This window comes from Vipera berus (assembly GCF_964194415.1).
Source record: "Vipera berus genome assembly, chromosome: 5".
Lineage (NCBI taxonomy): Eukaryota > Metazoa > Chordata > Lepidosauria > Squamata > Viperidae > Vipera > Vipera berus.
The window spans coordinates 89846886-89976105 of NC_138207.1; the positions used below are offsets into that span (position 1 = coordinate 89846886).

A 129220-nucleotide genomic window follows, 5' to 3' on the forward strand; every position below is an offset into this window, starting at 1 on the left:
GGAGAAGCTACAGAAGACCCATCATCAGAGAAAATGGGTAGCAGGTCAGAAACTGTAAACATAAAGGAGAGACCTGACATGAAAAGTGAAGACACAAAGCACAGGAACAGGTGTTACCAAGGAGATCAGAATGAATTAATAAAGGAGTACCTCCTGATAGATACAAGGCAAGTAAGGTTAGAGTATGTAGTATGCATTATGAACCTCGCAGTTACCAAGAAATGATGTCCTTACTGAAAACAGAACAAGAAAAATGGAAAGAAACCATGGACAGGGAAATGGAATCTATGAATGTGCATCAAGTGTTCTTACCCATGAGATTACCAGAAAGAAAAAAGGCTGTGAGATGTAAGTGGGTATATAAAAAGGTGTTACAAAATAATGAATTGCAATGTAGGAGAGGCAATAAAGAATAAACTAATAGAGTTAAAGCATTGCCCCTCTGAAAATAATTTGGCTGATATATTAATGAAGCTTTTGAGTTTGGACAAGTATCAAAACTGAGTAAAGGCGTTTGGACTAGCAGCCGTTCAGCTCTAAATGGGAGGAGTGTCAAGGTCATTATAATTTAGTAGCTGACCAGCAGAAGTGATATTTGGAGAATAGGTCAGCAGAGTCTTTTGGGGGTAGTATCCCTTTAAGAGACTGTGTCTGAGGGGAATGACAGTTGGAATCTTTAGCTGCACTTGAACCATTTGTACATAACTGACTACCTTGTATTCTGTATGCTCCCTGAATGTTGTTTCATGTTGTATATTAAACCACAGTGCTTTTGATAAACCACTGTCAGATGTTTGTGATCCTGTGTTGTCACAAGAAGAAATTGCTAAGCACATTGATTTGTGCTTTAAATTGTAAACCGCCCTGAGTCTTCGGAGAAGGGCGGAATATAAATGGGATTTTTTAAAAAAATACAAGAAAAAGGCTGCGATAACTTATATATTTTTAAACAACATTATTGTTCTCCCCTTTTGAAGATAGGGACAAATTGTGCTCTTCTCTATTAACTTCTTTACTAGTTCTCCAAGATTCTCAAAGACAATACAGATGGGTTCATCCATGCGGTGGTTCATCAATTCCAGATGATTTAAATTCAAGCAGAGACGAATTTCCTGATCATGGCTCTGCTTATCAAAACATTCAATCAAACTTCATCTTGCCCTTCACAATGACCTAGTCCTAGTGCGATGTTCTCAGCTTTGGCAACCTTATGATGTGTGGACTTTGACTCCCAGAATTTTCCAACCACCGTGGGAATTGAAGCCCACACATCTTAAAAGTTCTCAAGACTGAAAAATACTGTTCTAATGGAACACAGATTTTTGGTTATTGCTGGAAAAATTTGAACCAAAATAGGAGTTCTTGTAGCTCTGCATTTTGTTACCTTTTAGTATTTTGCCTCCTTCATTGAGCATATGTATTTGTTTTTAATTCCCTTTTATTCTGAATATATATAAAAAACCTTTTTGGTTATTCATTAAATCCTTAACATCTTTCTATGATTCTGAGCTTTTGCTTTCCTCTCACCAACTCTCTAGTACCAGGTACCTCTCTGTACTCGTCATATAAGATAGGGCTTTTCAACCTTTTCACAGGTTGTACCACTTTTAGGATCTGGCAATATTCGAGTACCAGTGACCTAGCAAGGTGTCAAAAACTTGATGACCAAAAAAGGAAAAAAGTGATAAAGTACAGGTAGTCCTTGACTTACAACAGTTTGCTTAGTGACTGTTACAAAGGCACTGGAAAAAGTGACTTATGACCATTTTTCGCACTTATGACCGTTGCAGCAACTCCAGGGTCACGTGATTTATACTTGAATGCTTGGCATTCATATTTATGCTTGATTCATATTTATGATGGCTGCAATGTTTCATAGTCATGTGATCCCCTTTTGCGATCTTCTAATAAGCAAAGTCAATGGAGAAACCAGATTCACTTAACAACCTTGATACGAATTTAACAACTGCAGTGATTCACTTAACAAATGTGGCAAGAAAAGTCATAAAATGGGACAAAACCCATTTAACAAATTTCTCACTTAGCAATATAAATTTTGGGCTCAATTGTGGTCGTAGGTTGAGAACTATCCACAAACACTTTTAATGGGAAACTTGTGCCTGTTTCTCTGACGTTAATCTTTGCACTGTAGGCAAAACGATATGACGCTGGAAGATGAGCCCCTCAGGTCGGAAGGCGTCCAATATGCTACTGGGGAAGAGCAGAGGGCTAGTACTAGTAGCGCCAGAAAGAATGAAGCGACTGGGCCAAAGCCGAAAGGACGCTCAGCTGTGGATGTGTCTGGTGGTGAAAGGAAAGTCCAATGCTGTAAAGATTTTTTCTCCATAGGAACCTGGAATGTAAGATCCATGAATCAAGGAAAGCTGGACGTGGTCAAACAAGAGATGACAAGACTGAACATCGACATCTTAGGTATCAGCGAACTAAAATGGACAGGAATGGGTGAATTTAATTCAGATGACCATCAGGTATACTACTGCGGGCAAGAATCCCTCAGAAGAAATGGAGTAGCCTTCATAGTCAATAAAAGAGTAGGAAAAGCAATACTGGGATACAATCCTCAAAATGACAGAATGATCTCAGTTCGAATACAAGGCAAACCATTCAATATCACAGTAGTCCAAGTCTATGCCCCAACCACCAGTGCTGAAGAGGATGAAATTGACCGGTTCTATGAAGCCCTACAGCACCTTATAGAACTAACACCAAAAATGATGTCCTTATCATCATGGGGGATTGGAATGCTAAAGTAGGAAGCCAAAAGATAACTGGAATAACAGGCAAGTTTGGCCTTGGAGTACAAAATGAAGCAGGGCACAGGCTGATAGAATTTTGTCAAGAGAATACGATGGTCATAGCAAACACTCTTTTCCAACAACCCAAGAGACGGCTCTACACATGGACATCACCAGACGGTCAACACAGAAATCAGATTGACTATATGCTCTGCAGCCAAAGATGGAGAAGCTCTATACAGTCAGTAAAAACAAGACCAGGAGCTGACTGTGGCTCAGACCATGAGCTTCTCCTTGCAAAGTTTAAGCTTAAACTGAACAAAGTAGGGAAAAGCACTAGGCCACTCAGGTATGAATTAAATCATATCCCTGTTGAATATACAGTAGAGGTGACAAATAGATTTAAGGAATTAGATCTGATAGACAGAGTGCCTGAAGAACTATGGACAGAGGTTCGCGACATTGTACAACAGGTAGCAACCAAAACCATCCCAAAGAAAAAGAAATGCAAGAAAGCAAAATGGCTGTCTGAGGAAGCTTTGCAAATAGCTAAGGAAAGGAGGGAAGCGAAAGGCAAGGGAGAAAAACATACATATGCCCAATTGAATGCAGAATTCCAGAGAATAGCTAGAAGAGATAAGAATGCCTTCTTAAATGAACAGTGCAAAGAAATAGAAGAAAACAATAGAATAGGGAGGACCAGAGATCTTTTCAAGAAAATTGGACAGATGAAAGGAACGTTTAATGCAAAAATGGGCATGATAAAGGACCAAAATGGCAGGGACCTAACAGAGGCAGAAGAGATTAAGAAGAGGTGGCAAAATTACACAGAAGAACTATACAAGAACGAGCTTAACGTCCCTGATAATCACAATGAGGTGGTCACTGACCTCGAGCCAGACATCCTAGAATGTGAAGTGAAGTGGGCCTTAGAAAAGCTGAGCAACAACAAAGCTAGTGGAGGTGACAGTATTCCAGCTGAGCTATTCAAAATCTTAAAAGACAGTGCAGTAAAAGTGCTACACTCAATTTGCCAGCAAATTTGGAAAACTCAACAGTGGCCACAGGATTGGAAAAGATCAGTTTACATTCCAATTCCAAAGAAAGGCAGTGCCAAAGAATGTTCAAACTATCGCACCATTGCACTCATTTCTCATGCTAGTAAAGTCATGCTTAAAATCCTACAAGCTAGACTTCAGCAGTATGTGGAACGAGAACTACCAGAAGTACAGGCAGGATTTCGAAGAGGCAGAGGAACTAGAGATCAAATTGCCAACATACGCTGGATCATGGAGAAAGCTAGGGAGTTCCAGAAAAACATCTACTTCTGCTTCATTGATTATGCTAAAGCCTTTGATTGTGTGGATCATAACAAACTGTGGCAAGTTCTTAAAGAGATGGGAGTACCAGACCATCTTATTTGTCTCTTGAGAAACCTATATGCGGGTCAAGAAGCAACAGTGAGAACTGGACATGGAACCACTGATTGGTTCAAAATTGGGAAAGGAGTCCGGCAAGGCTGTATACTGTCGCCCTGCCTATTTAACTTATATGCAGAGCACATCATGAGAAAGGCAGGGCTAGATGAATCAAAAGTTGGAATTAAGATTGCCGGAAGAAATATCAACAACCTAAGATACGCAGATGATACCACTCTAATGGCAGAAAGTGAAGAAGAACTAAAGAGCCTCTTGTTGCGGGTGAAGAAGGAGAGTGCAAAAGTTGGGTTGAAACTTAACATTAAGAAAACCAAGATCATGGCATCTGGCCCTCTCAATTCCTGGCAAATAGATGGGGAAGAAATGGAGGTAGTGACAGATTTTATTTTCCTGGGCTCCAAGATCACTGCAGATGGGGACTGTAGCCAAGAAATTAAAAGACGCTTGCTCCTGGGGAGGAAAGCCATGGCAAATCTAGACAGCACACTAAAAAGCAGAGACATCACCCTGTCAACAAAAGTGCGTATAGTCAAGGCTATGGTCTTCCCAGTTGCAATGTATGGCAGTGAAAGTTGGACCATAAGAAAGGCTGAGCGCCAAAGAATTGAGGCCTTTGAACTATGGTGCTGGAGAAGACTCCTGCGAGTCCCTTGGACTGCAAGGCGATCAAACCAGTCAGTCCTAGAGGAGATCAATCCTGACTGCTCTTTAGAAGGCCAGATCCTGAAGCTAAAACTCAAATACTTTGGCCACCTAATGAGAAGGAAGGACTCACTGGAGAAGAGCCTAATGCTGGGAAAGATCGAGGGCAATAGAAGAAGGGGACAGAGAATGAGGTGGCTGGATGGAGTCACTGAAGCAGTAGGCGTGAGCTTAAATGGACTCCAGAAGATGGTAGAGGACAGGAAGGCCTGGAGGAATGTTGTCCATAGGGTCGCGATGGGTCGGACACGACTTCGCAGCTAACAACAACAAAATCCCTTCTCTCCCTGTTTGACTCAAAGAAGCCTCTCCTCCATCTCTCTTTCTCCATCCCCTTCTCTTTCCCTATTCTTTTTTTTCTCTCCCTCTCCCACCGAAACCTCATCACTTTATATCCTCTCCTCTCTGCCCCCTCCTCTTCCTTTTCAGTGCAACTCCAGCTGACTCCTCTCCCCCAGGCTGCGTGCTACTCCTGGAAGCATCAATCAGCTGGAGCCACGTGCTGATCCTGGGCGCTCAGTGAAGCCTCCGCAACACTGCAGCTCCAGCTGACTCTGCCACAGGCCTGTGCGATGTTGCCACTGCTATAGCTCATCCTCTTGCTACTTTTACATTTTTTACGCTTTTTTTACAGTGCTTTTCAACCCATTGTATGAGTACCACCTACCAAGTGCCAAAGTACCACCAGTTGAAAAGCACTGATATAAAATATTTCCATATCTTTCTGTGCAGCCATGTTTCTTTTGCTGTGTCAAAATAAAGATAAATATTCTGCATTGGTTAAATCCTACCTAAAATGTCGCATATTCTGGATGCTATGTCTTTGGAAGAACATTTAAAACCTAAATTACCTCCAGAGGAGAGCAACCAAACTGATACAGAGTCTGGAGGAAGAAATATTTAGGAGGAACAATTGAAGGTGATAGGTATATTCAGCTAGGGGGGGAGAAGGCTGTCAAGAAACACAATAGTCCAAATATCTGAAATGGCTGTCAGGTAAAACACAGAGTGAAATTTTATAGAGTTGTTTCAGAATACCCTAATCACCCAAACTCTTGGAGTCTTGAGCTTCCTTCTTAGAAAGTGGTACAGTTGTAGCTATTCCTTGAAATATCTCCCCAAAAGTATTAGCAAGAGACAATTGTCAGTGGGATTAATAAATCTTGGAAATTGTACTGACATGTCCTTAGACTTTGCTCCTGGTAGATAGCATGCTCATGAACTAGTAGTCCAGTCAACATGTTTGTTTCAAATCATTTTGATATAGAGCAGAGAGCTTCCACTGCCTATTTCTGCTGTAGGACTTACTTCACTGAACTGATAAATTCTTATCCCTTCTTATCAACTGCTATAAACCTGAATGTATTGTAAATATATACCAGGAAGTTTGTTTTTTAGGCAGGAAGAGAAATATGCCATAAGCATACAATGATTCCTGCTGTTCTTAAAGGAACACCAGTAGACTTTTAATTCTTGCGGTTCTTTTCTTACTCTTCTCAGGCTAAATGATAAATTCTTGGCTTAGTTGGAAAATTTTAATGTTCATTGAATCTTCCAGGAATTTCAGTTTTTTTGATTCATTTGTTCAGCAAAACAATTCCATGCTCTTTACCTGGATAAACCTATGTTATTTTGTTCTCTCCCCTTTATTGTTTTGCTCTGCTCCAAGTAGATTTCTTCTTCTTTTAGGGGAGGCAGTATGTCAGGTCCCTTCCTTTAGATCTCTTGTTGTTGACGCTGCCATCCAGATGAGAGGGGGGACATTTGGAGCTCTCCTGTGATGTTTAGCTTTACTTTGTTTACTCTGTTCCTCTACCCTTTGATGTACTTTTCTGGGGAATGTTAGGGGGAAGTGCCTAAGGCTATCTACTTTGCCTCACACCAAGGAAGTTAGGTTTATCCGGGTAAAAAGCATGGAATCGTTTGAGCAGTCTAGAGGCTCTAACCTATTTCTTGTGAACTAACTCATTTTGGGATGTGGTGAGGTCTTTCCATGCTATGAGGTATTGTGTTGTTCCATATTTACAGAATCAAGGATCTCTTTAATTTCAAAATGTTGCCTGGGAACATCTGCTTATCGTAGCTTCTGTCCAGAGTTCTCACATCTTTGCAACTCTGGATTGGCTCTTATGGACTGGGCAGTTGGGAGGTGTTTTGAACAATGGGGTTTAGCCTAATGGTTTCACTTGGGAACTTCAGATTCTGCCTGCCTTCTCTTGCTTTCACTCTCAATAAAAGTTCCTTTTAAAATGATGCCAGTTTCAAGAGTTCTGGTTTCTTGAGAGATTCAGCTGAGGCAGGGCTTTACATCAACAGCATGTTTCAACACCTCTAGCAAGTCACTAAAACAGGCATTTTGTTCCATTGGCTGATAGCTTAACTTGTATAGTTATGACGTTCCTCTTGATGTCTAGCCTCAGCCTACTTCTATCTGGTTTTTCCATGGGTTTTGATCCTGTCTGCTGGGCAGTAACAGTATTAGATCTCTCTCCTGTACTACTGCTACATCAAATCTTTCATATTTTGTCTTTCATGTGACATGTGTGTCTGCCGTTTGCACAAATGGAGCTGCACGTGTGCGAGTCCTTGCTAACTGCTCATGTAAATGTGTGTGCATGTGTGCATTTGCCCAGAACCATCCCCTTGGCCCATCCTTCCCGTCGGCTCCCAAAACCGGAAAAGTTGGGGAACTCTACTTTAGAAAAATATATTAATAAATTTCCTTCTCTGTGCTTAATTGCAGAAATTTGTTACAAGTTTCTGAAAACTCCATTTTGTTTTCTATGTGCATTTTCCCCCTTTCCCTCTTTAATATTATTTTTTTCTCATTCTTTTCATGATATTGGATGATGATTAGGCTATGACCGCTCCAGGTTCTTAAGTTTCAAGGCTGTGGTAATATGGTTTAGCTGTTCTTTGGTATTATCTGTCCCGATATGTATCAGTGGGAAGGGGACTTGATAAGTCTTGGAAATTCTTCTATCTTGCCCTATCTTGCTCCTGACAATCGGCATATTTCACAAGCTGATAGACACTACCAACATGCTTGTTACAGTTCCTCAGAGCAGTAGGATACCAAGTGCTCCATCACTGAAGTTTTTTAAAAAAGAGATTGCACAGCCATTTGTCCAGATGGTATAAGGTGTCCCGCTTGAGCAGGTATAGAAGACCTCCAAGGTCCCTTCTAACTGTTATTCTGTATTTTTCCATGACACACCATAAGAGCAGTTTAGTAATGGAACTAATTACGCAGGAAGATGGTGAACTTCCCTACATTGGATATGTTAAAACAAAGGCTTGTCTTAAGATGCTTTAATTTGGATCTCACACTGTGTTGGAGTCTACTTCTTTCAACTCCAGAACACTGAAAATCTGACAAAAATAATCATGAATATTTTGGTTCAAGACGACATGATATTCTTCACTGAGAAAATGTAATTCTAAATTGGACTACACTGGGTGTTGATATAACAAATTCATGTACTCATGAATTATTATTCTATGACTGAATAAGCCATGTGTCACAAGTGGGCTGTTGACCTACAACACAGATCAGTTTCAAATCCAACCTAAACTATTGAAGCTTCCTGGTGACTTTGGGCCAGGTGCACACTCAGTCCAGTCTTCTCCACGGGATCAGTTTCTCTTTTAATACATATTAGACTCATTCATTTTCTTGGCCTTGTGTTTAATAAGCTTCTCAACTCTTTTGTTCCTTTTTGCTAACGAGTATTTTAATCATTCTAATCTTTTAACTAATTTGCAAATAGAAGTTTGAATATTCTGCCTCCTTTAATTAATTTCCTGGTTCTTTCAACTCTGGCAAAATATATACAAAGAGAAACTCTTCTTTTAGATGAATTGAATATTAAACTATTGCCAACAAAGTCTAAAAGATGTTCAAACAGAATATTAAAAAGAAACAAAAACAGTATTAATTGGTGACAGTAAAATAGCTAAAGGAGACAGATAAATGTGCTGTACTGTAACTTGTATACAAAGTTAAGTAATGCTTGCCAGGAGCAGTGATTAAACAAAACATATTTCAAGCAAAATAGCATTTATTTGTAATGTCAACACAAACTGAAGTAGTACAATCAAGGGTTGTAAACAAATACTTTGAATATCTTCTGTTCATAAAACATACTAAAAGCGAGAAGTAAAAAATTAGATGTAAAATTTCTTTAGCCGAAATTCTGCAGTAATGTGTATAGATTAGTCAGTTACCAACTACTCAAGACAAAAATAGAATCTAAAATTTCTCAGGTATTAAGAAGAGGCTCCAAGATCCACTTTTCATATACAAAAATGTAGCAACTAACACTTCAGAGCTTTTGACAATGCTTTTTGAAACAGAGACCAACAGTATCCAGGTTCAGATTACAAAGGGGCAGAAATATTATTTACGTGCCCAAATTCTGAAGTACCAGTTACATGCTAGGATCATCAGTGTTCTCTAGTATCATAAACTTGCCCATTTTTTCTTTCAGTCTCTCAGAAGTTTTCATCTGATCTGGAAGAAATGAAGCACACAGCTCAGGACCACAGTTCTTCACAGATTTCCATTTAAACAAAACTGGGCTTCTTAAATGTCTGAAAATCCATCATTCTTTGTGTGGAATTCCATTTTTTTCAGGAGGTAATTTTTTAATAGTTAATTTTTTTTGAGGTGGGTAGGTTACTTTCAGGAATAGAGATAAAACTCTGCTTCTTTCACCGGAATGCACAATTATTGTTATAGGGCAAAATTGTCTTAGGGCAAGCTCATCCCATAGCCATTTATTAAAATGACATCCAATGTTTTACCATTTCAAGGTTCTGACCCTTATTAAAGATACTTACGTTTTTGGAACATAATGTGGGAAGATTTGGAAATCTCTGAATGTCTGAGAAGTGACACAAAGAAACAATTTCATGCCTAGAGATGTCCAATACAATGCAGGGGTTGGTACGCCCCAGGCAGCTGACAGTCTCCAAAGGCTGGAGTGTGTCCCCCATTTATCTCACTCACTAGAAGGAAGCAGGAATTTGCTTTCCTTACAGTGAGGAATGTGTGTCAAGTATGTCTGGAATAGAAAATTCATCCAGACTGGTCAGGTATGAACGTCTGGTTCTGGGCAGATAGCCTGCAATGCTATATTCTAACCATTGCACCACCACGGCTTCTATATTAAAAGATATAAACAGTGTGATAACTGCTCTGTATTGCACTGTTCAGACCACACATAGAATACCATATTCAGTTTTGTTTGATTGCCAGAGTACAAGAAGAATGCTGAGGAACTGGAAAGAGTGCACAGAACAATAACAAAGATGGTGAAGGACTGGAGGCTAAATCGTGTGAAAAATAGTTAAAGGATCTGGGTGTGGTCAGCCAAAAGAAGAATGAAGGGAGACCTGATAGCAGTATTCCAATACCTGAAGGGCTTTTACCACAGAGGGTATCGATTACAGTGTCTATAATTGAAGTTTTATCCATAAGGCATGGAGTTGAAACTGTGGAAAATTAATACAGTATAAAACTGTTCCTTTTTAATCAACCAAAATGCCCACTTTATGGAAAATGAACCTTTTAGACCTCACAAATTCTATCACCAGATCTTTAGGATGGGCAAAAAGGAAATATCAAACATAATAGTTGCTTAATAGAGGTAGGGAAATACTTGGTGGTGATGTATGGTATTAAACTGAGGTAATGGTATGGGGTAATAACATACATTTATCAGGAAGCCCAAGAGTATAGGAAAATACTACTCAAATGACCCAACTGAGGACCTGCACAGTGTCAGTGATAGTATAAGGCCTATAGGAAAGAGTTATTTGAAAAGGCAAGGAGTCACATTGTAAATGCCCCTGAGGATAGGGAAGGGCCTGGATTGATTAAAAACAAACATCAAAGTTATTGGTCTACTCAAAACACTCTCTCTCTCTCTCTCTCTCTCTCTCTCTCTCTCACACACACACACACACACACACACACACACACACACAAACTACAGGAGAAAGACTTGTTGGTGGGGTGGAAACAAGAAGGAAAGATCAGAGATATAACTGGAAACAGAGTAGTAAATGTTTAATCCAGTTTCACTGGTTGGGACAGAAATACAGATGATGGAAACAAAAGATTTTATATGGCTGTGGCTTAACCCAGAGGCTGACCACCTTACTTCAGGAAAACATACATGTGGTATATAGGTAGAACATAGAATCATAGGGCTGGAAGGGACCTTAGAGGTCTTCTAGTCCAATCCTGATTAAGGCAGGAGATCTTATATAATCCCAGTCAAATGATTACCCAGTCTTGAAAACCTGAAGTTTGAAAGTGATCGAGTATTCACAACTTTGGGAGGCAAGCTGTTCCACTGATCAACTGTTCTGTCAGGAAATTTCTCATTTCTAAGTTGGATCTCTCTTTAACATGCTTCCACCCATTATTTGTCCTGCCCTCTGGTGCTTTGAAGAATAAGTCAATCCCCTCTTTTTTGTGACAGCCCCTCAAGTACTGGAGGACAGTTATAATGTTCACCAAATCCTTCTCTTCGATAGGCTAGAGACATACCTAACTGCCTCAACTGTTCATCATATGATTTAGCCACCAGATCCTGTATCACCTTTGTTGATCTTCTTTGCACGCTTTCTAGGGTCTCAGCATCTTTGTTATAATGTGGGGACCAGAACTATACTACAGAACACAGAACAATATTCCAAGTGTGGCCTCATTAGTGCAGTATAGTGATATCACTTCTCAAGATCTTGATGATATCCTGCTGTTGATGCAGCCAAGGACTGCATTGCTTATTTGACCCAGATACTACCTTTCCATACCTACGGATTTAGGTTTTCCTGCCTAAATGCAGGACTTTGAATTTCTCACCAGTGAACTGCATCTTATTAGATAAAGCCCAGTGCTCAAGTCTGTCAAGATACTTTTGAATCTACCTTCCAAAGTGTTAGCAATTCCCCCAACTTGGTGTCATCTAAAATATGATGAGTTACCCTTCTATCCCCTCATCTAGATAATTTATAAAGATGTTGAAGAATACTGGGCCCAAAACAGAACCTTTAGATATCTTACTGCATGATTCCCTCCATACAGATGTAGTTCCATTGAGGACTACACACTGGGTGTGATTGGTCAGAGAATTCGAATCCATATGGTGATGGTAGTGTATATCTTTACCAAGAAGTAATCTGTGGTCTACTTTGACAAAGGTCTTACTGAAGTCCAAGTATACTATGTCCACAGCATTTCTCTGGTCCACTAATTTAGTCACTTTATCAAAGAAGGATATAAGGTGTCTGGCACAATCTGTTTTTAACAAACTCATGCCGACTTCTAGTAATCTTGTTCATTTCTAGGTGCTCACAAATCTTCTGGTTATCTTTTCCAGGATTTCGCCAGGTCCTGAGGTCAAGCTAATTGGCCTATAACTTCCTGGATCCATTTTTCTGTAGACTGAAACCACATCAGCTCTTTTCCAGTCTTCTGGTATTCCCCTGTGCTACGGGGACTTTGAAAGATTATATTCAATGGCTCTGAGATTACATCTGCCACCTCCTTCAATACCCTGGGATGCAAACCATCTATTCCAGATGATTTGTGCTTGTTCAGGGTGGGTAGGTATTCTCTTACTATTTCCTTGCCTATCTGGATTTATATACCGTATATACTTGAGTATAAGCCGACTCGAGTATAAGCCGAGACCCCCAATTTCACCCCCCAAAACTGGAAAAAGTTGTTGACTCGAGTATAAGCCGATCCGCTGTTCTGCAAGCCTCTGCCGCCAGCAGAGGCTCGATCCGCCATTTTGCAAGCCTGAATACACAGGAATACCCTGTGTGGCCGCGGCTCTCGGGGAAGCCCTGGCTGTCAGCTTCCTCGCTCCACGCTGCCATTCGGGGCCCGCGCGTTCCCCGGGCAAATCGCGGCGCCCAGCAGGCGAGGAAACACGCCCGCTCCAGTCGCCCCCCCTTCCCTCAGGAGACGCGAAGCAAGTGACCGCCCGGAGCTTACCGAGGACTTGCTTCGGTGCTTCCAGGATCGCGCGCACCTCTCCCAAGCCGCCGCCGTCCGGAGACCTGCCGAAGTTTGGGGAGGTGCGCGCGCACCTCCCCAAACGTCGGCAGGTCTCCGGACCTCTGCGCCCTGCCTGCCTGCTTCTTTCCGCAGCGGAAAGAAGCAGGCAGGCAGGGCGTGGAGGAACGGAGACCTGCCGACGTTTGGGGAGGTTTGGGCGCCTCCCCAAACGTCGCCGGGTCTCCGTTCCTCCGCGCCCTGCCTGCCTGCTTCTTTCCGCTGCGGAAAGAAGCAGGCAGGCAGGGCGCGGAGGAACGGACACCTGCCGACGTTTGGGGAGGTTTGGGCGCCTCCCCAAACCTCGCCGGGTCTCCGTTCCTCTGCGCCCTGCCTGCCTGCTTCTTTCCACAGCGGAAAGAAGCAGGCAGGCAGGGCGCGGAGGAACGGACACCTGCCGACATTTGGGGAGGTTTGGGCGCCTCCCCAAACCTCCCCAAACTTCGGCAGGTCTCCGGACGGCGGTGGCTTGGGAGAGGTGCGCGCGATCCCAGAAGCACCAAAGCCTCGGCCGCGCACAAGTCCTCGGTAAGTTTTTTTTGTTGACTGGAGTATAAACCGAAGTGGAATTTTTCAGCCCAAAAAGTGGGCTGAAAAATTCGGCTTATACTCAAGTATATACGGTATCTGTTCTATAATGCAAAAAGGGATTAAGCAGTTCTGCTTTCTTCCTGCTGCCTGGCACCTTCTTGCCATCTGCTTCCATTAGTGGGCCTATTGTTTCTTTTACCTTCTTCTTGTTCCTTACGTACTGAAAAAAACCTTTCAATATGGTGTAAAGCAAGACACATCCTGGGAAAAAGGCTGTACTGTGTTTATGTGTGGTTGCTATGATATTTGTCAAAGAGTTAAATGTAAAATAATAACCTGGAGAGAGCAAGAGGGATATTCATAAGCATACTGGTGCTCACCACCTCAGTACTACATATAAATTGATATTTAGAATGAATTTTTTAAAATAATGCAATAAAACAGAAGGCATACTAATATATCTAATACTTACTGATAAGGTCACTTCTGTCCAGTAGTAGCTCTAAATCTTTGTCAGTTATTACCTTTTCTCTTGAACCTTTAATTTCTCTAGAAAAAGAAATATTTTATTAATTTCCCTGGCTTAACTTCTTGGCAATGACATTAGCTTTAGTTGTAAAAATGTTTCCTTCATGTAATAATTTGTTCCGTGTGGGGAACCAGTGTGATGTAGTGATTAAGGCTTGAACCAGGAATGGAGAAATTCAGGTTCTGGTCTATCCTAAGCCAACGAAACTTGCTGGATAATGTTGGGCTTGTCACTTTGCTTTAACCCAACCCAACCCACCTCACAGGGTCGATGTTGTGGGATAACAGAAAGACAAAGTGCTATGTATGCCACCTTGAACTACAAAAAGAAAAAAATAGAAAATAAATCAAATACACAAGGAAGCAAGCAGATCATACCTGTCATAATCCCTGGACTGCAGCAATTCTATTAACTCTTTGGGATCTAAGCAGCTCTTTGACTGGTTTATTCCAAATTTACCACCTTTGAACTGATCTTAAAGGGAAACAAGAAAAAATATATTGTTATTGATCAGCACTCTCACTCTGTCAGTGATTTTTTTTATTAAATATGCTGTACAAACTGTTAGTCATTTTGGTAATTCTAAAATAGAAGAATGATATAATTATGGAAAATTAATGCAAACACAAATATTTTCCAAAAGGAGCTCCTTGATATTATATATAGAGGAAGAAAATAATCATTTTGGATTCATGTTTATATAGTGCAAATATTGTTAGTTGTAGATATTAAAGAATTAATACAAAAAATAAATAAATTAAAGCACTGCATAAATAGCATCCCATTTCCAAGATCACTTGACTTAACACAAGTTGGCATCATTGCTGTCAGAGAGAATACAGGGCAAATTACTCTGAATCTAGCAGCACAAAACTATCTTTAGACATTTACTCAGTATCATTTTCTGATCTATTTCTCAGAAAAAAAGTCCCTTCAAAGACTTTATTTATTTTTATAGTCCTAAAAGCTGGATTCTGAAAATTGAAAGATTTCTTAGAATCAGACTAGGTTCTTCATTCTTTTACACCGTAAATATAAACTGTAAGCTGAAGTACACAATTGTTTGAGGTATATTATTGAGGTAATAATGTATCTCAAACAATCTGAACTACCAATGACTTCTTCATTTGCCCTCCATTTAGCAACTGAGAATCTCCCTTGTTCTAAGGAAATCTTTTCAGCCATGTCAGTAGAATGACTGAAAGGGCTGTTAGAAGTAACAACATATCTTGTATTAACCTTGATTAAAATTAATCAACTTTATATTCCTTCCATTTACTTCTAACAGTGTTAATTTTTAGTTCACACAAATATGGTCAGATTTAAGGATTTCATTTCTCTTAATTTCTTCTTTGTCCCATCTTTAAATTTATAGTAAGCCTCTTGGTAAATTCATTAGGAAAAAATTATACAGGTCACTCTCTTTTTGTTTATCACTTGTATTTCTCTTTTAAATTTTAAAGTCTCAGTCAGTTTTTTTGTGGATCCCAGTGAAGCATCTTTGTCTAAGTAAGCTCTTGGTCTGTCAATTGTAAATCCATTCTTGATACTTTCTTGTCAGATAAAATTTGTTCTACATGTTTTTTTGTTCAATACCATCTTTTGGACATAATGTATCCATAGAAGCTGGCATTATTACTGACACTATTGATATTGTCACTACTTTTTTCTGATTCCATTTTTCAAGTCTCCTTATGTATTTTTATCATTAGAACATTTTGAAGTTTTATAAATCTTTCCTCCACCTATAAAATGTATCTTCTTCTAGTGTCCAGTTTTTGAAATTATGAATTGAAAGTCTCTACTGTAGTGTGTGTGCAAAATGGTTTATCCCATCGTTTCCTGGATTTCAAACCTGTGGAAAATCACTGTCCTGCAATCTCCTTGTGAAGAGCAGCCATCTAGAACACACACCAACAAATTCTCATCCTCTCCTTATCCAGAGAGGTTTGAAGGAACCAGACTATTCACTGGTTCCTTGGTCTTTGCTGCAGTTATTAGCAGAAGACTTTAGTCAGGTACTGAATTTTCTGAGTTTTTACACAACTACATTTAGCATCCCAGCTGCAATCTAATCTAAGCCTCACAACTCTAGCAACAATCATCCATGCCTTGATTACATCATGAATATACTTACAGCCTACTAGTTCTTAGGCTACCCTCTGAAGAATACATTCGGGCTTCATTTGGTTCAAAATGCGGCAACGTGATACTCATTAACTATATTAAAAGTTTAGCCATGATGCCATTTTTTATAGGATAAACCAATATAAACTGTTGCTTTTGATTTTTAAATGCCACATAGTCTGGCTGCCTAAAAGAAGTATCTGTCTCATTATGGGTCTGTAGGTCATCAAGATATGCAGGATATGCCTTTCTGAAGTTGTCTGAGCTCCTGGGATATAGAAGGTTGCTCCCAAGCTGTAAAAAATTCTCCATAGGACTGGAATTAGAACCCAGAGACATATTTGTTTGAAAAATGTTAGTAAAGGCTTTCAGTAATGATTTATATTTTATGTTTCATGTTGTTTTTGACAGATTGTCCTTGTAGTTTGTGCCAATAAAGAAACAAATAGCTTTTAAATGGAAGACTAATGTCAACTACCATGTTTCCCAGAAAATAAGACCTGGTCTTATTTTTATTTTTTTGCCTCCAGAAGAGGCACCAGGTGTTATTTTCAGGGGGTGGGGTGGGGTGTCTTTTCCACTCACCTCACAGTGGCGGCACCAACAGCTCTGTCCTGCCCGCCCCTTCTTCTGTGGCCAAATTCTACAGATTGATTCCATAGCTTGGTTCTCGGCTGCAGAAGCCTTCCAGAAAGGCCTCTGACTGCGAAATGCAGGCCCAAGCTCTTTAGCTGCTACTTTGGCTGCAGAAGAAGTGGGCCGGTGAGGCAAGTGTCGATCCATGGGAGGCCTGGCTGCAATGGTAAGCTCCACCCCACCCTAGCTTGATTTTTAGGCTCGCGCCTCACCCCAAAACTAGGGCTTATTTGGGGGCCAGGTCTTACTTTCAGGGAAACATGGTAACAAAACCTCATAACTAGGGGTCCAACAAAGAAAATTGTGAACATGATTTCTAAGAGTTATAGAGATATTACTAACTTTTGTGGATAATCAGCTTCTCTAATTTCCTTTTGGCAGCAGCCCTTTCCACAATCTTCTGGTCAATAGTATTTACGGTTACAAAACGATATACAACCACCGGCTTTGTCTGACCAATTCTGTGACATCGGTCTTGTGCTTGAAGGTCAGACTGAGGGTTCTATGAAATGAAAATATATAAATTTAATATTTATCTTTTCATCTCCATGTAAACAATCCTACTTAGGAAAAAGAATTTCTGACTTGTTAACAATTTGGAAAAAAAAGTTCTCTGAGAGATGGGGACAACTGACCAGGGCTTTTTTTGTCATAGAATGCTCAGAACGGAGTTCCGGCACCTTTTTTGGATGGAACCTTGTAGGGTAGGCAAGGCGAGCTGTATGACATGTGTGAGTTCCGGCACCTTTTACAAAAAAAAGCACTGCAACTGACTATGACTTATCTACAACGTAGTGCAACAATAACAGACACCACACATCAGGTGAAGAGGCAGCTGTGCCTGCTCAGATGATGATGCAGCTGCTTTAAAGCATTCCTAATAGGTGTTACATGCATACCTCCAGATGCTTCAAATCACAGGTCACCCTTCGAATCTGAAACTTTGTATAACCTTTATTAAAAATCCTGAATACTTTATACATATTCTTGATCTTTAAGCATGTCAAGAAAAATGTAATACTTTCTGGTCTATTCTCAAATGCAACAATAGACAACGTTTTCAGATGCTAGGTGACCCCAAGAAACCTTCCATTCTAAGCTGAAATATCATGAGAGTTTATGAGATTTTAAGCATTTAAAAGTATTTATATATATCTACATTTTTATTTCATTCCAAGGATCTCCTGTTTGGTTAAAGATGTCAAAGATGCTTTGGGGCCTCCTGGCTCCACATTGCTCAGGCTTGTTTATTGTGACAAGCAGAAGTTTTTCATGTTCTTACATACATTCTTGAAGAAATCACAGAAATGAATCTGGCATTTTCTTTTGGCACCAAGTTGGATTCTGCTGGCTGTTAAATTGCAGAAAGTACTACAAAGGTAAGGATAGAGCAAACTTTTGATGGAATTTTATAACTATAATAATGCTGTGGACTGATTTTTTGACAACTGTACACATCGCTATGGATTCTCCCATACTAAGTGGCAACGAAAGAACTCAACTGTGTTAATTTTGTTATCCCTAATTATTTTGCCTGTTTTTGAAGTGTGCCAAGTTAAGGCCTTTAATTAGGAGAATAAGAAAAAATGTAATGTTCTCCAGTTAAATTTTGAATTTGAGAGACAAAGTCTTGTTAGAAACATTACACTGTATCTATGGTTGGTAGAATTTAGCATGCTTAAGGAAAAAACTACAAGACTCTAAATGACATACCAATACAGGTAGTTCTTGACTTATGACCACAATTGACCCCCAAAATTCTGTTGCTAAATGACACAGTTTTGCCTCATTTTACAACTTTTCTTGCCACAGATGTTAAGTGAACCATTGCAGTTATTAAGTCTATAACACGGTTATTAAGTGAATCTGGCTCCATTAACTTTGCTTGTCATAAGGTCGCAAAATGTGATCACACACGACCCCAGAATTTTGCAACTGTCATAAATGAGAGTCAGTTGCCAAGCATCTGAATTTTGAACACATGATCATGGGGATGCTGCAATGGTTGTGTGAAAAAAATTGATGTCACTTTTTTCAATGCTGTTGTAACCTCGAACAGCCATTAAATGAACTGTTGTAAGTCGAGGACTACCTGTACTTACATTTAATAAGGAAAACTATATAGCTATGTTTTACTATGTTTTTTTTAATGCTTGCGAGTCAATGTTGACTCCTGGTGACTGCCTAGACTAGTCCCTGCAAGAATTGCTGAAGTGTCTTGCCAATGCCCACTTCTTAGAGGAGAATGACTTGTCAGCTTACCAGGTTACTCAGCTGGCTTTGTGCCTTCGGCAGAAGTCACAATCTCCCAATTTCTAGCTGGTGCATTAACTACTATATCAAACTGGCTCTCGCTACTTTAAGTAGCATTTATTTTAAAATTGTACCAGATTTCATAGGCAAAACTTAAATTCCAAGTGGATTTTAAAACTGTACTCTATTGATGGAGTTGATTATACAGTCCTTTAGGATCAGGACTTCATAGTACATACCCAGTCACTGTCATAAATTATGACTGTATCCGCTGCAGTCAGATTAATGCCAAGACCTCCAGCTCGTGTGCTCACCAGAAATATAAAAACTTCAGGGTCTGTATTAAAATTCTTCATCTATAAAAGGCAGAATGTCACCAATTTAACATAAAATAGGAAAATCAGCATGCTTGTCCTTAAAGATAATAAACAGAAAGAAACCTTTAGCCATTTGGCTGCTTAAACTACAAAAAATTATAGGAAGAATTATATTATAGCATGCTCCTATATTTCACAATGTTTTTGGGGTTGAGAAGGTTAAGAACATATGTTAAAACAGTAGAAAATTTAGTAGTTTTTAAAAAAAATTCCTAATGAATTGTTTGAAAACTAAAAAAAAAAAGCCATCACAGGATACATTTTAAAAATCCAAACAAATGAAAATTTATTTTAAAAAAGAGGCATGAAAATTCAAAACTAATTTGAAGTTATGCTCTTATATCTGCAATTATTCACGATAACCTACATTTTGAATTAAGCATGGCTGGGGAATTCTGGAAGTTGAGGTCCGTACAACTTAAAATTGCCAAATGGAAAAACACTGATCTAAATATTTTGGATACATTTTTCATCACAAATGTATGTTTCAAGACATAATGCATTAATCCACATGAATTTCCAAACCATAATCCAAACTAATTTCCAGCAATTCTATAGTAATATATAACATTATCATCTCAACAACTCTACAAAATAGAGCAACAGGACTGCAAAGACTTCCCAATGACTTTTTGCAGAGGATAAGTTGAAGTCAAATAGTTTACTCCCAGCTTGTTTTCTTGATAAATCTTAGAAAAATTAAACAAATCAGGTGAATGTTTCTGAGAAAAAGCCACCTACATTTTCTTCTCTGTCTGCATAAGACATGCTTCCATCCAGACGACTAAACTGGTAATCTCTCAGATAGCAGTAGTCCATCAAAATATCCAACATTCGGGTCATTTGTGAAAACAGCACCACCTAAATTGAGGAAATGATCCTTAGTAACTTATCTCAGCGGTTTGATTTTTTTTTTTACTAAATTCAAAAAAATACCTTGTGTCCTCGCTTTTTTAGTTCTGGTAACATGCGATCCAAGAGTAATATTTTTCCAGAATTCTTCACTAGATCCTCATCCACCTTCACGTGAGGGGAAACAACAACAAAAACTATATATTATGAATATATTATAGATACTGCTTTTAACATGCTGCTTTTCTTGGCCTTTTGAAAGCAATATGTGTAAATATGGTCTCATTTCCTTTATTATCAGAGAATAGCAAAGAAAGTCACAGATTCCAGGAAAAGGTTCCTTAGGTCAATGGAAGACTTTGAGGCATTTAAAAGAAGAGTGGATCTATGGAAAGCTACAAGGAACCAATGCTGGATGGAAACAACAGAGGAGCTGGCTCCTGGGATTGACGAAAGCTGGGAGTATGAAAATCGTTGAACAGACTGCACACAAGTACAAGGTCCAGAAAGACTCTGAACAAATGGGGTTATCCAGTGGCTTCTGCTCTTCGCGATTGTGATGACCAGCAGAAAACAACAAATACATTAACTGCCCTTTATATTCTGATCAGGGTACACTCGAGGACCTCAAGACAGCATGACAGAAGACAATCAATATTGCTAGTTTCTGGGCAGGGTTTGTTTAATTTGTATATATTTTAATCTTTTATTTTATATTTTATTTTTTATGTCATATAGTATGCCTTATTTTAATTGTGATGCTTCTGACATGAATAAACAAACAGATTTCAGAAATTCTAATTCTAGCAAGTATGTCTTTTTGGTTAATAGACAGAATACCTGATAGCTGAAATAACTGCTAACAGTTAACAGAACTGATGTCGTCTACAAATATAAAGTGTCCTGTATATTTATAAATATTTATAATTGCCTAGTTACTGCTGAATGGGATTGTTATTATAAATGAAAACTTTCTTATACTGTATATAGTATAATCCTCCTCTTGGAATAAAGAAAATTGGATGATCTTGAAGACAAGATTATATTTTCTTATCAGTATAATTATGGCAGTAAAAGACAGGAGGCATTCTTAACTGCTCTGTGCTGCATGGTGAACTAGTCACTAAGTATTCAGTTCTAATGTATCTTTTATTTTCACCATAATTTCTCTTGTTGCATCCAACAACACATTCATGCAAAATATTTTACAATTCAAGGCAATTTACTTAAGGTAAGATAACCTCGATTGTCATTTTTTATTGTGGGCACATTGGCATGCATTAAAAATGAAATTCTCAAAATTCTCTTTTGCCTGCTCTCAAAAGTAACATAAAATATAAAAATATAAATATAAAATATAAAAATATAAAAATAACATACATGTAAAATCTATATACAATATATGTATGTACCTACACCCCTACATGTAAATACATATAAATATTAATCACTGTCCATCTTGAATACATAACGGAAGGAGGAAGCTTGAGAGTTCACAAGGTTGATACTGTATGGAACGAAACTGTGACTGAATCTGGATGTTCTGCTCCGGATACCACGAAGCCCCCTCCTCCCAGAAGGTAACAAGGAAAACAGGTTGTAAAGAAGATGTGTAGTGCCCCAGATAATCTTACGGACCCTACTCAAGCAACACTTATATGCTATATGCTTATATACTTTAAATCAATCCCAAACCTTTTCTTTCATTTAAATCATATTTCTTAAATCAATCCCAAACCACTATTAGAAAATCCTTTTTGCCCAATGTCAATTTACACATCCGTGTTGTGATCTTCTCCCAGTTTATGCATGACTTGGCAGAAAAAAAGAATCTAGTTCGCATAACCTCAAGTAAAGCTGCTCTGCTCTTCCCCAATTTTACTGATTGCCACCTTTCAATCAGAATTCTGCCAAGCATCTTCCCAGATGCACTTAAACCTCTGGAAGTTTTGCATATCTTTGTTTGTGCAATACAGGGTGAGCTATACAGGTGACATTCTGATCTTATATTACATCTACAGCCACAAACGCAATATCCATATACACACTAAATAAGGCACATAACTCCTCCAGAATCAAACTAGCTCAACATTTCTCCAGCTACACTGCCTGCACCTGCAGCTTACTATTTTCAATTTTTATAAATGCTTATTAGACATTAACAATGATTTGTTTCAATTCCACTTTTTAACACATCACTGCTATTCCTGCATCATCTAGAATCTTTCCAGTATTCCCTCCTTTCCCTTTTTCTCTACATATATTATCTTTCTCTCATCCTTATTTTTGCAGAATTGTTACATGTATTTTCCCTCACCCAAATCCTTTTCCACTTCATCATTCTGATAAGCATTATTTATACTTGCTTTTAGCACAACTCTACATACCTGTTGTGTAATTATTTCCACTCTGTTCTATGCAGCTTCCACACATTTCATTGTATTCATTCTTTGCCCAGATTAATCAAATCTTTTAAGATTTTTTTCATGTGGGGCTTAAAGTTTCTCTTCTTGAAGTCATTGTACTTTCTCGTTTTAATTTCTTGTCTTTTCCCCACTCCCACAGAATGAAGTCTCTCACATTTACAACCTCTCTTCACCCCTTACTAATCAAATTATGCTTTAAGTTTTATACTTCTTTCTTTGCCATGTATGCATAGACAGGATTATGCTTACATAGCTGCATATTTTTCTACTTACCATTCCCCATTTATTTATTATATGAGCTCCCAAAAACCTAGATAACCCCAATTCATACACCTTAGCCATTCATTCATAATTAAACTTATATCTGCACTTTCCTGCATGTACTCTTCAACTCCCATTCCACAAAGACTATTTGAATGTGTCAATTATATCCTTCCCCTTTCTCTTAATCTCAAACATACAACGTACTTAAATGTTCTTTCATTTCACACCCTTTACCTTTTACTGTTTTGAAATCACAAGCTGCAATTGTCAATTTACTATACAGAGGTAAGCCCACAGATATTGATCTCACTACTTATTGTGGTTTGGGTCAAAGTTTTCACAGTTTTTTTTAAATAAATGAGAAATATAGATTGATTTTGGTAGATTTTGACAAATTTTGACTAGTATGCATAAACAAAGTCTCATTTTACCTCAAAACGTATTTATCTAATCCATGCAATAGTATACGTAAGCCAGTATCTTTAGCTGAAAGACTACCTTACTTACCAACATAATGTTGCCCATATCCCATCACGTAGCAGGTATATACAGGATATTTTAAACCCTACTTCTTTTGGCCAGCCAACAACCTTGCTTAAGAATTGACTAAAGCCGTAGACAGTTTTTCAACCAACACTATCAAAGTAAGTCTAAACTAGACCCACAGGTTTATGTCTACTCGTAGCGAAGAATAAAGATTTACCTTAAATTGCTGTGTGACAGAGTCCAGGGGATATTCAATAAGATATGGATGGTTGCAACACTTCCTCAGCAGCATCATAATGTTCTGCAACTTAAGGTTGATTTCTGAATCCAAAGGCATATCCACTGCAATCACTGGCCTTACAAATGAAAGCAAATTGAAATAAAGCTACAAGTAAAATCTACCAAATGTGTCAGTACAGTATTACACTTCAAGAGCTATTTCATCCAATTATTCTGTTTCAGTGCTGATTAATCTATAGCTACTGATATGTAGAATATTTTATCAATAAGATTAAGAATGATGTTTAGGTTTATTATGAGTTTATTTCTCAATGTTACCTGGCTGTGAAGGTATTTTGCAAATAATCCAAAGAAAATTTGGATTAACTACCTCTCTTTTTCAGCCTCTTCTTGTGTTTTACTGATTAGTTCTTCCAGTGCGTCAGGAAATTCATTTTCTCTGAGCTCACGATAATTAACTAGTTTCCGACTGCGTCGCTTTGGTCGGCCTGTAGAACTCAGCTCCATAACTTCTTCCTATAAAATGCAAGACCTCGTTATTTATAGCAGGGGTCCCCAACCTTGGCCACTTTATGACTTGTGGACTTCAACTCCCAGAATTCCTCAGCCACAAGTCATAAAGTGGCCAAGGTTGGGGACCTCTGATTTATAGAAATGTGTTCCTTGAGCAATGATCAGTACACTTATATTGATGGGTCCTGCATCTGCCTGGTATATTTTCCTTTGCACTCCTTGCTGGATGCCATCCCTGCTCCAGCTAATTCCTCACAATTCAACTAAGTGACAGAGCAGTGAAAATTAGGGTCTGAATAATAAGTAACCACTCAAATACCTAGTTCTTGTTTAATGTGTTTCTGGGATTCACATTTATGGAAAAGAGAAAAGCTAAAAACTGGGCAAGGGGAAGAGTTAAAAATCACCAAAGACATGGTTTATCACAGAATAATCCACGCCCTGGAATGCCCAGTGCTCATCATTGAAAATATTGCATACTACAGATTGTTGCCCTGTAAGACTCTGGAACAGAAACACACATGGGAAAGGATGACTTTGCATTATAGGAGGCAACCCAAATCATGGTTTTCCAACAACATGCAAATAAATATTTATCTGCCCCAAAGATGACTGATTTTTGCAAACAGACTGCCAGTTTGCCTATATCTTTGAAGCAGAGAGAGTTTCTTAAGAGGCAGGGGGACTTGTTGGGGGGAAGAACACCTATCCTAAGGAGATTGATGCTTCTATAAATACTGGAAATGGCTGGAAAAATGAACTAGGGATTTGGAATTTAATTTGTATTAGTGAATGATAAACTCAGACAACACGTTGAATAAGCACTGTTGAATTATATTAAAAATCAATAAAAACTTTTTTTTAAAAAAGCAATAAATACAATGGCCATATCAGCAGTACAAGAGGCAAGACCTGGGCATTAAGACTGAAACTAAAACTAAAGATAAATACTAAGATGTATATGTTCTCACGGGGGAATATGAATTTGCAAAAAGTAGAACAAAAAAAATCTATCCCACTGATAACAAAAGAATGCCAGGGACCAAAGAGGCTCTGAAGAGTCTTTTTCAGGCTGACAAAATATTTTTCCCTCAACTAAGACTGCAGTTTCTTCAGGTCATATGTTGGCAGGATGCATCAACCCCTTCTCTTATTACTTGTAATCCCTTATGAGGAAAAATGGTCAGAAAACCAAGAATAATTCCAGAGAAATTTGAGGAGAGAAGCTACTCTTTTTCACATGTATTATATTGAGAAACCAGTTTTCCTCCACTTTCTGCCTATGCTTTTCATATCTTGATCCCCGGATGCAGACTTTACATCACTCTCTGTTAAATTTCAACCTGTTTTGCTCACTGTTTAAGCCTGTCTAAGCCTTTGAATCTTTTATTTCTTTTCTAAAGTGCTAAGCACTTCTAGATTTGTGGGATCTGCAAGTCTGTTTGGTGAGCTCTGGCAATATGGGAAGGACTAGAAGCTAAGTTAAATGCAAGTCTCAGGAGAATTTGTTTCGAAGCCTGGTGCAATGCAGGAGGAGGCCCCCTCTTGAACGTCAGAAGGTGGCAGAGCCAAAAAGAGCTTCTCCTGCAAAACTTAAAAGCTAGATAGGTTCATAACAGGAGAACCAGTTCTTAAATAACGTCATCTAAGCCATTTACAGCTTTAAAAGTCAACAATAGTGCAATATTGACAACTAGATCTTTCACTAATGGAATCAGATACTCTCTGTAGTTTGCACTATTACAAGCTTACTTTTGAGCAAACTGCAATTTTATGACACTTTTCAAGGATAGCCAATGCAAAGGAAAAACAAGATGCAACTAAAATAGGGATAATTCCTGCCAAATCTGACAGGCTAGAGAAGAATTTTAGGTGTTGTGTAAAGATACTCCTTGCCAAAACAAGAACAGGACAAGAAACAACGATTGGAAACTGATTAAAGAGAGAAGCAACCTGGAATTAAGGAGAAACTTCCTGACAATGAGGAGTATTAACCAGTAGAACAGCTTGCCTCCAGAAATCGTGGGTGCTCCATCACTGGAGATTTTTAAGAAGAAACTGGACAGTCACTTGTCTGAGATAGTATAGGTTCTCCTGCTTGAGCGGGGGGGGGGGGGAGAGGGGGGCTGGACTAGAACAGGGCTTTTGAATCAGTGGTACATTGGCACCTGGCAGGTGGTACGTCATCGTCCTAGAGAAGTAGTGGGGGGGGGAGGGGAATGAGCTGAAGTGGTGGCAGCACCGCACAACCCTGAGTAAGAGACAGCTGGAGCTGCAGGGCTGTCAGGGCTCAGCAGAAGCTCCTGGCGCTTCTGATCAGCTGGTGCCCGGCACTGATCCTTGCGCTTCTGCTGAGCCCCACAGAAGCACCAATCATCTGGAGCCCGGTGCTGTTCTTGGCACTTCTGCTGAGCCCCGCAGAATCGCCAGTCAGCTGGAGCCTGGCGCTGATCCTGGCACTTACAACAGTCACTAAATGAATTGTTGTAAGTTCTATCACTTTTAGGATATAGCAATATCCTAAAATATCCGAGTACCACCAATCGCCTAGCAAGGTGTCAAAAACCTGATGACTTCATACTTCATCACTTTTTTCCTTTTTTTTTTTTTTGGTCATCAAGTTTTTGACACCTTGTTAGGCGACTGGTGATACTCAGAAATTGCCATATCCTAAAAGTGGTACAATGGGTGAAAAAGTTGAAAAGCCCTGGACTAGAAGACCTCCAAGGTCCCTTCTAGCTCTATTCTATTCTAAAACCACAATTCATGAATTCAGCTTTCTATGTATCAGCTGCCTTGTGAAATTATACTGAGATGTAATTTCAGCTTGTATTACTTTAATTATTAAAATTAAGCAATGTTCCAGGACACTGATTGTTTCCATGGTATAGGATGAAAAAAAGCAACAGAGCCAAGTATTATATTTGAAACCGGGTTATAACCTCCTTGGTTCTTCATTAATGATCTTATTAGTGTCTTCCTGAAATGGGGGAGGTGTCATATCCCTTCCATAAAAAAGATGCTGAGACTCTGGAAAGAGTGCAGAGAAGAGCACAAAGATAATTAGAGGGCTGAAGGCTAAAACATACCAACAATGGTTGCAGGAATTGGGTATCTCTAGTGTTGCAATATCTAAGAGGCTGCCACAACAAGAGGTGGGCCAGTCTATTTTCCAAAGCACTTGAAGGCAGGACAAGAAGCAATGATTGAATCTAATCAAGGAGAGAAAGCAATCTAGAACTAAGGAGAAATTTCCTGACAGAACAAGTAACCAATGGAATGACTTTCTCCAGAAATTGTGGGTGCTCCAACACTGGAGATTTTTAAGAGATTGGACAACCATTTGTCTGAAATGGTATAGGGTCTCCTGTTTGATCAGAGCATTGGATTAGAAGACCTCCAAGATCCCTTCCAACTGTTATAAAAGGGCACTGACCACCTCTCAATTCCAGACTAGTAGAGTCGAGTAAGCAGGTATTTGCCCTCGTATCTTAACAACTTCAAAATCTACAAGAGGCAAAGAATTCAAGATAACAAGAGACGTGATTGCTTTAGTTACTTTCCTATGACTTGTCCCAATGCTAGAGTCTAAGTTAAAATGGGTCCAAGTGACTTTATTTTCCACAATTCAGTATTCCAGCTTCTTCCTTCCTAACGTTAGTGGAGGAGATGTGACACAAAATGGAAATGAGATGTTTCAGCTTTTCCAGTTTCCTTCTATCTATACTCTATCTTTACCCAAACAGAAGACAATGGCCAAAACATCCCTAAGCCAAAATACTGAAACAAATACCTGGTTGTTTCCCAAAAGCTTCTGAATTGTCTTGTTTATAATGGCACTGTAGAAAATTTCTTGTTTCTTAACAAGAGGTGCATAGACCACAACTTCACGCTTGGGAGGGACTTCTACAGCTACATCTGATTTCAGTCTTCTCAATAGGAAAGGAGTCAAAATCTAGAGTCAAAAAATCAAAATACATTTCTATCCATTTATGATTAAAACCTTGCTTATTTCAAAAGAAAACATTGTCATTCCAAGACTGCATGATGTGATGTTTTGTATGTAATTGCTTTCAACTGCATTTTGACAGAAAATTTGGCCTTGGCAAACCTCTTCTGTAAACTACTAAGTGCTTAAAATTTTCCTTCTAAGGCAAAGAATTAAGAGTTCTAAATCTTTTTTTTAAAAAAAACAGAAGAAAAGATAAACAGTCTCACTGTCATCAAGGCAAAATATTTCCACATATAACCACTCTCTACTACAGCTAACACAAAACAGAAGCAACCACAATCTTTGTGACTGGTGAAAGAAATGACCCCCCCCCAATCTATACTCACCAACCAACAACCATTGCCCTTGGCAAAGACTAAATCCTGAATATTCAAGTATTGAGTATAAGAAGAGTGTCATGAGAAAAAAACTCCTTAATTACTCAGCAAATATATCTTCACGGTGAGGAATTCACACTTGGAAAATAAGGATGCCCACAGATATATGTTAACAGTGGTATTTGTAAATATATTCATTTGTGGTCATATATAGTTATCAATAATATGTCACAATATAATATTTAAAGGAAAAGTGGCAACCTGAAGAAAATAACATATTTTAAGCAATGAAAACAGACCTGGTGCAACATGTGCAAGATATTCTGTTCTCTTTCCTTAGCAACAATATCTTCAGCAATTTCAGAAATACTGGTAATATCAAACCAGGATTCAAAACTAGAAAAAAAATATCAAGAAAAATGAATTGAGAACTTGACAAAAAAATGAATTAAGAAGCGAGAAGCTACAATTTAGTTCTGTAATGAAAAAAAAAATCAAGGTCTGCAATGTACACTGATTATACAAAATGTATTTTTTCTTGTTCATATTATTTTGCCTTTTAAAAAGGGCACAAGAGATTCAGAGCATGAAACTTTGTCCAATGATTGCAATGAAACTCCACTTATCATGTCTCCCCCCATTCCTGATGCATTTGAATTTTATATTTATTTTCACACCCATCTTTAAGTTATAAAATCTAGAAGAAGTACAATCTTAGAGTGCAACAAAATTCCAACCACTGCAGGATTTAGTTGGTAGATGGGAATAGCACACAAATCTGGGGCCAATTTCTGAAAGTCCAAATTGATGTATTATTAATGAATTTGTCAGCAAGAATGCTTGATCACAAAGACATATTTGAAATCAAAAGGACCTTGAAAAACTTTGCTCTTATAAGCCACTAAAAAAAGAAAAGAAAAGAAACTAACATCCTAAGGTGTTACAGAAAAAAAGCCATGTAATTCCATAGAAAACTAATATAAAAAGAAAGAAGGGTTGGCCTGGGCTGAAAAGACTAACAAGAAGAAAAGGCTCCAGAAAAACATTACATAGAGGCAAAAAACTTTTCTTGTGTTATTATTGCCATTGTGCCTGAAATGATGCCAAGAAAATTCTGGGAGACATATCATTGATTACGGTAGTTGTCCTACTATATATGGGGCTATAAGTGTCACACTTGTATTCTGTAATAGTGAAAACAATGCAACTTCAAGGAGAATCAGTTCTTAGAACTGATACCAATGTTCTGCTTTGCCACTGAAAATACTGCCTTTTTATATTTAATATATTAACTGTTCATTATTAGGTGCCTCCTAAAAGCACAGGAATAGAGGCTAAGTTAGTCTTAATAACTAGGTTGCAGTTCTTGAGTCAAGTACTCCTTATGACCTATATTAGAACCTCAAACAAGCCAAGAATTGCATAACATCAGGATTGACTCACTTGCAAAAGGCAAGTGGTTTTTACCAACATAAGCTCCTTCACTAAGATAAAAGGATAACATATTGAATGATCATTTTTTTTACAGTAGAGTTGTTAATGGAAGTTTGGATTTCTATATGAATTGATCCAATTTTACATTTTTGAACTAATATTGATTTTGATATTTTCAATATTTTTAAACTAATATTGAACTAACATGATTCACTAAAAAGTTCATCTTCTCAAAATGTGTTGTTTGTTCTTCAATTAAAAATGCAAGGAAAAGCGTGCACTAGAATATATGTTAAAATCTACTTGAAGGAAATTATTGGCAACCCCCCCCCCATAAAATGACATTAATTATGCATACAAATTTAATCTCTTTTAAGAAATCTAAAATAGATGCAGACCTTATTAAATATTTGTTAAAACTATATGGTAATGTTTCTTAAACCACCAATCATCCAGACCTACAAATAGTCCTTGCTTAACAATTTATTCAGCGACAATTCAAAGTTACTATGTCGCTGAATGAACGGAACTTTCATGCGATTTACAGGTTCTTGAAGTTACAGATTTACAGGTTCTTGAAGTTACAGCTGTTGCAGTACCCGTTGTCATGTGATGAACATGTGAGCTCCTGGCAGCCAGCCCATTATTTACAATTGCAGGGGTGGTTCAACTGTTCCCAAAGACCTCTCTCTCCCACAAACTCTGCCTTTTGGCTGCCCTGCACAATGCTACCCTATCCGATCTTCACTGTCATTTTCCTCCTGCTATTAATGAGGTGTGCCAGGCTGGCCCTTTGTGAGGCAGCTGCTGGCCGTGTGCGCCCTCCTGCCTACAGCACCAGGTATCCCTGGCCTGGCTCCACTTGGACTACGGCAGCCACTTAACTACCTATTGGCCTGTTTGAGAACTGCCCAGGACTCACAACTTCCTGTTAGCTTCCCCAATGATTTTGCTTGATGGAAACTGGTAGGACACTACAAGGAGGTTCTCACTTAATGACCCTCAATCCTCAATTTACGATGGCAAAATGGACTGCTGAACTGCCATCACTAAGCAAGGCAGTCATTTGATATTATGCTTTATGACTGCATCACTTAATGATGGAAAAAAATTTTTTAATCCCATTTATATCCCGCCCTTCTCCGAAGACTCAGGGCGGCTTACAATCTAAAGCACAATGTAATTTAAGGACCCAAGAGTTAAGTGAGGACTACCTGTATTTATATCAGAGATGGGTTTTTCTTCCTCTACCCCATGAAAGAAGCTAAGAAAAAGGGTACTCTATTTTCCTATATAGTATCCTCCAATGTCACAAACAATTCCTAAACAAAAAACCTTTATGCCTTCTTTCCTCTTTGTATCTATGCCTTTTGTGCATGGAAGTCCATAACCAGGAATGTACTTCTGTTTAGCAGCTTATTGGCCTGGAAGAAAATGCCTGTGAAAATAGGCTTAATCAGTGGTCCCCATCCTTGGCGGCCTGGGTGTGTGTGAGTGGCAGGCGCACGGGCACAGCTCCATTGGTGTGAGTCGGCACATGCACCCTCCACTCGCATGAGTGGAGGGTGCTTGTGCTCACATGCGAACCTCCATTTGTGCAAATGGAGCTTTGTATGCGAGTGCAGCTTTGTGTATGTGTGCTTGCCCATCGCTCACCCAGCCTGGGCTAAGCCACTGTTCTATCAGAGACTAAACCTCTGGCTTCTCAGGTATTGTTCCATGCTGCCTCCCTCAGCTCCATTCAACAGATGTAATAGAGATAAGGTGTGGAAGAGTGTTGAATAACTTCCAGACTTCAACTGGGAAATGTCTGGCAATTCATTATTGGAACTGTTAGAGGACTTTTATGCCTTGGAAGCATGTACAAGTAAAAAAAACAACCTGAATGTAAGTATACCTCAATCTGGCAATCAATTCTAGTTACTATTGTGTTTGAAAGTTGAATGATATCACTTTAGATTTTTTTTCTTCCTTAAGAACTGATTTTTCTATTTAAAATCCTGTATTAGTCATATGTCCCCTTCATGGATTACTGCCTTGTCGTGGCAAAGGGGCTTGCGTAATTCAATGAAGCTATGAGCTATGCCGTGCAGGGCCACCCAAGATGGAAAGGTCATAGCAGAGAATTCTGACAAAATGTGATCCACTGGAGAAGGAAATGACAACCCACTCCAGTATATTTGCCATGAAAACCCTATGGACAGTACCAAAAGGCAAAACGATATGACGCTGGAAGATGAGCCCCTCAGGTCGGAAGACATCCAATATGCTACTGGGGAAGAGCAGAAGGCTAGTACTAGTAGCGCCAGAAAGAATGAAGCGACTGGGCCAAAGCCGAAAGGACGCTCAGCTGTGGATGTGTCTGGTGGTGAAAGGAAAGTCCGATGCTGTAAAGATTTATTCTCCATAGGAACCTGGAATGTAAGATCCATGAATCAAGGAAAGCTGGACATGGTCAAACAAGAGATGACAAGACTGAACATCGACATCTTAGGTATCAGCGAACTAAAATGGACAGGAATGGGTGAATTTAATTCAGATGACCATCAGGTATACTACTGCGGGCAAGAATCCCTCAGAAGAAATGGAGTAGCCTTCATAGTCAATAAAAGAGTAGGAAAACCAATACTGGGATACAATCCTCAAAATGACAGAATGATCTCAGTTCGAATCCAAGGCAAACCATTCAATATCACAGTAGTCCAAGTCTATGCCCCAACCACCAGTGCTGAACAGGATGAAATTGACCGGTTGTATGAAGCCCTACAGCACCTTATAGGATTAACACCAAACAATGATGTCGTTATCATCATGGGGGATTGGAATGCTAAAGTAGGAAGCCAAAAGATAACCGGAATAACAGGCAAGTTTGGCCTTGGAGTACAAAATGAAGCAGGGCACAGGCTGATACAATTTTGTCAAGAGAATACGATGGTCATAGCAAATACTCTTTTCCAACAACCCAAGAGACGGCTCTACACATGGACATCACCAGACGGTCAACACAGAAATCAGATTGACTATATGCTCTGCAGCCAAAGATGGAGAAGCTCTATACAGTCAGTAAAAACAAGACCAGGAGCTGACTGTGGCTCAGACCATGAGCTTCTCATTGCAAAGTTTACACTTAAACTGAAGAAAGTACGGAAAAGCACTAGGCCACTCAGGCATGAATTAAATCATATCCCGGTTGAATATACAGTAGAGGTGACAAATAGATTTAAGGAATTAGACCTGATAGACAGAGTGCCTGAAGAACTATGGACAGAGGTTCGCAACATTGTACAACAGGTAGCAACCAAAACCATCCCCCCAAAAAAAGGAAATGCAAGAAAGCAAAATGGCTGTCTGACAAAGCTTTGCATATAGCTGAGGAAAGAAGGGAAGCAAAAGGCAAGGAAGAAAAAGAAAGATACGCCCAATTGAATGCAGAATTCCAGAGAATAGCTAGAAGAGATAAGAATGCCTTCTTAAATGAACAGTGCAAAGAAATAGAAGAAAACAATAGAATAGGGAGGACCAGAGATCTTTTCAAGAAAATTGGAGAGATGAAGGGAACGTTTAATGCAAAAATGGGCATGATAAAGGACCAAAATGGCAGGGACCTAACAGAGGCAGAAGAGATTAAGAAGAGGTGGCAAAATTACACAGAAGAACTATACAAGAATGAGCTTAACGTCCCTGATAATCACAATGAGGTGGTCACTGACCTAGAGCCAGACATCCTAGAACTTGAAGTGAAGTGGGCCTTAGAAAAGCTGAGCAACAACAAAGCTAGTGGAGGTGACAGTATTCCAGCTGAGCTATTCAAAATCTTAAAAGACGATGCAGTAAAAGTGCTACACAAAATTTGCCAGCAAATTTGGAAAACTCAACAGTGGCCACAGGATTGGAAAAGATCAGTTTACATTCCAATTCCAAAGAAAGGCAGTGCCAAAGAATGTTCAAACTATCGCACCATTGCACTCATTTCTCATTCTTGTAAAGTTATGTTTAAAATCCTACAAGCTAGACTCCAGCAGTATGTGGATCGAGAACTACCAGAAGTACAGGCAGGATTTCAAAGAGGCAGAGGAACTAAAGATCAAATTGCCAACATACGCTGGATCATGGAGAAAGCTAGAGTTCCAGAAAAACATCTACTTCTGCTTCATTGACTATGCTAAAGCCTTTGATTGTGTGGATCATAACAAACTGTGGCAAATTCTTAAACAGATGGGCGTACCAGACCATCTTCACTATTGTTCAATCTGTATACCTACCTTACTCTGTACACCGCCCCGAGTCCCTCGGGAGAAGGGCGGTTTATAAAAACAAATAAATAAATAAATAAATAAATAAATCTTATTTTTCTCTTGAGAAACCTATACGTGGGCCAAGAAGCAACAGTGAGAACTGGACACGGAACCACTGATTGGTTCAAAATTGGGAAAGGAGTCCAGCAAGGCTGTATACTGTCGCCCTGCCTATTTAACTTATATGCAGAGCACATCATGAGAAAGGCAGGGCTTGATGAATCAAAAGTTGGAATTAAGATTGCCGGAAGAAATATCAACAACCTAAGATATGTAGATGATACCACTCTAATGGCAGAAAGTGAAGAAGAACTAAAGAGCCTCTTGTTGTAGATGAAGGAGAGTGCAAAGGTTGGGTTGAAACTTAACATTAAGAAAACCAAGATCATGGCATCTGGCCCTCTCAATTCCTGGCAAATAGATGGGGAAGAAATGGAGGTAGTGACAGATTTTATTTTCCTGGGCTCCAGGATCACTGCAGATGGGGACTGTAGCCAAGAAATTAAAAGACATTTGCTCCTTGGGAGGAAAGCCATGGCAAATCTAGACAGCACACTAAAAAGCAGAGATATCACCCTGTCAACAAAAGTGCGTATAGTCAAGTCTTCCCAGTTGCAATGTATGGCAGTGAAAGTTGGACCATAAAAAAGGCTGAGCACCAAAGAATTGAGGCCTTTGAACTCTGGTGCTGGAGAAGACTCCTGCGAGTCCCTTGGACTGCAAGGCGATCAAACCGGTCAGACCTAGAGATCAACCCTGACTGCTCTTTAGAAGGGCAGATCCTGAAGCTAAAACTCAAATACTTTGGCCACCTAATGAGAAGGAAGGACTCACTGGAGAAGAGCCTAATGCTGGGAAAGATTGAGGGCAAGAGAAGAAGGGGACAACAGAGAATGAGGTGGCTGGATGGAGTCACTGAAGCAGTAGGCGTGAGTTTAAATGGACTCCAGAAGATGGCAGAGGTCAGGAAGGCCTGGAGGAACGTTGTCCATAGGGTCGCGATGGGTCGGACACGACTTTTCAGCTAACAACAACATTAGTCATATGTAACTATGTGTAAATCAAAGAAGCTATTGTGACTCCAGAAACTCTGGCATTGTAATATATGATAAAAGGTGACAATAACACTAACCGCATGGATTTGGGCAATTACTTAATTGTTGATAGAAAGTTAGGACTTTTTCCTATTGATACAAATATCATTCATGACAGACAATCTGCCCTTTTGTATATAATCCTTTGAAAATCTGTATTTGGGACTCCTGGTCCAAGGATCACTGTTTTAGGGTATTTTACTAAAGAAACTTTGTTTTGGATCTCTGTTGCTTTGTTTCATCCCCCAGTGGGTCACCTAGTCTTCTGTTCCTGTAGAAATGAAGACTTCCTGTGCTACCATTCTAAAAATCATCACTAAAAACAAACAGAATAGATTGGATTTTTTTTGCTTGTTTTGCAGTTATTCTTACCTGGTAGTTCATGTAAACAAACATTACATTTTCAGCACAAACCACCAAATAATGTAACTACCCAAGACAAGTCTCTCTCCACATCAGAAATATAATATTCCAAAGACTGTTCCCAGACATGGATTTGCTCACTGTCATATCTGGGAGAACTTCTGAACACTAGTTTTATTGCTCATCATGAATATTCTGGGCCTTGGAGTGCTCAAGGAATGCTTGCCATCGTTAGAAAGAGCCTAGCCATAACCTCACTTTTCTGTTCTCATAGACCATCTCTCATGCTCAAGAAGCAAGCATTTGGATTATTGTTTGTGATGATTTGCCACAAGTGATGGCTGGAACATTCTTGACCCATTTCTTGTCTATTGAAAGGGAGAAATGTCAGAGCAAAACCCTTTGGAGAAACTACGAAAGGTTACAGCTCTCCTGAAGATGGTTATACATTTATTTTCAGATGTTCAGTTAATATTTATAAATCAATTCTGACCTTTTCAAGTCATCAAACACATCTGGAAGCAGGAAATTAAGGAGGGACCAAAGCTCAGATAAATTGTTTTGTAGTGGAGTTCCAGTTAGCAGTAGTTTATTATCAGTGCTAAACCGTTTTAATTCCTGAATAAGACGACAGTTCATATTCTTAATCCTATGTCCTTCATCCACAATCAAATATTTCCAGTAGAAATTCTAGAGGGGAAAAAAGGCTTCAGTTATTCCAAAAGGCAAAATTCATCAATAAAATTTCCACTTCTTTCAAATGTATGTTCAGTTTAAAGAAAAATTAAATATATTATATTAGAATATATGATTTTTCCTATTATATTATTGAATCTAATTTTTCCCTATGCAAAATAATGGCTTTACATATTATATTCATAATGAGACTGGCTGTATCAATCATGGTAAATATATTAGTGCTTAAAGGCTACATTGCTTTATGGCTCACATATTTGTATACTGATAAAGGATAATATTTATAGCTTTGGTTCTCTCTGAGCTTGATTTTCTTGCAGACATTTCATTACCCAAATAATGAACATCATCCCAAATAGGCAACATCATCAGCACTAGAGTAAGGAGTGGGGTTTGCTCTCGGTTTATATTCTAGTGCTTACCCCTGGGTGGTCTTAGAAGTTCTTTGGTTGGGTTGTTTATTGTTGGCTTGTTTGGCAGTTCCTTGATTGGGGTATTGTTTGATTGATTGTTGGTCTAACGTTAATCTTGGAGTTAATCTATGCTCATCTGGGTGTTGATTGGTTCTAATCTAATCAAAGCACCCAAATGAGCACAGATTAAGACTAACACCAGACCAACAATCAAGTAAACAATAGAAACAAAAATCAAGTAGACCATAACCTACTACTTGATAAGGTAGAAAAATGTGGGTTAGATAGCATCACCACCAGATGGATTCTTAACTGGCTGACCAACCACACTAAACCTGTAGTTCTCAATGGAACTGTATTTACATGGAGGGAAGTATGCAGTAGGGTACCCCAAGGCTCTGTATCTTCAACATCTTCATTGATGATTTAAATGAGGGGATAGATGGGGAACTCATCAAATTTACAGATGACACCAAGAATAGCTAACACTCCAGAAGATAGGCTTATGATACAGAAGGATCTAGACAGCCTTGAACACTGGGCCCTATCTAACAAAATGAAGTTCAATGGTGAAAAAAGTAAGATTCTACATTTAGGCACAGGTATAGTATAGGAAAGGGACGCAGTGGCTCAGTGGGTTAGGACGCTGAGCTTGTCAATCAGAAGGTCGGCAGTTTGGCGGGTCGAATCCCGAGTGCTGCGTAACAGAGTGAGCGCCTGTTACTCGTCCCAGCTTCTGCCAACCTAGCAGTTTGAAAGCACGTAAAAATGCAAGTAGAAAAACAGGGACCACTACGGTGGGAAGGTAACAGCGTTCCGTGCGCCTTTGGCGTCTAGTCATGCTGGCCACATGACCACGGAGACGTCCTCGGACAAGCGCTGGCTCTTCGGCTTTGAAACGGAGATGAGCACCGGCCCCTAGAGTCGGAAACGACTAGCACGCATGTGCGGGGGAACCTTTACCTTTACCTTTTATAGTATAGGAAAGGGACACGGTGGCTCAGTGGGTTAGGATGCTGAGCTTGTCAATCAGAAGGTCGGCAGTTTGGCGGGTCGAATCCTGAGTGCCGCGTAACAGAGTGAGCGCCTGTTACTCGTCCCAGCTTCTGCCAACCTACCAGTTCGAAAGCACGTAAAAATGCAAGTAGAAAAATAGGGGCCACTACGGTGGGAAGGTAACAGTGTTCCATGCGCCTCTGGCGTCTAGTCATGCCAGCCTCATGACCATGGAGACGTCCTCGGACAAGCGCTGGCTCTTTGGCTTTGAAACGGAGATGAGCAACGACCCTTAGAGTTGGAAACGACTAGCACTCATTTGCGGGGGAACCTTTACCTTTTTTATAGTATAGGTGGTAGCTGGCTCAACAGTAGTAACTGTGAGAGGGATCTTGTAGTCCTAGTGGACTTAAATATGAGCCAACAGTGTGCAGCAGCAGCCAAAACAGCCAACGCAGTCCTAGGTTGCATCAACAGAGGGATAGAATTTAGATCACATGAAGGGTTAATATTACTTTATAATGCCTAGGTAAGACCATACTTGGAATACTGCAACCAGTTTTGGCCACCACAATGTAAAAAAGTTGAGACTCTAAAAAGAGTGCAGAGAGGAGCAACAAAGATGATTAGGGATTGGAGGCTAAAAAATATAAAGAATAGTTGCTGGAATTGGGCATATCTAGTTTAATGAAAAGAAGGACTAGTGGGTGACATGATAGCAGTGTTCCAATATCTCTGCCACAAAGAAGAGAGTCAACCTATTCTCCAAAGTGCCTGAAGGCAGGAGAAGAAGCAATGGAGGAAAACTAATCAAGGAGAGAAAGCAATCTAAAACTAAGGAGAAATTTCCTGACAGAACAATTAACCAGTGGAATACTTCCTCCAGAAATTGTGGGTGCTCCAACACTGGACGTTTTAAAGAAGATATTGGACAACCATTTGTCTGAATGGAATAGGGCTTCCTGCCTGAGCAGGGGTTGGGCTAGAAGAGCTCCAAAGTCCCTTCCAACTTTGTCATTCTGTTAATACTCCAGTCAAGAAACTGACAAACAGCCGAAAGTAAACAGCCTAGTCAAGCTATAAGACCACGCTAGGGCAAGCCACCAGAATATAAACTGAGAACAAACCCCACTCCTTACTAGCACTGATGATGTTACCATTGTGGGTAATGAAACATCTGCAAGAAAACAATCAAGCTCAGAGAGCACCAAAGAACTTTCATTATTATACTGGTTCTGACAGCAATTTTATTTATTTATTTATTTATTTATTTATTTATTTATTTATTTATTTATTTATTTATTTATTTATTACATTTATATACCGCCCTTCTCCTGAAGGACTCAGGGTGGTGTACAGGGCAATTAAAATACAGCATACAAAAGTTAAAATAGATTAAATAAATTAGCCCCAAACAAATAAATTAAGTTAAAATTTTAGACCCCAATCCCTCAGTCCAGGCCGGCAAGCTCAAATAACCAGGTTTTCAGCTCACGGCGAAAAGAGCGAAGGTCAGGAGCCATCCGGAGCTCCACAGGCAGCTGATTCCAGAGGGCAGAGAATGCTCTCCCCCTGGGCACTCCCTGACTGACGGCACCCTGAGGAGACCCTCTCTGTGGGAGCGCACGGGGCAATGGGAAATAGCAGGTGCTCCCGTAAATAATCCGGACCCATGCCATTTAGGGCTTTATAGGTCATCACCAGCACCTTGAATCTCACCCGGAAGACAACTGGAAGCCAATGCAGCTTGCGGAGAAGAGGCGTTACATGGGAGTATCGGGAGACCCCCATCACAACTCGCGCAGCCGCATTCTGCACCAGCTGAAGCCTCCGAGTGGTCCTCAAGGGCAGCCCCATGTAGAGAGCATTGCAGTAGTCTATTCGAGAGGTCACAAGCGCATGAGTGACTGTACGTAGGGCATCTCAGTCCAGATAGGGCCGCAACTGGCGCACCAGGTGAACCTGGGCAAAAGCCCCCCCTGGCCACAGCTCCTATATGATCTTCCAAACTTAGCTGTGAGTCAAGGAGGACGCCCAAGTTACGAGCCCTATCTACGGGGGGGTAACACCTCACCCCCCCAGTTAAAGATGGAATAGGCTGGATTGCCCAAGATGCCAGTACGTACAACCACTCAGTCTTGTCAGGATTAAGTCAAAGCCTGTTCCTCCCCATCCAGACCTGAACTGCCTCCGGGCAGCGGGACATCACGTCGAGGGCATCACTGGGTTGATTTGGGGTGGAGATGAAAAACCACGGATGATCTCACCCAGCGGCTTCATATAGATATTGAACAGGAGGGGCGAGAGGACCGACCCCTGAGGAACTCCACAAACGAGAGACCTTGAGGTTGACCTCTGCCCCCCTGCCAATACCGACTGTGAACGACCCAGGAGGTAGGAGGAGAACCACTGTAAAACAGTACCAGCCACTCCCAACCCCCTGAGGCGCCGCAGTAAGATACCATGGTCGATGGTATCAAAAGCCGCTGAGAGGTCTAATAGGACTAGGACAGAGGAAAAACCCCTGTCCCGAGCCCACCAGAGATCATTCACCATTGCGACCAATGCCGTCTCCGTGCTGTACCTGGGTCTAAAACCTGATAGGTATGGGTCCAGATAATCAGCTTCCTCCAGGAACAAAGGGAGCTGATGCGCCACCACGCTCTCAACAACCTTCGCAAGGACGCGAAGGTTGGAGACCGGACGATAGTTGTTCAAAATAGCCGGGTCCAGGGCAGGCTTCTTGAGGAGGGGCCTCACCACCGCCTCCTTCAAGGCGGCAGGGAAGCTACCCTCTCTCAGCGAAGCAGTTATTACTGCCTGGAGCCAGCCTCGTGTCCCCTCCCAAGCTACATACACCAGCCAGAAGGGGCACGGGTCAAATAAACACATGGTGGAACTCAGCCTCGCCATGATCCTGTCCACCTCTTCTGGAGTCACAGGGTCAAATTCTTCCCAGATAACATTCCCAAGACCGCTCGTCTCCCCCCCGTCAGATGCATTTGATTCTGTATTAACTTGATTTTCTAAAAGAAAGAGACAATTATCTAAAAATAAATGACTACTCAAAGAAACAATGTTCCAGGAAGGTCCCAATGTGTCCTGTAAATGTCAAACTCCTAATCTGAAAAGTCACGAAAATTAATAGCTCACAAATATGAGTGGTGAAAAAGAATGAGAATGGGGTGGTATATAAATGAAATGGGAAGCTAATACTAGGCCCACATCCTGGTGAATCTTGGACCAGGTTGGGTTAAAGTTTGGGTTAAATAAGCAGGACAGCTATATTTCCAGTTTTGGAGTGTTGACTTAAGACAGTTATGATTCACTATTAGTATTTAAAATAGATTAATTAACAGTAATTTTGCATAAAATACCAACTACAATTCTATAAATGAATGCTAATTGAACAGCATTTTCTTACATTACCTGAAGAGAATGTCTATCTCTCATTGCAATTTCAAAAGACGTAACAACAATGGGATGGATATTCATTGAACCTTCTTTCCTTCGTATTTTATGAATGAGTCCACGTCGTTCTTGCTGGGTTCCATGGTACAGCATTATAGGAATCTAAGTTTATAAAAATATTTATAAAACATGTTTGTTTTGATTTACTTCACAGTATTTTTATTAAAACCTCTATTTGGGAGGCTACTGCTTAGTCTGCAGTTTTTTCATCCTTAGAGGTCTTGGAAGGATTAACGAACTCCTAATCCATGGATTTTTGTCTTATTTATCTACCTAAATAAGGTAGATAAAGTGACTAAATCAATATAGGTGACATACAAAGGTGTAATAAAAATTTATTATAATTACACTAAGTCTTGTTTTTATCAAGCAGGGTGGTTTTACAAGCAGTGAAAACTACCTTTTTATTTTTTAAAAATAGCTAAATGTAACTGGAAAGTATACAGCAGAACATTTTTTTCCAGGGACTCCTATGTGACTGTAGCTGGAAAAGGGATCTTGGGGGAACATGGAACTGCCATAGATCCCTTGGCCCTTCACTCAGGCAGCCAGATATTGGCTGCTAAACAAACAATCACTGCAAATGCTTAGGCATCCAAGCTGATAACATCAAGCACACTGGGGCAAGAAGGTTAGAAGTGAATACATCATGAAAGTGAAGTTAAAAGTGCAAATTCAGTGAAGGAAATATTAAGGCAATTAATATTTGGGCAATTTCAGTCATTGGATACACAGATGGAATAATGGCCTGGATTCAAGCAGAACTAAAAGCCCTGGATAGGAATACCAAAAAAATAATGACTCAATCATGCCCTTCATCCATGCAGCAACATCAACAGACAAGGAAAATGCCTGGCTGTGGAATGGTGCAAGGATAGGGAAAAAAAAGCACTGAAGCTAGTATATCATGAAGGCTTACTGAGTTCTGAAGAAACCAAATTGGGCTACATGAAAGACCAAGCAAAGAACAGAAAAAAGACTGACTGTGTAACCAACCATAATAACTTCTAAAACAAGTTTACCGTTAAAAAAAACATTTCTCACCTCTGGTGTAAACCTTTTGAATTCAGCAATCCAGTTAGGAAGTGTGGATAGGGGCGCACATATCAGAAATGGTCCAGCAACTCCTCTCTCCACCATCAAGGCAATTGTTGCAATACACTGGATAGTCTTCCCTAATCCCATTTCATCAGCCAAAATACCATTGATGCCATTTTCCCAGAGCATCTGCATAGAAATACACACACACACACACACACACAGCAATTACACTTATTTTTTCTTTTTATGACCCTGTAATCCCTTGCTTCAGGATAATGTTGGGATGACGTATACTTCAATTACACTATTGGATAACTGCCCGGCCCGTGGGCCGGATGCATCATACTGAAATTGTGCCCATCCCATTGCCGGAAAAAGTTGCGATACGTCGCGCAACGTCATATGACGTCATGAGTTTGACATGCCTGATCTATGGTATATTTTACTATCTTTTAATGAAAGTTTTTATTATTTTAATATTTAAATACCGGTATCTGTATTTTATTATAAATAACAGATTTTTTTAAAAATGGAAAGCTATAGGAAAACATTTTAATCAAGCAACAAATTCTAATTAATTTCACTCTCTATTACTAAAGAATCTCTGGATGTTGACTTAGAATTATTTTACTTGTTATCTATGGATTTCCATGTTTTCTATGTGTTTCCATTTACCTTCACAAAACATTATTTGTGAAGTTCTAGTGTTTTAAAAATAGTCCAAAGATATTCTCGTTTAGGACTACTATCCTCCAACCCATACATTAAATCTGGTGAGTAATCTCAATGCAATGACCGGAAGACAGCCATTTGGGTTGTAGTAGCTCAACTGTAGAATTCTCTCCTAAGGGAAATATTTTTGCCCTCCATGCATTTTATTTTCAATACTTGGTCTTCAACCAAAACATACCTAGATACTTCCAACTGGCACTTTGGAGCTGCTTGTTTGTAAAAAATAACTTTGTGTTAAACATTACTATTTTCTTCCTCTATTTAAGGTTAATGGTGAATGCTTTTATTATTCATAAATATACAATGGGCTCCAAGAGAAGCAAAGTAAAATTAACCTATTATATCAGAGCAGGGGTCCCCAACCCTCCGTCTGTGGCATGCCAGCAACTGGGACCTGTCATAGAGAATGGTTGCAGGCCTTAATATCAGTTTTCTTGACCTGATCACACTTCTCAACTTGGAAAAGTAGTAAGATAACCTTTGCAGACTTGTACAATGACAGCCTTTCCCCAATAGTAATATCACTTTTCTTCCATGACCAAAGATGTGGAGACCAATGGCAGTTGTGCATTATTCTCTATAGCAAGGGTGGGGGTAACAGTATCACTTTATTAAGAATCAGCTCTGGCATCAGAATAACAGAGTTGGAAGGGACCTTCAAGGTCTTCTAGTCCAACTCCCTACTCAAGTGGGAGAACCTATACCATTTCAGATGATGGAGTGATGAAGCACCCACAACTTCTGAAGGCAAGTTGTTCCCCTAGTTAATTGTTCTCACTTTTAGGAAATTTCTCTTTAGTTCTAGGTTGCTTCTCTCCTTGATTGGTTTCCATCCATTATTTCTTGTCTTGCCTTCTGGTGCTTTGGAAAATAGGTTGACCCTCTCTTCTTTCAGCTGCCTTTCAAAAATTGAAACACTGCTATGATGTCACCCTTAGTCCTTCTTTTCACTAGATTAGACATACAGATTCCTGCAAACTTTCATCCATGTTTTAGCCTCCAGCCTCCTAATCATCTTTGTTTCATTAGCTACCAGCTGCATGTCCCTACCACCCCTAAAGAATCCAACCATTAGTTGAGTTGATTTTAACTAAGACTAGATAATAGACCAGAAATTGAAATTCTAACTTGAATTATCCAAGGCACAGAAGGATGTCTGTGCTCCAAACAGCTTGAAAAGAATGGCTACAATTTGGTACAATTCTGGCAATTTGAGGATAGTTCAAGAAAATATTCTTTCCTTGCACTACTAAGACACAAACGAATGTCTAGAAAAAACTTTCCCATTTTCCAGAAGGGATCCTTAAGGCCACCATTTAAGAGACTGGACAAACATTTGTTTGGGGATGGTATAGGGCAGGCATGTCAAACTGCCAGCCTGTGGGCCGAATGCGTCACACCAAAACTGCATCCACCCCATTGCTGGCAATGGGGAAAAGTCACATGATGTCACAAGTTTGACATGCCTGGTATAGTCTCTTGGTTGAGCAGGGGGTTAGACTAGAAGATCTCTAAAGTCCTTCCAACTCTGTTATTCTGCTGTGATTTATTTTTAAGCAATAAACCTGGAATGTTAATGTTCTTTACAACTACATTAAGCCACAGTTAAGCTTTGTCAACCATTTATTTGTACCAGAAAGATAAAATCAAGAACAGCAATAATTCTGGCAACAACATAAAAGCTAATAAAGTGGATAGTGGGTGGGTGTGTATGCACATGCCTTTGAATCAGTGTTGACTCTTAATGACTGCCTGGACATTCCCTACAGTTTATGTGGCAAGATTTCAAAAGTGGTTTGCCATTATCTTTTTCCTAAGGCTGAGAGAAGGAGAATGAATGGTTCAAGGTCACCCCAAAGAGGTTCCACCTAAGGTAGGAGTAGAAATCAGTCTCCTGATTTCTAGTCTGGTGCCTTAACCATTATATGGCTCTCATTTAATTAATAAAGTTGCTAACATTCAAAACCAACCAAAATAATTCTTCAAATGCCCCCAACAAAATAAAAGAACTTCACACTGAAAAAAAAACACAACATGGAGCCAAGCAAGTCTTTTTCAATCTTGATCACACAAAAGCCCGTTTCTCTAGTAGCCACCCACTTGAAGTCATTGAACTTCAGATGAAAATCTGGCAAGTAAACACAGGAGGAGGATTAACAATGCATTAATTGTCTTTGTTAATCCAAGAATGTTGAATCTTTTTGGAGAGTGAAATACCTCTATTTGAAATCATTATCATGATTAACTGCTAGGGACCTAGCCAAATATGATTATATAAGAAAGAATAAACTCATACCCTAAGCCATTCCATGCCTTCAACTTGATACCACCTCATCACTCCTCCAGTGAAAAGTTTTGGTTGCTGAAAAGGTACTGGCTGTCCTTTAAACTTTCGTTTTGGGTCAACAAAATGTTTGGCACTATGTCGCATCACTTGTGCCAATCTATCCTTAATGATGCTGTTTGAATCTCCATTAGTTTGGATTTCTTCTGCACACAGTTTGGGTGGACTGCTTTCAATCTACAGAAGAAAAGACATAGGCAATATTATTTTTTATTTTTGCCAAGTGTTTATGCAATCAGTTATGTAAGTTATTTCAGGGCTGATAGTTAAGCCAGGCAAACTCAATATTACTATACTTGTAAGAGAAACTCAACTATTAATAAAAACTGGTCTAAGTTGTGTTGTAAATTATAACATGAATTTCCAATGATTATAAGAATCATTTATATCAGTATTCATGTAGCTTGGCACAATTGGAAAGATGTTGCAGACACTGCATTTCATTGTTATGTGATTATTGTTATGAGGAAATGCAGCAAATGAAAGGTATTTTTTTGAAGCAAATTTTCTTCTCTTCCCTACAAAATACAGTACAATGACCAAACTAAAACACAGTTTTCCATCGATATTCACAGCTCTCAGAATTAACAAAAGGCACCTTTGGACATCAGCATTCCTATCCTGCTTCTAGAAGCTTCTTCAGAATAGACAAATTCTCATTTTCTTACATGATAGAAAATGCAGAGGCTTTAGGTACTCTGCCCCTTAAACAAGCCAACATCACAATGAAGTCATGTTTTGTTATATTACAGAATGACACTCCCCACCCCTTCTTTAAAGATGGCATTTGCATCTATGCATATAAGAAAATATATTTAATTATTTTCAGGATTACAATCAGTTTAATACATGCTGCTGCCATTCCCTTCAAATACTAAAGTTTTATGATTACAAACAAGTAATCAGCCTTGGTGGAGCAGTGGGCTAATGCCTCCTTAAGTAACACCAGCTGCCTGCAATTAGTGCAGGTTCGCATCCCACCAGGCTCAAGGTTGACTCAGCCTTCCATCCTTCCGAGGTAGGTAAAATGAGGACCCAGATTGTTGGGGGCAATTAAGCTGACTTTGTAATAATGCCGCTTGGGGTGTGTGTGAAAGCCCTAATAAGCAGGCATATACATAGAATGAAGGCTACTGCTAAGCTTGTAAGCCGCCCTGAGTCTTCGGAGAAGGGCGGGATATAAATGGAATTAAAATAAATAAATAAATACTAATTGAATCAAGCTTGACTGTTGGTAACTAAATGGGGATGTCCAGTCTGCTCTAAAACACACACACACACACACACACACACACACACACACACGGTACATGTCGTTTTCTTTGCAGCTATATGGTGAGTGTTTTACCATTGTTTTCCACTTGTTTTTAGATGATTAGCAGAGAAAAAGAAACATGCTTAGTTGGTACTTTAATTCCAAATACTCTCTTGAAATTATTTTAAATTCATAGTGCTTCTAAAGTCAATATTTAAAATTCTTAAAGGAAAGTTTTAGAAATAAATATCAGAGGATAACATATAATAATAGCAGTATTCAAAACTTTAAATATACCTGATTATTTTCAACTCTGCTTTTTTTGGCTGCTAACAAAATTTCCTGTGGAGAAATGAAAAAAAAATAGAATGATCGAACAACTCACAACTGTGAGATGGGCAACTATATAAATTTAATAAATAAATAAAATTTCTCTTTGAATTGCTCAAAAGTAATATTTTGTGGATTTGTATTTAAGCAATTTACCTCTTTTGAAATTACATCAGAAATATTGTATATTTCTTCTTGAACTCTCTTCTTTTTAACTATAAGAAAAAAGTATTGATTTCAGTACCCAACATTTCCAGTATGTAACAAAATAGTTTCGGTCTTTAATCAAACTTACCGATTTTCTGATCTTTCTGACCACTTAATTTTTCATTCTATAAACCAGAACAAAATAATTTTAATGTTAATATTTGTTTACATAATAATTCACAGTTGTAATTTAATTCACCTTGCAAAATTTATTTTAAGACTCCTGGCCAAAATTTCTCTAAGCTAGGTTGCTGCAAAATAGAAACAAGATAATGTATTATATATCTACTTGCAACAAAGTTGAATATTTATAATTTTTGTACATAAATATAAATCAGTTTTCAAAAGTCTTCTCCACAAGATACTTCCTTGGACCCTTTCTAAGAGTACAGTTCCTCTTTCTAAGAGTACAATCCATGCATTTCAGAAATCTCCCTGGGGCAGCAACCTGTTAGAAGGAACTGCCACTGAGGACAAATATTCACATTACAAACATCTTGATATCACAAGATATCAAGTATCTCTATACAGCACAATGCACGCCTTTCAATTACCCCTCAAAGGATAAGTAGTCTGAACAAAGAACAATTTGAATATTTATTCATAGTTATCTAACATTTAATGTTGATTTTACCTTTGCAGTATTCAATGTTCCTTTCCTTTCAAGTTTTTCTTTCTTTTGTTGCTCCTAAAACACAAGATTTTTACAAATCAGTTGTTTCTTTATGCAACAAGTAAGTGAACTTCAAAATTTGATGTACCTCTGCTTTGGTACCTAAGACTATTTTCACTTTAATTGGTTTAGGTAGCATTTGGAATGAAACATTCAATTTAACTTAGAAGTTTTTTTCTAGCATGGATGGAGAATGCTCATGGAAGCTGTTCTTGAATATAGTCTCTTGGTGGCAGTAAAGAGAAACTTTCCATATAGCTGACAGTAACTGACAAAATGCTTACAATTTGTCTCACATGTAACTTGCATCTGCATAACCAACTTGTCTTCCCCTCCTTTCCCCTTAATTTAAATCCTATATCAGTCTAGTCCAGGGGTATCAAACTACCAGCTCACGGGCCAGTTGCATCATACGAAGGCCACACCCAGCCCAGCTCTGGCAATGCAAAAAACAAAACAAAAAACACTCGATATGTCGCAATATGTCACATGACGCAGCAAGTTTGACACCTGTGGTCTAGCCAATCTATATCTGGCCAAGTGAGCTGCAGTCCCAAAAACGTTTAATAAAATTTGTTAGCCAGAAAAGGCCCTATTAGATTCCTGATTTTTGGACACTACACGCTAATATCTATCACAGAAAAATGAAGTTTATATGTTCAGTTTTCTGTTTATTTATTGTTTTCTTTCACACAGTGACTGGGATGAAGACATATGCACCAGTCTCCTAACCAGTAGGAATTATGGAGCATCAGTGACAAAAAAAGTTAAGATGGCCGAGTTGCTAGAGAAGTGGGCCTCTAGCAATACTCACCCAAACAGAATGGGAAGGAAAGTGATATATCTAAAATTGTGGCTGAAGTATTCAAATACCACAACCTTTTAGTATAAAATAGGTGAATGGCATGTACAAGTACATTTACTGGAAGTCAAGGAAGCGTCTACATTGGAGACAATATGGACTAAAGTTTGGGGTCTCTATAAGATAGTTTGCAATACTGCACCTTTCCTTCCCATAAACATACTAAAACTCTAAAAAGAATCCTGTCTAAAATTATATGTCCCATCAAGAAACAGACATCATGCATCATGCAAATTGTACACAATGGACTGATAAAATCAGCTAATCATAATACAACTAATACCATTCCCAACTGATACTTCCCAAGAAACCTCCCATCACCACCAAAGAATTCAAATTCTACACAGAATATAATCGTTGGAATGCAAGATGAAACATCTGCAATAATCTTAAACTCTAGTTTGATATGGATTTTCCTAAGGCCAGAGAAACCCAAGGAAAAGTATGAATAGTTCACATGTCTACAGACCGTTCTGAAACCTTAGAATAACTCTTCCGTTTCTATTCTTTTTAGAGATAATGAAAAATGAAGTCTGGAATAACTTAATTGCCAGTAGAACTAGCTTCATGGTTTTAGTGCGAATTTAAAGCAAATGCAGTTGTTACCAGGGAAGATAGGAAACATCTGCCAGATGTTTCCTCAGAACACAGTGCATTCATAAGAAATTGTGAGAAGCACCTACAGTAAGCATCTCAGTTGACAAAAATTCTGGGTAAGCAAAACCAATTGGTGTATTTTAGCAATCACTATTGTTTTGGATGCTCCTTTGTGGACAGCAGAAAAAAAGGTGTCATTGGGGCTACTGCTGATCTGCTGCTGTTTTAGCAGGAAGTTTTCTTTGTGCTTAAAAATGCTTATACTAAAAATTCCAAGGGATGGAACTGAACATGCCTTTCCCTTAATTTGAAGTACTATTGCATTTGCCATTGAAGATTCCTTTATTTGCTTCTAAGTAGTTTATTACAATTTAATCATTTTAGTCAACTACAGTGCAATTGTTTCATTTGATTAATCATTATTACATGCTAACTCACTAATTTATTGTGCATTAAAGGTATTGGTCTGTTACTCCAATACTTTTAAGTTGATATTTGTGGGTGCATTCCAATCAGATTCCTGGAATAACCCAGATCAAGGGATGAAAGGATCCGGCTTTCAGGGCCACTTCACCTTGGGTATCTGAAACAGAAATATTAGTATGTGCTCCTGTCTGTACTATCTGGGAACAATGTTGTAATCCTGAATTAGATGCATAATGGCCTTGCAGCAACTCATTCATAATTACATAGTGGCAGCTGAGGGATAGAGATCGTACATTTAAGGTTTATACACAAGGCTTGATTCTGAGTATAAGCTGCTTCACCTATGAACCTAAGGCGTCCTGTAGAAAGATACTTTTTTAATGGTATGTGGGTATGTGGCCTTGGGAGACAGGATTCACAAACTACTCAATGGGACAAATAGCAGTTGGGGCCACAGAAGGAATGGAATGGACATAGCAAATGTCTCATAAGGCACCCTCCCTAGTTTCTTGGGACTGTAAAGGCAAGGGGGAGAGACCTATTTTCAGATTTGTAAGATTCTGTTAAGGTATCCTTACAATAAAGTAAGAGCTTGTACTTCTGTGTGTGCTTCTTGTCTGGACTACCTCAATATTCCCACCCTCACTGAAGAACCGTGGTGGTGTGAAGTGGTTAGAATACAGTAGTGCAGGCTGTCTTCGGACTGCCAGCAGTTTGATCCTGACTGGCTCAAGGTTGACTCAGCCTTCCATCCTTCTGAGGTCAATAAAATAAGGGCCCAGATCATTGGGGGCAATATGCTGATTTTGTAAACCACTTAAGAGAGGGATGTAAAGCACTATGAAGCAGTATATAAGTGCTATTTCTATCCTGCTTCACTATCTGGAACTACATAAATGTATCCAGTGGAACCGTGTCTGTCTGTCTCTTTGCTGTTACCAGATGTTGGAACTGTGACACACAAGGGCCATTATCTGTGCACACATGAATATCACAACAGCTGGTGGAGTTCAAAGCTTTTCTTGAAATCACTAAAAGTTATTGTAAACTTAAGCTCCGATTAACCTACAGCTCTATAAAGTGAAATGTCTTGGAAACCTCTATAGGCAGTAGATCTCTTTAGAGGGCAAGCACTTCTAAGTAATTCAAAGGCAAAAGGTTAATATAACAAAGCACAATGACTGGGCTCAGGAATAATGTATTACTTAAATAGTAATGACAGGCTTTCTGCTGGAACAGTAGAGTAAACAGAACAATAGACCGGAACTGATATTTCAGGAGGAAAAATATTCCAGTAGCACCAAGTCCCTTATCAATCCAGGAGAGAAAAGACAGGAACAAAAAAGTGAGAATCAAGGATATCATAGCAGAACAATGCAATAGTACAGTTAGGATGAAGCTTGGTTCTGCTTACACTGGAAGGCAAGATAACAAGGCCATGAACCATAGTGCTTAACTACTGGTTAAGCAGCTAAACTTTTGTAAAATGAGGAAAAAATAAAGCCAGACCAATAAATAGAAACTTTAATCAGAACACTGGAATTCCAAGGAATCATACATAAACTCACAATGCCATAACATGAGTTAGGATAAGATCTGAAAGCCTGAAAAATGGAGCTCCTGCATAAGCAGCTGTTTATAGATTAGATATGGTGCTACATCTAGGTCAGACATGTCAAACTCACGATGTCACGTGATGTTGTGCAATGTATCGGAGCTTTTTTGCCACTGCCAGCAATGGGGTGGGCGTGGCTTTCAGATGACGTGTCTGGCCCGCGGGCCGGGACTTTGACACCCCTGATCTAGGTTTCTTTCTGACTCTAGCTCAAAAGTCTTAGCAGCTCAGTATCAGCTTGCTAAGGCTACATGCAAGAGTTTATGTAGCCTTCCTCATATAATTCATCTAAGGATGGGTAATACATAATAGGTTCACAAGGCTGTGATCTCCAGCGAGAGGCTGTTTGGATTCTGATAGAGTAGAACAATTGCATTTCTTGAAAACTAACCTTGATTTTCTCAACCTCTCATAGCTATGCTTGCACCACCACTAATGCCATTTCTACCTTGCCCCTCCTACTGCACATTCACTTAAAATTCTTTAATTTGGATTTGTGCCTCAAACAAGTGCTGATTTGATTGCCTAAATCGGTTCAAAGTTTTTTGTTAATGTTGGATTAAACTATATTTATTGGCCCTAATTTGAAATGCGTCAACAGCAAGCCTGTGAAAAGCTTCTTGAATTCTTCAAAAGCACTTAACAAGCAGAAATAACACATTGAACATTACTACCAAAGAATGCAATATGTAACAATTTTACATTTTTTAAAATAAGCAATCAAAAATTAACATTAACAGGGTTTCCATCAATAACTATATATTTTAAGTCTCATTATCTTCTTCTGTTTGTCACTTGTACCCTCAAATCAGCTCAAACAATGCATTTCAAATCCTCTCTTAAAGAATGTATAAAAACTGGGGACTCACAACTCCTGTGGAATTAAAATTTCCATAATACTCAGACCAGTTTTATTTGCAAAGTTATGGCCATCAGAGTCCTCACAGTCACATGATTTTGATTTCTGACTTTCTACCAGTTTTCCACAAGCAAAGTTAATGGAGAAGTGGTAGAAAGTCAGAAGTTGCTCAGGCTCCCACTACTACTTTTTTCCACAAGATCTTTCTGTTTAGGCAAGTAAATATTACCCTAGTATTGAAGTTTATTTGCAACTACAATTGTTTTTCTACTTATGATATTATATACCCTTCTTAGATGATCATTGGAGCCTTCAGTATTGTAGTAAAAAATATGGTCAATCTAAAAATTTATGTTCATTCTGGTTACATCAGGATGTACTACCCTTCTCTCAATGGAAGGCTCAATGTGTCACAGGGTTGGCTAGTAAATTTATAAAATGTTCAGTCTTTCCATTAGGAAAATGCTTTTATTTTCCTTTCCTTTCCTTAAAATAATCCGAATTATGTTGCAGTTCCTTTTTTAAACTGATTCTAATTCACTGTTTTCAGTACAAAATGCCTATTGGTATGCTAAAATGTTGTACTCCATAGCAATGTTTTTGACTGAAGTAAGCAAATCAAATAATTAACTTTGCTAGTAGTCACAAAAGTAGTGACTTTGGGTGTATATGTATGTATGTGTATGTATACACACACACACACACGTGTCTGACTTGAGTCCTGGTAACTACATGGACAAGTCTTCTAGGCAACTGTTTGGAAGTGGTTTGCCAATGCCTTCTTCCTAGAGCTGAAAGAGAATGACTGGCCAAAGGTTATCTGGTTGGCTTCTATGTATAAGGCAGAACTGAAACTCAGATCTCCCTTTATCCCGTACTGGCTTTGTCATGTATGTATGCATATGCAGATGTTGTGTATATACATAAACACACACACCAATACAAGTGGATTCATTTATATTAGGCTGAAACTATGCCATGAAATCAAATAAAAGTGATCAGAACTTAGATGTTTTTAATCTCAATTATGATGACATGAAAGCTTTATCTAAAATGCATTATTAGATAGGTACATCTAGTGTTTAATTTTAAAGGCTGCTAACCTCCATTTGCTGCTGTTCCATTTTAGTCAGCAAGAACTTTGAGTAGATGTTGCTTTTTTCAAGCAAGTGTTGAAGTCTCTTGTAGCGCATTTCATTTGAGTCTCTGTCCCGATTCATGTAAGCCTGTAAGAAAGAAAGTAATCAATTATAAATATCAACATTAACTGACCATACTATTGGAATATAAAAGTTGGTATTATCTTTCACCAGATAAAACAAAATGAAATTTAAATAGTTCAACCCTACAATTTTCTTCAAGGATCCAATGGAAAATACAGCTTTTTACTCAACCAAGAGAACCTGAACTTTAAATATCTCCAGGTTATGATAGAAAATTTTTACATTATATTTCCAGTGCTGTTCTGCTCTGAATTTCCTACATATATTTTAGTGCATACTTTTATATTAGATACATTAGCGTCAGATAAACATGTTATATTATTGTAATAAGGGTGTTCAGAGTATACCATATTTATTTTCTAGTTGCCAATATATAATTTTTTCTGTCGATCATGACTGTAATTGTTGTCTTTTAGTTCTCTTATTATTTTATGTTGCTGGTCATTGACTGAATAAATAAATAAAAATAATAATTTTCCTACATTTCTAAAATTAGGTGTCCGGTGTCATCAAGGTAGAGAAAACCTAGGCTTGTAAGCAGTGAGTGGAGCTAAAGGAGCTTTAATTAATTTTATTTGCATACATTTTACAAAATGTTACAAATAAACATTTTTTTAAAAAACGGATCCCTGTATTGTGTAGGGAAAAAAACTGGACCAAAAATAAAGTCTGGATAAAATTTTAATGAAAAAAATCTAAAAATAATGAGCTTTTACAGAATGCCCAGATCCCACCTTGAGTACTGGAGCCTGTCCCGAGTGTAAGAAGGAACCATATTTGTCTATCCTTGAGGAAAAACAATGTAAGGGGAATATGGAGACACTTCACGAACTAGGCTTGCTCCCTGATTCTAGAGCCTGAGGCTCCTTCCAAACTCAGCGCGGGCCGCCACCTGTTGCGGACCCCACCCCCGCGTAGCTCAGCCGCGGCACCCGGCCGACCCCGCCTTCCTACTTGAGCACCGGCCGCCCGGGTTTGTGTGTGTGTGTGTGTGTGTGTGTGTGTGTGTGTGTGTGAAGACGGCGGGCCTCCTGCACAGGGCGCGCACCTTCTCCATCCTCTGCCGCTCCTTCTCTCTGCCCTCCGCCTCCAAGCGCTCCTCCTCCTGCTCCATAGCCGTGGTGATCACCGGCGTTGCATCCTCTGCTCCGGTTTCGCCCAGCTTGTGCCGCTCGCCCATCAGAGACTCTGCAAGGAAAACAATGGTGGGGGGACCGGCGAGGCTTGGCTCCCTTCCTCGCTCTCTTCGCCCGCCTGCCAGCCCTAGCGCTCCTCTGTCCCGGCGCAACGCGCGCAGCGAGAGGGACGAAGCAGCTCCGCGTTACCTGCACTTGGGTCGCTGCTGATGCTGGTGCTCTCGAACTGCATGGCTCCCCGCGCGCCCTTCCACTCTCCGCCACTCGCACTCGGATCCGGCGGCGCACGAGCAGCGACCGCCCAGTTCCGCCCAAAGGAAACTCGCGCGCTTTTCGCTCTTGCGAGAAGTCGTCCTTGCCTCGCGCGAAAGCCGCTGTTGCCCCTCCCCCCGGCAGGGGTCCAGAAATAGGATCCGGACTGCGAGAGGGCGAGTTGGAAAGGTCTGTCGCCGCCTCCTTCAGTGCTGGAGAGAGCGGAAGACCAAGAAGGGCTCCGCAGAGGAGCTCAGCAGGCAATCCGGTTGTTGCTGGAAGAAAGGAATTCTCCAGGCCTTATCACGGGTCTTCAAACTTGGCCCTTTTATGACTTGTGGACTTCAACTCCCAGAGTTCCTCAGCCAGCGTGTCTGGCTGAGGAATTCTGGGAGTTGAAGTCCACAAGTCATAAAACGGCCAAGTTTGAAGACCCCTGACTTAAGTACTCCACTCCTGGTCTTCGGAGAACAGCGGCCTTCTGCCCGGAGGCATGGTTCATGCGCTCCTGGGGTCATCTGCAAATCAACGAGGCGTTCTCCAGGCCCTTTCTTTGCGCTTCAGATTAGCCTCTGAACCCAGTGCCCTCCCCAGCCCCATTTAAACCAGGGGGGAAACTTGCCTTCTTTCCGCCTTACTACCAGCTTTGTACGTGGGGAGGCATGTATTGTGACCACTACCTGTAATTATGACATCCATATCTACCTTAAGAATTTTAATGCCAGGAAACTTTGGCAGCATCCTGCAAATAAGAAATACACCTACTGGTTCTGGTTTGTGCAGGTATGGTAATAAGCCTGGTTGCCATTTTTCTATTCTCTTCCCTCCTGAAATGGCTCCTTCCTCTTAGAGCAGGCCCTGGTGCTGAATATATTTGGCATGTGGCTGTTTACAAATTACTGTAGTGCCTTCCCATGCATTATAACTGTTGTGAAGATTCTTGATTTCTTTGCAACTAGAGTGAACGTGGCTGATTACTTCACAGGAAAAACATTATTACAGAAAATATTGAAATTGTGATATCAACATTATGATTAGGATATTAGCTATTAAACCATACAAGCATTTACCATTTCTTGCATGTTCATAGGAAGACACACAAACTCCCAGCCTCAACCAGCAACATTCACTTTGAAAGTTTTAGCTGCCAAAGTAGCTAAAATTGTAATAGTGGGATATGACTCACCAACATTAAGACAGTGCTTGTTTTCATTCTCATTTTCAACCACTTTTATTTTGTATCTTTATATTTCTGTTATTTTTAATTGCAGCTGACATTCTAGCAATTCATCAGTCCTACTGAAATCAATAAACTTTATAATTATGGAATTTTCACTTTTCTTCAACCCATGCAGGTAAGTGCTGATAGCATATCAGAGTTCTTGTATACATTCACTTAAATTTGGGCTAATAGTTAAGCCTCATGTGATTCAAACTGAATGAATGAAGTCAGACATCTTTCCTGATTCGATTTATTAATCAAAACTAAAAGTATAAAACAAGGTCAGGGAATATATTTTTAGCAAAGTAATGGTATTTTAGTGGCAACAAATCTTGATTTAGAAGTGAAAGGATTTATAGAGTGCAGAAGTGACCAATTTCTTGCTTGATACCTAAGCAGAGAGAAAAGTGTTACATAAAGAATTGCAGTTAAGAGAGACTTCTATGTTCAGTAAAATAAATATCAAAATAGTAAAAAGGGAATAGATTCTACAATAACAAAGGTAATTATTCTTAGACTTGTGTAGCCTCTGCTACTTTTGAAAGTTCTTAGGTTATTCTAGTCCAAATGCATTGTTGAGGCATAAATTTTGTTTCAGAAGTTCAATAGCAGAAATCTTGGGATTCTTTCATCGCTTTTCCAATTTTTTGTACTTTGCTTCTGTAAAGGACAAAAACAATCTTAGTATAAACATTTCAGTTGCATTTTAGTTGTAAATCTAGTAGCACAGTCAGTGATGTTTACGAAGAAAGGGCAACAAAACCTTGATACCAAGTGCATTCACTGTAATTTCTTCATTTAATCAACAGAATAGAATGGAATGGAATAGAATATACTTTATTTGGCCAAGTATGATTTACACAGAAGGATTTGTCTTCGGTGCAGAAGCTCTCAGTATACATGCAAAGCAATTTATGTCAGATTACAAATTGACTTCATTTCTTAAAAGATTTAGAAGCACAAGGAGTCCTTGACTTATGACAGGTTGCTTAGTGACTATTCATAGTTATGACAGACCTTCCCAGGGCCACTTTTGACCCAGATTCAAAGTTCTAATGTCTCCCCACCACCACCATCATGATTGCATTTTAGGTGCTTGGCACCTGGCCTGCATTTATGGCTATATCCTGCAGTCACATGGCTTGTGATTTAGGGCTTTTTTTGCCAGAAATATCAGTTTCCGGCAAAAACCACCCATTACAAACAATGGATTTGCTTAGTAACCATGGAATTTACAAAAAGGTTGTAAAATCAGGCATGATCACGTGATCTGCATCACTTAGGATTCTAATTCTGGGCTCAGTTATGGTCATAAGTCAAGGACTACCAATACTGCTTTTTTTTTTAATCCCATTTATATCCCGCCCTTCTCCGAAGACTCAGGGCGGCTTACAAGCTTAACAGTAGCCTTCATTCTATGTATATGCCTGCTTATTAGGGCTTTCACCCCCCCCCCAAGCGGCATTATTACAAAGTCAGCTTATTGCCCCCAACAATCTGGGTCCTCATTTTACCTACCTCGGAAGGATGGAAGGCTGAGTCAACCTTGAGCCTGGTGGGATGCGAACCTGCAATAATTGCAGGCAGCTGGTGTTACTTAAGGAGGCATCAGCCCACTGCTCTACCAAGGCTCCTTTTGAAGGAATACATCCAAAATTTCCTTGGTTATCTAAAATTTTCCTATTTTTGCTGTAAAATTAAATTTCTTGATAGTGAGAGAATCAGCTGCCATGTGCTTAATGTGCTATTTATTGTCTGTTTAAAGCTCCTGAAACTTAACTTCTGAGTTTTGGAATATGCTGAAAACTTCCTTTCTGCTATTGACACTTTTTAGAGTTATGTTAAAACACAAGTGTCCATGGAAGGTGGGGTGTAAAAAAAAAAGTAAACCAGCAGCTGCAATTATCTGGATGCCCCTGGTTAAGAGTGGAACCACAGCGATGCCCTATCATTTTATAACTAATAATTAAGAAGGGAAGAGAAACTGGGAGAGATGACAATACAAACATACAAATATTTAAGGTCTGAACTGATTAATAAGGAACTTGAAATACTAGAAAATCTATGTATGAAAATAGTATATAGGAGAAAAGCAAAGAAATTGTGTATTGATTGAATCAGATCATGCTAAAAATCTTATCTATATAATCAGATGTCAGCAATTGTCCAGATTTTACTTTAGTTGGCCTTTGCCTAAACTTTTCATTTATACCCTTCTTTTAAAGAAAAAAAGCATTTGGTATGAGATCAAACAGTATCACAATTTAATGTATTATCCTAATAATAGTTATGAAAATGCAACTTGGGGCTTTTAGTCTGTTGTGCCAGATACTCGATACAAAACTATGTTTTTCAGCTATTGATATATATATATATATATATATATATATATATATATATATATATATATATATATATATATATATATGTGTGTGTGTGTGTGTGTGTGTGTGTGTGTGTGTGTGTGTTTTCTGAGGTTTTCGCGGGTGTTTGTATGTGGAACTTTGGTCATTCGGGTTTTTCCCCGCGTAGAATTGAATCCGAATGACCAAAGTTCCATATATATATATTGATTTTTGCTTTGAATTTATTTCAGGGGAGACTAATAAGAATAAAAAGCATCCTTTTTCTTCTTGTTGTTTACTCCCTAAGTCATACCTGACTCTGATATCCTTTGCTACCCTAACTCCAGATCAGTAATGGATACAGGTGATCAGATGGAATGGTCATCATTCAAGTCAAAAAAAGATTAGGTCTGCAGCTTTGTATCAAATCCCATTGTAAGTCTCAGCAATTTGTATGAATTGAACCAAAAAATATCATAGATCAATAAACCATAGTTCAGTGAAGTACACAATGCTTTTGGCCATAAATTAATAGGTAAGAACTAATTTCCAGAGAACAGTCTTGAGCTCTGCAGTAATCCCTAAAGAAGAAAAAATAGACTACAATTCAGTTATTCTCCACAGATAAGTTTATGGAATGCTGAATCAGATGCCTACTGTTTTTTCTTAGCTTGGGCATCGCCAATTCTCATTCTCTGCAGTATGAGAAGTGAGGATGTAGGCATCATAAGATAAAACTTATGTACTCGATAGATATACTAGAAATATCAGATATTTCCTTACCAGATTCCTCAATGCTTCAATAACAGTACAGCTTCTAATGTACTTGAAAAGGTCTTACAAATTCAGATATATATCTGCCTTGAAAATAGCCCATGTTGAACTGTGTAACACAGTTAAACATTATCACAGAAAATTATGTCTGACACTTTGTATTGCCATAAATGCTTTATGATAATTTTATGTCATAAAATTTTACTTCCATGAGCATCTTGGGCCCTGGATTTTGGGTACATTCTTTAAGTTATTGGAAGTTCAAAAGGTTTTGCCCTATAAATACACTGTTTTGGTTGCAGGAATGAGCATTTTAGTCATATATTTATAAAGATTACATTTCCAGGCCTTGCTTAGGGAAATGGATAAAATCAAAACTTTTAACACTACTGTTCTAGTAATAACTAGAGTTTCTTGGAATAGCTACCGAGTTTCTTAGAATATGCATCCAGCTTGTAAGCAGCCTGTTCCAAAGCTGCAACTTGCTCTTCAATTTGATTGATTTGTTCCAGGTATGGCTGAAGTGCAGCATCTTGAGGAAAATGGAAAAAGGGAAAGGAGAGAAAAAAGTGAGATCTTACTGAGGATTAAAAAAAAACCTGCTACTTGACAGGAAGCTGCCTTCTACTGGATTAAACCACTGGTTCATATTGCCTAGTCTTAATGGACAATGGTTTGCTGGATCTCATTGTGGTGTGCCATCTTATCTTGGGCAATGGAGATTTAAAAAGCTGCATGTATGCTAAGATATGCCTCTTTTCCTATGGGTAATACACACCACTATGAATATTGGATCTTAAGAAACAGATCAGTGTTCTCCATTGTTTTATTTTAAAATATATGTTGCCTCTTATGCTATTGGATTTGCTGGATCTTTCTCCAGTCATTCTTTGGGCATGTTGTATTTAGAAACCGATCAATTGCCTGATTGTAGATTAACACATCCATGTAGGAAAAGCTGGCTAAAGATCTACTTTTCATTTCTTGCCCATTTTTCATATTCAATTCTTTTTGGAAGTATATACCTTCAAAATGCAAGTAAGCATGATAGCATCCTATGTTTGAACATAGTTTGTTTCTACTTACATTTCTGATTTAAGTCTTTCAAATTCCGACTTATGTTTATAGCAATGTCTTTCATTTCCAGATACTTCAAACTAGTTATTTTGTTCATGTTTTCCAGGAGTTTGTAATCTTCACTAGTTGCTAAAAAAATACAAGAGGAGGAGCTGGGTTCACACACTACATTATGCCAGAGCTTGCTTTAACTATGATTTATTTCTTAATTTATTTGTTAAATTCATTTGCCGTCTTATCTCATGAAGGGGCTACTTTAGGTGGCTTTATTTATTGAATAAGCAACAAATAGCTGGCTTCACAAAATACTAAACCCAAATCACGGTGGCTGATTTCACATATCAGACTGAATCAAAAACTAAACCAAGCAAATGAAACTTTCCTTCTATAAAATGTAACCACAGTTTTAGTTTCAATGATGTTCATAAGATGTCAATACCTCTCTCAGCCTGATTATAGAATATAAATCCTAAAATCATCTATGTTGTTTCCAGCTTTTGCTTTCATCAGAAACACTCAGAAGAAAGTTTTTCTTAAGAGAGGAAAGGAGTAAGTTAAGGGACAAATGCAGTTTCCTGTCTAGACTAGGCCACAGTCAGAAGCATGTCAAAAGTGAATGGGGCTAAACTATTAGCAGACATCACTCTTTTTTGGGATGCAGTGGGGTTCACCACATAATTGATCAGTCATGTTCTGATTCCATTTGAAATTTCCTTTTTAAAAAAAAGTTAATTCAGTACTTTTAGACACCTATTAAGGATTTCAGGAAAACTTACAAAGAATCATATTGTATATTAAATGTAAATTTAATATTAACTCACCAGTCAGTTCACCTGTTAAGTAGATAGCCATTTTAGTGAACATTTCCTTACAAAGTTCATTAATATCAGCTTCTGCTGGCTCTGTGGCTTCTTCTGCAGTTTCCACAACAGGTTCCTCTATTCAGAAGTATAAAAGAATGTTTTATATTTTAGCAATACAACAACCTTAATGTTTTTAGCATCAGGAAGTGCTGAGAATTAGAATTTAATTGTATATGTAATGCCTTTATCTTATTACTACCAATACTTGAAAGACAGATGCTATTTCATTCACCATATTTGCTCCCTAACAAAAATGTTCTTAAGCTTAAAATAATACATCAAAACACTACAAAACATTTTACTAGCAAAAATTAGAGCATGAGAGTAAGAATGCAGCAACAGACAAAATAAATTGTAGATCTAAAATTAGAAAATGTGGCCTAAATTTCACTGAGTACAAAAAAGAGTAAGACACCAAGGAAGGTCTGGAAGAAAGCATCCTGTTTTTATTTATAAGGTGTTTTTAACACAAATGAAGACTACCAGAACAAGCCAACAAAAACAGCTACAAAACTGTATCAAGCAGAACCTTTCAGAACAAAATAGGTTTTTTTTCAGCTCCTAAGGTCCTATTAAAACATTTTTCATAATTGCTTTATTATTTCAATTAAATTCAGAAATATTAAAAAACAAATAGAAATCAATACATTATGGGGAAAATAGGAGGATGAAGCAGGAAGTAGAATGTTCGCTGCCTTGAGTTATTTATAAAAATAATAAAGGTAGGATAAAAATCTAATAAAAGAATATGGTGAAGTTATTGCTCAGTGCAAGAGAGATGCTGATCCAGTCTCTACTTAGAGCTATAAAACTTAGCTTATCATCTAGAATTCTCTTCTAATAATTCCCTCCAGTTTGGGACATTTTCTGATGGGTAGTGTTTGGGCCATTATGGAATCTTCTGGATCTGCTATAGAGGGTAAGGCATGCTTGCACTCAATATCTTCATTGGGGAGAATTGTCATCCTTTCAGCTATCCTGATTCAGCAAATTAACATCTTCCTTATTTACTCAAATTACTGGTAGTATCATAATGGAGCCTGCCCATTACAAGACTCATAAAGCAAGTCTCTCATGGCTGATCCAATTTATAACCTTTTTTTCAGCAATCATAAAGTGAAGCTTGTGGTTGTTAAGTGAACCAATTGTTCCCTATGGGGTGTTTTTGCACAAAAGTGGAATTAAATGCTGCTGGTCACGTGACCATGGGATGCTGCAAATAGCCATAAATGTATTTATGTGACCATGGGAGTCATAAATACCTTTTTTTTTGGGGGGGGGGTGTCTTGTAACACTGAATGGTTGCTAACTGAAAATCAAGGACCACCTATACTAAAACTCCTGTCAATGTGTGTTACCTTTAACTGGTGAAACAGTTCAATGTAGGGCAACAGTTTTTAAACCAAGGTACCTCATGGGTAACTTACAGAATACATCCAAAATCCAATTGAAATTTGACAAATTTCATAAATAAACATTTTCAAAGAAAAAACAAGAAAGTCCAATTGCCTCCTGAAAAAGTATCTTTGGGATAACCATGACCTGGATGATTGAGTTTGAAGTTTCATCTATTTCACTGAAGATCATCTCAGAGGAGACTTCCCATGCCTATTGTCATTTGGTTAACTACAAGAAAGGTTTCACTGGTATATAAGGGCTGGCTGAGTGAAGTGCTTATATTGTTAAGTACTTAAAATCTATCAGTCTTGGTATTGTTAGTGGTGTTCAATGACTTTATATTAGTGCATAAAAAGCATACTAAAAGCATACTTTTAATACTAAAGCATAAAAAGATTTCTAACTCAATAGAAGAAGACAAAGTTCTTTTAACACAGATGGATGCTCTGAAACTCCTGCTGCCCAACAATCAGGGTCTTGGAAGGTGAAACCTGCCAACCAGCAAAAGGATCTGGATAACAAAAATTCAAGGACAAGCACAAGATGGGTCAATGATGACTCATGCATCAGATGTTGGCTCGTATCATTCCCCATGCCAACCTCCAAGGGCGTTTTGGCATGAAAGGCCACGCTACACACACAGAGGTGGATCACTAATTGTCTAACAATTGGAGAATGGTCTCTAAAATGAAAACACCAAAGACATCCTTGGAATCCTAGCTCAGGAGCAACTAGCTTTACTAAATTGCTATAAATTTTAGATGAAGTACTCCTTACCTATCCCTGAACCATCTGAAAAGTACACCACAAAACATTTGATATATCCACTGTCAATCCCACTTTTGCATCTATAGCCTTGTCTCAAGCTTGCCTATCAACTAACCTGATTTAGATGTGCAGGGCATGATAAGCAAAGCTATGGGGTTCCCCTGATCCTAATCCACATTCAGCTACTAGGTCACACTAGCTGTTCTTCCTCTCCTGGAACTAGAGCTAATCTGTAGGAATGGAATGGAAAATGAGTAGAGTTGCGTTGCATCGCATCGCATCACATCGAATAGAATACTTTATTTGGCGAAGTGTGATTACATACACAAAGAATTTGGTGCAGAAGTTCTCAATGTATAGCAAAGCAACAGAATAATAATCATAATACCAATAAGAATGGTAGTAGAGAAGATGAAAACGTTAATACTAAGCCATGCAATATGGGTAGATATACTTGGAGATAAAATAATACTGTGAGGATTAGGAGTTCAGCAGTGATAGCAGGAGGGATAAAACTGTCCCTGTGTCTAGCTGTTTTGGTATGCAATGCCCTATAGCGGCTTCCTAAGGGGAGGGAGGAGTTGAAACAGTTTATGTCCAGGATGTGAGGAGATATTTCCTCCGTCCTCTTCCTGACCTACACAATATACAAGACTTTTTTCTGCAGTTCTAACTATCCGTTGGAGACTGTACCAATGGATAGAAGCTGCCAGCTCCAACAGCAGCCTAATTTGAGAGAGCCAAGCTTTCTAGCTCCTCAGCTGAGTGTCCTGGCGGAGATAATGGAGGATATCCAGGAGGGGTTTTCCCAACCAGCCTAAAGTGGCCACTAGATTGAAGCAGTTCCCATCCGTGAACTGGCCACAACACAGGCAGTAAGCGCTTTAGAATATGCACCATATGCATCAGGGTGTTGTTAGCTGGGGGGGAGGGGGAGAAACACAGCCAAGGAAGCCAAAGGAATAGACTGGAGAGGGGAAAAAAATCAACATTAAGGGATACGAAGATGAGACAGGCTGCCGGCCGGGCACGGTTTGTAAGAGGAACGTGGGGAAAGAGTCGAGAGAAATTGGCGTTTGGTCTTGCTGGGGCCTAGCCGGCGTTTCCTGCGGGGAAAAGACGCTCCCAATTCCTGGCTTCGGTGGGAAGAGGGGTGCCGAGGCTCTGGCTCCTCCGCAGGGGCGGGCTGCGGAACAGCTCTCCGGCCGCTGGCCCAAGGGGCACGCCAAGGAGGCAGTCCGGCGAGGCGCTTACGTTTGGAGGCTGGGTGGCGGGCCTCCAGGCTGTCTCCCAGAGATGCGGCGGCCGCCGCCATGGCGGCCTTCCCGGAAATGGAGAGTGCGGACGGCGACGGCGGCGGCTCCCGAGCGCGCTTGGCGTCCCACGGGCTACTGTGCGCGCGGGGCTAGCTCAGCCGCGCCCCTCGCTCTCGTCTTCTCGGAGGCTGCGCTCTCGGCCCCGACCGTCCCGCTGACTTGCGCCGCCCAAGCGGAGGAGCAGGTCCCTCGGACGCCTCTTCCGGGGCGCGCCCGTTAGGGACTTTCGCCCGCACGGGGACTCCTGCTGCACTGTGGGCAAATCTCTCGCCGCGAATGGGCAGGCAGATCAGATGCGCGCTGCCAAAGCCCGGACGCATCGGTACATTTCGGAGTCCGGCCCCGAAGCCGCTTCTTCCCTTCTCTCCGGAGAAGGTGCCCTGTCGACATCTTAAGGGGAAGAATTGGCTGGGAGAAAGGTCGCAGTCGCAGCTGCAGTTAATTGGAGATCTGGCCATAATTGTCCAGAACTATACAGTATTGCTCTAACACCTGTTATTTATTTGGGAGTATATTTTGTACTATAGTCTAATCCAGTGTGTGAGAAATGAAGGTCACACTCAAATCGTTGAATAACAAAGTATGTGAGCCAACATGGTACCTGGAGAATTCTGGGAGTTGAGAAACATGGTTCTAGTTGCGCACCCCCCCCCCCACTTGCTCTAGTACCACCGTGCAGACGCTAGCAACCCCATTTGTGCATGAATGCACAATTTTCTGCTACTCCCTTTCTCTCCCGGCCACCAACCCAAAAAGGTTGGGGAGGTCTGGTTTAAAATGGGTGCCATACTTCATTTCATTGAGGGCCGCATCAGCATTGTGGTTGTCTGGGTGGGGGGAGGGGTCTGGGTGTGGCTTACTGGGTGGGCATGGCCACCTCAATGTCACTTGTGTGTGGGTCCCTGTGGGGGCCAGGCAAGGTTGCAGGGGATCCAAGGGTCTGTGACAGGTAGGGCGTGGGAGGGAGGCTCTTCGCACAAGGCAAGGCAGGGTGGGGGTGCTGCCGCCATGGGGAGAGGTGAGGTAGGGGACAGGGCAGCTGCTGCTGGACAGCATTGGGCTCCTGTCCCCATCGGCAGCATGGATGCCCAGATCCAGCCAGGATTGTCTCTGCTGGGCCTGGGTGACCATGGCACCACCTTTGTGCTGAACATGTCTGCAGCTCTGGGCGGTGGCGGCCTAATGGACCTGTGCAAGCTGCTGGTGGCTGTGGCGGACATGGTGCATCGAGTGCGCTAGGGGAACATGCTCCACATGCTTGGCAAGGGCAAGACCCATGAGGGGGCTGAGGAGATGATCAGCGGCTACCTGCTCTCCAACCACAAGCAAAAACAGACAGGACAGAATAGGCACATCTGGTGTTCTGCATCACGTGCCTCCCCTCCCCCCCACTGCCTGCTGCCACTTCCACTGCAGTGCTTGCTGCTGGAGGACCAGCCCAGTGATTGCAGCAGGCTGCGGAGCCCCTGCTGCTGGACACCTCCTGTGTGCTCACCACTTCCTATGTGCGTGCTTGGGGGGCTGCCCGGGACTTGAGCTGGGGCGGGGCTGGGCTGGCAGGGGCCGGTCCCTCGCCATCTCTGGGGTGGCCCCATGGGCCAAATATGGGCCTTGTGTTTCAAATATCTGGTTTAGAACTTTAGATAAGAAATGTAAAAGCAAACACATTAGTAATGCATTCTGGAGAGGCAGAAACCAAAGCTAAGCATGGCATACCCAACCATGTGGGTTTAATAGATCATGATAATTGGATATATGACTGTAGGCCAGGGGTCCTCAACCCCCAGTCTGTGGACCAGTACCGGGCCACAGCATGTCAGTATAGGGATTGTACAAAAGGTATTCTTGTTGTTAGCCTAATTACTGCCATTTTGCTTCTGTAAACTGTGCTTGCGTTAGGGTCGCCATTTTGTGAAGGCAGGAAGAACATGTACACAGATCCAGAGATAAGGAAAAGAGCAGGAAAGGAATGAAATGTGATTGGCTGATATTATGTGTACTTACATGTGTGTCCTTGTGATTGGTCATTTCCTGCCTATATAAAGAAGTGCCTAACTGACCAGTGTGTGGCACTTCTGAATGCAGCTGCCAGTGTTTCAGATAGTGTTCCACCCAGCAACTTCACTTGGCCAAATAAAGTTCTGTTTCTCTTGGAAGCCTCCACTTGAGTCTCCTGATCTGCCCTCTTGGAACCTCAAGTTCTTCGGGTAGCTGCTGACCCTTACATATTTACTGGCACCTGAACAGGGACTTGGAGGCCTGTGTTTTCCTTCGAGCTGATCTTCGGCACAGCATCCAGGAAAACTGATGCAGACTGGGAACAAGGTCAAGAACACTCCTGGCTCTATTAGTCCAGTGACCTCGGCCCAGCTAGTACCTGTGATTGCTTGAACCTGAACGTTAATAGGAGGCTTCCCAACACTGAATTCTGCTGTAAGGTGGAATGGCAGCAATATAACTAAACCCTTTAACCCTTTTATAAATGTAACCAACCTTAAAGAAATATGGAATCAACCTGGAAACATTTCTCTAGAGTGGAAAGCACCAGATGGAATGTATTGGATTTGTGGCAGATATGCCTATGTAAACTTCCCAAGAAATGGAATGTAGCTTGTGTTTTGGGCACAATTAAACCTAGCTTCTTCCTTCTTTCAATAAACCAAGGACAAAGATTAGGAATACCAGTTTATGATGAGATTGGATACAGGGAAAAACAATCAATACAATGGCATGATGAAGAATGGGCTCCAGAAAGGATTATACAAGTGTATAAACCCACCAGTAGGGCAGAAGATAGAATGTATGGGAATAGAACTGCCATTTATATGCTTAATAGAGTTTTTAGATTACAAGCTGTACTAGAAATAATTACCAATGAGACAACTCTGGCTTTATATTTGCTCACCAAAATCAACATCCAATTACGTACAGCAATATACCAAAACCATCTGGCTTTAGATTATTCACTAACAAAGGAAGGAGGGGTTTGTGGAAAATTCAATCTGACAAAATATTGCCTCCAGATTGATGACCAGCGGAAAGCAGTTGAGGAGATCACTGACCGTATGAGAAAACTTGCCCATGTCCCAGTCCAAACTTGGACAGGAACAGTGGATATGGGATGATTTTCTGGTATTTTTAGCAACTGGAAGAAAGTGCTCTTCCTTGTGGTCCTAGCTTTTGGAGGACTTCTATCATTGCCTTGTTTGCTCCCTCTTATACAGAAAACAGTCACCTCCACCATCTCAGGAATGACCTTTATAGCTTCCTCTCTGAGAGCTGGTAGGCCTAATAAACCAGCAAAGGTTATGACACTCACAGCAATTCCAAGAAAATACACTCTTATAGTTTCTTAATGACAGAAAGCGTTCTGCCACAAAATTGAAATTGGGGAAATATAGGGATTGTACAAAAGGGTATTCTTGTTGTTAGCCTAATTACCACCACTTTGCTTCTGTAAACTGTGCTTGCGTCAGGGACACTATTTTGTGAAGGCAGAAAGAACATGTACACAGATCCAGAGATAAGGAAAAGAGTGGGAAAAGAATGAAATGTGATTGGCTGATATTATGTGTACTGACGTGTGTCCTTGTGATTGGTCATTTCCTGCCTATATAAAGAAGTGCCTAACTGACCAGTATGTGGCACTTCTGAATGCAGCTGCCAGTGTTTCAGATAGTGTTCCACCCAGCAACTTCACTTGGCCAAATAAAGTTCTGCTTCTCTTAGAAGCCTCCACTTGAGTCTCCTGATTTGCCCTCTTGAAACCTCAAGTTCTTCGGGTAGCTGCTGACCCTTACACCAGTAACTGGGCTGCACAAAAAAGCAATGCCCCATCCGCGGGATGCAGGCAGCATACAAAACCACACCCCCTCTGGTCTGCGGAAAAACCTCTCTCTACGTAACCGGTCCCTCTGGTGCAGGCAATTTTTTTTTTAAAAAATGACTTATTTTATCCTTATTTATCCTGTTGGTTATTCAGGAACACTGTCCTTTTCGTCCCCTACCACAACACCGTGAAATAGGTTCAGTGACTGAGCAGGCCTAGAACCCAGGTCTCCCTGGTTTTAGCTCAGTGTTCTAACTTTTGCTTCAACTCAGGTATTCCTCAGAGGCCTTGTTTGTTGGCTTTTCAAGAAAGTGGCAGAGCAATTTTTCTGAGGATTACCTATCAATTGCAATTGAGGGCAAGAGGGAAATGATGAAATGAATATAACAGCATTATCATGCAAATGTAGTGCTAATGTACCATATAACTCCATAAAAATGAGGTGGGTACAATGACATCATTGCATGAAGATTATCACTTTGGTGTCATTGCAATTTGCTATAAATGTCTCTGACAACCATAAAACCTAGTAAGCTTTTCTTTATGATAATTCAGTTTTTCTTGTTTACAGGAATCCAGAGTTTGTAACATTTCTCTTGCAAACTTCCAGACTCGCTAAGCTTTTATTTAGACCCAGTCCTGGGTTTCCACACCAAAGAGACCTTAGTTCCATCTCCATGTACTTATTTCCGTACCAGTCAACCATAATGAAGAATGTAATTGTCATGACTGACTCACTATGCAGCTTCTCTTGCAACCAGACAACTGTAACAGGAGGGGGGAGGGAAGGCATTGAAATGTAAGGGAGGTTTGGGAGGTAAATGAGGAATGCAAATGAGCTGGCTGAAAGCCTGAGACAGACCCAAAGCTGCAAGGTCATTTGGCTGGGATAGTCTGAGGAAGTCAGATCTGTGCCAAAACAAAATGAATGCAAATAATTGGTGGACAATGGACAGTGGGAGGTCCAGGAAAACAAAGGGAAAGTTTACCTATGCTGTTTGCACAAAAATGTTAGAACTGTCTTTTCTACTTCTGTAACCACACAGAATCTTCAGTAAAGTTATACTCTTGGTAAAAAAAATGTCCCGGGAGTTTCTTTTGCTGTCTAATTTAATGGGACAATTGTCAGTAATTGTATTTGGATCCAAATTCTAAATTATGTTTAATTTATCAATAATAGGCTTTATTTTAATTCTTCCCAATTTAAATAGAACTCCCTTCTGTATCAATCAATCATTCTTTATTAAGGTCACAGACCAGCAAAGACTCCTTTCTCTACTTAGAAGTTTTATTTGCCTTGACTATTTCTTACAGTGTTTGGTGTCTAAAATTAAAATATCCAAAGAGTTGTCCACAAGTTGTCCTAATCAGCTTGAAGATTTATTTATCTATATATTTATTAGAATGATTCTAGGCAACTTATAATATTAAGAACCCACAGTTAAGATGCATTGATAAGTATTCTAGGTCTAGGACATATCCTCATAATGTTCCTTTGTTTCATCCCTCAACCCACAGCTCATGCCCCTCACTTGAAATTTAGTTGATTGGATGTTAAAGTGATTTTTTTTGTTTCATCTTCTGTTACAAGCTTTCTCTACATATGATTTTTAAGCTTTGGCAGAAACTGTGGTGATAAAAGTAGTACTAATAATTTTGATGGGACGTGGTGGCTCAGTGGGTTAGGACACTGAGCTTGTCGATCAGAAGGTCGGCAGTTTGGTGGGTCGAATCCTGAGTGCCGCGTAGCAGAGTGAGTGCCTGTTACTCGTCCCAACTTCTGCCAACCTAGCAGTTCGAAAGCATGTAAAAATGCAAGTAAAAAAATAGGGACCACTACGGTGGGAAGGTAACAGCATTCCGTGCGCCTTTGGTATCTAGTCATGCTGGCCACATGACCACGGAGACGTCCTCGGACAAGCGCTGGCTCTTCGCCTTTGAAACGGAGATGAGCACTGGCCCCTAGAGTTGGAAACGACTAGCACGCATGTGCGGGGGAACCTTTACCTTTACCTTTAATAATTTTGATATAGCGCATGCTTATAAGCATACACTGCCCAATTCCTCTTTCTGACTTTTAAATGCCTAACCCTGTCAATAATATTTATTTAATGTTTTTTTCTATTACTTGGAACATTTGCATAGAATGAAAACACAGCTGCCAACTATGACTTTAGCTGTTCTGCATTAAAACTGTAAAGGATATCAGTATTGTACTCACTGGCCTTGTTATGAAGCAGGTTACATATCAACTGTTGGGATAAAGCAAATTATGTTGACATAATTTTGTGTGTCAGCATAATTTGCTCTGTCCCAACAATTGATATATATCCCAATATCTATGTCCGTGGCGGTGAATCGATGGCATGCGTGCCACAGGTGGCACGCAGAGCCCTCTCTATTCACATGCATGTTGTCGCCCCAATCCTAGGCCTTCAGCTGGGTTTTATAAAAACTTTTCGCTTTACGCCTCAGCAACCGTGTGGGAAAAAAATAAATAAATGGCGATCTCATTTTGCTCTATGAGTTCATGGTGACCTAACCCTAACCCTAAGTGGAATTTTCCTCCAATGGGATTTTCCCATGTATTTTACCATGAAACATAGGGCAGCCTAGAAAGGTAAGTGCCCTCCTAACCATACCCAAGCACTCCTGGATTGTTGGCGATGTCCATTTTCCTGTATGAGTTCATGGAGACGTAACCCTAACCCTGTGGAATTTTCCTCCAATGGGATTTTTCCATGTATTTTACAAGGAAACATAGATACGGCAGCCTAGAAAGGTAAGTGCCCTCCTAACCATACCCAAGCACTCCGAGTTTGTTGGCGATGTCCATTTTCCTGTATGAGTTCATGGTGACCTAACCCTAACCCTTGGAATTTTCCTCCAATGGAATTTTCCCATGTATTTTACTAGGAAACATAGATAGGGCAGCCTAGAAAGGTAAGTAAGTGCCCTCCTAACCATACCCAAGCACTCTCGGTTTGTTGGCGATGTCCATTTTCCTGTATGAGTTCATGGTGATCTAACCCTAAGTGGAATTTTCCTCCAATGGGATTTTCCCATGTATTTTAGCAAGAAACATAGATAGGGCAGTCCAGAAAGGTAAGTGCCCTCCTAACCATACCCAAGCACTCAGAGTTTGTTGGCGATGTCCATTTTCCAGTTTGAGTTCATGGTGACCCAACCCTAACCCTAAGTGGAATTTTCCTCCAATGGGATTTTCCCATGTATTTTACCAGGAAACATAAATAGGGCAGTCTAGAAAGGTAAGTGCTCTCCTAACCATACCCAAGCACTCCGGGTTTGTTGGTGATGTCTATTTTCCTGTATGAGTTCATGGTGACCCAACCCTAACTTTAAGTGGAATTTTCCTCCAATGGAATTTTCCCATGTATTTTAGGAGGAAACATAGATAGGGCAGTCTAGAAAGGTAAGTGCCCTCCTAACCATATCCAAGCATTCCGAGTTTGTTGGTGATGTCCATTTTCCTGTATGAGTTCATGGTGACCTAACCTTAACCCTAAGTGGAATTTTCCTCCAATGGGATTTTCCCATATATGTTACCAGGAAACATAGATAGGGCAGCCTAGAAAGGTAAGTAAGTGCCCTCCTAATCATACCTAGGCACTCCGAGTTTTTTGGCGATGTCTTTTTTCTTGTATGAGTTCATGGTGACCTAACCCCAACCCTAAGTGGAATTTTCCTCCAGTGGGTTACGCCCACTTGACAACTGACGATATATAAGTGGGTTTTAGTTTGCAGTTTGTGCACCTGGTCTCCAAAAGTTTTCCCATGATTGATCTATGTTAATATATTTTTGTGTTGCCTCATAGAGTGAAGGAAAGTTCCTTTCAAAGCTATCTGGATAAGGTTGAAAGAGCATGGGCCAATGAAGCTGATAGATTTATCTGATACTGAGTTAGATGTCCCGCAATAAAGGATCAAGAATTTATTCTGAAGAAGGAGAAGGGAAAGTCTATTTTTTCCCCTTATACATTTCATCCCATCTATCTTCATTTCCTTCATTTCCTTTTCCCATTAGCTTCTGTCTTGGAATCTTTCCTATATTAGACTGAATTTATTAAAATGCAACCAAGCATTTGCTCATGCAACTTCCCTTAAGATCAGTATTCCCTCCAATGTTTTTACTATTTTTTCTTCTATGATTACCTGTTTTGTAATAGTTAGCATTGGGTCCACGATAATTTATTTCTTGTATCTGAAGGAGAAAATTGTTAGGAAGATAAATTTAGATTTTCCTGGGAAGATGATGCTTGGCAGAACCTGCCTCCCAATGGATGGCAGAGTAATTAAAGCTCATTGTCAGCACTATTTCGTACATCCTTGAAAATATAATTTGTTTTCAGAAACTGCCATCCATATCTCATAACAAAATGTTTTATGAGATTGTGGATATCTCAGAATATTGATAAAAACTTACAGTACTTGCTTCTTTCACTTTGCTGCAGATTATTCAATTCAGGAACTAAAACATTAACTTACATGATCTGGCCTTTTACTATGGCCGTATTTTTACCAAAATATATAAAATTGTCAACGAGACTGTAGAAATCTTGTCAAGTATATATCTGTTGTACTTTGTTTTAACAGCAAGTACTGTATTTCTAATCTGTCAGAGAATCAAGAATTCATTCATACTTCACAAGGATATCACTGTGCTAATTGTTAATTCAGATCATGTGGCTTGCTAACACTTCTATAATACTGAAAGATGATTGACATTTGTTATATTGGCATAACAAATTGTTATGTCATTGTTACCTTATTTATTTAATAAAGCAAAAAATACAGTATGTACATAAAACATATTCTGCAGTAGCTGTCTCTTTCACTGTCTATGAACAAGAAAGGTTTTCTCACACTTCCAAGGAGATGGAAGTGATGGACGAGTGTTTGTCCACAAAACCATAGTGCATTTACCCGCCAAGGTAGTGATCTTTAGTAACACCCACAGGTTCCCTAGTCTTTGAGTTTTCTTTCTTTGTGTGAGGAGCAAAAGTACAAAACAACATTCTTCCCTGAAAAATGCTTCCATTTTTTAAAGCTGCATGATACATATCAGTAGAAGCACAATATTGCTGCTCTAATGCAAGAAGTCACAATGAATATGCAGATGATTGTACCAACCAACAATAGTCACACCAGAAAAGATTCTTAAGAATTACTGCTGCACTGGCTTGAAGAGGTTATCTTGATGCATCACAGAAGAATAACTATAGCAGAGATGGAATAATGTGGCATTATTGAATCTAATTTCTTTACTAAATATCAGTTTACATAAATGACAAAGGATCTATCCAAGCAGGACTAAATAAGGCTTCACTGGGTCAGGACAAATAGCAAATCTATACAATGCATAAAAGTGCTTTTTTCGGATGCTTTTTCAACTTCCTAGTCTAGCCCACACTCTAGAATTCCAGGTTAACCAAGTACTGACTTAGTCTAGCCCTACTTTGCTTCTGAAATCTGCCAGAGACAGCAGGTTAAAGCATATACTGTAATGGATTGATGCATTGCCTGGACATTAAAAAATACTTGTACTTGTATTTCAGGACATTTATAAGATAACTAGGCATTTAATAGTCAAGAATGCATCTAAGGCAGTAGATTGCAATTGTGTGTACACATGTGAAAATAATAGCTGCATGTACTTTGTCATCTGAGTATCTGGTAGGAAACTTCAGCCTCAGAAGGAAACATGTTTTGTTAATGGTTGTGTATATTATCCTTACCTACTGACTGTTTTTTTAGTATCTGATACATACCAATCCTTATATTTATTATACTCTAGGAATGTTGACACTTTATCATGGTCAAAATAATCTGCTGACTACATTATCAGAAAATAGTATACAGTATATCAGACAGAAGCAACCTGGAATTAAGGAGAAACTTCCTAACAGCAAGCACAATTAACCAGTAGAACAGCTTGCCTTCAGAAATCGTGGGCACTCCATCACTGGAGGTTTTTAAGAAGAGACTAGATAGTCACTTGTCTGAGATGGTATAGGTTCTCCTGCTTGAGCACATGTGGTGGTGGGGGCTGGACTAGAAGACCTCCAAGGTCGCTTCCAGCTCTATTCTATTCTTACATATAAATCAGATGATTCAAATATGCTAATCATCATGTAGATCTTTAGCCAGGCTTCAAAATTGCCACTTGAATATTTGAGTCCTAGCACTATTGGTGTAACAATAACATACTAGCTAATTACAATCTCTAGTATGGAATTGGTTTTCCATTTTTCCTTCTGCAAATTCTGGCAAAGCCAAGTATGGGGATTACTGTGAAAGTCTTAAAACCTAGTGCGAAATTTGGGTCCAGTTGGTGATTTAAAACCAATTGAATCCAAATTTTAAAATCCAGAGAATGTTTCCTTTTTCATTTCATTTGGTCATATATGGCCAAATACTGTAGATAAATCCCTCATGCTCTGTCTCTTCTGCATCTATCAACCATCAATAGGCTAATAGAGTTTAGAAAGAAGTTAAAAGAACTGCTCGCCCAGCCATTTCTGACATGTATGGAGTGCCTACCCCTGAAAGCTCATTTTTGTAAAGAAAGGGGCAAAAATATGCCTAGAGGTAGGATGAAAAACATAATTAAATGCTTTACTAGTCTAAGCATAATGAAAAGGCAAGAGTAATTAATGCCACATATTATTCAGCAATAAGCTAGAAGTTCCTGTTAGATTTAAACTGGATGTTCTTGGGAGTTTGACAGTTTAATAGATCTAATCTGGACAGAAGGGGATAGACACCCTGACTCCTATTCAGAGAGTTCACACTGATATAATTCTCCTGCACGTGGGCTCCTTCCAATCCACTCTCTTCTGCAACAACACTTTCTGCAGTCTGTGGAGCCAGATTTTCTTGAATCAGCTGTTCTCCCTGCAAGCAAGGAGAGGGAAAAGACACCTGTGGTGAAGGAAAGACCACTAAGGCATTCTTCTAAAAGCAAGGATTTTACCTTTCTTCTACGGTGGCACTCAGCTATTGCTCTGTTAGCTTTTGGGGTACATTAAGTGTAGCATATTGAATTTCAGGGGGAAAGTAAACGGCATAAATGAACTGAGTGCCAACAAAGAACAAAAGAGAAAGGTACTACCGGTAAATAATTTCCGATATCTGAATTCAGTACAGATTCTTACATCTAGTCCACATTCAGAATCCCATTTTGGTTTTAAATTATCCCATTTGATTCATCATTTTATATATTGATATTTTCTAAATTATCATGGGTATTTTTTGACAATATTATTTTTGTTACACATCACCCAAAGTCACGTTGGTTGAGTTGGGAAGCCTATAAACCCCTATATTATTTAATTAATAATTTTCCCTACCTGTAGGATTGGTGTGATGGGAAATAAGATGCACCATGCACCATCACTGAATCATCTGACACCAATCCTGCAGGTAGGGAAAATATTAATTAAATAATATAGGCCTTTATTTTTGATCTTTTAATCTGGCAGATAGTTGGAGTGAATGACAAAGCAAAATTTTAGAGGTTTTTTTGTGGCAGCAGGTTGCCATCACATTGCTGAATCATTTTTCTGCCATGAGACTATTAGATATGGCCAAGCACTGTAAATGTAAGTTAAATGTACATGATCTTTTGAAATTTAGTAGTGCCTGGTTGAAATCATGTAGCTTATTATACAACTATTCACTTTGTGTGAGATGGGCAGCCATATAAATTTATCAAACAAGCAAATAAATTCAGGGGTCAAAAAAACCAAGATGAAATCCATAACCCAAAGTCCTTTTTTATGTGCAGAAAAGGAGTGGGGCTTTCAGCATGGAGTCACTGCTGCCCTCTTTCTTTTTTTGATCCTTTCCTGCAGACCTCCTGGTGGTTACCATTTTACAAGTAAATTTATATAGAATGGAAGTCCATTTTTTTCTACATTTGTTGGATAGTATGTGTGGATCGTGTACTGAGCACTGTCGAGACTTAAGGATATCCATTATTGATTATGCACAGAAATAAACTAATTTTGGTGCCCAGTGTGGGCTACAAAATGTGCAAACAACTATGTCTTTTTCCTCATTAGTGCTTTATAACCTTTAACATAAAGGACAGTTATTTCAAAAAGTTATCAACTGGATTTATTTACTTTTTAAAAACTCATTTTGCCCTTTATTTTGGTCATTTAACTTGTACTGTACAAATAGTACCACTTATTGTACAGTCTTTCACATTCATGTGAAAAATATGGAAACTGAATTGTCCTTTTAAAATAAATTTACATACATTGTTTGATTTTAGATATTTTTAGAACGTGTATTTTTGTAGTTTTGCTTGGTTTAAGTTCTTGAATTTTTCTTTGTAAAGCATGGTTATAAGCAACAATTTTTTATCCTTATGAACATCTTTCAGATTTCATTTCATGTCATTTATTTTTTCTAAGTATAAATGCCATATCTAGAGCATTTCTAGCATCATCTAACCGTCAATGTGCTGATTTAATAGTGATGTGAGTTTTATGTTTCCATAAGGAGTGACTGATGCTAAAACAGGGGTGTCAAACTGCTGGCCCGTGGGCTGGATGCATCACACAGAAACCGTGCCCACCCCATTGCAATGGGGAAAAAGTTGTGATACGTTGCAACATGTCACATGATATTACGAGTTTGACACCCCTGCGCTAAAAGATGCTGTAAACAGTATTTCTCAACCTTGGCCAGTTTAAGTTGTGTAGACCAACTCCTCAAATTCCCTAACCAATATGGAGAATTTTTGGAGCAGAAATCCACACATCTTAAAGTGGCCAAGCTTGAGAAATCTTTCTCTAAATTACTGGTGAGAAAATAACTCCCCATCATGCTGTAGACCAGGAGTGTCCAACCTTGGCAACTTTAACACTTGTAACTTCCAGAATTGGTTGAGGAATTCCCCATGCTCGTTGGGGAATTCTGGGAGTTGAAGTCCACAAGTCTTAAAGTTGCCAAGGTTGGACACTCCTGCTTATAGATATAAACCATCTCCAAGCCATTCCTGATAGTCTGCTGACATACCTCAGGGACCAAGTCTTTTTTCTTCATTTTGCTCCTTTCAATGTCTTCCAATTTAATTACCAAGGCTTCTGTCTTGGATATGATGCCACCCACAGAATTCTCCAATTTTAGCACTCGCCGCAGGAGTCTGTTGAGGGGGAGAGAGGGAGGGAGGAAGGTTTTGAAAACCCAGTTTTAAAATAATATCTAGGATAGAAAATAGCAACCAGTCAAGGCCATTCCCTGCAAGTACATTTGCATCTGATTCTGATGCATGCATAGCATCTATCAGGATATGAAGTGTTTCTCTTGGTTACAAGTGTTCCTGAGAGTAGGAATATAACCTCAGCAAGAATTAATGGATCTGGTTTACAATTATAAACAAAAAGAGAGAGAAGAAGCTCCATTTCAGGGAATACAAAGCAATTCAAACTATGGAGGAAGCGCTATGTTCTTGTGTGCCTGGAACAAAGGCATGGAAGATCCTGAAATTAGCAGTCTCATGGACAAAGAACAGGGAGAGTAAAAGAGGGCAGCACTGTAAACCCCCAACTTCCTATTTATACTTCATTTCCTCCTATAGGCAGTAGGTTGGGAGGGATAGAACACTGAGGGTTTGAAAAATTGGTACTCATTTTTGTTACCCTCATAATCTCACACCTAACACTTCAAAAAGAAACTTACCCGTACCATCTTGCTTTATTATGCTCTGCCAATGAAACAGGTTTCATATTTATTAATCAACATTAACAGGTTTGTTGGTCTCTACAGATATTTGTTAGTAAATTTAAACATTTTCTTTCACCATGGGGTCCATGTATTTTACTTGTATATTTTGATATGTATTTGATTATTGGGTAAAATCAAATGAAATATTACACACATTTGGAATTCTTCCTCAGAAATTTGGCTGGTTTTGTTCACTTGATTATTCTTTGCCTCTGCAAAACCAAGAGTATTGTCCAAAGTGTTGTCCCTGAAAGATTTCCCCAAATGCTCGATTTCTTCATTCAAAGCAACCTGATGAACAAAATTTAATCAGTTATTTAATCATAATGAGATTTCATTGCAATAATTTAATAATTTAAAATCTTGCAGATATGGATTTATGTATTTTCTTCCGCTGGAAGGAGCTAAGGAGCTAAGGAGCTCATTTTAATTCTCTGTGCAGCTAACAAATTTATGTCATAGCAATCTTCTACTTGATCCTGAAGCTCCTACCTATAGTGGGGCCTTCTCAATGTGCAATAGAACTATCCATAGTTGTCACACGTCCATATGCATTTTCACCCACATTGATCAGAATACATATATAATACACAATATTCCTAATATCAGCATTTAAAAAAACTCCACAGTGTCGGAATAACAATGTGTTGATTTTCCATCAGACCATGTTTAAGACCTTTTAAGAGCAAATAATTGGAAAATGAATAAATAACAAGAAAAAGCAAAGGCTAGAAAAACAGAAAGTCTCTGCGGTCCTAAAGCCAAGTCAGCTTATAGAAACAAGCTAGCTGACAATTTTAACCACACGAGCTTGCACATACGGTAATAAAGAAACTAACTGCTTATTTCAGCTTCTTATGCCTATGCAGGTGGGTTCCAAGAGTACAGGACCTGTGGCTGCACACACACACACACACACACACACACACACACACACACACACACTGCTAATAAAGAAACTAACTTAGGGCAAAAGTAAATGGGGAACTAGGCAAAGGGTGGGGAGAGATGTAAACACGGGTGGGGAAAGTCACATGGGTGAATTAGGTGTTCCGTGTAGGGTGTAAACCTTGTGGTCCTTTTCAAATGGGGTTGCAAGGGAGGGACTTGCACTTTGTGCCTCAGGAATAAAATGATGATTAAATCTATTTTGGGGTGTGCCTACTTGGTAGCCACCCACTCTTGCAAGAACATATTTTTCAATCAACTGCTTGCTGCTTTACTTAATGACTCTGTCAAATTCTTGGAAGCTGAGTGTGTTTCTCACAACAGTAAAATGCCTTCTTGCATGTAATACTAACGTGCACTTTCTCTTATTTCTATTCTTGTCAGAGAGCAGTGTGGTAGAGGTGAAGAATAATTACATATTGGTTTGCATATTGCTTCAGAAAGTATTAATTAGTTAACTTAAAAATGAATTGCACTCAGCTTTCTCCCTTTTCTTACTAAATGCATAAACCCCAAGATAGAGAAATCGTTATATGGCATGAGTCCTACCTGTAAAGTGTTTCTTAATTCAGACCATGGATTATCAGGTCAATACATTAAAGTTGAAACAGTGCCTACAACCCAGATGTCAGGCTCAAAACCAAGAATGACATGTGGAGTTCTTCCAATCTGAGTTCCTCATTGTTTAACACCTATAGAGAAAAAGCCTGCCAAACTGAGGACTCTACTTATCTGGTTCTACAATATACTCTGTGAACTATTCAAGAGAGGCTGCCTTCATCCTCTTTCTCCCACACATGATATCTGGGCCGAGTTGCCTCTTACTCCTGTGGAATATACCCCTCCTCATTATATTCCATCACAGATCACCTTTCCCCTTACTTTCTTCTCCTCCAGATCATTCCGCATTCTCTTCTGCTCTTCCTCATCAAGGATCTGGTTGCCATCTTGATCAAATTTTGAAAAGGCTGCTGTGATTTCATGTTCCGCATGACCCAGCCTGAAGAAGTTGGGTGTAAGGATGTGGAACAGAGAGAAGGGTGAACACAAAATCTGAAAATGTAACACTTAATGCATAAATAACAAGGCTGATACTGAAGTACACTGTTGACTGGTACAATGGTCTAATGAGGGATATTTGTGAATTTCACTGGAAAGATGCTTACTCTCTCAAACTGTTTTTAAAGTCTTCATATTCCAGCTCTTTAGTTCCTTTCTGCAAAGCTTTCTGCACATCAGAGATTCGGTCTTTTTTCAGCTTGAGCTTCATCAGTGTCCGGTTATAGCCCTAGAGTTACAAATAATGCATAAGAAAGTGATCTTCACTGTTTCATACTGTTGCCATCACAAGATGCAAGATTAGCAACTACTGGAGCAGGCTGCATGATGACAGAAACCCCAGCTGGGGATTTAATTCACAAGTTCCTTTCTATGGCTTTCACTTGCCCCTACATTTTCCCCCCTGAAATTACTTGAATAAGGCATAGTTACAAATATCAGAAAGAAACTGATGCTATGGTCACTTTATATAATTATGTTTGAAAAAAGTGACTTACAACTAAACCTATAACACAGAGGTTCTCAAACGTGGCCACTTTAAGACTTGTGGACATGGCTGGCTGGGGAATTCTGGGAGTTGAAATCCACAAGTCTTAAAGTGGCCAGGTTTGAGGACCACTGCTATAACATTACAGCATCCCCATGAACCCATGTTCAACATTTGGCTGGTTGGATACTGGCATGTATTTACTATGGTTGCAACCTCTCATGGATATAATCACCATTTGTGACCTTGTCAGCTGGCTTCCAACAAGCAAAGTCAGTTGGAGTTGCTTAATGACTGTGTAATTCACAGAATGGCAGCGATTCATTTATCAATCATGGCAAAAAGGTTGTAAAATCAAGCACGACTTGTAACAGCCGCCTTGCTTAGCAATGGAAGTTCTAGTTCCAGTTGTGATTGTAAGTTAAGGACAGGCTATGGTTCACTTCTCCCTAGCAGTCTGTTTTGATATGGGCCACTGGAATGACTGGACTCTCTGGCTTTCATTATGAGTGCAGGCAAAACACCAGAAAAGCTTTTATCACAAGTTGGGAACCCCCTGAGGGCTGCACTATATATTTGCCAGGGAAATAGAAATTCCCAAAGCATTTCTGGAGGTGCAGGAACGTGTGGGTCAAAGTGCTCCATAGCAAACATTCATTCAAAAACAACTTCATTCATAATAGACAAAATAAAGGTATAAATGAATGAACTACCTGTTTTAGGATGTCTGATAGCTGCAGTTCATTCTTCTGGTTTGAAAGTTCCTCTTTTACTTCGGAGTAGGTGTCATTTATAATAGCCAGAAACATGTTCTGTAGAAAAGAAAAAAATACAATGCAGATTATCTTGAAATTAAGAATCCACTCTTCTGAATGGTGCTTTATGAGCAGAAGGGGCAGGGGGATTTGCTCTGTACCTGTGGTTTTTATGTGATTTGAAGAATTGAAACTAACAGTTCAATAATTGATGGGAATTCCAAAACAAATAACAAATAATTCTTTTTTTCTCTGTTCTATTATTTCACTTTTTGAAAACCATGGAAAAGATTTTATATGAAAAACTAGGAATTTCTTTTTATGTTTTTGTTAGAATTATATGTTACAGAGAGAGAAATATTTATCAAAGTATCCTACAGTTGAAAGGGGCATTAAAACATTTACATCTGGTGCGTACTGACTTTGCTGAATACACTAAGAATAGAATAGAGCTAGAAGGGAACTTGGAGGTCTTCTAGTCCAGCCCCACCCCCCATTCAAGCAGGAGAACCTGTACCATCTCAGGCAAGTGACTGTCCAGCCTCTTCTTTAAAATCTCCAGTGATGGAGCACCCACGATCTCTGAAGGCAAGCTATTGCACTGGTTAATTGTCCTCACTGTTAGGAACTTCTCTTTAATTCTACATTGCTTTGGTCAGTTTCCAACCATTGTTTCTTGTCCTGCCGTCTAGTGCTTTGGAGAATAATTTGACCCCCTCTTCTTTGTGGCAGCTCCTCAAATACTGGAATATTGCTATCATGTCACTCCCATTTCTTCTTTTCTTTAGACTAGCCAAACCCTAGTCCGGCAACTGTTCTTCATATATTTTAGTCTCCAGGCCTTTGATCATTTTAGTTGCTCTTTTGTGAACTTTTTCCAAAGTCTCAACATCTAAGTACTAACAACTAACTATAGGACAGATCCATATTTCCCTCAATGGCTGGCTTACCCTAAAACTGCTTTTACCATTAGTTTTTTTTCCTGCTGTCCATCCAAAATCTACCCTCCTTTAAGTTCATTAAAACAAAATCAACTTACCAATAGCACAAAGAAGACAAAGAAGACATAAGTGACGAAATATATGGGTCCCAAGATTCTGTTGGCATTGTCAATAGCATTATAGTCAAAATCACCAAGAATGATGCGAAATTGTGTGAAGCTATAGAATGAAAAAAGGAATGAGTTTGCAATATAATTTTCAGGAAAAGAGCTTTGCTGAGATGGAAAGATTTAGATCCGCAAAAATATTTCCCCCTCTTCTTTCTGAAATACAGAACTACTGTTTTTCTCAGAAAATAAGACCCACCCAGAAAATAAGCCCTTTTGGGGTGGGCCTAATATAAGCCCTACCCCCAAAATAAATCCGGGGTGGGGGTGGGGGTGGCCAGCACAAGAGGGGGTGAGCACGAGGGGGCTGATGGTGTCTGGCAGCAGCCACAGCCTGCTGGCCCCTTGGTGCAGCGCATTTAAGTCTGAGTGCAGAAGCAGAGGCGGGGGGAGGCAGGTGATCTGGACATGCTGTGCAGCTGCCTGGCTCATGGGAGGCTTGTGGGAGGCTTGCATGGCAGCACCGGCAGCAGGTGGAGGCAGAGGCACGGGTGGGGGAGGAGGCAGATGATTGTGGCATGGCCGCAGGCAAGCTGAGAGATGGTAGGATGACATGGGTGACACATCAGGATCGCTTGCCTCCCCCACATGCCTCTGCCTATGAGTGGCTCTTCCATGCACTTTCGCCCAGAGGGAAACTGGAAGCTTTGTCTGTTTTCAAAAGAAAAGAGTGTGGCAGGCGGAGAGAGACAGCAGGGGAGGCTTGCGCCACCCGGTCCTTCAGCTTCCCCTGCCTGTCCGCACCGCTCTCCTCCTTGCCTGAAGGTGCGCTCTGCCGGCACTGCCCTCACCTCCTGAGCGTCTGCCCTGGGAAGCCCTGTAAGCTGTTGCGGCCACAGACAAGCAGACGGTGGGAGGGAGCAGGCAGGCAGTTGCAAATGTTTAATGGGTTCATAGTTATATATGGAAACCCAACTCTGAACTACTTACTGTGTTTCCCTGAAAATAAGCCCTAATGGGTCTTTTGATAAAAAAAAATTGTAAGACCCGGTCTTATTTTTGGGGAAACATGGTAAGTAGTTGAGAGTTGGATCTCCATATCTCCTCAGCATTTGGTGAACAAACTGAGCCTATTTGGTTTTAATATTCCTTTATGTAACTGGATACTTGATTTCCTTATCAATAGGCCCCAATTTGTGTGATTGGAAGAAAAGTTTCCAACTCCATCTCCTTGAGTACAGGTTCCACACAGGACTGTGTCTTGAGTCTGTTACTGTTTACCTTGATGACCCATGACTGCTGTGCCAAATCTGTTAGGAATCATATTGTGAAGTATGCAGACAACACAGCAGTGGTGGCTCTTATCTGGGATGACAATGAAGATGCTTATAGGGAAGAGGTAAAGGTTCTGGTGGACTGGTGCAATAAAAGTAACCTGGTTCTGTTGTTGTTAGTTGTGAAGTCGTGTCCGACCCATTGTGACCCCATGGACAACGTTCCTCCAGGCCTTCCTGTCCTCTACCATCTTCTGGAGTCCATTTAAGCTCACGCCTACTGCTTCAGTGACTCCATCCAGCCACCTCATTCTCTGTTGTCCCCTTTTTCTCTTGCCCTCAACCTTTCCCAGCATTAGGCTCTTCTCCAGTGAGTCCTTCCTTCTCATTAGATGGACAAAGTATTTGAGTTTCAACTTCAGGACCTGGCCTTCTAAAGAGCAGTCAGGGTTGATCTCCTCTAGGACTGACCGGTTTGATCAACTTGCAGTCCAAGGGACTCGCAGGAGTTTTCTCCAGCACCATAGTTCAAAGGCCTCAATTCTTTGGCGCTCAGCCTTTCTTATGGTCCAACTTTCACAGCCATACATTGCAACTGGGAAGACCATAGCCTTGACTATACGCACTTTGGTTGGCAGGGTGATGTCTCTGCTTTTTAGTGTGCTGTCTAGATTTGCCCTGGCTTTCCTCCCCAGGAGCAAGTGTCTTTTAATTTCTTGGCTGCAGTCCCCGTCTGCGGTGATCTTGGAGCCCAGGAAAATAAAATCTGTCACTACCTCCATTTCTTCCCCATCTATTTGCCAGGAATTGAGAGGGCCAAACAAGTTCTAAATGTTGATAAAACAAAGGAGATCATTGTAGATTTTAGAAAGAGCTGGCATAGTCATCCTCCACTCAGTATCAAGGGTGCAGATGTAGAGGTGGTCAACGGTATTAAGTATCTGGGGGTGCAGACAATTAACAATCTGAACTGGTCTCTCCACACGTCATCCTTCGTGAAGTGTGCAAACCAGCATCTGTATTTCCTGTGTTGGATGAGGACAGCACATCTTTCTCCTTCTGTACTGGCCACTTTTTACAGAGGCATAATTGAGAGTATTTTAACAAACAGCATCACTGTTTGGTTTAGTGGCAGCAGAGCCTCAGATAGAAAGAAGGTCCATACAGAGAGTGGTAAGAACAGCAAAGAAGATTATAGAGAGCTTGCTTCCCATTATTCAGGACAATGCTTATAAGTGCTATGTGCTTAGAGCTCAAAGCATTGTTAAAGACCCCACACACCCACTTTATGGTCTGTTTCTGTTGCTCCCCTCTGGGAGGAGGTTTCGAAGAGTTTCCAGCAAGACTACCTGATTCTGTAATAGTTTTGTTACCTATGCCATCCGTCTGGTAAACTTGCAAGATTTGTTTTTCTCGCCATGTACATGTATACAACTTGCAGTACTATACAATACTAGACTGTGTTGTTTCTCTGTGTCATAGAATATATGTGGGTATATGGGTATATGCAAATTTTTTTGGTCATATTTATGTAGTGTATATTGGAGGTGGTGACCTTTTGAGAGCTGTACGCAATGAAATTTCATTTTAATGTATGCCAATTAATGTACATTTAAAGTCACAATAAAGTTATTCTATTCTATTCTATTCTATTCTATTCTATTCTATTCTATTCTATTCTATTCTATTCTATTCTATTCTATTCTATTCTATTCTATTCTATTCTATTCTATTCTATTCTATTCTATTCTATTCTATTCTATTCTATTCTATTCTATTCTACCCTACCCTACCCTACCCTACCCTACCCTACCCTACCCTATATTATCTTATCTTATTGATACTTTTGGTCAGGGGTGGGAAATCATTTTCTTTTTGTCTTTTTGTCCTGTCTGAGGCCAGAGGTGGTGTCGCTTGAAGAAGCAAGAACATTTCTTACTATCTGGTGGGTTTGGAGTTTGGACGGTTTCAAGGAAGATGAAATCTCTCTTAAGGCTTAAGCCAGGACTCTTTAAACTTGGCCCTTTTATGACTTGTGGACTTCAACTCCCAGAATTCCTCAGCCAGTTGGCTGAGGAATACTGTGAATTGAAGTCCACAAGTCATAAAAGGGCCAGGTTTGAAGACCTCTGACTTAAGGCATTTATTATTTCAGTTTCAATGCTGCTTGACTGCCCAGCCACTCTGGGCAGTTTAGTTAAAAAGTAAAAAAGAAAACAACATATTTCAAACAAAAAGAACAGAGCTGACCAGGATAACCTAACTCCTCATAGGAAATAATCAGTTCAAATTAGAGGTGAGCAGGCCTTTTGAATAATAAATACCTGACTGAGACCCTTGCCATGAAGGTGAAGTAAAAAAAGGAAAGGATAAAACGGAAGATACTCACATGCATTTAACAAAGGTGCTGAAGTTTTCCACTTGGGTTCCAAAAAGGAGATAGCCCAGTTGAGCGTAGGCAAAAAAGACAATGAAGAACATAATGGCAAAACCCAGGATGTCCTTGGCACATCGAGCAAGAGTGGAGGACAGCTGAGTCATTGTTTTGTTAAAGCTAATGTATTTGAATATCTGGATGGGAGAGGAAAAGATCCCAATGAAGAACCATAACCAGTGGTGGGATTCAGCCAGTTTGCACCTGTTCGGTAGCTATTTTTTTGTTGCCCAGGCCCAGAATGGACTTCCGGAAGCGGCATCCACACAGAGAAGCAGTTCACATATTTGAATTCCACCACTGACCATAACCCACCAACTTCTTAGATTTGAGTAGGAAAAGATGAAGAAAACCAAACAAAGACAATCTCTATCTGAGTTTTAAAAATTCAGTATTCTGCATGCAATGGAATTAGAGACATGTATAAATTGGCTTTCTCAAGTTATTTCACATTTACTATTGTTTTGCAATCCAAAAAAGGGGAAATGAGTGGAAATACTTTCCCAAGGCCATCTGTTGAATTACTCACCAGCTATGAAATATCTTCCCCCAGGAATTGCATTTGGCCCTGGCACTTTCAAGGAAGAGATCTTTCTCTTCAGACAGAATGTGTGACTAATGACGTTAACTGTTTTTATTTGGTTTTAATTGTCTGGTTATTTTTATTTTAGACTATTGGCCACCTTGAGTTCTCTATGGACAAAATAAAACAGGGTATAAATCAAAACAATAAATACCACCACCATCCCTTTATTGCCAACTTATCATCCTACTGAGTAGAAAATTCTTACTTTTCAAATTGGGATGAGAGATAAAGGATGAAAAGTACCTTGATCCAGGCAAAGAACAAGTTCACAGCATTCATGTTGTTGTACTGGGTTTGCCAAAAAGCCAGAAATTCGAAGTCTGCATAGACGCTGGGATTTCTTAGCAGTTGCCCCATCAACCTGTTGACTTCAATGGTACGAAAAATGTGGAATCCAATGGCTAAAACAGAAAGCTGAGAAAAACGTGAGATTCAATCAAAAGAGCAGAGGGTGGGAAAGTATTTCTTTCTCCTCTCCTCTCCACCCTTCCCTTGCCAAAACTCTGCCGAGGTATTCCAATGCACAGGAGCAAAAGTTGAAAAAGCCTAATCACATTCCCATTTTCTACTGTGATATCCTTACTTGGCCTTTATAAATTAACATTGCTATAATTATAACACATAGGGAACTAAGTAAATATCTAATAACTAGTCACCTCAACTAATAAACACTTTCAAGTCTGATCTTTCTTCTCCTATTTTAATTATATGAATTATTACATTGCTTTAATAAGTATTATTATAATCCTATTAGAAGAAATCTCACCAAAATGACCACGATATCCAAAATGTTCCAGATGCTGGTGAAATACTGAAGCCTGTGAATGTGCAGTTCCAAGATTTCTTCCACAATATAATAGAAGATAAAGATGCAGAAGACAATTTCACAAGAGACAATAAAGAAATCCCAAGTGCTGACATATCGGAGGAGTTTCACGGTCCGGATCTGCCATGAGGGAATGGCGCCTCCAGTGGCAGGGAATTCCACCACCAACCTAGGCAACAGAAATGGTGATGTACAAACATAGTAAGGGCTACTATTCTCTCTATATATGCACAATCCTGTTGGATAATCAGCTATTAGATATATAGAAACATTTGAAAGATTGATGTATTTGGAAACTGATCTTTTATTTTTTCTGCAGTCCCTGGGAAATTACAATAATACTGGTATTTTCACTTTTGCAGAAAAGTGAAGAAATCAAAATAAAGAAAAGCCATTTTTGAAATTTACTAATTTGGTGGTATTCCTATTATATCAAGATGTTCAGCCATGTTGTACTTCTACCATCCAAGGAATCCATTCACTAGTTCCCCCATTCCATCTTTACAGTGTTTTGTTTCACCATTCCACTCTGTTTCCAATGCTCTGATATTTATGTAGGTTTAGGATTACTTTTTCTCCACTTCTATGCCATCATCGAATCAGTTGAATCCCAAGTGCCGCGTAACAGAGTGAGCGCCTGTTACTCGTCCCAGCTTCTGCCAACCTAGCAGTTTGAAAGCACGTAAAAATGCAAGTAGAAAAATAGGGACCACTACGGTGGGAAGGTAACAGCGTTCCGTGCGCCTTTGGCGTCTAGTCATGCCGGCTACATGACCATGGAGACGTCCTTGGACAAGCGCTGGCTCTTTGGCTTTGAAACAGAGATGAGCACCGGCCCCTAGAGTCAGAAACGACTAGCACGCATGTGCGGGGGAACCTTTACCTTTATGCCATCATCAGCACTACAGGTTTAGGACTATATCAGCATTTCAGGTAGGAATGGGGTAAAAAGAGGGAGATGGAGAAAGCATTCAACTTGGGCTGGTTCTCCTGAGTTGGTTTGGCCTCCATACTGCAGTTTTTCTCGACCTTTGGAACTTTTAAGATGTGTGGACGTCAACACCAAGAATTTTCAAGTCCATGCATCTTAAAGTTCCCAAGGTTGAGAAGAACTGCCATATTGAAATAAGACCTTGTCTTTTTTTATCAAAAGCATATTCAGTTAGTCTTGTTTCCATGTAAATACTGTCTGTTTATTATTTACCATTAATCTTACTCTTGCTTCTGAGTAAGAAATGTTATGGATCACACAGGAGTATTTCAAAGTCAATGTTCTGAGTGAAAACGGTTTAATAAAAAATTGTAGAAAAGAATCAAAAACAAGGAAAAGATCAATAATTTCAGAAGAATGAACCAGCACTGCCATGTTCAAATGCCACTTACCTGAGTACACAGAACAGGTTGATGTTGGCATTATACACGGAGAAGTCCATAAAAACAACACGGGTTCCCCGATCCAGCCATAGGTTTTCTTTCAAAAGTTGCAGAGTTTCAGCACTTTCTTCCCGGGTTATTTTGAGGTCTACATAATAGCCTCCTCCACTGTAACTTGTTAATCTGCCCCAGTGGGAAGAGCCATCAAGTTCTTGCTCTGTGTAATATTGCCACCTGTGCCACAAAAATTATTATGGAGGAAAAAGAGAGTGAGAATTGGTGAAAGGAAAATGTACCATGTCTTGAGTTGGCTTAGGTTGAGCTGCATGCTTCATCCATGATTCCCTCTCCAAGAACAAAGGTTCTATTCAACTGTCTCATGGATAGAAAGAATGATATAATTTTTGAGGAAATTAATCAGTAATCTTGCTTTAAAATCCAAGAAATCAGAGAGGGTCCCTTCTGAGCCTCTTGACCTGCTCACTATCCAGCTGTGGGCTGTACTCTGTCTTAACTAACCATCCCTTGGCAACATCTGTTTGGCCCAAGGACTTTCCCACTTACCATTATATTTTTTCCAATGAGGATTTTTAACAATATTCTCTTAATTTTTTTTCTTTGATAACAGTTTTGCAGATTGCATGGCAATCAGCATGGACTGTCATCCTGTAATATTTGTGTCACTGGGATGAACAAAAGAAGGGAGCAAGCGCTTTTTCTACATGCCCATGCGCTCTATGGTTTTATTTTGTTCCAGTGGAACATAGAATTATGATTCTGAGTTTTTAAATGTTCTGATGAAATATTTTGAGCAGTGTTCTTTCTCATGAGCTCAAAACAGAAAACATCTCTCACTTCTGACCATCCTATTAATTTAAAGTTGCCTTACTTATATGATTTCTAACAGAAGTTTTCATTCTGATGGATTTTATGTTTTTGTTATTAGATGTTTTGAAAGCTTCCAAGCTCTTTTAATGACTATGTGATACAGTACATGAATTTTAAATAAATGAGACAAAAACATGAGACCAAATGATATTGTGCTTCTGAATCTATACAACAAATTGACTGCCATTTTATTTTCTGAAATTGAGGGTATCTTCGGAGCTGTAACTTATGAAGCTCAAAATGGTTATGTTCTACTTACGCTGTCCCATTCAAGAGTCCAAAGGGCGATGTGTTCTCTTTCTCTTTATTGTATACATCATAACAACCTGCAATATCTTCTTTGAAGTCATCATGTACTACACATGAGTTGTTCTGGACCTTGAGTTGGCGTACCCGTGGGACACCAAGCAGTAAGTTCTCGTAATAGATATATGATTGCGCATTGTGGCCCAAAGATTTATTGTTGTACCATTTAGTCCAATACAAACTATCCAGGAAAGGTCCTTGTGTATACTATGGAGTTAGAGAAAAAGAGAGATGTTATTTGAAACAGCCACATGACACAGAATGACATTAATGTAATTTCTTTTTGTGTATGTCAAAATGGAAGAAGTTGTACTAATGCAAGAATGAGAAATTGTGGCTATTTCTTGCATTTTTTAAAAGCTAGTCTCTTCTAGGAGTTACAGTGCAGGTTGATGGTGTTTCCTGTTTCAAAAGTTCAGGAAACAGTTCTGACAGTTTTGCCATTTATGATCCAAGAAGCTTTTGAGATGGCCAAAAAGGTTTGCATTCTCCTATTACCAACTCCGTATGATTGAATTTCAACTGCATAGCAAGAGAATTCTTGTTTGTAAATTGGAATTGGTTAGTGCTCTTTCTTTGCATAATAGTGTAGAGCATGGGTGTCAAACTGCTGGCCCGCAGGCCGAATGAGTCATGGCAAAACCATGCCCACCCCATTGCTGGCAATGGAAAAAAAGTCATGATACATCGCGACATGTCACGTGACATTGCGAGTTTGACACCCCTGGTGTAGAGCAAGGGTCTTCAAACTTGTTTGACAGACTGGCTGAGGAATTCTGGGAGTTGAAGCCCACAGGTCATAAAAGGGCCAAGTTTGAAGACCCCTGGTGTAGAGGAAGAAGTGTATATGGTCTGAATCCTTGATATATAGCCAAAGAGGCATTGAAAGCAATATAATTGTTGTCACCAGGGGGTGATTTTTATTGTTTTTATATTGGGGCTTTATTGCCCAAAGTCACAGAGAGTGAGTTGGCCAGCCATATAAATTTTTCATAAATAAATGCATACATACATACATACATACATACATACATACATACAGTACATGCATACATAAATAACCAGACCTCACGAGGTATGGGTGAACTGATTATAACCTAGTCCTAGAATGTGCAGAGATTGCTACTACATAATAGGATGAATTGTGTAAATGTATTTTCATTGCAATTATGCATAAGCCATCTGGTAATGAAATACACGTTTCCACACATGTACAACTCAGTTAGGCAGATTAAAGTTAGTTCAAAAGAATCCTAGCTGTTTCCAGTCACGGAGACATATTTGAAACTGAAAAGTCAGCATCCAAAACTTCCTGACACTCACTCGCCAAAAGTCAGCCATACTTCCAATGGTCTGGAAGGAGACACCACTGTCTGAAGGAGTCTGCAGAAAGAGTTCAGACATCACCTTGGTATAGTAATAGGCATTTGAACTCGTCATCCCATAGGTCACTAGAGGAATTTAAGAAAAGGAAAAAAAAACAGGAAATTTATCAGTAACATTGGACTTTTTTTTAATTAAATACTGCCTTGAAATATGCAATGCTGATTAGGGATGATCTTGATTTTTTACTGGATCTTATCAGTGGTGGGATTCAGCCAGTTTGCACCAGTTCAGCAGAAACAGTAGCTAATTTTTTGTTGCCCAGGCCCAGAATGGACTTCTGGAAGCAGCATCCACATAGACAACCAGTTGTTCACGGTATTTGAATCCCACCACTGGATCTTTCTATAAAAGCATTAGCTGGCCAAGATGTAATGGTATGTGTTTAGGTGCACCAGGTATACCTACTCAACACTACTGCCATGTGAACTGCACTTATCCCCCACAGGCTACTGGGTGAAAGTCAAGGTGCTGGTTTAAAGCTCTTTAAAGCACATGTGGCATAGGGCCAGGTTATTTGTGGGACCATATTTCCCTGACAGTGTGTGCCCATCATATCTGTCAGAGTAAGCATGCTCCAAGTACCATCAATTGAAATAATGTCATTCAGTGGGTCCTAGGAAGCATGCCTTCTCTGTCATGAATTATGCATTTTGTCTGAAATGGTATGGGTCTCCTGTTTGGGCGGGGTTTAGATTAGAGGACCTCAAGCATCCCTTCCAATTTGGTTATTCTGTTCTGTTATTCTAGATCTGAAATAATTCTGAAGAAAAATGAAGTAGTTTTCCCACCCAAAGATGTAGAAAAGAGGTTTGCACTATTCAGAAACATGTGGAAAAGAAATATTTACAGCTACTGAAAATAATTGAGAAGTTGGCATTCCAAGTCACCTGTCTTGGTATTCCAGAAGTCAGACATGCCAATACTTCAACTCAAAAAGCACATACCAGTATCTACAACTATTATATTGTAATAGGTAAAGGTAAAGGTTCCCCCGCACATGTGTGCTAGTCGTTTCCGACTCTAGGGGCCGGTGCTCATCTCCGTTTCAAAGCCGCTGAGCTTGTCGATCGGAAGGTCGGCAGTTTGGCGGATCGAATCCCGAGTGCCGCGTAACAGAGTGAGCGCCTGTTACTCGTCCCAGCTTCTGCCAACCTAGCAGTTCGAAAGCACGTAAAAATGCAAGTAGAAAAATAGGGACCACTCCGGTGGGAAGGTAACAGCGTTCCGTGCGCCTTTGGCGTCTAGTCATGCCAGCCACATGACCACGGAGATGTCCTCGGACAAGTGCTGGCTCTTCGGCTTTGAAACGGAGATGAGTAATAGTTAACTGTTAAACCAGGGCTTTTGAAACTTGGCCCTTTTATGACTTGTGGACTTTAACTCCCAGACACGCTGCCTGAATTCTGGAAGTCCAGAAGTCATAAAAGGGCCAAATTTGAAGAACCCTGTGTTAAATATTAATTTAGGATTAATCATGTCTGTTAACTGTCAAACATTAATTTAGGATTACTCATTTCACTTGGCAAATTCAGCTACTCACAAAGGGATGTCTCTTCAGAAAAATCTGGCTGATGGCACCTGAAAAGAAAGTCTTGGATTGAAGATGACATTTAAGAATGCTATGAATCAATACTTCTTGATAAACAAAATGACAGTTCCCGCATGGGAACTGGAGGCCCGAGTACAGGCTCCATGCTGTCTGCTCTTGATGGAATAGCCTGATGGAGGCTCTGGTGTTGAAAAAGAAGCCAGCAGAAGATTGACTTTCAGTTGTTTCTATTTAATCACTAGATAGTAGGACTAATTTAGGAGATGAATGTATTAACAATGTGACTTCTCTTGACTTTCATGAAAATATCCATTTTTGAGTTTTACAGTTTTTATCTATGTGGTTTCTAATACTTTCTGAATCATCTTCATCATCATCGTCTTTGGATCCATAGCAAAGGGATTAATCAAATATTTGAATGTTTTAAATTTATTGAACTTGGACACCACTGACTTACAAAAAACCATCTTGTTTGAAACTTCCTTTATTCTACAGCAGGAGTTCCCAACCGGGGATGCTCGCACCCTCTGGGGGTGCGAGATGATATTCCACGGGGTGCAAAAACTTGAGCTTTCAAAATTATAGTGTATATGCATAATTCGTTGCTGTTATTTCAAACTTTTTAAAGGGGTGCAAGAATATATCAGAAGCATTCTAGGGGTGTGGGGTATAGAAAAGGTTGGGAGCCACTGTTCTACAGGAATAAGTCCATGAGTTCTAGAGTGTTGGTTAGAATCCAAAAAATTGGAAAATACCAGTAATAATCATGATAACATCTGGAATTCTATCATTGGAGATCAGAATCCAAAGGTCCTTGTTTTCAGCTTAATTTATGATATTACTTTCCAAGCATTTGAAGCTACGATTATGAGGTAGCTCTCTAATAGAAGAGAAATACATGTAGCTCAGGGTTGAACTATGGAGTCCCTTTGTACTCTCTGAACTTGATTTTTTTTTTGCTTACAGACCATTACCCAACTATGTAACATATTTGGATAATCATCAGTGTCAGTAAGTGTGTATTTTGCTCCCTGTTTATATACAGTAGCTTGCCCTGCCAGATCTGGCCCCAAACACAACTGTAGAATATATCTATCATCATAAGCATTCATAGTATATTATCCTGGGATGAGGATGTGACAGGGCAGGTGCAATATGGAATTTATGATTCTTGAATGACTATGTGATTCTAATCTGTCTATCTGCCTACATAACATAACTACTGATTTTTCTAGTATTCTATTACATTGTAAAAATATAGTACAATTTTGGAAAGGGACTTAAAATCACTTTACTTTCATATGGTTTCATCAGTCATCTTTTCATCTATTAACATAGCACAATATTTGCGTATTTCACTGTTACAGCTGCACAAATGTGCTCTTTCAAGCAGGTTATTTCCTAGAATTGCAGATCCTGAGAGTTTTATGTTACTTATAATTAAAAAAAATGCTATTTTTTTAAAAAAATGCTTAACAGTTCTGGTTGTTTTTATGCTAGGCCATACATTTATTTATTTATTTAGCGTATGGCATATCATACGTGTACGGCCAATATACAAGGGCAATTTGGAATTAAACCTCCATTTGGTTAGCAATGACAGACACTTGCAGATACAGAACTTTTATTATACACATTAGAAAACTACAACACTACATTATTTTTTGACATAATCAACATTCAAATTGAGGCACTTGTCAAGATTTGAAATTCCTTAGTAGTAGTCTCTCGGCACCAAATCTGGGGTATAGGGCGGGGGGTGATCAAAAACATCCCAGGATGGAACTGCTTCAAAAGTTCTTTGGTGCGTCTAGTGGTGTGTGGGCGAGCATTATTGTGAACCAACACCACACTGGAATTCAGCAGGCCCTGACACTTGTTATCGATGGCTTGTCTGAGTTTTCATAATGTTTCACAGTAGCCTTCTGAATTGCTGGTCGAACCACGTTCCATGAACGTCACTAGCAGTACCCTTTTGGCATCTTCACATTTGGCGGGATTTTTTATGGCACCACTTCTGGTGTGGTGTTGGTTCACTGTAATGTAGTGGGTCCGACGCAAGGAAGAGACACCAGCCGGGGTACGTGTTCAGCTCTTTATTGTGGGGGGGTTTGTACTGGAGAACAAGGGCTGCCTGGCCTCCTTATATACCTGGCCGGGTAGGTGGCTAGCCAATGGGGTTTGCAAAGTCACGTGGTCACACAGAGAAACGGACACTGGAGCTGGGTAGTAACTTCTTTATTGGATCAGGAATGAAGCTGGGGCTAAGGGGTTACCTGGCGTCTCTTTATACTTGCCCAGGTGAATCGCAACCAATAGATTCAAACCTGGGCTTCCCGCCAGTGCAGGTAGCCAATGGATTTAAACCCTGGCTTCCCGCCAGAGCTGACCATGCCCTGGGGCTGTCAACAGCTTGCTCTATTCAGCTTTCCCGCCAAAAGCGGTTGTAGCCTGGAGCTGTCCAGCCCCCTGCTGTGCTGACATTCCGTGTATGCTTAAGAGCATACACTACAGGGTTGGCCCTAGGTTTCCCGCCGAAACTGGGTTTCCCGCCAAAACCGTCCAGGCCACGCCCCCTAGTGGCTGCTGCTATGCAGATGCCTGCACTTGGATACATAACACCCCTCCCCCCTTAGAGAAGAACCTCCATAATAACTATAACACACATAACTATTTACAATGCATGCATAATACATAACAACAAGTTGAGGTCACTTGCACACATAGTCTGCTAGGTACACAGGTGTCCTGTGGGGTCTGGTGGACCGTCTGGGTGTGGCTTCTGCCTGGCCCAGCACAACTGGCTCGTGTTGCTCCTGCGCTGGGTTAGGTCCAGCTGCCAGGTTCCTGCCACCACTGATGCTCTGCTGCTGCTGCAGGGCTGGCTGCAGGAGGCCATCCTCCTCTAGTTCAGGGTCCGTGTGGTTCCCAGTTGGTCTGGCCTCTTCTGGGGTGTGATTGTGATTGTCCGGTTGGGCGTGTGTGGTGCACTCAGGGGCCCTTCCTCTGAGCTGGTCTATGTGTCACCTGATGTGTCGATCCCCCTCCACCCCTATGATGTAGGATAGAGGCCCTGTTTTGTCAACTACTGTCCCCAGAATCCATGTGTGTCCTGCCCCATAGTTCCTTACCCAAACCGGGTCCCCCACGTTGAGTACCCTATGTTCAGGTGGCTTCTCAGTGTTTGCCGCCACCCAGTCAGGGTGCAGCCGATCAAGTTTGGTGATGAGGCACCGTCCCCATCGTAGTTCTGCTGGGCTCTTTCCGGTGGCAATGCACGGTGTGGTGTGCTGTGCGAGCAAAAATTTTGCCAGCCTGTGGTGCCAGTCTCCGCTGATGATGTGCCGGAGTGCGTCCTTGGTCGTCCTTACCATCCGTTCAGCTTGCCCATTAGTGACAGGTGGAAGGGCGCGGAGGTGACGTGTCTAATCCAATTCGCCTTCAAGAACGCCTGGAAATCATTAGCGGTAAACTGAGGCCTGTTATCCGACACAATTACATTGGGGAGGCCATGTGTGGCAAAGAGGGCTCGGAGCACCTGTATTGTCCTTGCTGAGGTCATGTTGGGGACAGGAGCTACCTCCAACCACTTAGAGTGGCTATCCACTACCATTAGGAACAGTTGGCCCTGGAAGGGCCCAACATAGTCAATGTGGATGCGGGACCAGGATGTGTGTGTGGCCTCCCACCTGTGCACGGGGGCGTGTGGCATCTCTGGTCTGGATCTCTGGCATGTGTAACAGCCCTTGACCTGTTCCTCAATGTCCTTGTCCAACCCTGGCCACCAGAGATAACTCCTGGCCAGTGCCTTCATCCTGACCACCCCTGGATGCCCCTCATGCAGAGACTCCAACACCCTGCCCCGGAATGCTGTGGGGATGATGACCCTGCTACCCCAAAGGAGGCAACCCCGATGTGTGGATATCTCATGTTGCCTGGTGAAGAATGCCTGGAATTTGGGTCCTGGGGACTTGTCCTGCCAGCCTGTGCAAACCCACGAGTGTACCCTGCTCATGATGTTGTCTGAGGCTGTCTTGGCTGCAATGTCCTTGACATGTACTGGGCATTCTGGTAGTTCCTGCAGGGCTAGGATCTGTGTTGCTGGGGCCGGGTCTGGTCCCGGGGTGTCTATGGGTAGTCTACTTAGGCCGTCTGCGTGGCCCATCTCCTTCCCTGGCTTGTACACCAGCTTGCAATTGTTTGCTGCAAGGAAGATGGACCACCGGAGCATTCTGGGAGATAGAATTTGGGGGGTCTGCTTGTCTGTTGTGAACAGGCCAAGCAGTGGTTTGTGATCTGTGTAAATTGTGAACTCCCTGCCATATAGATAATCATGGATTATCTTTTTTTCTGTGGAAGGAACACCAATGCTGCACTTTTCCCTCTTCAGTTTGAGGCCAGCAGCGCACAGTCTGGTTAGAACCTCCCTAAGCCTACCTGCCAGTTCTTCAGCTGATGCTCCTGCAATCAGGACGTCATCAAAATAGGGGCATACTCCTAGGATGCCCTTGAGGGTTTTTTCCATGATCTCCTGGAAAATGCCAGGAGCTACGCTGATCCCAAACTGCAGTCTGTTTACCCTGAAGGCTCCCCTGTGAGTTACTATCGTCTGAGTGTCAGCCGTTGCGCTGGTGACCATGAGCTGTTGGTACGCCTGCGCAAGATCGAGCTTTGCAAAGATGGCGCCGCCTTGGAGGGAAGCTGACCGTGGGGACCAGGTAAGCGTGCGGGTTTAGGGCATTTGTAGTCGGTGCAGATCCTCACCTCCCCATTGGATTTAAGTGGGGTGACTATCGAGGTCTCCCACTCTCCCCCATCTACGAGCTCCAAGATTCCCTGGGCCACTAGCTTGTCCAGTTCGTGCTCGATTTTATGCTTGAGCGCAAAGGGTACTTGCCGCGGCCTGACCCTAATGGGGGCGACGCTCAGGTTCAATTTGAACGAGATGGGGGGCCCTGTGTACTTCCCCAGCTTTCCATCAAAGACGTCTGCAAACTCCTTGCAGACGGCCTCGATGGATTCTCCCTGGATCCGGTGGATCCCCGTGACCGCGATTCCCAGGGCCTCAAACCAATCTAAGCTGACTAGACTGGCTCTCCGGCCCTCTACCACCACTACCTCCAGGTGCTCCTCGCGACTCTTAAACCCCACGGACAGGGTGGCCTCCTCCTTTACCTTGAACGGCGTGTTTTGGAAGTCGGTCAGTGCTAAATTTGAGGGCCATAATTGAATCCGCTGCTTGCTCTGGCTGTTAATGTAATTAAAAGTCTCGTCAGAAATGATGGAGACCGCAGAGCCGGAGTCAAGTTCCATGTTGCAGGAAACGCCCTGCAAGCGGATTGTTAATCTAATTTTTGGTCTGAGCAGCCGGCGGCTACCCGTGTGGTGTATGCCCAGCCGGCTCTCGACATAGCCAATTTTAATTTGGATCGGGGGCCCAGTACCTCTCAACGGCGACTCCTCCTGGTGCAGCTTGTGGATCTCCTCTCGGGGGTGGCGGCTACGACAGACCGCGGCTATGTGGCCTGTCTTCTTGCAGGCCCGACATGTGGCCAACCAGAACTTACAGAGGCTGCGCACGTGGTTTCCGCCTCAGCCTGAGCACTTCTGCGAGTTGTTGGCCGGCTTGGGCTCGTCCGGGTGCCCACCTCGTTGGTCGGGGGTCGACTTCCACCGGAGGAGGTCGATCCTTTGTTCGTCCTCCTCGTCCTCGGCTGAGATGACTTGCTGGTGGATGCTGGCCATTTGGCTGCCGGTTCTGGACTCCTGGACAGCCTGGACAGCTCTGCAGGCCGCTTCGTGGTCCAGGATGGCGTCCTGGGCCTCCTGGAGCAAGATCTCGTCTTTTGCGAACAGGCGCTCTTGCAGCCTCGTGTCTCGTAGGCCGCAAACCAGTCTGTCACGTAGCCGTTCCTCCAGGTTCGAAAATTTGCTGGGTTTCCCGCCAAAACCATCCAGGCCACGCCCCCTGGTGGCTGCTGCTATGCAGATGCCTGCACTTGGACACTTGTTATCGATGGCTCGTCTGAGTTTTCATAATGTTTCACAGTAGCCTTCTGAATTGCTGGTCGAACCACGTTCCATGAACTTCACTAGCAGTACCCTTTTGGCATCTTCACATTTGGCAGGATTTTTTATGGCACCACTTCTGGTGTGGTGTTGGTTCACGATAATGCTCGCCCGCACACCACTAGACACACCTAAGAACTTTTGAAGCAGTTCCGTTGGGACGTTTTTGATCATTCCCCGCCCTATAGCCCAGATTTGGCACCAAGCGACGACTACTAAGGAATTTCAAACCTTGTAAGACATTATGACAAGTGCCTCAATTTGAATGGTGATTATGTCGAAAAGTAATGTATTGTTGTAGTTTTCTAATGTGTATAATAAAAGTTCTATATCTGTGAGCGTCTGTCATTGATAACCAAATGGAGGTTTATTTCTGAATTACGCCTGTATATGTACATTTCACCTTTAATAAGGTGAAATACACTAGTAAACACAATTAAATATACAGTTCATTCAGAAAGTATTCAGACCTCCTTCACTTTTGTCAATTGTGTTATGCTGCAGCCTGATTCTACACTTGTTGGAATTCATTTTTTTCTCATTAATCTACACTCAGTACCCTATAATGACAAAGCAAAAAGAAATGTCTGTAAATTTGTTAAAAAGAAAAAATTGAAATATTACATTGACGTAAGTATTCAGACCCTTCACTTTACTTTGTTGAAGCACCTTTGGCAATTACAGCCTCGAGTCTTTTTGGGTATGACACAATAAGCTTTGCACACCTATATTGAGGGATTTCTGCCATTCTTTCTTGGAAATTCTCTCAAGCTCAGTCAGCTAGGATGGTGACCATTGGTGGACAGCCATTTTTAGGTCCCTCCAGAGATGTTCAATAGGGTTCAAGTCAGGGTCCAGCTGGGCAACTTTAGGACATTCACAAAGTTGTCCATAAGCCACTCCTGAGTTGTTTTGGCTGTGTACTTAGGATCATTATCATGTTGGAAAGTGAACCTTTGGGCCAGTCTGAGGTCCTGAGCACTGTGGAACAGGTTTTCATTGAGGATATCCATGTACTTTGCTCCATTCAGCTTTTCCTCAACCCTGACCAGTCTCCCAATCCCTGCTGCTGAAAAACACCCCCACAGCATGATGCTGCCACACCATACTTCACTGTTGGGATGATATTGGACAGGTGATGAGCGGTGCCTCATTTCCTCCAGACATAACATTTAGAATTGAACATTTAGTTCATCTTGGTTTCATCAGACCAGAGAATCCTGTTCCTCACAGTCTGAGAGTCCTTTGAGTGCTTTTTTGCAAAATCCAAGCAGGCTTTCATATTTTTTGCACTGAGGGGAGGCTTCTGTCTAGCCACTCACCATAAAACCCAGATTGGTGATGGTTGTCCTTCTAGAACTCTGGTCAGTCAGAGTAACCATTGAGTTCTTGGTCACCTCTCTTAATAAGACCCTTCTCCCCCGATTGCTCAGTTTGACCAGTCGACCAGCTATTGTCCTGGTTGTGCCAAACTTCTTCCATTTGAGAATTATGGAGGCCACTGTGCTCTTAGGAACCTTTAATGCAGCAGAAATTTTATTGTAGGCTTCCCCAGATCTGTGTCTTGCAATAATCCTGTCTCTGAGCTCTGCAAGCAGTTCCTTTGACCTCATGACTTTTGACCTTTTACAGTAGGCATTGTTAGCTGTGAGGCCTTCTATAGAGAGTATGTGCCTTTCCAAATCATGCCCAATCAATTTAATTTACCACAGGTCAACTCCAGTCAAGGTGTACAAACATGTCTGCGATGACCAAGAGGAATGGGAGGCACCAGAGCTAAATTTCACATGTTTTTGCAAGAGTCTGAATACTTAGAATACAATGTGATAGTTCAGTTTTTCTTTTTAATAAATTTACAGACATTTCTAAAATTCTGTTTTCACTTTGTTATTATGGAGTACTGAGTGTAGATGAATTAGAAAAAAATGATTTTCAACAACTATAGAATCAGGCTGCAGCATAACAAAATTGACAAAAGTGAAGAGTCTGAATACTTTCTGAATGTTCTGTAAATGTGAAAAAGATCTATGTTCACGTACCAATATCTAAGCCACCTAACCACTGAAGCACAGCAACATTTATATATTTTTAAAAAATCAGATTTTGGGCTGGCATATGGCCCTCATCTTATAGCTGGCCACAATGCGATCTACAGTTTGATGTGGGACCCCACTGTCACACTGAGGGGAAGATGTGTGAGATGCGACTCCTATCCAGGACTGTCCATTGCTGTTGTGATTCCTCGCCAGCCCCATGGATCCAGCAGCTGAGTCTGAGGACTCAGAGGAGGAGGAGGGCCTGGAGTGTTATCAGAGTCAGAGGGAGACTCTGAGGAGCTCCAAAACTTACTGTCTGATGAGACACAGCTGTGCTAGGAGGCTGAGGGGGGATAGTGATGACTCACAGCTAGGTGTTATCCAAGATCCTTGTAAACGCCAGCAAGCAAAGAGAGCAGGATAGAGGAATGCAATGGGGTGGCTCCAGAGGCAAAGGATAAGGCATTAGGAAAGCCACGCCTTGGCTGCATAATAAAAGGGGAGGTGTGGGAGATGCTGGTTGCCAAAGGCAACCGTTCGGGTTAAGAATCAAGTTGAAATGAACTGTGCTTGTTTTCCTCAGGCCTGTCTGTGAGTAATAAAATGGGTTTTGGTTTGTCCCATGGTTTCTGCCTGGTTGATTTGAAGAGGGGTTTTCTCCTTGTGGACTTAACAAGGAGCTCAGGTAGGCTGGGACAGAACAATTGCTGAGGTGGTAGTTAAAAACCTAGTACCTTTTTGTGCGATCATTTATATGTCTTCCTATGTCTGGTAGTTCAGCCACCCACCTGGCTCTCCACTGGGAATCAATGTTAACATTGTCGGGCCAGTGGGGGCCTCCTGGATTTGAATCTTCTGGCTGATAAATGAGGAAGGTCAGCATACATCAGTAGAAGTGAAGCTGTAAATCTACCAAATTGGCAGCCCTGCCCTACATGACCTATATCAGTGATGGTGAACCTTTTAGAGACCAAGTGTCCAAAAACCGCCCCCGCCCCACCCACAGGGCCACCCACCACCTCCATGGCCTGCCACAGCAGATCACCCAGGCAGCCTAGCAGCACCATGGTGGCCATGCCCTCCGCCCATGCCCTGCATCATCTGTGCATGATGGGGCGCAAAGGTGGAGTCTTATCCCTGCTGCCCAGCTGCCATGTCCATGTCCACTGCTCTGAGTGGGCCGCACCCAGGGGCAACTCTCCTCCGGGGGGGGCTGCTGGTGAGGAAAGGGCTGCAGGGGAGGTGGGGCTGGGGAGATGGCGCGTGTGCCCACAGAGTGGGCTTTGAGTGCCGCCTCTGGCACACATGTCACAGGTTTGCCACCACTGACCTATATGTTCAATCTCTCCCTTCCTTTTTAGTAGGTAGATCTGTGACCAGGCAATTGTGCTCCCTAATGGCTGAGCCTATTTTTCTCATTCAAATCTTTCTGTGGAGCTATATACAATTTCAGATTTCAAAACCAAAAGGTTCTTTGGAGCACACAGGGCTCAAAAACAATCCCCTTAATTGCAACTCCTTAAAGCAGAGTGAATTTTCATGAGATTCTGCAATATCTTTGGCAGCAGAAGATGGCAACCCTGAGAAAGTGTGCTGCAGCATTATAATGCTAAACACAGATGCTTATTCACCTACAAGTGCTCTGAAGCACCTTTTGCCTTTGAACCAGACAAAAGTCAAAGATAATAAAAAAGTCAAAAGTCAAAGAATAAAAAAGTTTCTTTCAACATATAAATAACAAAAAAAAGTCAGGGAAACAGTTCACTAAAGAAAGAAGATGGCAAGGAAGTAAGAGGCAGTAGGGAGAAAGCAGAGCTGCTTAACTCATTATTTGCATCAATCTTCAAACAGCCTAGTTTTAAATACCAGAAAAACCATTGTGGATTTCAGAAAAGGCAGGCACAGCCACAGTTCTCTGTGTATAAATGATTCACCTGTGGAGATGGTTACCAGCATCAAATTCCTGGGTGTGCAGCTAACGAGTAGGCTGGCTTGGTCGCTCAACAGTGAGAAATTGGTGAAGCGGGCACAGCAGCCCCTACATTTTCTGTGTCGCATGAGAAAAGCACATCTTCCTTCCCCTGTCCTGACCACTTTCTACAGGGGAACAATCGAGAGCATCCTGTCATACAGCATCACAGTCTGGTTTGGAAGTATCACTGCTTCAGACAGGAAGGCAGTGCAGAGAGTGGTGAGGATGGCCAAAAAGATCATTGGCAGTTCCCTCTATCCAGGACATAGCACAGAAGCGTTGCTTGAGCAGGGTCCATAAGATTATCTGGGACTCTACACATCCTCTTCATGACTTGTTTTCCTTGTTACCTTCTGGGAGGAGGCTTCGTGGTATCCGCAGCAGAACATCCAGATTCAGCCATAGTTTCATTCCATACAACATTAACCTTGTGAACTTTCAAGCTTCCTTCTTCCATTATATATTTAAGATGGACAGTATATAATATTTATTTGTTATGTATATGTAGGGTCTATACATATGTGTATATAGTATGTTTAGTTGTGTGTCATGTATGTGTTCCACTTTGAGAGCGGGCAACTAAATTTCATTTTTTATGTGTGCCATTGTGCCCACAGTAAAAAAAATGACAATAAAGGTTATCTTATCTATCTTATCTTAAAATGATATTTAATGTGGAGAAAAGCAATGTTTTATGCCTGGGTAGGAAAAACCAAAGGTATAAGTATACTGTAGATTAGGCAAAACCTGGCTCAAAAACAGTAACTGTCATTTAAACATGAATTTTTGTGGCAGCAGTCAAAAAGCTAATACAATTCTTGGTTGTATAAACAGTGGTATAGATTCAAAATCACATGAAGTATTAGTACCACTTTATAAAGCCTTAGTAAGGCCACACCTGGACTACTGCATCCAGTTTTTGTCACCACATTACAAAAAAAAATGTTGAGATTTTGGAAAAAGTGCAAAGAAGTGCAACTAAGATAATTAAAGGCCCGGAGACTAAAACATATGAAGAATGGTTGCAGGATTTGGGTATGGCCAGTTTAGAGAAAAGAAGGACTAGAGGAGACATGATAGCAGTATTACAGTATTTGAGAGGCTGCCACAAGGAGGAGGGAGTCAATTTATTTTCCAAAGCACCAGGAGGCAAGGCAAGAAAAATTAGATGGAGACTAGTCAAGGAGAGAAGCAACCTGGAATTAAGGAGAAACTTCCTAACAGTGAGGACAATTAACCAGTGGAACAGCTTGCCTTCAGAAGTGGTGGGTGCTTCATCACTGGATGTTTTTAAGAAAAGATTGGACAGCCACCTGTCTGAAATGGCAGTGCTTTTTTTCTTTAAAAAAAAGTGGCAGGCACAGGAGGCGGGGGCGGCAGCACTGCTGCAGTCACAGGCACAAGGGATGTTGGCGGCGGGCTGCCCCCCTTGGGCCAGAGCCGGCACAGCTGGTGGTGTGGGAGCAATGGGGGCCGCTCTACATGGCAGGGCTGTGTAGGCTGGGCGGCAGAGGCGGTGCAGGCCAGGCACTGCAGGGTGGCCACGTAGGTGCATAGGGTGACGCGACGGTGGTGTAGGTCCAGCATCGGGTAGGCCATCAGCCTGGCTGACACGGGTGAGCACAAGGAAGGAGTGCACATGGACTCCACAGAACCCACCTCCCACTCTTTGTCCTCTCTTACTTACCTAGTTGAGATGGTGTAGTTGGGCAGCAGGGAGGGATGCAAAGTTCCTGCCAACTTGCCTTCGCTGCAGACAACTTGCCTGTGCAACGTTTGCCAGCTGGGTCTTTTGGCATGCTCAGCAGCAATTCCAATTGGCTTTCGAAAGCCAATAGAGGGAGTAGCACAGCTTGTGCAAAAGCTTTTTGTGTGTGTGTATGAAAAAAAGGGTGCCAGAACGCCATTCTGAGTGTTCTGTGAGAAAAAAAGCCCTGTGAAATGGTATAGGGTCTCCTGCTTGAGCAAGGAGCTGGACTAGAAGACCTCCAAGGTCCCTTCCAACTCTATTCTGACTGAAACCCAAAATGCTGCACAGCTTATAAACCATATCTTTCTTTTTATTGCAAAAATCAGGAGCTGAAAAATGAAGAAATCCAGTAGTTTTTACAGACTATAAAAGGTAAAGGTAAAGGTTCCCCTGCACATGCGTGCTAGTCGTTTCCAACTCTAGGGACAGGTGCTCATCTCCGTTTCAAAGCCACAAATTTAAACTAAAAGGAAATAAGCCAGTGAGACAAGCCAATCAATATTCATTTCCCTTGGCCCAGCTGTGCAATGTTGATAGAGAAGAAAAACATGGTCAGTGATGCACGCACTATATATAAATTTGTAATATTTTTCATCTGGCTCTGCAACTGCATATGACTGAACCTGGATTTTGGCAAAGCTGCTGATAATAGTAATGGAAGTGTGAACATAACACAGCCAAGGCAAAAATTCACTTTGGTTGCCTAAGCAATAGGAATGCACACACTGTGTACTCCATCATTCATCGTAAGGCTAATGAGAGGGTTATGTTTGTTTCAGTGATATCAGGATTGATGGTTGTGACATCATATTTGCCAGGTGACTCTTGGTAGGGTGAAGAAATGTCATTTAGAAATAAATGGTGCGGTAGTACAAAAGAGATAACAATTACTCTTTCAATAAGTCAATGGCCCATACAAATCTGACTTCTGGGATAAATGTCTCATCCATTCAGCAAAAGGGCCATCTTTTGCTTACTCCCCAAGGTGTGATCAGTTGTGATTGGGATCAAAACTTATCACATTCAGGCATATATACCAAGCATTTTCTAAGCTAAAATCAATAGCTGAGTTATCAGAAAAATCTGATGAGCCTCTTACTCAAACAAATGTTCAAAGCTCCTGCTTTGCAATGAAGAGAACATCACTTCTATATGAGAAGAATAATTTGAGCCTTCCCCTGTTGCTCATATCCAAGCTCAAGTGTCCTAGGCATGAAATACAGCCTTCTGTGCAGAGAGATCACAGGTGCTCAGTTGAGATTAGGATGAATTTACCAAATACAAATAGCCATTGTGTCACCACAGAACAAAAATTGGTAAAGAGCTGTATTAAATCTCTCCAGAAAGTACAATAGGAACAACCCTCTATGTTATCTCCCTTTGCACTCTTCCTGTTCTGAGATTTAAAAGGCAACCTTCAGAGCACTGTGAAAGGTTTCGCCTAGGAGGCATGAAAGAGACAGTTTCAGGTTCCTAGACATGCAAATTGGTCCTTCTTTCCATTACAAGATACATCTTTTGATGAGACAAAGGGGCACAACTAGACATAGGCCTGCTTCTCCCATGATCTAAGCCAATGAACCAAAAAACCCTACAACTGTCTCATCTCAAAAAGGTCTTGCCATCTGCCATGCCATGTTTGTTGCTACTTATATACACAAGGTTTTGAACACCATGACTACCCATGTTCCATTTGGGGGCATCTTTTATGAGCTATGAGAAAATCCTTGGTCCTATTTTTCATGAAGAGAAAGAAAAGCTGGTCCGAACAACACAGCTGCATTCTCCAGCTGCTTCTAGATTCTTGAGGCCATTAAGGTAACACCATAAATAACTGAAGTTGGCAGGGTAGACAAATAGCCTAAAGTATGTCAGGAAAAGAGATGGCCTGATTGTCTTCTCCTGGAAGGATAGAAGAAAAGAAAGAATACAACAAGGTGTGCAAGAGGGAGTAGCAGAAAAGGAAACCAGCCCAATCCAGCCAAAAAGAGAGCTCTAGGTGTTATGGGAAGCGACAAGAAGGATAGACAGAGAGAGCCCTGATCTTGAAAAGATGACTGCTGGAAATCACACTAGGTTGGAAAGCAACAAAAGGAGCATGACAACCTTAAGAGGCCAAGGAATTTGGAACGGGAGAAGGACCAGGGGGATTAAAACAGACTTGCTTTAGTTCTACCCATGTAAACACTATGTTGACTTTTGCTCCAAAATTATCTAAAATCCAGCCCAATTCCCTAACCCAGAAGGGGCAGGTTTTTGATTGTTTTAAATTTTTAGTGCATTCAAATGTAACAATTAACTACATACAGGTAGCCCTCAACATATAGCCATTTGTTTAGCAACAATTCAAGTTGGCATTGAAAAAAATGACTTACAACAGTTCCCCACATTTACAGTTGTTGCAGCATCCCCATGGTCATGTAATCAAAATTCAAGTACTTGGCAATCAGCATGCATTTACAATGGTTGCTGCATCACAGGGTCCTGGAATCACCATTTGCAATCTTTCCAACTGGCTTCTGACAAGCAAAGTCAATGGGAAAAGCAGGATTCATTTAACAACCATTCTCTTAATAACTGTAGTAATTTGCTTATGAACCATGGCAAAAAAGGGTGGGCACTTAACAACTGCCTTGCTTAGTAGTGGAAATTCTGATCCCAATTGTGGTTGTAAATTGAGGACTACCTGCATATGAAGTGAGGTAGGAGGAAAAGATATGGGAGATATCCAGTACCTTAGATTAATGTTTTATAATGTTAGCAACTCTAAGATGCTTGGACTTCTATTCCAGAATTTCCCAATCAGCATGTAATTCTGAGAACTGAAGTCCACACATCTTAAACTTGCCAAGATTGAAAAACATAGCCTTAACCAACTGTCATGTAGCACTGTTGGAAAGAAGTCCTGAGGATGCAGTGAGACTTGCTTTCTTAGGGAGTAAGTTTGACTCCTTAAGGCCATGTTAGCTGACATAGAGGGGATGACTTTGGGGATGAGATAATTGCACCCCTCTCTGACTGCCTTGCCTCAAAAGGTCTATAAAGATCTCAGGGTAGAAAGACATAATGTGAAGGAAGAGGGGAAAGGTCTTTTCAAAGGGACACATCCCTGGAGGCCAAACAAAGACCTCCTGGCAGCAGAAATATGCTTAAGAACAGACTTTCAATAGTGAGGAAATAAACACTGAGAGGTAGGTGTATGGTCAGCATATTAACTACAAAAAACGTCAGTATAACTATAAGGGCCCCAAATTTAAAAAAGGGACCAAGAAGTGACAAAGGAAATTGCTCTCTTTTTAACCTAACATCTGTTCTGGAAGAGAGTTGAAAGAATGGTTAAAGAGAAATTAAGTGAATGCACAGAATAGTTAGCTTTTTAAATGTTGAAAGGAGACGAATAGAAGGAGAGGTGTATAAACTAAAGAAGGATACAAGCCAGTTGCCAGAAATGATGGGAATTGTGTCAGAAAGGCACAGAATGCATTAAGACTTATGACAAATGCCCCAAACAGAAAAAAAAGAAAAAAGAAAAAAAAAGAAAGAGGAGGAGGGACTTTTGATATGCCAGAAACTAAATCAAAGGCAAAGAGACTCTAGTTCTAATGTGAGAAAAATAGTGAATTGATAATGGATGGTGGTGAGAAGGCAGAGAGTCAACTTGTATTTTATATCTGTCTTCTTTCAAAAGGGAAACTAAACCCCTTGTGCCTCTCATTGTTTCACTATTGCAAGAGTGTGCAATTAGGGCCCCTTTGCGATCTGTGGACTTCCAGAATTCTTGAACCAGCATAACAAAAAACAAAGACAAACACTTGTTTATTTAAAAGAATTCAAGTCTCAGTGTATTATAACTTTAAGGGTTGAAAGAACTAGAAGAAGTGATTGCAGGATCACTAGCTTTTATAGCTGATAACCCCTGGAAGACATTTGGAGAAGTCCCAGAAGACTGGGGAAGAAGAAATGTTGTCTTGATCATCAAAAAGGGGAAGGAGGAGGACCTAGGAAACTGTAAACATGTCAGCTTGATGTTTATCTTTGGCAAAGCAGATGCACAGCATATTTGGGAGCATTTGGAGAAGAGTGCAACAAACACCAAAAGCCAGCATAGGATTGTCACAAACAAATAAGGTCTTATTAATCTTATCTCCTCCTTCAATAGAACTATTGGAGTTTAGTAGATTGAGGAAATGCTGAGGAAATACTGTGCCTGGGCCTCCTCAAAGTTTTTGACAGAATGCCTCAGGATATCCTCATCAATAATATGGTGAAATGGGGGCTAGTTGATACAACTGTTAGATGTACTCAGCAAGTACTCATAAATGGTTCCACATCCAACTGAACTGCTTAAATGGAATACCCCAGAACTTTGTATTTTTATTAATAACCTGGATGAAGGATTTTACAGGATATCAGACTTTCACATGACACAAGATTAGGGGAAGTGGCTACAGTTTGGAAAAGAAAGAGATTTCAGAAAAACTAAATGAGTGTGAACAGCAGACCAAATGCTGGAAAATCCCTGCAACTGGGGAGAAAAGAACTGAAGGCACAAGAATAAAATGTGGAAATCTTAAATAGCAGAAGGACATGTGAACAAGATCTGGGTGATCTCGGCAATCCATCAAATGTGAGCCAATAGTATGTTGCAACTGCTAAAAAGGCAAATATTATACAGTATTAGAATGTACTGATAACAGCATAGAGCAGGGGTGTCAAACTCACAACGTCATGTGACGTGTTGCGATGTATCATGACTTTTTTTTCCATTGCTGGCAATGGGGTGGGTGTGATTTTGGTATGACGCATCCGGCTCATGGACCGACGGTTTGATATCCCTGGCTTAGAGTCTAGATTAGAAGCATTTTCCCATTCTCTTCTGCTTTGATAAGATCTCTCTTGGAATAGTGTCAAATACTGGAAAGTGCAACCTCTAAGACAAATTGGAGCAAATTCAAAAGAGGGCCAGCATAATAGTGAGGGGACTGGAAAGTGTGTCCTATGAGAAATGGTTAAAGGAACTCAGTATATTTAGCCTACAGAAGAAAGAATTGAGAATAGATATGATAACAGTATTCGGATATATAATGGTTTGTCGTATCAAGAAGGGTGTGGCTGTTTTCTCTGTCATCCTGGAAGAAAGGACAGGAAGCAAAAGGCTGAAATTTCAGAGTAGTCAATCCAGGTTAGATATTAGGACAAAGCTGTGATACAAGTGAAGTAGTTTATATTTCAAAATGATCGAGTGTTGTATTATTCTGTATTATTGTTTAATGTACAATTACTGTTCTATTGTATACCATAAAAATTATTTTGCTGTGTATCTAAAGTTTAATAGTAATAAAGTTCCACATAATTTCCTATTAAAAGCTTTTGTGCAAAGTCTAAGGACAAAAAAAGATCATGAATTTTCCTTTACCATCCCTCTGGTTGTCATCTTGAATATGTTATTGCCTCCAATGTCCTACACAATCAGGGAAATCACAGGTTGTGTTCAGACAACATGCATTATCAGGTCATTTACAAATCTGGTAGATTCATTTGGCAACATGCTAAGTTTGGTTAGTTTTAACTTATTTCCATGTAGTTTTCTTGGACCATTAAGTATGTGGCTTACCACTGACTTCTTTTGGGGATGTAAAGTGCTGAGAAAAATGATAAATTTGCAGTTTCCTTTAGCTGTGATGCCAGTAAGCAGTAAAATATCAAATAATTTATTTTTGGGGAAAAAATGATCCCATGTGAGCTCAGAAAGCGGTGAAAGAGAAGGGTTTTAAAAAGGATAACCAGGAGAACAATAGAAAGTAGGAAAAACTGGTATCAACACTGAAAAGCAGCAACTACACATAACTCACACAGACAGATGTCCACTAAGAATACGATATAGACCAGAAGTTCACGCAGTGTAGTCTTCACATAGAGCTCTCGGTTCTCACTGGTATTTTCAGTCAAGGTTGTGCCCCAAAGCCCTGTAAAAAATAAGGAAAAATGAACAATATGTGGATTTATTCCAAGTACATCAACTTTTAAGACCAATATCAAAGAGAAATTCAGCTGTCTAAAAAGTGTACTTCTCTGGATTTTGCACTGTAATTCTTCAAAGCAAAATTGTGCTTATAATGTATATATTTTTAAAAAGATGTATACAAAAATAAACACTTTTTGAAAGTAATGTTAAAAATAGTATTTGAATTATTTTCTCTTCCCAAAGGCATATATATGTATTGGGGAAAATGCAAATGAAAAATGCAAATTATAATTACAAATATTTAATTATTTAATTTTCAAACTGATGCAAAACATGAGAGGGATTACCTTGAGAACAGGAAAAATCGGTAATTGAGAGATACTGAAATGGTTATGTGTTTAATAATTTTCCTCTTGGTCACTTCAAAAACTGATGAAATTGCCATCAAGACTTTCAGGAACTGGCCATGTCTCTGGAGCTTACTGTAACAATCTTCCTCTGAATGCTGTGGATTTTACACTTTCAAAAGTAAATAACTTTCAGTCCATTTGGTGAGATATTTTAAAACCATTATCAATTAGCTCCCTCATTTGCTCAAGATATATCCTTATTCCTTCCAACTGTGTTTATTGCTACACCCCAACTATTATTTCCTTATTTATTCCTTTACAGTGAATATTACTAATTTTAAGAAAAAACATGGGAGATTGGCTGGAAAAAGGGTGTAAAATTGGGAAATGCATGTCATCTGATGTCAACACCTGATTGTAAACATAGGGTTTCAATAATTTAAATATGTTTATTCACATACAATGCCCCCCTCACCCTTTTCCAGGAATTGCTGCTACAATGGATAAATTAGGAATTGGCTCTGGCTGTTTTCTGCAGTTATGGATGCAGGAGTAAAAAGGGGTGAGTGGGCAGGTGAGAAGGTATGTAAATGTAACACTCAAAAGGACATTTAGGAGAGGAGTGGAAACATATAAATATTTAAGGGAACTGTGCCTTGCTTTACTTGTTTGATCCTTTACCTTCAGCTTAGGTCTAAATCAATTTCTCTCTTTCATTTTAGTGATGAAGCGTGAATTTTCTTTTGAGTTCAAGAAAAGCTAGTTCCTTTGAAACATTGTTCATTTTACTTTTCTTTCATTGCTCACTGCTAATGAACACCATTAAGGCTTAATAGCTTGCCTCTCTAATGATTTGATGTTACTGCTCTTCTCCTCTAAATCTTCAACCAATGTTGGTGTGAATTCTTACTTGAAAGTGGAGTAAATGTTCTCACATCAATATCCAAAGGGGGTTCTGTTCTTTTCAAACTTAAGGACACTCAGAACCACAGCTTTGTGATAGATGCTCCTCCACACCCTCGATCGATCGATCAAAAGCTCTTGTGATGGAAGAACATAGGCAATTCGTGCCAGGAACAGCTAAAAGCTCTTTGGGGTTCCTGTTCCTGGTTAAAAAAGTTACTCTTTTTTTTAAAGTGCTAGCACTGATTCCAAACTCAACTTTTAATGGAAAATGTATAGTTGATTATAAAAAGTAGCAATCTGATAAGGCAACTTGTTTGAAAATAATTCCTGATTTTTCCCACTTTGGTTTTATGCTTCTCTCTTTCTACACACTTTTTGATCTGTATGAACAGAGAATGTATTGATGGAAGAGAGTTGAAGTTCCTTAACTTCTTAAAGTTATCAAGGTTGAGAAATTATATAGGGTCTGCAGTCTTAAAATTCAGATTTAATTATATGTATGTCTGTGTGTATGTCAGGGACGTGGTGGCTCAGTGGGTTAGGACGCTGAGCTTGTCGATCAGATGGTCGGCAGTTTGGCGGGTCGAATCCCGAGTGCCACGTAACAGAGTGAGCGCCTGTTACTCGTCCCAGCTTCTGCCAACCTAGCAGTTCGAAAGCACGTAAAAATGCAAGTAGATAAATAGGGACCACTCCAGTGGGAAGGTAACAGCGTTCCGTGCGCCTTTGGCGTCTAGTCATGCCGGCCACATGACCACGGAGACGTCCTCGGACAAGCGCTGGCTCTTCGGCTTTGAAACGGAGATGAGCACCGGCCCCTAGAGTCGGAAACGACTAGCACACACGTGCGGGGGAACCTTTACCTTTACCTTTACCTTTATGTCTGTGTGTGTGTATATATATATATATATATATATATATATATATATATATATATATATATATATATATATATATATATATATATATATATATATATATATATATGAGAGAGAGAGAGAGAGAATTTCAATCAGGGATTCAATGGAGAAATTTAAAAAGTCTAGATAGTGGTTGCCCCTTCCACAGATGACCAAGCTCTCCCATTGCTACATGCATTGTCCCTGATTTCAACATTTAGACAAGAGAAAATATGTTCAACACAAGGTTGAATTACTGCTGTTGTAATGATATATATGAATGACTTTGGGAGACAGGAGGGAGAACCACAACTTTGGTGTAAAGCTACCTCAGCCCACTGAAAAAGGGAGAGTATGAGAAGCATTTCAGAAGGGAACCCCGCCCCCCCCAGTTTTCTACATACTATAGTAAAAGGAAAGGAGAAATATTTTTAGACATACAAGATTTTATTAAATAACCTCACAATGAAGACATAGCTAGTACTCCTGGTTGTGCTTCTTGTCTGGATTCCCTAGTGCAGGCCTAATAGTTGTAGACTCATGTTGACAAGACATTTCTGCCTGCCAGCATGGCCACCTCCAGAGAGAGACATTCATTCTACCCAAAAGTCTGAGTTTCTCTACTTTTTTTCTTGCAGAGATAGTAACCATTGTTACAGAAGCTAGGACTCACAACCAATTTTCACATGAACCAGGCAGTTCTACAAATCGTGAGTTGTTATCTGTATCTGAGCAAAACTCACAAATTGAGCACTATGAATGTGGCCTTGAGTTTCTTAAAGAACATAAGCACAGAAACTAATCAACAAACAAATTCCAGACTGCATAGATGTCCAGTTGGTCCAGAGCCATCCAGCATAAATTCACCCAGCATAAAAGAACCAGTTTGGTCTAGTGGTTAAGGAACCAGGCTAGAAACCAAGAGTCTGTGAGTTCTAGTCCCACCCTAGTCATGAAAGCCAGTTGGGTGACCTTGGGCCAGTCCCTTTCTCTTAGCCCAGCTCACACACAGTATTGTTGTTGTGGGGAAAATAGGAAGGAGTATAAGATATGTTTGCCACCTTGTGTTGCTTATTAAAAAATGGTAGGATATAAATAAAATAAATCAAATGCCTGGTTTACCATTTTTATTTGTTAAATTTATATGCTGTCCCTCTCACTGTCAAATGACTCTTATGGTGAAAAAGATGTGATTTTTTTTGAAAGATTCCCTGTCTTTAAGTTAAAAAGATGTGATTCCTAAGGAACCCAAAGTTGCTTTTTCAGGAGGCAACCGGGCTTTCTTTTTTTTCTTTGAAAATGTTTGGTTTCTTATCTAAGAAACCTCTTCAGCTCTGACTGGATGGTGGGGAATGGAAGCATTTATATTCCTTGCAAACAGCTGGACATTTGCATTCTTTTAGAGAGTCATTGAGGCCACTTGGAGGTTTTGTTTTCAAAGAAAAACAAGAAAGTCCAGTTGCCTCCTGAAAAAGCACCTTTGGGACAACCATGATTTGGATGATTGAGAATGTCCAGACATTTAATTATGCACTTTAGGATGAACACCCTTCAAATGGTCCAGGAGTATGAATGGATTTCCAGAAAATATTGCAGACTACTGGAACAGGGCAGAAAATATCCTGCAGCCAGAAGGCTTCTCACACATTTGCACCACTCAGGTGACCCTGATGACACAGAAAACCTCCAAATGGCCCCAAGGACTCTCTAAAAGAATGCAAATGACCAGCTGTCTGCAAGGAATATAAGTCCTGGACTCTCTGTTCAGAAAGAATATAAAACTATTCTTTATGTCTATAAACTACAGATCTTTTAACCTTCTTTCCATCAATTGCTGAAAGCTGGTTTCCTAAATCATCTTTGAAGAAGTGGATCCAGACCTTCCAGTTCTGAGTTCTTTTCATGGGAATTAAGAAATTGCAGGTTCCCAAATGATCTCCATAGCAATCCTTGTATGACAAAATGTTTTTTGCACTCACAATATTGCTAATCAGTCACTGCACTTATTACCTCATTTGGCAATATTTAATTGCACTTAGTTCTGTGACATGGGGTAACTTGCAGTTAAACATCTTTATTCTTCACAGAATATTGTAACCTTGGAAGACACCTTTAGTGGTTTCCACAGAGTTTAGTTTCGCCTAACATTTTCATTAAGGACTTTGGAGAAACAGAGGGGAAAGGAATGCTTATCGAATTTGCAGAGTACATAAAATTGGTGGGTGTAATAAGAATAGTTAATATCCTCCAAACTAGAAACAACATTCAATAATCTTGAGAGTTATCATAAAGGGATGAAAATAGTGCAATGAAATTTAACTGAGAATTGTGTAATCCTTCACTTAGAAAAAGCAAAGCAGAGGGCAATGATTCACTGTAATATTTCTGAAAATGTTATTGATGTTACAGTAAAAAAACCCCAGTAAGGCATTTTTAAAGTATAAACAATCAGGATATGCATTTTTTAGCTAAATACAAGTATGTAGATATACTTAGGCTGCAAAAATCCATTTTTGGTAACATCAATCTAGAATAATTTCTAAATAGTTCCATTCTCTTCTGCATTGGTTAAATTCTACCTTGACTATAGGCGGTTCGAGAAGAATTCCGAGGAAGTGGAATGGGCTTTGAGAAAGAGAAAGGGAACAGCTCCATCCTAGTTACCTTCCTCAGCTGACTCATCCAGTCGGATGGAGGGAAATGTGCCTGGGGGATATTTTGAGATAACCACAAAGCATCTAAAGCACTCTTTGTTGGCAATGGATGCAACAATGAGTGAAAATAATGGCACCCTCAATAGCTTTAGAGATGTTAGTGTCTTTATTTCAGCCAGTTCAAGGATGTCAGCAGCATACTATAGAATATACAAACAAGGTAAGAAGCATAGTTCTTTGAAAAGAAAGCAGGCCAGAGAAAAATCATTTCACTAAACAGAAGCAAAGAGGCAAATCACAGAAACAATGATCTTGACTCCAAATAGGTCAGCAATAGAAAAGGATTGAAATTCTCCATGGATTTCATAAAAATAAATCCAATCAATCTAACTCCCTTCTCATGTTTTGAAAGCCACATCTGAACATTTGCTTCCTTGAGCTACGATAACATTTTACAAATATTGCTACGTTAATTAAGCTAAACATCAAGCATGCTTGATAAAATCTGCTCCAATTATTCTGTGCACAATACTCACATTTGGCACTAGGCTAATTTGCACCTAGGCATAGCTATCCACCTTTTGGAGCTCAGGCAAGTAATGTGGCCCCTGATACCCCCTACTAATTTCAAGGTAAAAGTCTCGCCTTTGAGGCAACCTTTCCAGCTACAAAAAAGAGGGTAGTAACATCTGTAACCAAGGCTCACCAAATAGTTCAAATGTTACTTCCTGTCATTGTGATGATTTTTAAATTTGTAAGTAACACATAGACAGTTAGCAAAGCCAACTTTACTGCACAATAGTAGTAGTCAGTAGTCCCTGCAGAGAAGTTGCATCCTTTCCCCTGCCTCTTGGTGGAGCTATTACAGATGGTTTTATCTTCTCTGTACTTAATCCCACCCACCCACCACCCCAGTTACCTCGGATGCCTTTGAAGACATAGTAGCAGCATCCTGGGGAGGGGGCTTCCTTCTTCCTTTCTTCCTCAGTAGCCTTTCTGTCCTTTGGGTAGGATAAAGAGCCAGTCAATTTTTCAATATTCTCATAGGGATTTTCCAAAATGGATTTTGGATTGTAAATTGCTCTGATTTTCAGGGAGGAGGAGGAAGGGGATCCGTTGTAAACTGGGTTGTCCCATGCTTTCTTCCCCAGAGTTTCCAATTCATGTTCTTCTTGTGCCTGGAAATGGCTCTCAGCTCTGTTACTTAGGTGAGAAGAGCTCATGATGCTGAATCAAGCAATGGTTTCTTGTAGAAGACCCCAAGGTATCAAGCCGTCAGAAGTATTTCATCTGCTTGGCACTTTGCTCCGAGGCCTCTTTTATATTCAGCCACTGGATGACAAATAGAGAGTGGAAGCCATTGTTGGGAGCAGCTGTTAACTTCTATTCTTCAGTGGATCCAGCTACACCCAGGGGTGGAACTCTTTCTCTGCAGATAACAGTCATGAGAACCTGCATGGAGAGAGAATCTGGCTGTTAAAATATTGGTTCTTGTGGCTAAATTCTCAGGGAAATTAGAGGCAGGATGTTCATTGGACACTTTGGGCTGAGACAGTGCTGAGTGACACCTGGCACATCCCCAAACATTACAGGCGCTCAGTTTTAAATAGAGCTGTACCAAGAGAGCATTTGGGATCCATAAATCAAACTTTACATTTGCTTCTTGCAACTAGATTTGGCTGGGCACTTAAGAATCTCTAGATCTAAAATAGCCATTTTTCTCTATGAACTGGTAGCATTTGCTAATTCAAGTAATTTCCTAGTCAGGGTTTTATTATTGCAGTCATGGTGATTATTCAAAAGGCAACATACAAGCCAATGCCAAAGCAAAATGATTGATGGGGGTGGATTTTGTGCTTGGTGCTATGCAAAGGGTATAGTTGAATTGATCAGCCCTGACTCTCTGTCTATCTGAAGATCCTGCATGGCTTTTATAAAGGAGAAAAAAGAGATTCTGATTCTCTAGTTGACCCAGAATTCTTGACTTGGAAGCTATCCAGTCCAACCCCGTTCCAAGCAGAAATCCAGATTAATTCAGTTATCTTAGAGGGATAGTTCTTTAGCCTTTGCTTTACTTTGTCTTGTGAAGAGAAGCTCATTAAATGCTAAATGATCCCACAGTTAAACTGCTTTTTCTGTTAGGCAATTCCACCCAATATTAAAATCAGAATCTGCCTGTGTAACTGAAATCCATTTTTCCAGTATTTCTTAAATTTCTTTCTCTCAGGACTCTTTTTAAAAATCTTGGAGGACCCCAAAAGAGCTTATGTTTATATGGGTTATATTTATTTATATTTACTTATTAAAAAATAAAATTGATGCATAGCTACTGCTATCACTTCTCAAGACTGTTTCATGGGATTTTAATATTGTATTATTTTTCAATATAAGCTGACAAATAATTTTAATTTTGAGGAGTCCTCAGGATCTCAATGGTCTCTTTGTCATCCAATGTATCAAACAGGAAAAGATTTGTTTTTTTGGGGGGGAATGAAAGGCTTAGTATGACAATATAAAATTTGCTCAGGAAAAAATGATTCAGTCTCATTTCCTAAATTTAATCTGTTATTTGTATAATTTTTCATGGACTTCTAAAATGGAATATTTGCCTGTGTGAAGATAAGCTGCTAATTTATTCCACTATATTTCTAGATATAGGGCAATGTAAGATCCCTACCATTTTATGTATGATTACAAAGTATTTTACCATTCCCCTCCCAATTTTCACAATTAAAAAAAGAGAAAGGAAAGGAAAGGAAAATGCTTTATGGTGATATTGGGAAAATTCTGGACTTTTTCTCTCCTTTTTTTTCATTTTTCAAATTTGTTCTGTCTGCAACTAGTGGTGTCATTTTCTCCCCACCTGTGATATACTTGGTCTTTACCTCATGCTGTAGAACATAATAAAGCATATTCTGTTGAAGTAGGATGTGTGCCCAGTCTTTAAGAAAAGCCTGGGGTATTCCCAGTGTCTTTCACAGCAAAAACCAGAGTAAAACTGCTATCCGTGACTGATGGATGAAATTCATGGATATGAGTAGATTTGCTGAACTGGATGGAAGTTTAGGAAGCTGATCTCAAAACATATTAGGACTGGTTCACAGATGTTAGATTCCTAAAAATCTTTTAACAATTGGCAACTGAAAATTCAAATCAAAACCAAATGATTCCAGAATGATATTACTTTGGGAATATGGAGAAGGAAGCAAATCAAATGCAAATCTCTCCCCCGCCCTCAAGAATGAAGAAGAATCTATCTGCCACATTCAACCAGGGAGAGCTGCCAGAACGCTTCCAGTTTAACAACCATCAGTAAATTTCAATGCCAAGACAAGTGACAGGAAGGAAAAGCAATTCTACAGGTAAGGCTTATGTGCATATATTCTTTTTTTCTTTTTCCTTATGTAACCTTTGACTGAGGATAGGTTGGGTTACGGAAGTCCATCTGAGAAACTTGCTTGGAGTTCTGAGATGCTAATTATGCCTCTGGCTGGCTAAGAGTAATTGTTACCTAAACAGTCTGCTACTTCCTTATAATAAATCTTCACAAATCTTGCTAAAGAGAATTTGTCCTTGAAAGAAAAAAAATATTTTCTCTTCAGGCAGCTCCCCAAACCCTTTTAAGGCTGGACAGTGATCTTCTGAAATTGCTTTCATCAGGACTCCTGTCCGGAGCAGAGGGTTGAACTCAATAATCACATACAATCATACTTTATTATATTAAAAAATCTGTTTTTTGGGCCCCAGACTTGACATCTGTTACACATATTACATTCTTAAATGGGCTTTTAACAATTCAGGACTAATCATATGCAGATGCTTCTATAATTACTATTTTTAATTAATTTTGGTATTTCGTTTTTCAGTCATAATCCTTCCTTTTGCTCTCAGTCTCTATTGGTCCTGGTTTTACAGTACTTCTTATTGTAAAAATGTATTATATAAATTACCTCTTAATATGTTAACCTAAACAGTAACTAAAACAGAGGTGAAACTTTGCCTAGCTCTGTCACCTGGCTTTGTGTTAGATCCTTTAATTAATGGTGAAGTGGGTTTGATGTCTATCTTATCAACTATACCTGCTGTTTTATTTACACACACACACACACACACACACACACACCTCTACCCTCCTCCCCAGTCATTCTTATCTTTTTTCCAATTTATTCTTTGTTAATCCTTTCTACCAACACCTTTAGAATATACCTCTGTTTTTAGGTGCAAAGTTGTAGGAAGAAAGGCAGGTTAGTGAACTGCTGTGGTTCTGAGGCCTTTTAATAAAACTTGTAAAGTTCATGAAATCCTCCAGGGCCGCCTTTTCCTTCATATGTTCTGGGTTAATAATTGCCATTATTGTTATCATCACAAAAACTGCTACACTCTTCTTTAGTTATTTAGTTATGTATTCATTCATTCATTCATTCATTCATTCATTTTGTTCCCAGCACAGTCACGGAACTTTCAGTGCTTTGATGTTTCTCCTTTACAGCTTATGGATATTTTCAAATTGAATCTCAGATTGAATTGGTTTGCCCTCAGAGTAAGATCACACCCTTTCTGAATCTCGGATTTCCATTTTTATCAAGGTTGATTTGTACAGGCCTACTTTTAACTAGAGAGTAAGTTGCTACACAGTAAGCCTAAATCTAACCCTTTGGTGTCCAGGATATGACTTATTATGAGATGGCCCTAATGCTGTTCTCGGTCTCTTAAGCCAGTGCTTTTCAACCCGTGGAATGCGCACCACCAGTGGTACTTCAGCATCTGGCAGGTGGTACGTGTATGACAGGTTGAAAAGCACTATAAAAAAGTGTAAAAGTGTGGTGGGGGGGATGAGCTAAAGTGGCGGCATCATCGCACAGTCCTGTGGGAGAATCAGCTGGCGCTGTGGTATTGCCAAGGCTCTACTGAATGCCCATGAACGGTGTGTGGCTCTAGCTGATTGGTGCTTCAGGGAGCAGAGTGCAGCCTTGGAGAGGAGGAGTCAGCTGGAGTTGCACCAAAGAGGAAAAGAGGAGGGGGGAGAGAGGAGAGGATATAAAAGGAGGAGGTTTTGGGTGGGAAAGAGAGAGAAAAAAAGATGATGGGGAAAGAGAAAGGGACGGAGAAAGAGAGATGGAGAAGAGGAAAGGTTTCTTTGAGACAAGCAGAGGGAGAGAAGGGATAGAACAGTGCAAAGATTAATGTCAGAGAAACAGGCACAAGTTTCCCATTAAAAGTGTTTGTGGATAGTTCTCAACCTACGACCACAATTGAGCCCAAAATTTATATTGCTAAGTGAGAAATTTGTTAAATGAGTTTTGTCCCATTTTATGACTTTTCTTGCCACATTTGTTAAGTGAATCACTGCAGTTGTTAAATTCGTAACAAGGTTGTTAAGTGAATCTGGTTTCTCCATTGACTTTGCTTATTAGAAGATCGCAAAAGGGGATCGCATGACTATGAAACATTGCAGCCATCATAAATATGAATCAAGCATAAATATGAATGCCAAGCATTCAAGTATAAATCACGTGACCCTGGGGTTGCTGCAACGGTCATAAGTGTGAAAATGGTCATAAGACCCTTTTTCAGTGCCTTTGTAACAGTCACTAAGCAAACTGTTGTAAGTTGTGGAGTACCAGTACTTTAACATTTCCCCCCCTTTTTTTGGTCATCAAGTATTTGACACCTTGCTAAGCGACTGGTGGTGCTCGAATATTGCCAGATCCTAAAAGTGGTGCAATCTGTGAAAAGGTTGAAAAGCCCTGTCTTAAGGTACATGATTGAAAATTTGAATGCATACCATATACCCCATATTTTAAAATGCAGGCTATGGAGGGGGAGGAGGGAGAGATAAAAAAGGGAAATCTGATCACCTCCATGTGCTCACTAGAAAGTCAATAATTTCTGCTCTTTTCTTTCAATTATACTGAAGGAATATGATCTTTTAATGTTTCAGATGAAGTAAATGCACAACCTAGATGTATACCGTAAATAGTTTTGTACAATCTAATACACTTTAGCATAGCAATTAATGGATTATTTTTGCTCCAAATGCTTGGTTGTTTCATCTGGGACAGTTCACTTCTAAGTGGCTTGTTTACAAATTTTTGGTGCTCAGGCATTCTTGTAAAACAACTAAAGAACAAAGAATCAGGAATTGCAATTTTTTTTTAAAAAAGATGACACAATAGTGAATTTAGGTTTTGGAATATAACTAAGTTTTGAAGCTTTTTCCATTTGCTTCCTTATGAACTACTGACAGTATTGTGTTCCTTAAAATATATTATTATAGACTGTTATTACAAAATTAACTTTTTAATGTGCACTTATTTATTTTATATATTAAAAAATCTGTCCATTAAAATCTATCAATGCATGAAAACATATTCTTTGATTCAAATATAATCTATTATGCAGATTGGGATTTTTAAATCTAACTGAAGCAGACAAACTCTTATTTCTACAGTGTATGACAAATGAACCCACTGATCATTTGACAAATTATGAATATGAATATTTTTATTCTATGATATTGAACAATGTAGTGATGACACTAAAAAGTGAAAGTTGGGTTTAGTTTCTCATAGGAAATATAGGTATGTTCCTGGCATCTTTGATATAGTGGCTTATGATAAAATAGCTGAGTTTTCAGAAAATGGAATGGAATAGAATGGAATGGAATAGAATAGGAGCTTGAAGGGACCTTGGAGGTCTTCTAGTCCAGCTCCCTGCTCAAGCAGGAGAACCTATACCATCTCAGACAAGTGACTGTCTACCTCTTTTTAAAAATCTCCAGTGATGCAGCGCCCACGATTTCTGGGGGGTAGCTATTTCAAAATAAAATAGATAAAAATAAATTACACTTATTAGGTATTCTTTTACATGTACAGCTAAGTTTAGTACTTACATGTAGACTCTTACATATACATTTAAATTACGTTCATTTTTCTCCATTTTATTTTCTAAAATTGCAAAGTTGCATTGTTGCCTTATTTGATAAATTAAAATTTTATTATGAAAACTAAGTGGTATATTTATCTCCAGACCCACTCCAGCAGTGATGACATAATGTGTTATATTGCTAGGACAGGCAGTCATAGCAATTCTTTTATCTTTCTAATGGACTGTGGTATGGTAGAATTTAAGCCTCTTGGGCGAGGTGAAAGTGCTGAATTTACAGCAAGAGCCTGACGTTCAAATCCCCCTTCAGCCATTGAATGTTCAATGAATGACTTTGAGCTAATCATTCTCCCACAGCCTGACCTACTGTGCAAGGTTGTTCCAGGGAAATACTTGGGCTGTTGAATAAAGGTGGTTAGAGGTCTAATCAATTAAGGTAATCATAACATTCAAATTGCCAGTATATATAATTACCAGCCAGGTTCATAACTCAATCTACTTTCCTGGGATGAAATTCAGAATCTTAAAAAAAATAGTTTTACAAATTTCTGCAAATTTCTTCAGCGTATATAGTTTGCTGTGAATATGCAATACATCAGGGCTTCATTTGGGTGAACTGTGTTTGCTCAATAGAAACATCCTTTCTAAAACAAAATAGACATTTGCCCACTAGGTGGCAGCAAAGTATTTTGCTTCGTTAATGATGATTTCTGCCTTTGGAGGAAACATTTATTTATTTATTTATGGGATTTATATCCCGCCCTATCTCCCAAAGGACTCAGGGCGGCTAACAACAGAACATATAATAAGTACAGAAATCAAGATAAAAATGAAATTAAAATCATCTGTGCAATAAATTAAAATTAAAAATTAAAAGTAAATTAAAAATTCTAAATATAATTAATTAAAATGCCTGTCAGTCCAGGTCAGCCTGGTGGAACAGGAGTGTTTTGAGGCCGCGGCGAAAGGATTGGAGATTTTGGGCCGTCCGAAGCTCAGGGGGGAGCTGATTCCATAGGGCTGGCGCTCCCACAGAGAAGGCCCTCCCCCTGGGGGTCGCCAGCCGACATTGCCTAGCTGACGGTACCCAGAGGAGGCCTTCTCTGTGTGAGCGTACTGGACGATGGGAATTTGTTCCCGGCAGCAGATGGTCCTGCAAGTATCCCAGGCCTAAGCCATGTAGGGCTTTAAAGGCAAGTACCAGCACCTTAAATCTCACCCGGAGGGCAACCGGTAGCCAATGCAGCTCACGCAGGAGGGGTGTAATATGGGAGTATCGGGGTGCTCCCATCACAACCCGTGCAGCTGCATTCTGCACCAGCTGAAGCCTCCGGGTGGTCTTCAAGGGCAGCCCCATGTAGAGAGCATTACAGTAATCTATACGGGAGGTAACGAGTGCGTGGGTGACTGTACGTAGGGCATCTCGGTCCAAAAAGGGGCGCAATTGGTATATAAGGCGAATCTGTGCAAATGCCCCCCTAGCCACGCCTCCAATATGATCTTCAAAACTGAGTCGTGAATCTAGGAGGACGCCCAGATTGCGTGCTTTATCAATGGGAGGTAACATCTCTCCTCCTATAGTCAAAGATGGAACCTCTTGGACTAAACGAGATGACGGTATGTACAGCCACTCAGTCTTGGCCGGGTTGAGTCGAAGCCTGTTTTCTCCCATCCAAATCTGTACCGCTTCCAGGCAACGGGACATCACATCGAGGGCATCACTGGGTTGGTTCGGGGTGGAGATGAATAGCTGGGTATCATCAGCATATTGATGATATTTCACCCCGAAGCCACGAATGATCTCTCCCAGCGGCTTCATATAGATGTTGAACAGGAGGGGCGAGAGCACCGATCCCTGAGGCACTCCACAACTAAGAGGCCTAGGGCTTGACCTCTGCCCTCCTGCCAACACCGTCTGCGAACGGTCAGAGAGGTAGGAGGAGAACCACCTGTTGCTGTTTCAACCAATATGTTAACAATATCTGAACTGTGCAGATTGTCAAACTGACTAGGTGGCAATGAAGAGTATTTGGAGGTATGGTTCTGCAGTGACATTAATAGATGTCACCATCGCCTCCTCTGCGACTGGACTACAATGTTCTTCAATGTGAAAATATATTTAATTCCAGTTTCGTGTGATTCAAACTTACAGAATTTTGCCACCTCTCATTACACATTCTGAAGAAGTGCAGAGGAACCCATAGGTAATGGGGTTGGATGCCATGATAATTATAATAATAATTTGGCATATAACAGAATAGTCACCAAATGCCTGATATACTAGATTTCTATGGTCTGGGATTTCTGCATTGTTACTATTGTGCTGAAGTGCAATGACTGCATGCACCTGGCTAACATTTTCATTACCTTATCTGTAGCTTATAGACTTTTGATAAAGAGACAGATAAATATAAGTGAAATTACTTAAGGTAATAAGTAATAGCTTTATGTATTTATTTAAATGAAAGATAGGAAATGTATAGTCCTCTCTGTTGATGCTTGAGGTGCTCTGATAAGTGGATGATAAAATAGCACCATTCTGATATTACTTAACCTTCTCAATGTTTGGTCTTGACTCCCATAAATATTAACACTGGGATTGCTAGGATTTGGGATATTTTGCCCTCTGTATGTGGCCGACATGCTGCTCTGTTTCTTTGATGCTTAATTCCCACCAGGGAAGCTGCAGATGACTCAAATCAGGGTGGCGACAGAAGCACAGAAAAAAATGGTTTTCTGAACTGGTGTCTGACAGCAACAATGAGTTGGATAAGAGTTAACAAAATAATTCTTACTCAAGGCAAGACAGAGGTGCTGTAGGGCACAGGTGTCATACTCGCAATGTCACGTGACATGTCACAACATATCACAACTTTTTTCCCATTGCTGGCAATGGAGTGGGCACAGTTTCGGCGTGATGCATCCGCCCCGTGGGCTGGCAGTTGACACCCCTGCTGTAGGGGAAAAGGATAGAATTCAGTTTCCTTTGGATGCGATAGTTCTCTCCCTGAAAAATTCAGGATAGAAGCTTTTTGGATCCAGTTTTACACTTGGAGGTGTGATAGTAACTGACTAGGAATCACTTTGGCCAACTGGTCAATTGTGAATCCATTTTTGAAGAGTCTTTGGGCGTTTGAGTGGGCCCAAAATTCAGCAGCAATAGTGGATACAGCAATTGTCATAATGAGATCTGACCTCTTTTTGAAGAATTGGTATTGCTTCAAACTTTGTCAGGATTTGTCCGATGAAAGTGTATGTAGTCACTGGATGTCTGTTCCTGTAATTATCTATTAATTATCTATTAATGGAAAATTAAATTATTTTGTACCTTCTTAGCTATTTTATTGTACCCTTTCATCAGAATTTATACAAGAGAACTTTGTGGCAAATTGTGTAATTGGTACTGGATGAGGACAGAAAGATGCTTGCAAAACACAGTGATGAAAGAAATTTGCAATACAATGTATGCACTGTTCCTTCTAAAGGGCTTTGCTCGAATCAAAGGAAGCACGACAGATCCAAAAGAGCTACTGAACAAGCCAAGGGGGTGGCTTGTGAGATCATCTGGGATGAAGGCACATTGCCAGAACCAACAACACCAACTATTGTGCAGCTCTGTTTGCACAGTATCACCTGCTTGTTTCCAGGTCTCTCTGAGCACTGGATGTTGGAACTAAGGTTCAAGTCTGGGGCGGTGGGGATATGGGGGAGGGGAATTGTGTTGTAAAAGTGGTAATGCGGTTCACTTAGAAATATCTGAAAAATGATTATCTTAGACTTTGTTATTATACAAAGTTCAGTTAATATGTGGAATGATGAGTCTCCTCTTCTATTTCTGATAAGCTATCTCTGTGATACAGCTTGCTTCAGATAAGGAAATGCATGATATGGATATTATCTACATCCACATGTTCAGTTCTTACAAATAGATCACAGGTTTATTTCCCAATACATTATCTTTATCTCATTTCTCCATACATTCAACCCTTACAAATAAATACATTTGTTTTAAGTTTTAAAGCAAACTCTCAAAGCAACCTAGGTTATAGGCAAGGGTTGCAGTTGATGGAGGAGATTGTTATACTGTCATTAGCCATGTTTTATTGCCTCCTCTACAATTTGATTTCAATTTTCACCGGTTTTTCTTGATGACACAAGGACTAAAAGCTTAACAGAGATAGATAGAACTTGACCTGAGCACCATGAACTTTTCCTTCCTGTGAAAATTTTGTGTCAAGCAGAAAACTAATCTGCCAGAAAGAAGATAAACTAAAGGGCTTTCTCTCAATAACCAGATTTCTGGGCAGATAGGCTAACAACACAATCATAGAATCATAGGGCTGGAAGGGACATTGGAGCAGAAGGGGACAACTTGCCAAGCCAACCCGCCATGGGACAACAAATCAATTTAATTATTTAAAATAATTTAAAACATATTTTAAGTTTAGTCATTCACATTTCATTTCCCCCCCTTCTTTGACATCCTTTCTTTAATTATCCTACTCCACCATTTCTTCAATATCAGCGTAACTTTTGTCCGGCGGCGAGTTGTCCAATGATCAGTTGGCCAGGGAAAGTTGGCTGTGGCGAGTTGGCTGCAGCAAGTTGTCCTAGACCCCATTGGAGGTCTTCTAGTCCAACCCCTTGTCCAAAGCAAGAGTCCTTATACCATTTCAGACAAATAGTTGTTACAACTTTTCTTGGAAACCTCCAGCCATGGACCACCCACAACTCCAGGAAACAAGCCGTTCCACTGATTTTTCTCACTGTCAGGAGTTCTGCTTGCCTTAGTTCCAGGTAGGGTCTCTTTTTAACGAGCTTCTCCCCTTACTTCTTATACTGCCCTCAGGTGCTTTGGGGAATAAGTCAACCTCCCTCATTTCTGTGACTGTCCCTCAAGTACTGGAAGACTGCTACAATGTCACCTGCTAATACACCTAGCCTCCAGACCCCTTATCATTTTTGTTGATCTTCTTGGCACTTTTTCTACTGCCACAGCATCTTTTTCTTGAATCATGGCAACCGGACCTGGATGCAGTATTCCAAGTGTGGCATCACTAGTGCAACATAGAGCAGTATTATCACTTCACCTGGTGCTGATACTATCCCTGTGTTGATGCAGCCTAGGACTGCATTTGCTTTTTTGGCAGCTGAAGCACACTGCTGGCTCATATTTTTAAGTAGCGGTCTACCAGGACACTTAGATCCTCTCACAGTCACTACTGTTGAGCCAGGTATTGCCTATTCTATACCTGTGCATTTGGCTTTTCCTGCCTAAATTTCTTACTTTTCTCACTGCTGAACTGCATCTTATTGGATAAGACCCATTGCTCTAGATCAGGGGTCTTCAAACTCGGCCCTTTTATGACTCATGGACTTCAACTCCCAGAATTCCTCAGCCAGTGTGCCTGACTGAGGAATTCTGGGAGTTGAAGTCCATGAGTCATAAAAGGGTCGAGTTTGAAGACCCATACTCTAGATTGTCAAGATCCTTCTGAATCTTGAGTCTATCTTCCGAAATGTTAGCAATTCCCCTCAGCTTGGCGTCGTCTGCAAATTTAATGATTTTTCCTTTTATCCCCTCATCTAGATTGTTAATGCAGATGTTGAATAGTACTGGAGATACAACCTTGAGGTACCCCATTGCATGCTTCCCTCCAGACAGATGTAATTCCATTGAGAACCACATGCTGAATGCAAATCCTTCTAGTGGTGCTACTGCCTATCCCACATTGTTCTCTCTTACCAAGAAGAAGGCTGTGGTCTATTTTATCTAATGCCTTACTTAAGTCTAAATATGCTATATACCCAGTGTTTCCTTGATCCACTAGTTCAGTCATTTTATCTTAGAAGACAGTAAGATTTGTTTGCCATGATCTGCTTTTAACAAACTCATCCTGGCTTCTAGGAATCCTCTTATTGTTTCTAGGTGCTCACAAATCTGCTGCTTGAACCTTTCCCATGATTTCCCCAGATATTGATGTCAAGCTGATTGGTCAGTAGTTTCCCGAATTCACTTTTTTCTCCTTTTGAAGATCGGCACTACATCAGCTCTTTCCCGGTCCTCTGGCAATTTCCCCCATGCTCCACTGATTTCATTCAGTGGTTCCAAGATCACATCTGCTGGGATGTAAACCATCTGGTCCCAGCAATTTGCACTCATCCAAGGTGAATAGGTATTTTCTTACCAATTCCTTGCCCATTTTGACTGCACTCCTGTTCTACCTTCACAATGCTGGTTTTGATAGGGTGGGCTATTCCTTTCGCATAAATTCAGACGTAAAAGAGTTAAGCAGATATGCTTGCTTCCTGCTGCCTGTCACCTTCTTGCCAGCTTCTCCCTTCTCTATCGACAAAGTTGTCAGCTAGGCAAGTCAGACGAAATGGCATATCTGTTAATTTGTATTGAATAAATGATTGAAAAGCCAATTTTTCAGAATTTTGTAGTTCAGTTACATCATCTTTATAAACTGTTTGAATGAAGATAAAATATTGGTATGTCCACATTTGATAAATATTTACTGTACATGGGGTACGCTTACATAATGGTAGTTACTTGGCCTGACAAATGATACATATCCAGAGGTAGAAATGGGTGGGTGGGGGGAACCCCAACTA

General features: G+C 40.2%; 3 protein-coding genes across 12 annotated transcripts; all 3 read right to left on the reverse strand.

Moving 5' to 3' along the window:
• Positions 1–8778: 8778 nt before the first annotated feature.
• Positions 8779–55054, reverse strand: HELLS (helicase, lymphoid specific). 8 transcript variants are annotated; one of them, XR_014026699.1, is made up of 23 exons: positions 54786–55054; positions 54509–54648; positions 53341–53463; positions 47840–47893; positions 47294–47330; positions 47155–47213; positions 46966–47010; positions 45366–45590; positions 42341–42523; positions 41255–41398; positions 36214–36410; positions 28834–28930; positions 27999–28160; positions 24063–24208; positions 23670–23808; positions 20361–20444; positions 20166–20285; positions 19287–19403; positions 17137–17296; positions 14409–14505; positions 13975–14051; positions 9740–10062; positions 8779–9405 (listed from the first exon to the last, which is right to left on the reverse strand). XR_014026699.1 is itself a non-coding variant. In XM_081329686.1 (23 exons), exons 1-23 carry the CDS (start codon positions 54826–54828, stop codon positions 9328–9330), a joined length of 2571 nt encoding a protein of 856 aa, XP_081185812.1. In that variant the 5' UTR covers positions 54829–55054; the 3' UTR covers positions 8779–9327. The 8 variants fall into 8 exon arrangements, 4 of the variants coding, with proteins under 4 accessions (XP_081185812.1, XP_081185814.1, XP_081185813.1 ...); XR_014026700.1 differs by having other exon boundaries at positions 8779–9410; XM_081329686.1 differs by having other exon boundaries at positions 9740–9783.
• Positions 55055–56068: 1014 nt separating this feature from the next.
• BLOC1S2 (biogenesis of lysosomal organelles complex 1 subunit 2) lies at positions 56069–65148 on the reverse strand. Of its 3 annotated transcripts, XM_081329700.1 has the most exons (6): positions 64550–65148; positions 63411–63525; positions 61088–61204; positions 60276–60395; positions 59617–59721; positions 56070–56730 (listed from the first exon to the last, which is right to left on the reverse strand). In XM_081329700.1, exons 2-6 carry the CDS (start codon positions 63430–63432, stop codon positions 56699–56701), a joined length of 396 nt encoding a protein of 131 aa, XP_081185826.1. In that variant the 5' UTR covers positions 63433–63525; positions 64550–65148; the 3' UTR covers positions 56070–56698. The 3 variants fall into 3 exon arrangements, with proteins under 3 accessions (XP_081185827.1, XP_081185826.1, XP_081185825.1); XM_081329701.1 differs by lacking the exon at positions 64550–65148 and having other exon boundaries at positions 56069–56730; positions 61088–61202; positions 63411–63429; XM_081329699.1 differs by lacking the exon at positions 63411–63525.
• Positions 65149–75139: 9991 nt separating this feature from the next.
• On the reverse strand, positions 75140–116940 carry PKD2L1 (polycystin 2 like 1, transient receptor potential cation channel; the record flags this gene model as incomplete). Its single annotated transcript, XM_081329689.1, has 15 exons — positions 75140–75355; positions 77489–77615; positions 78351–78487; positions 80027–80144; positions 80311–80432; positions 81404–81502; positions 82485–82605; positions 86157–86338; positions 87031–87201; positions 87554–87782; positions 88997–89221; positions 90135–90388; positions 91505–91632; positions 110796–110909; positions 116637–116940. 15 exons carry the CDS (start codon positions 116938–116940, stop codon positions 75140–75142), a joined length of 2547 nt encoding a protein of 848 aa, XP_081185815.1.
• Positions 116941–129220: the final 12280 nt, after the last annotated feature.

Excerpts from the sequence above, each read along its gene's own strand:
- HELLS (XM_081329685.1), bottom strand. The coding sequence starts at position 54,828 with ATGCAGTTCGAGAGCACCAGCATCAGCAGCGACCCAAGTGCAG. Across the intron at positions 45,591-46,965 it reads GCAGAGTTGAAAATAATCAG|ATTGAAAGCAGTCCACCCAA; the intron begins GTATATTTAAAG and ends TTTCTTCTGTAG. Across the intron at positions 14,052-14,408 it reads CAGTCCAGGGATTATGACAG|AGAAATTAAAGGTTCAAGAG; the intron begins GTATGATCTGCT and ends TTCTTTTTCTAG.
- BLOC1S2 (XM_081329699.1), bottom strand. The coding sequence starts at position 64,610 with ATGGCGGCGGCCGCCGCATCTCTGGGAGACAGCCTGGAGGCCCGCCAC. Across the intron at positions 60,396-61,087 it reads CTTAACAGGTGAACTGACTG|CAACTAGTGAAGATTACAAA; the intron begins GTGAGTTAATAT and ends GTATTTTTTTAG. Across the intron at positions 56,731-59,616 it reads TGCATATTCTAAGAAACTCG|AAGCAAAGTACAAAAAATTG; the intron begins GTAGCTATTCCA and ends TGTCCTTTACAG.